Source organism: Eucyclogobius newberryi, unplaced genomic scaffold, assembly GCF_026437365.1.
Source record: "Eucyclogobius newberryi isolate DKJ021-1_F unplaced genomic scaffold, fEucNew1.0.hap1 SCAF_2, whole genome shotgun sequence".
NCBI classification, from domain to species: Eukaryota; Metazoa; Chordata; class Actinopteri; order Gobiiformes; family Gobiidae; genus Eucyclogobius; species Eucyclogobius newberryi.
The window spans coordinates 23,301,055-23,423,256 of record NW_027315834.1 but is presented as its reverse complement, the minus strand read 5'-3'; the positions used below and the strand labels follow the sequence as shown (position 1 = coordinate 23,423,256).

At 39.0% G+C, this 122,202-nt stretch overlaps 12 protein-coding genes and 3 non-coding genes across 21 annotated transcripts; 5 read left to right on the top strand and 10 right to left on the bottom strand.

Annotated features, from left to right (window-relative positions):
• Positions 1 to 18,714: 18,714 nt before the first annotated feature.
• Positions 18,715 to 21,961, bottom strand: dolpp1 (dolichyldiphosphatase 1). Its single transcript, XM_072454592.1, has 8 exons — positions 21,817 to 21,961; positions 21,150 to 21,250; positions 20,970 to 21,054; positions 20,620 to 20,719; positions 20,429 to 20,527; positions 20,144 to 20,272; positions 19,951 to 20,040; positions 18,715 to 19,877 (listed from the first exon to the last, which is right to left on the bottom strand). Exons 1-8 carry the CDS (start codon positions 21,890 to 21,892, stop codon positions 19,841 to 19,843), a joined length of 717 nt encoding a protein of 238 aa, XP_072310693.1. The 5' UTR covers positions 21,893 to 21,961; the 3' UTR covers positions 18,715 to 19,840.
• Positions 21,962 to 22,281: 320 nt separating this feature from the next.
• Positions 22,282 to 28,694, bottom strand: miga2 (mitoguardin 2). The gene is made up of 15 exons (XM_072454591.1): positions 28,472 to 28,694; positions 28,181 to 28,379; positions 27,989 to 28,104; positions 27,791 to 27,905; positions 27,596 to 27,723; positions 27,347 to 27,464; positions 27,043 to 27,149; positions 26,556 to 26,668; positions 25,295 to 25,367; positions 25,116 to 25,202; positions 24,930 to 25,028; positions 24,640 to 24,774; positions 24,501 to 24,554; positions 24,299 to 24,415; positions 22,282 to 24,218 (listed from the first exon to the last, which is right to left on the bottom strand). The coding sequence occupies exons 1-15, from the start codon at positions 28,565 to 28,567 to the stop codon at positions 24,018 to 24,020; spliced, it is 1,758 nt and encodes a 585-aa protein (XP_072310692.1). The 5' UTR covers positions 28,568 to 28,694; the 3' UTR covers positions 22,282 to 24,017.
• Positions 28,695 to 30,540: 1,846 nt separating this feature from the next.
• On the top strand, positions 30,541 to 33,084 carry st6galnac4 (ST6 (alpha-N-acetyl-neuraminyl-2,3-beta-galactosyl-1,3)-N-acetylgalactosaminide alpha-2,6-sialyltransferase 4). Of its 2 annotated transcripts, none has more exons than XM_072454590.1 (5): positions 30,541 to 30,789; positions 30,872 to 31,012; positions 31,866 to 32,275; positions 32,349 to 32,456; positions 32,546 to 33,084. In XM_072454590.1, the coding sequence occupies exons 1-5, from the start codon at positions 30,697 to 30,699 to the stop codon at positions 32,730 to 32,732; spliced, it is 939 nt and encodes a 312-aa protein (XP_072310691.1). In that variant the 5' UTR covers positions 30,541 to 30,696; the 3' UTR covers positions 32,733 to 33,084. The 2 variants fall into 2 exon arrangements, with proteins under 2 accessions (XP_072310691.1, XP_072310690.1); XM_072454589.1 differs by having other exon boundaries at positions 30,872 to 31,027.
• A 514-nt stretch (positions 33,085 to 33,598) lies between these two features.
• st6galnac6 (ST6 (alpha-N-acetyl-neuraminyl-2,3-beta-galactosyl-1,3)-N-acetylgalactosaminide alpha-2,6-sialyltransferase 6) lies at positions 33,599 to 36,161 on the top strand. Its single transcript, XM_072454588.1, has 6 exons — positions 33,599 to 33,767; positions 33,973 to 34,032; positions 34,130 to 34,324; positions 35,238 to 35,650; positions 35,738 to 35,845; positions 35,917 to 36,161. Exons 2-6 carry the CDS (start codon positions 34,015 to 34,017, stop codon positions 36,101 to 36,103), a joined length of 921 nt encoding a protein of 306 aa, XP_072310689.1. The 5' UTR covers positions 33,599 to 33,767; positions 33,973 to 34,014; the 3' UTR covers positions 36,104 to 36,161.
• Positions 36,162 to 37,055: 894 nt separating this feature from the next.
• On the bottom strand, positions 37,056 to 39,289 carry spout1 (SPOUT domain containing methyltransferase 1). Its single transcript, XM_072454585.1, has 12 exons — positions 39,171 to 39,289; positions 39,054 to 39,093; positions 38,777 to 38,887; positions 38,532 to 38,691; positions 38,374 to 38,463; positions 38,243 to 38,292; positions 38,032 to 38,162; positions 37,862 to 37,934; positions 37,670 to 37,768; positions 37,490 to 37,592; positions 37,260 to 37,407; positions 37,056 to 37,170 (listed from the first exon to the last, which is right to left on the bottom strand). Exons 1-12 carry the CDS (start codon positions 39,210 to 39,212, stop codon positions 37,078 to 37,080), a joined length of 1,140 nt encoding a protein of 379 aa, XP_072310686.1. The 5' UTR covers positions 39,213 to 39,289; the 3' UTR covers positions 37,056 to 37,077.
• A 302-nt stretch (positions 39,290 to 39,591) lies between these two features.
• kyat1 (kynurenine aminotransferase 1) lies at positions 39,592 to 42,477 on the bottom strand. The gene is made up of 13 exons (XM_072454584.1): positions 42,379 to 42,477; positions 42,232 to 42,287; positions 41,959 to 42,106; positions 41,744 to 41,893; positions 41,352 to 41,438; positions 41,150 to 41,275; positions 40,945 to 41,065; positions 40,793 to 40,869; positions 40,618 to 40,707; positions 40,110 to 40,296; positions 39,965 to 40,038; positions 39,785 to 39,871; positions 39,592 to 39,710 (listed from the first exon to the last, which is right to left on the bottom strand). Exons 1-13 carry the CDS (start codon positions 42,451 to 42,453, stop codon positions 39,651 to 39,653), a joined length of 1,338 nt encoding a protein of 445 aa, XP_072310685.1. The 5' UTR covers positions 42,454 to 42,477; the 3' UTR covers positions 39,592 to 39,650.
• A 377-nt stretch (positions 42,478 to 42,854) lies between these two features.
• On the bottom strand, positions 42,855 to 44,736 carry surf6 (surfeit 6). Its single transcript, XM_072454586.1, has 4 exons — positions 44,531 to 44,736; positions 44,183 to 44,371; positions 44,030 to 44,109; positions 42,855 to 43,629 (listed from the first exon to the last, which is right to left on the bottom strand). The coding sequence occupies exons 1-4, from the start codon at positions 44,622 to 44,624 to the stop codon at positions 42,943 to 42,945; spliced, it is 1,050 nt and encodes a 349-aa protein (XP_072310687.1). The 5' UTR covers positions 44,625 to 44,736; the 3' UTR covers positions 42,855 to 42,942.
• Positions 44,737 to 44,747: 11 nt separating this feature from the next.
• Positions 44,748 to 47,178, top strand: surf1 (SURF1 cytochrome c oxidase assembly factor). Its single transcript, XM_072454587.1, has 9 exons — positions 44,748 to 44,904; positions 45,002 to 45,068; positions 45,132 to 45,253; positions 45,511 to 45,593; positions 45,965 to 46,156; positions 46,232 to 46,304; positions 46,373 to 46,533; positions 46,901 to 46,984; positions 47,048 to 47,178. Exons 1-9 carry the CDS (start codon positions 44,851 to 44,853, stop codon positions 47,112 to 47,114), a joined length of 903 nt encoding a protein of 300 aa, XP_072310688.1. The 5' UTR covers positions 44,748 to 44,850; the 3' UTR covers positions 47,115 to 47,178.
• A 56-nt stretch (positions 47,179 to 47,234) lies between these two features.
• Positions 47,235 to 50,005, bottom strand: rpl7a (ribosomal protein L7a). The gene is made up of 8 exons (XM_072453498.1): positions 49,949 to 50,005; positions 48,707 to 48,860; positions 48,374 to 48,523; positions 48,162 to 48,302; positions 47,905 to 47,984; positions 47,588 to 47,718; positions 47,436 to 47,505; positions 47,235 to 47,368 (listed from the first exon to the last, which is right to left on the bottom strand). The coding sequence occupies exons 1-8, from the start codon at positions 50,003 to 50,005 to the stop codon at positions 47,264 to 47,266; spliced, it is 888 nt and encodes a 295-aa protein (XP_072309599.1). The 3' UTR covers positions 47,235 to 47,263.
• LOC140368453 (small nucleolar RNA SNORD36) lies at positions 47,803 to 47,875 on the bottom strand. Its single transcript, XR_011928165.1, has one exon. It is a non-coding gene; the product is annotated as a small nucleolar RNA SNORD36 (small nucleolar RNA).
• LOC140368454 (small nucleolar RNA SNORD36) lies at positions 48,052 to 48,120 on the bottom strand. Its single transcript, XR_011928166.1, has one exon. It is a non-coding gene; the product is annotated as a small nucleolar RNA SNORD36 (small nucleolar RNA).
• LOC140368455 (small nucleolar RNA SNORD24) lies at positions 48,597 to 48,670 on the bottom strand. Its single transcript, XR_011928167.1, has one exon. It is a non-coding gene; the product is annotated as a small nucleolar RNA SNORD24 (small nucleolar RNA).
• Positions 49,818 to 58,434, top strand: usp20 (ubiquitin specific peptidase 20). Of its 2 annotated transcripts, none has more exons than XM_072454582.1 (25): positions 49,818 to 49,991; positions 50,246 to 50,356; positions 50,597 to 50,650; positions 50,751 to 50,813; positions 50,933 to 51,067; positions 51,159 to 51,261; positions 51,421 to 51,490; positions 51,578 to 51,691; positions 51,759 to 51,837; positions 51,940 to 52,447; positions 52,523 to 52,666; positions 52,756 to 52,883; positions 53,007 to 53,179; positions 53,489 to 53,583; positions 53,662 to 53,695; positions 53,795 to 53,840; positions 53,921 to 54,101; positions 54,179 to 54,305; positions 54,396 to 54,565; positions 54,900 to 54,981; positions 55,052 to 55,160; positions 56,646 to 56,748; positions 57,295 to 57,363; positions 57,448 to 57,609; positions 57,703 to 58,434. In XM_072454582.1, the coding sequence occupies exons 2-24, from the start codon at positions 50,279 to 50,281 to the stop codon at positions 57,606 to 57,608; spliced, it is 2,826 nt and encodes a 941-aa protein (XP_072310683.1). In that variant the 5' UTR covers positions 49,818 to 49,991; positions 50,246 to 50,278; the 3' UTR covers position 57,609; positions 57,703 to 58,434. The 2 variants fall into 2 exon arrangements, with proteins under 2 accessions (XP_072310683.1, XP_072310684.1); XM_072454583.1 differs by having other exon boundaries at positions 52,756 to 52,868; positions 57,703 to 58,433.
• An 8,948-nt stretch (positions 58,435 to 67,382) lies between these two features.
• Positions 67,383 to 68,844, top strand: ptges (prostaglandin E synthase). Its single transcript, XM_072453584.1, has 3 exons — positions 67,383 to 67,560; positions 67,654 to 67,736; positions 68,104 to 68,844. Exons 1-3 carry the CDS (start codon positions 67,444 to 67,446, stop codon positions 68,351 to 68,353), a joined length of 450 nt encoding a protein of 149 aa, XP_072309685.1. The 5' UTR covers positions 67,383 to 67,443; the 3' UTR covers positions 68,354 to 68,844.
• Positions 68,845 to 70,197: 1,353 nt separating this feature from the next.
• On the bottom strand, positions 70,198 to 120,454 carry garnl3 (GTPase activating Rap/RanGAP domain like 3). 5 transcript variants are annotated; one of them, XM_072454569.1, is made up of 31 exons: positions 120,065 to 120,452; positions 104,340 to 104,409; positions 96,314 to 96,388; positions 96,001 to 96,100; positions 95,224 to 95,342; positions 94,717 to 94,781; positions 94,539 to 94,602; positions 94,378 to 94,404; positions 93,049 to 93,124; positions 92,856 to 92,954; positions 92,679 to 92,782; positions 90,950 to 91,058; positions 90,814 to 90,859; positions 90,622 to 90,728; positions 90,199 to 90,314; positions 89,825 to 89,947; positions 88,506 to 88,580; positions 88,301 to 88,415; positions 88,139 to 88,165; positions 87,965 to 88,069; positions 86,475 to 86,591; positions 85,557 to 85,720; positions 83,712 to 83,870; positions 83,277 to 83,343; positions 82,355 to 82,462; positions 80,207 to 80,325; positions 76,482 to 76,617; positions 74,895 to 74,954; positions 73,323 to 73,541; positions 72,144 to 72,255; positions 70,198 to 72,069 (listed from the first exon to the last, which is right to left on the bottom strand). In XM_072454569.1, the coding sequence occupies exons 1-31, from the start codon at positions 120,160 to 120,162 to the stop codon at positions 71,904 to 71,906; spliced, it is 3,147 nt and encodes a 1,048-aa protein (XP_072310670.1). In that variant the 5' UTR covers positions 120,163 to 120,452; the 3' UTR covers positions 70,198 to 71,903. The 5 variants fall into 5 exon arrangements, with proteins under 5 accessions (XP_072310670.1, XP_072310673.1, XP_072310674.1 ...); XM_072454572.1 differs by having other exon boundaries at positions 89,825 to 89,929; XM_072454573.1 differs by lacking the exon at positions 120,065 to 120,452 and adding an exon at positions 110,442 to 110,679.
• Positions 120,455 to 122,202: the final 1,748 nt, after the last annotated feature.

Genomic DNA, 122,202 nt, shown 5'->3' with positions numbered 1-122,202 from the left:
GTATAGTTGAAAAAATGCTTTTGTTGTTGTTTTCTTTATATTTGCAAACTTTTCACCACAAAATTTGCACCAAAAACAATGTGGCTGGAACTAATTAAAAACTAATATATCATTTTGAATTTAAAACTGCAGAAGTCCAGATGATTATTTGGAGATTTAAATATAGTCATTGAATTGTGATATAGCCCTAAAGCTAGCTTTCATATAAATATGATTGTTTTATTCTTATCGATAGTAAAACTAGAAATAAAACTAGACACTCAATTAAGCAAGAATCATCACAGAAAGAAATCATATATGGGACTAAATTGGACATTCCCTTAATAGTTTCAGAATTGTCTTGATCTATATCAGAACTAGTACAAGACACAGATAAATAAAGATGATTTTGTTTTGAAAATGACATTCTATTGTCTAAAAATACATTTCCGGAATCCAAATTGGTCTAGTATCAAATCGGAATTGTTACCAAATATTTTCCTTAATATCAAAATTTAGTTTGATATTCAAATAGCGACACTAGTATTATATAATACATATAATTACAGTCATGTGACAAAATGCAAATTGTTTCAAAGAGATAATAACATTTAGTATGGGGAATATGATCAAAATAATCTCCTTCTGGCACAATGTGTAAGAGTAAAGAAGATCACACCCTTTAAAAATCATATTAAAGAAGTATAAGTAGGACGTTTTTTAAGAGAATAATGAGGGGAAATTATCTCAAAAGCATTTTAAATAGAAGCAAGGTTTTGGGTTCCCGTGGGCTGTGGTAAGGGCCTTCTCCTGCAAAAGAAGGAGACAAGGAAGTCAGTTTCTTCAGGGCTTCATCGACAGCGGAAATGGAAATGACAGAGTTGCTGAGGCAATGCATCCAAACCGCTGCTCACAACACGATTACCAGGTCTGATCAGTCCAAGGAATATTTCTACTAGCGGCGTCCAGGTGTTCAAGTTAAATGTGACACTTTTGAGTCATTATGGAATATCCAAAGACTGACTTTTTTGGGGGTTAAAAATATGTCTTTAAATGTATTAGTTGAGTTTTAATCATAAGACAAATTTGAAATGTCTGTAAAATGAATCACAGATATTGCACCTTATACCGTTACCTTTATTTGAAGATTTAGAACATAACTTCTTAAATGTTTTATCTTTAATCGTCTTTTTTGCAGCATTTTTACTACAAACGATAGACTTGATATTCGATTCGTGCATAGCTTCAAAACAACATTCATACTACTAGTAACTAAATGTTGACATATTGCCCACCTCTAACTAAGGGAATCATTATTATTTCACACTAGGCTGTTTGGGTTAATATATCTTATTTATATTTAATCATTTATTTCCAACCAAAACAAACAGCGTAGGGCCATCAATTAAAAAACGACATTTAACACTGTGTGCCTCTGACCAATGTAAAAAACTGTGCAAGGCGTAGTTACATTTTCGTTGCATGAAATTTTCCTTCCCTTGTACAGCCCAACTTTCAAGTATAAGGCAGAAGGTTGTTCGGAGCCTCAGCAAAACGTCTACAAAGTTGTAGGCTACCGTCAGTCTCTGTGATGCCCTCCAGACTCGCACAGGGAAGTGTTCTATTGCTGAGTCAGGGCAGGTACACAGTGGATAAAGAGACATGAATGCTGCATTAGAGCGGATATAGTGAACATCAAAGACAAAAGTGAGACTAAACCTGGGAGAAATGACAAGACAAGGATTTCTTCTTGTGAGCTGTGTTAGCTATTCTGTGTGAAGGGCCATTCTCCGCTGAGCCTGGTGTCAGAGAGTCAGACTTGGGAGGGAATAGTTTATGAATGTAGAAGCTCGCAACGGAGATAAAGAAGGTACTGTGCGATTTATGCTGCAGGTAAGTCCTAATAGGGCGTTTTTAATCAAATTCACTACTCACTCCTATGTAAAAAAAATAATAATAATTAATAGAAAAAAAATCAAAATGCAAATTCCTATGGATGGAACTAGTATGAAACAACATAACCATTGGAGAAAAGAAACTGTCTATGTACTGAAAAAAAAAAGTATATTTCTTTGAAAAGTTTCAATATATTTTTATCTGTAGCGCTAATATGAGGACATATGGTGATATTATACACACTATTTTGTGTGGAAAATACAACGGATGGTCCGATATTATGTTTGGCCAATAAATAATATTTGCACATACCAATAATAAGACCACAAACATATATTTTTACTTTTATTTATCTGGGATAAAGAAAAACATTTCTAGCACGATCGTGTAATCAAGCCTAACTGGTCTCCTATTTCTATTTTTACAGTTTAGTCTAGTTTAGTATAAAAGGTGAATCTGATGCTCTGAGGATGAACTGGGGACGACACTTGAGCACTCATAGACTGGGCAGCTGCATCAAAAATATTGGTGCAAATATTGGCTAAACCTTCAATATCTGACCTAGAACAATATCAGGGGAAACCTTCCGATATCAACGATGTCACTGATATCCGATAACTGATAATCATGCCTAAATATGAATGTCCAAAGTCTAAAAAGTGTTATCATTGTGATCAAGCCTTTTCCTTAGTATCATGATTAAGCGTGAAATGTTAGCATTGTAACAACACACATAGTTTAAGGCGTTAAACGTGTGGGCGTTTCCCGGCCTCAACTGTTTGCTGAATGTCTCTACCGCTGTCTTTCCATTTCACGCAACTGTCCTGTCATATAAAGCTTTCAGGTTGGTAAATCTTCTTTCTTTAAAAAAATAATAATCATTTTTTAAAGAAAGAAATTTGCACTGTTTGATAAAACGCGATGAGAAAATATCCCAGTATATGACGGTTTAACACATTAATGCAGGACAAAACAAGCAACCTACAGTTTAGGACTGTAATCAACCAAAGACATTTGGCAAAACCTCTTTTATGGAAGTTTTGAAGTTAGCATAAAGTGAACCACTCTGCTAATCTGAACAATCCATGTCAATCCTAGTACATAGACTTAATCACTGTTATAGGGCTGTATAGGCCTTTAGTCGTGTAGTGGCTTACTCAGCCAATGGTGTCTTTGTAAAAGTCAACTCATTATTTTGAAAAAGATCATAAGGTTTTATGGGACAACTATCTTAAAATTTGGAAGTAAATAATGTGTTTAATTTCGCTTTTTACATTTAAATCCACAATTCCCTATAATAATAGTTGTTTTGCAAGAACTAGTCTTTTGAGTGCCATTAGGGTCAGAAAAATTGTTTGGATTGTGTTAAATGCTTTTTAGATATACTTTTAATAGCTATGCACCAATCTGGATGGACCCGTCTCTAGAAGGAAGTCACTTTAGGTCAAAAAGTATCATGTGTCATTGAATATCCTTGTGCCAGAACAAAAGCATAGCATGGATTCATTAAGTATTTTTGTCAGTCATGTTTTGTGCAGTCTCAGATTTACCCTGAGTCACGTTTATCCTACAGAGAAATATTATATGTATTACCTCCACGACAGAGAAAAACGACATAAATAATCTCATAGATGCATTTTGAATTGTGCAAACTGCATTTCACCATAAACTCCATTTTGAACTAAATAGTGAAGTTCATGTGTTTGTTTCAAGTCTATTCCATCCTCATCAGAGTTCCCTTCTTGCTGCCGATTTAGACACAGAATAATGATGCTCTCCACCTGCTGGATGACTATGATGTTAACAATGTTGGGCGTTAGCACAGTCAGCAAGAACGATACGCACAGCAACAAAAGCTGAATGATTACGCTCGTGGTCAGGTTTATTGTCAATATTGGCAGTGTAACCTCGATCAACCTTAGAACTGGAAACCTTGCTGGAAACTTTGAGTTAATTACAAAAGATTGTTTGCCATGTAAATGCAGTATGCAGGTGCACCTCTGGGAAAGTATTGTCTTTTTGAGCCTAACACCAATAAAACTTGAGACATAATAAAATAGAGAAAACAGTACAGGAACACCGAGTCACACAAAACATAACCACAATAAATGAAAAATACTACATTGCTATTTTAAGACAAACTGCATTCATACCAGAACTATTGTGATTGTACCCGAGCCGGCAGAAATGTTTGTTGGAAAGAGTGTTTTGGAACTTTGAACATCTGTTGAATTTCTATCAGTATAAAAACCATGGCGTTTTGACTCCATGGTTTGAGTCAGACAGACGTGTCCAGTGTCCACACCCGATCAAACTTGACCTCCAAGTTCAGAATAAACCAACCAGTGTGACAGTGAATCAACACACAAACCACACAGGCAGACTTCATGGTGTCCAGTCAGGAACAACCATGGAAAAACACCTCATGTTAAATGAACGCAAACAGTATATATAATATAGATGAATCACATGTATTTATTTTTTTCAAGTAAATTAGTAATAGTAATTGACTGAATGCCATCAGAGTAGCAGAGCATTAGACTGTGATTTCATAAAGCTGCTTCTATGTCTTTTCCGAGCACACGGTTATAAACAGCAAAGGTTTGAGCAAAGCATTGATAAATAGCTAAACTCTCTTTGTCACTGTGTCAACAAATAAACAGAGATGTCACAGTAGCACATTTTATCGTTATGATTATTGTGAGAAGAAGAAACATTATGATTTGATGATGATTTTCAATTTTTGCCAACAGGATCCAACATCAAGAAAATTATTTTTCATTCACCTTATTCTCTATTATGTTAATAGTTTTATGAAATAAAACTTTCTGAATGCTAAAATAACATTCACGTGACATTTAAAAGCACTTTAATTGAATATTTTTGCTTCAAAATACTTTAGTCCTAGTCATTTTGAGACCTGTAAAATCATGATTATCAATCAACCAAAGAATCTTCACTAGCATGGACCACGCCACAACAAGATATGCAAAATATTCTTTATTGAGATAATAAATGGTGAAGAGGATGGGAGAGCGATGAAGCTGGGTGCAGAGACTCAGGATGGGAGCTCCGTCTCAGATGGTCGTCTCAGACGACAATTTTATCCTTTAGAGTTAGACGCCCTTTACAGTAAATTGTGCCTATCCATATACCACTGTCACAAGTGGAGAGACCCTTTAACATGGTATTTCTTTAGTGAAATACCATGAGAAGTGAAGTTCGAAGTTATAAGGTTCTGTGGATGCCATTTGTAGGTCATTTGTTTGTTGAGAGGAAAGTGCTTACAAAAGGCTTTATTTTTGCACTGCTCTTTTGGATTCCATCTCTTCTCTACACTTTTCTTTCACCTCAGTGCACACACCGCAACTATCCCTGATCCCCATTTCAAACAAGCTGACATATGTCTTAGAAAGGGCTGCCACCACGTAGTTTAAAACTCTCAAAATGCATGCACTTTGGGCTAAAAAATTAAACCTTTGTCAATTCATGTCAGCCCTCATGTACCAGTGGGGCTTACATCACAGCTTTAAATAAGAATACTTGAGTTAAGGCAATACTTGAGACCAGGAAGTGTGACCTTGTTGTTCTTCCAATAGGAAAGATGCTCTGTTCCAGTCAAACTAAGTTTAGGAAATCCAAAACAGAACAACGAATAACATAAATCAGAACTTGTCCGTTTATATAAAAGGGAATAATATGCACAACCAATGTTTTTAACCATGTTATAATTCCTATCACCGTTCTCTGACTGCACTTACTTACTTCTATCTCATCCCCCATTTCACACTACATTCCTGTCAATAAAGCCTAAGGGCACAAAATCATAAAAAAAGAAAAAAGAAAAAGGGAGCGAGAAGGGAATCCATACAAAATCCAACCTTTGTGAAAACTCTAGGTTCCTGTCACCCGAACCCTGCAGTGCCGCCGCTCCCATTACACACATAACGTGCAGTGAATCAAGTGCTCCAAAAGGCACCAGCCTGACCAGGCAGTTTGGACTGAATGACAAAATAGGCTGTTTGTGCAGAAGCGCACTGTTCCTTTTGTAATTAAATGGTGATCCTTCAGTAGGCCTACCGGTACTCTGTTTTTTGTTCTTTATCAATTACGGTTCGTAATTTAATTTTAGTTCCACTCTTACTATGGTAAGTGTCTCCTCTGAGATGTGCAGGGGCAGCTACAAGCAACAGTTTAAACAGATGCAGGCAGATCAGGGGCACAGCTGGGAACATTTTATGTTTTCACATACGTATTCTAAGAGCCACAAGGAGCAAAACAGTCATTATCTTTTATTCAATTAGGAACCGTGAAAACGAGAGAATGACGTGCCATGTGTCAAGCTGACACTGCGGCGTGCGCTTCTTACAAATGTCTAATTCATGTTTATGGGACGTCCTTTATTAGAGAGGAAAGGTGCATGTGAAATGGGGGATGAGAGAGATGGGAGGACATACAGTACATTGTCGGAGTCGGGATTCAAACTCACGACACTGCGGCCGCCTGCACTTGACATACGTGTGCTGATGCTTTAACTAGGGTACTCCACCACTGGGCAGCCCCTAAAATCATGTTTTCATAAATGTAAAGGTAAATGCAATATAAGCTTGCAGCCTGTAATGCATTCTAGAGCCTCAATCTTATTTGGATTGAGGATAATGCTGGAGCAGGGGCGGAGCGGGGACATTTGGGGACTGTGGAGGGCCTCATAATAAACTGAGCAATGAGTTGCTAATAATATTAATCAAAAATACACCAGAATACTGAAAATCATATGATTCTTGTTGAAAACCTCTTGGGTTAACACTGGTGGGAGAATTCTTCATCAAGTCTCCAGTCTCTTTTACCGCATTGTAACAGCCTCAGCATGTAAACTTACTTCAAGTATACATTAAACAAAACTGTTGTTTTGACTAGTGAACAACAAGCTCAATTTAATGAAATGAGCCCTTTAATCCTCACAAGTATTTGCCTTTGATGGAGGCTAAGAGGTTCACCAAACCTCAATGCCGTCTTCCCCACTCAGTAATAGGCAGGGTTTTCTAAGATAAACTGTTCCTAGAGATCCGCTAGTCCCCTTGCATACTGTGTGCGTCTTTGTAAGCTCATTCACCTGAAGCCAGAGGGCCCTCACTGACTAAGGCTCCGTCTCACAGTCACACCTCACGCTGTCAACGCTCCAGTCGCCCAAAGGCTTCTGTCAGGAAGCCTGCAAAAAAATTTTTGCAGAAACAAATATTTGGAGGAAATCTACAAATTTCATAATTCAAAGATGGTTCTTTTACTGAGACCTCAGATGTAATTTCATTGTAGGAGAAAGCTATCTATAATACATGTGTGGTTATACTATTTAACCAACATTTGCAAAGGTTCTCAACAGACCAAAACACCTATTTCAATTCAATTCAAGTTATTTTTGTAACGCCCAAAATCACAACAACGGTTGCCTCAGAGGGCGACAGTGAAAAACGGATTAAGCAATGTCTGTTGGGGCGAGGGACGATGTTCCAGAGAAGGGGGATCTGACTCCTACAGACGGACGCGAGAGTGGAGCAATAATGATTTTGTAAAATACATGACGCCCTTTTGTCAAAGTGCAAACAATTTAAGGTAGAAATGGAGCAAATCAAAGGGTTTAACAGGAGCTAGCACATTAATCGCAACTAAGACATAAATATATCCAGTAATCAATATTGGAATGTGACACTTTTTTGTCTAAACTTGACCTAAACTGTCTATTGTCTTGGTCCACAATAATTTGCCCTTGCAGCGATGATGATAGGAAGCTACTTTACGTACTCAGCGATAAAAAGACAAGAACAAGAGGTAAAATACTATAAAAGTCTGTAAGTGTTCTACTACGATCATGTATTTACAGGAGGGAAACTGGACTTGTCAGTGCAGTACAGTGCACCGCTGTGAGGTTCATACATAGTTTCAATATTTTGTGATATGGCAAAGAATATTCAGTTGTTTGACGCTTTGTTGTTTGTTTCAGTGACACTTTAAACTGGCCCTTTTCTGTCTGAGCCTCTGCTGCCTCGTACTCGGCGGAGCACTGTGTCAGCTTCTGTCACTAGATCTACAAGAGAAGCCTGCACTTGTGTATTTACTGTACGCTATGAGGAAAGGAAAATGTGTACTATGGAAAATACAAAAACAATCCAGTATTGTGCAAAAGTCTTGAAAAAGTTGTATTTTTGGTTTAAAGAAAAATAAACTGGAAAGACTCGTGGTACATGATGATGAGGGTGGCTCCATCAGGATTCTCACAGCAATTTAAAAATAAAATCCTGTGCTGCTCCAAGTGCAGCCGTGAGTTCAAATCCCAACTGCATGTCCTCCCTTCTCTTTCATCTCCATTTCACACTGCCCTTTCCTGTCTGATAAAGCCTGATAAAAAAAAAACATCCACTGGAGTTGGTCAATTGTGTATTTCTGTGTCTTCGTTTATTCATACATATGCATCTGATTCAATTCAAACCTTTGTACAGCCCTGTAACGACAAACAGTTTTTCCAATAAAACTCCCAGTTTATCGAGACAATTGCTAAGATACCTTCCACGATAGGTAATTAGTATGTTAGTAATTAGTATTTCAAAAATACTTCAAACTGTGTCTGTTTGAGGGTCTTTCTTTATTGTACTCTTTGACTCACACCCTGTCTGCTGAAGAAGAAGCACATCCTTAAAATTTCTGATTGAACCAGAACTTGAAGATGTTGCTAAAGAGATGCAATGCCTTTGGGAGCCCCACTATAAGCCTCTTTGAGATGCAATGTCTCGCCTTAATGAGATCTGCCAAAAGCACTCTGCCACGAGAAAGAGATAGCGATGGAGTCAATAAGGTCAATTTAGAAGGAGCCTGTTCACAAAGTCCCTGCAGACCCTCACGTCCAAAGTCAGAGTGAACACCAGGACAGCAATTATCACTTCTACCAAAGTTTGCCACACATTTACATGAACTAACCCCTAACCCAAACCATCCTCATTTATGGAAATGCAGACAAAACAGTCAATCCGTCAATCTGGGGGAGGGGGGGAATCTGTAGAAAGTATGTCACAATATCAAATTGTAGACTTAAAATTACTGTTAGGAGAAACATTATCATCACTCTGATCAACAACGGTAAAAATCGTGATTAAATTTCATTGACAGGGTCTAATAGATCAACACTCTTTCATATGATGAAGTTAGATTGATGTGGAAGAAGATTGAATTTTGCTGCTTTTTGCTCTCAATTATCATTTATTTATTCAGGCCCCTCGAGGCAACTGCTGTTGTGATTTTGAGCGTTACAAGAATAAATTGAATTTTCTTCCATTTATTTACATTTTTTCATGATTATCGATTAACCAAATAATCTGGGCATCACTACTAGAAAGACAAAAAAAGCAAAACTGAACAAACTGAAACGCATGTTCCGCATAAACAAACGTTACAATGACGTTTTAAAAGAACCTTGTGATCTCTCCAGATTAGCAGATTGTCAGAGGCACAACCGGAATGTAATATGGTTAATTCTCCCAGGTCAGCATGTTTACAGACCAGGCCAACGGTGTTATTCTTGTGTAACGTGTGTGTCTTGTCAGCAGGCAGCCGAAGTGTACCATCTGTGAGCGGATCTGCAGTGCCTTCACTGGTGCTTCTGTCACTTGCAAAGTGCTCAGAGCCCCCCAATTTACAGACAGACCTCTGATGAGAAAAATATAAAAACTGTAAAGTCCACCCTGCTTGGTGTGGTTGAGGGTTCAAATCCAGATGGAAATAACTCCTCTTGAGCTCATTCATGCTTTCCTCTGATCTCTCCCGTCTGTGCGCAAATAAATGTATCTAAAAAGGGGAAGCATTGTGATTTGAGCATCTCAGAAGTAGAAACATACATATTATCATTCTCCACCAAGGAAAAAGTGTTCATTCTAAAGTGTTTATTTTGGGTTGTTCTTGATGCCACATGTCCCCGGCTTTGGCACAAATTACAATTTGTCTTTTATTGTTTCTATTCAAATATAGCGATTGATAAGTCTACTGGATTGTCACTAGGGCTGTCCACATTATTCTGTCGATATCGATAATTGCAATTCATCATGTCACAATATAATCATAAGAACTAAAAAAACTAAAATTGTGAGAATCGCAAGCAGCAACAGTTTTTTTGTCTAGTCGTTTGTGTGTCAATATCATTACATTTTCATTCAGAAAGTTTGTAATCCCTTAGACTTGACAGAAAGCAAATTATGGATTTCAAAGTTTGTGAATTGTGAATAAGCATAAAAACACTACCCATCCATCTTCTTCCCCTTATCCGGGGCCGGGTCACGGGGGTAACACTCCCCACCCACTTGGACAACCGTGGCCTCGGATTTGGAGGTGCTGATTCTCATCCCAGCTGCTTCACACTCGGCTGCAAACCGTCCCAGTGCATGTTGCAGGTCCGGGTTTGATGGAGCCATCAGGACAACATCGTCTGCAAACAGCAGAGAGGAGATCCTGTGGACCCTGGAATAGACCTTGCTGGGGAGGCTGAGGAGTGTGATCCCTTTGTAGCGGATCCAACCAGGTGGTGATCGGTTGACAGCTCTGCCCCTCTCTTCACCCGAGTGTCCAAGACACGCGGCCGGAGGTCTGATGACACGACAACAAAGTCGATCATTGACCTCCGGCCTAGGGTGTCCTGGTGCCATGTGCACTGATGGACACCCTTGTGCTTGAACATGGTGTTCGTTATGGACAATCCGTGGCTAGCACAGAAGTCCAATAACTGAACACCGCTCGGGTTCAGATCGGGGAAGCCGTTCTTCCCGATCATCCCTCTCCAGGTGTCATTGCCCACGTGGGCGCTGAAGTCCCCCAGTAGAACAATGAACCAGTCGGTGCACTGTCCAGTACCCCTCTCATGAACTCCAAGAACATTCTGTACCCTGCACTGCTGTTCAGCCTGTAAGCCGACACAACAGTGAGAGACCTGTCCCCAACCCGAAGGCGAAGGAACGCGACCTTACTAGGGTGAGCTGAGCTGTGAGGCCAGTTTAAGAAATTATAGGATCACAAATAATCTATCCAGACAATGTGAAAATAGGGCTTCGAACACACGACATCTCATAACAAGGGGCAAGCCCACAGCAGCCTCTCCCCGCGGGCAACACCAGAGAAGTGGAGTGTCCAGCCCCTCTCGAGGAGATGGGTTCCAGAGCCCGAACTCCGTGTCCGTGAGGCCGACTATATCTAGTCGGTGCCGCTCAACCTCCTGCACAAGCTCAGGCGCTTTCCCCTCAGCGAGGTGACGTTCCATGTCCCCAGAGTTACTGTGTCCTGAGATCTGGTCGTCAAGGCCTTTGCCATCGAGTGCCGCCCAGATCTCTCTGTACCAGCCCCTTACGGATCCTCCTGCAGGTGGTGGGTCCACAGGCCCACAACATAGCAGAGTCCCCCAACAACATTGCTCCTGGGATAATTCGGGTGCTCAATCCCTTCCACCACGTTAAGGTGGAGGTTCAACATTGTATATTGTGACATCCTGATATTAGTAATGAAACTAGAATAACCTGTGCAAGTCATTCATCTTGGTGAAAAGGGGAATGCTATGAGCTACTGGGGCTAAAGATTGTCTATTAGTGTAACATGAGTTTTAACAACTTCACTCCATTCTCCCAGACACAGAAATATTGCTCACAGCCCCCATTAGTACTAATGTGCACCAAAGCTTTCAAATATTGAGACCTTGTTGAGTCCTTATGCACTTGAAATGCTGCTACACTGCATATTTCTGAACCCTATGAAGCACCGACAGTATAATCCAAAAACATTGACACATTTTCACTGCTAATTTGTCTTTATCCAAAGGTGAGACTAATGTTTATTAACGACATCTGCATTTAATTTGTCTGTGGCAGGAGCAAGGCTGCACTCAGACGTGTGTCGGCTCGATGACACCTTTTGACACACAGCTCAAATTAGGGCCATTTGTCAAATCTGTTACGCAACATTTATCAATCGCGTCGAGCCCTTTTCAATTTGAACTGTAATTGTAAGTGTATTGAATAAGAACATAAAACAGTCTTGGCTGTCTGAAGAACATAATATTGTAGGCTACTCAAAGACAGAGCCTTGAGTTAGGAAGCAGCCTCCTTGTTTACCACATCGCACAACTTTATGACTGCTCAGTCTGTCTTGTGCATCTGCTGCTTCATGGTATTTTTGTATAAAGACAACATTAAGACAAAACACCCCCTGTCGCCCCATGAGAAAAAAGGCGTTGTACATAAGCACAAATCAAGAGGCGTAACAACGGGAGGTGACAGAGATTCAAGGGCCCATGTAACTGAGCTATGGAGTTTTCCTTGGCTGCTACAGGGGATTTTTTGTGGAGGGACAACAGTCAGTGCCACTCTTCACAAATCTGGACTGAGAGCAGACAGATGGCATATGACAGCAGCCGGGAGTTTTCACGGAAGGATTTGAACACCATAATGCAAAAGGCCAGGAACTGATTAATTGTGTTAAATATTATCCACAATTTAAGACGTAGAATTTCTGTCAAAACAGGCTGTGTTTGCTTCAGACTAATGTGGTAAAATACAAATGGTTGTATTAGGCTTTATTTGTAGATCCCATGACACTTAACATAAGAAACACATTTGTATTCAACTTTTATTTTACTGTTGCTTTTATTATTCCCCCGTTCTAAGGATGACGGTTACAGCTGTCATGGACAAGCTGGACAGGCTAATTCTGGCATATTTACATAAATGTTAATATGCACTGTCCCTGGAACAAACGTGTCTAATGTGCGTTAGTCTGTTTTTGTACGTCACACATTCATAATTATTGAAGAATGAAACCGTTAATAAATTGGCCTGACTGTGTCCTTGAGAGCGCATGTGGCTGTGGGGCGGTTTACTCACCAAAACTCAATGTAGAGTAGACGTTTAGCAAGCTCTTGTTCATCGATAGAAAAGACGACAAAGTGAGATCATATTTCAACTTGTTCACCTTGGACCGGGACAACGTCATAAGCAAAGATTACAATAGTTTAAGGCTCTGCATGAGGACAATGCTATGAGGACAATGCACTGTAAATGAACACAGGGGAGGAGGAGACCTGTCTAATGATGAATATAAAGAGTTTGTCATGCTGTTTATTGGGAAGGCCAACACAGTATAGCCTACACACATTCAAGTGTGCAATGACCTTGGCCTGGCCTATGCAAATGTATCTTACGTTACTGTAGCCCATGTTGAAGAATCTGCACAGGTGATGTTTGAATTTCAGTCCTAGTTTATGAAACACTAACCTTTTTCCATAACATGTTTCACTATTTAAACTGAATTAAAATGACTGAGGACTTGCTGTGGTACGAAATTAATGATTTGACCTATGTATAGTAATACATAGGCCTACAGTTTGTTTTTGTCCTATTTTATTGCAAATCGGACAAATAAGTGTTGCTGATATAAATCTGCCCATTTTGAACACTACAGGCTTACACAAACATTGTATTAAAGATAGTGCAGGCTGCAGAGTAATAATGAAACCCAAAATAAATATGCAGCAATCACCCAAGCTCTTGCAGAAGTCCCGTCTCATTTACAACACTATTTTTCTATTATTTTTCTCTCATTATTCTCACATGTATCTAATTCGAGTAAAACAGCTAAAACAGTTTGTGAGGGATTTTTCCTCCCTTTTTTCTCGATGCAATTATAAATGGAAGCACCAACATTCCTGTTAACACAGCAGTGGTAACAACAGGTGAACAAGAAATTAAATTGGATCACAAATAATCCATTCAGACAATGTGAAAATAGGGCTTCGAACACACGACATCTCATAACAAGGGGCATCTGTGTAAATCAATGGATTTATGTAACAGTTGCAGAGATGTAAAATGTGCGTGTAAGAACAAACAGGATAAACAGCATGTGCTATGTGTGTGCAGCCATCGTTATTCCCTGGAAGCTCCTAAATCTCTATTTATATTTATTAAGGGATTAGGATTCTTTTGCATTGGCAATGTGATAAGACCACTTCGTGATACAACATTTATAGGGACAATCGCAGTTAAAAAAAAAAAAAAAAGGAAAGAAAGAAAAGAAAAAGGTGCGTGACGTTATACAAATGTTAAGCGAAATGAGAAAATACATGCAAAACTGTAAAAAAAAACAGGTACGTTTTGTTGCCAGTTGAGCTTGTGAAATGTTTAGGTTACAGTTACTACAAACTCACTGAGATGGAGATGGAAACTACTATATTCTACCTGTAGTTAAGCTAATGTTGATTGTTTTCCAGTCCAGAATGAGAAAACCAGTTATATTGTATATAGTTGTATTTGTACATGATTTTTAATGCAACGGCAGGCAACTGGAACTGGAAAACAATCAGCATTAGGAAGCCATAGTCAAGGTCAAAGCATCCTTGACTATGGTTTCCTAATGTTGGAGACACAGTACTTTAACATAAATAATAAAATAATTATTGTTTCATACCTGGTTTTTAAATGTGGTCCATCCTGGAGAAGTTAAGTCATTATATGGAACAATGACTCCAGTCCAAAGTCTGCTGATGTCACACAAGCTGCTAGCCAGAAGCAGATGTTAACCACATTTAGTTTTGGGGAACAATATTTGCTATAAATAGAGGCAGAACACAGCTGAGAAACTGTGTCAGTGTTTTATCCTCTGAAATATTCAACTAAGTGCAACTTCCTCTGTGCATAAAAATATCCTACTCACCAGCTGGCCGAGGAGCAGGACCTAACTCTGTGGCGCTGCTGATTTCCTTACTTATATCTTATTGCTAAATTCAGATAAAAGGGGGATGGATGGAGCAGAAAACAAAGACATTCAGATAACATCAAACTGTTTTATACAAAGGCTCTGTGACCAGATTAATTGCCACATCAGTGAAAGTACACATAATCCTTGCCTGGCATTACATATGGGTGAAAAATAATTTAAATGTCAAATATGACAAATATGGACAGAATATATTCAACTGAACGTTTGACAAAACGACAGAAAGTTCTGTGCCCATTCAATTCTACGTTTCCGTTTATTGTCCTCTAAGTGAATGCTTTGTCCTTGAACTGCTCTGCACTGATCCAAGTTTCATCCACTCGCACTACAGTGTGTGCTTCCCTCTGGTGGAGAGTCTGTGGTAATGCACAAAGAATAGTTAAAGGCATACTCATTTTTCTTTTGTGAAATATATTGTTTCTGCAATTGGTGATAGCTATAAACAACACTTTCCTTCTTGATTGATGAAATAATCATTATTTATTTGAATTTACCAACAATTGAAATACATTTTAACAATACAAAGTCACTAAACTGTGTTGCAGCCAAAGCACATTGTGAACACAAGTGAACTCGTGTGGAATAACTTAGCTTCAAATGATTATTACTACAAGTTCAACGTACTTCAACGTGGTCCAAGAGAAATTACTCAAGAGAAAACAAGTACCGGTACTTGGAAACTACTACTCAAGTAAAAGTGACTGGGTGTACTTTTTGTTTAAGGAATGTTTTGCCCTGTAGGCTTTATTAGACAGGACAGCGAAATGGGAATGAGAGAGAAGGGAGGGCATGCAGCAAAGCGTCTGAGTCGGGATTCAAACTCAGGACAGTGCAGCCGGCTGCACATGGCGACCACCTGGCAACACTAGGTGTAAAAATAAGATTTTAAAATTAATTGATTTTAAAAAGTGAATGTATTTGGAAGGACAAAAAAGTAATAAAATCTGGTATTCTCAAAGAATAAACCAGAAACATTAAAATAACTAAATCAGCGGTGCAAGAAACCCAAATGTTCATGACTTCATATTGTCAACAGAAAGCTTTAGTCACTTAGACTTACTCACAGTGGGACTAGGTACAAAACTCTTTCCTCGAGTAAGAGTACTGTTACACTGGTATGCTGTTTGAAAAGTACAAGTTCTCAAGTACAAGTAATTGAGTAAATGTAAAGGAGTACTTCCCACCTCTGCATTTCATCTATTATTTATCAAAAAAGGCAAACAATACATATAAATATATATAAGTATATATTTATTTATATGTATAATTTGTCTTTTTTGATAAATAATTTGGTATTTAGAGTTAATAAGTTAATAATAATAATAATAATAATAATAAAGAAGTTAATAATATGATTGGGAGAGAATTTCAGAAATATTCAATTTGCCCCAAAAATCAAATGGAAAATGTGGTTGAATTTTAAAGGTTAATCATGCGTTAACAAAGAAATCTCTGATTTGTCTCTGAAGTCATTTTAAATTGTAGATGTGTACTGTATTTGCTGCCCTCCCTCAATCTGAAGTCTAACTTGGATGTGTGGCCTATTGTCCATGAGAAACACCCATGACCAGCTGAAGTCCTGAGATATTGGTTCAGAACTGCTACATAAAGATGATTCCATTTAGTTCAGTGTTTCTGTCCCACCTGCAGCAGAATATGTTCTCATGTAATTGATATGGGCGGACACGTGTGGCACCCTGAGGGAACTGGTTGACCTCCACATGAAAGATTAATCCCAGGTTGATTTATTTTATTTAAAAAAAGACTAAAGGGATTTGATTGACAGGCATCAACGTCCACATTTGAGCGTTTAACTCTTTATCAGAACCATAAATCTCCAGCAAAATCCTAAAAAAAAAGAAGTAAGACCTTGGGTAATTCGATACAAAAATTTAATTATTGTTATGTATTTGTGGGGGGGAAAAAGTCTTTCAATTGTATATGTTGGTGTAATCCCTCATTCGTCCAGGTGTGTTCCATAGTAGAAAAAGCTTCAGTTGTAGTCATCTGGACTCAGTTCGAAAAAATAGACGTTTCGATTCTCATCCAAGAGTCATTGTCAATAAAAGAATTTAGATCGAGAACTCCGATATTTATACTGTTCTGTGGTAAGTCCCGCCCATTGGGCGGAGCCTTCCTGAAGTAGAAAGAGTTGTTTGTTTCAACAGAAACTCCCCCCTTGTATCTACCGAGCTAGCCTATTCAGAATTTTAATGGGCTATTAGAATCCTCTTTGTCTTTGTGAGACCCTGGCTCAACCACCCTGAGTACCTGATTAGCATCTAAATGCCCTGGTCCTGGTCCTCTACCTTTCCAGGGGTTCAGTATACCATTATAGATACCAGGAGATTGAATCTTAGCCCTCCATTCCTGTTTAAAGAAGGTCTTTCTTTTTTAACAAAAATAGCTTCCTTGACTCCTCTTTCAAACCATCTTTTCTCCCTGCTTAAAACCTTCACCTCACCGTCTTCAAACGAGTGATTAGAGGCTTCAAGATGGAGATGCACGGCGCTCTGTGGTCCTGAACTAGTATTTCTTCTGTGCTGATAAAGCCTCTTGTGTAGAGGCTGTTTCGTCTCACCTATGTAACGTTCTTTACAACTTTCTTCACTGCATTGGATCGAATAAACTACATTGCTCTGTTTTTGAGTCGGCAACTTGTCCTTTGGGTGAACTAGTTTTTGTCTTAAAGTGTTTCCTGGTTTAAAATAAACAGGGACTTCGTGTTGTCTAAAAATTCTCTGCAGTTTTTCCGAGAGGCCAGACACATAAGGGATAGAAACACCCTTCCTTCTCTGTTCAGTTTCCCTTTTGTCCTGCTTCTTGGTTCTCTTCACTCTGTTGAGGGCCCAAGCGGGGTAACCACAGGCTGAGAGGGCATTTCGGACATGTTTTTCCTCTTTCTTCTTGCCCTCTGAGCTGGTGGGCACACCTTGAGCTCTGTGTTGTAAGGTTCTGATCACCCCCAGCTTGTGCTGTAGTGGGTGGTTGGAACCAAAGAGCAGATACTGGTCCGTGTGTGTAGGTTTCCTATATACTTCTATTTGGAGTTTCCCGTCCTCTCCTCTGATCGTGGAACAATCAAGAAAGGCCAAGCGATTCTCCTTAGCGTCTTCTCTTGTAAACCTGATATGTGGGTCCACAGCATTGATGTGATCAGAGAAGGTTTCCAACTCTTGTTGCTTGATTGTTACAAAAGTATCATCGACATAGTGAAGCCACAGTTTTGGGGCTATGCCTGAGAAAGAGGCCAGTGCCTTCTTCTCAAAGTGCTCCATGTACAGGTTGGCCACTATGGGAGAGACGGGCGAGCCCATGGCACAGCCATGAATCTGTCTGTAAAATTGTCCCCGGAATGGACTAGCTCGGTAGATACAAGGGGGGAGTTTCTGTTGAAACAAACGACTCTTTCTACTTCAGGAAGGCTCCGCCCAATGGGTGGGTCTTACCACAGAACAGTATTAATATCGGAGTTCTCGATCTAAATTCTTTTATTGACAATGACTCTTGGATGAGAGTCGAAACGTCTATTTTTTCTAACCGAGTCCAGATGACTACAACTGAAGCTTTTTCTACTTTCAATTGTATATAACAAAAACTTGCAGTTATTGAAACAAAAACAGAATACACGGATTAATGATCTTTGTTTCTCATTTGTGTTCCAGTTTGGACAAACAGTATTGGCTTGTTTATTCAACTTTAATTTTGTCAAAGGAGTGAACTCTCGCTAGCCTGCATATGATGCAATAATATGTGGGGAAAATGTATCAGACGCATGAAGGTTTGAGGTAGAGGGCGCCATCTAGTGTCAGAGAGGAATTTCAGATTTTTGCTACATTTTTCCCCAGATGAAAAAAATATTTAAACTACTTTACAACTGAAATTTGACCAATTGTAGGCTAAGCGGAATCTAAATGTTACATACAGATTTGCAAAAGAATACAATCAGTTTTGAATAAACACATTTTTGAAGGAAAAATAAACTAGGCCATCAGCTGGAGCTCCAATAAACAAATTATACTTAGACATAAAAAAGAAACATAATTTTTTACATAAACACTCATTTAATTCATCCCAAGATTACACATGGAAAAAGAGAACTTCTTCCCTTTGGATCTAATGATATGACAGTTTAAGATCAGCTTGGGCTCTCACTGGTCAGCATTTCACATCAGCCCATTTGGTCAGTGGGGATTTAAGCTCAACGTGATGCTACAGGTAACCTGAGGATTTATTTTCTTTTTCTTCACAACAATACAAAAAGAAAATATAGTTCCTCTGTGGTCATTGGGTATGAGCCACTAGAAATTATGGAATGTTGAATTGAATGCAAGTAAAAGAAAACATTTATCTGCACCAGCAGAAAACAAGATAAATTGAGACAAGCCTTTCCTCAGAACTGTTCCCAGGCTGCTACTGTACACAAGCAAAAAAAAACATTTCAGTCCAGTGTGTCTGATCACAAAAATAACTGAAACCTACTGCTGCAAAGTCTTAAATTTCTAATAAAAGTAGAAACTGCACCAGCAAAAGCTGTACAATTAAATTGGTTTCAGGTTAGCTTTGAAGTCTCATATTATAGGACTGACAGTCAAAAAGCAACAACTAATGAAAAATACAGGGTCTTAACCTTGACAAAAATGACATTATAATACATAACCAATTATAGAAGTTGTTCTATTGTATATGACATGGTAATATTTCCACAACCCTCATCCAATCAGAGCCCCTGTTCCACACTCCCCACATGTTTCCATCAGCAAACCAATGGAATAATAAAAAAAAAAAATAATCACTAAAAGGCATGCTGCAAATACGCCCAACTTTGCATTTAACAACGCTTTTAGCCTTTTGATTCAGTACACCTTTACAATCAGCGTGCACCTAGTTAAAATATATATATTAATTTATCATTAAATAGGAGACCTCTCATACAGCCTTGCATGCATTAAGAGCATTTGGAGCAAGCTGTACAAGAAAAGAGGTGTGCGGACGGACTTGCTCAGGTCACTGCTAGTGTGAGGCACACATTATCAAACTGTAAACCGTTGTGCCTTAACTTGTCAACCCAAACAATGGTGCTCCAGTGTGAATTTCTTCTTACTTTTAAATCTATGCAACTTGTGTTTCTGTATGATGATGAAACCTGGAGTCAAATGTCTTCCGTAAATCACTGGAGTTTTGTTCCAAGCTTCCGTTGTCTATTCCTAAAACAAAGAGTTGAAAGTTTATTTTTAAAAATACAAATACTAGTTTCACTTGTAGAAATGGACGCATTACCTTGCTTCTGATCGAGTCACTGTGTACTCGAACCACAGGATGTTGGGGATCAGGCTTGTGTCTCGCACCAGCAAGTATTCTGATAGTGGCCTGTTAAAGAAAATGGATTTTTTATTTTTTTAAATGGCAGATTAGATAAAACATCCCTGGTGACAGAAAACGGGAGCAAAGATGAAATGAGGCCACTTCTTACCAGGCTGCTATTTTAGGGAATAATGGTGTCAGCACCTCTTGTGTAAAGAAGAACCAGATTATACCGATTGTACAACCAGTAATTCCACCATAGAAAATCTGGCCCCACGTATGATACAGCAGATAAACCCTAAAAAGATGCAAACAAAATGGTTATTATCAGAGTTCAAGATCTGTAGATTGACAATGACTCTTGGATGCTATAAATACGTCTTGTTTCCAGATGACAACAGAATCTTTTCCTACCGTTAATAACTAGTTTTTCAAAAGAAAGTACATCTCATACCTGCTGTAGGACACTGATAAAGCAATGCCCAACAGTATGATTGACAATATGTGCCTCCATAGCAGATCCACACATCGAGCATTGTTTGTTTGATGCATTCTAAGAAAAAAAAAATATATTAAAAGGGTAACGATTGAGATAGAGAAAAACATGGAGCATGTGTCACGTTAACAAGATTTTAATTAATATACCTCAAATAAAGGAATAGGAAGAAGTAAACAACAAAGAACCAGATAAGTTGAGAATGACTAGAAGGCATTCCATACTCCGAGGGCACATTGGAATGGGAGCCTGTAAAAAAGAAAATCTGATTTAATTAATCACAATCAGATTATTAATGCTTTGTGGGTTAAGTTTGATCATTTAATTTGATAATTTTCCTCTGCATTCACAACCTGGGGTCTTTTGGAGGTATGGCACAACATATTATAAAACAGCACATACTGTATACAAATGTAAATTTCAAGACATGCATACATCACTTATATGGGAAGATTAATTCTGCAGTTTAACAATTCAAACCAACCATTCCTGCACTCACCTGCACAAGGGCGGGGCTCTCTGAATATGTGCTTGAGCAACCAGTTTACCCCTTCATTAAGCAGGATTCCAGTGAAGAATGATATCTGTGAACAAACACAATCCTCAGTTATGTTTTCATGTCACCATCTGGACAAACACCAACACACCTAAATGCACTATTGTTATAAAAAAAACTAACCGTGTGCAGTTCCCGTTTGAACACTATGAGTGTAACAAACCCCACAAGAATGGCAATGGGCAGCAAGCTCATGTAGGCCAGCACTTGTCCAGTCAAGTCACCTGAAGGGAGGAAAACCAGATCAACTTAACACAAACACAACTTGAGTCTGATAGGGCTTGCACATGCCATTTATTGATTACCATTACTGGTATGATTAACGCGCGGCTACACGGATACTTTGAACAGTGAGCAAACCGGGAAAGAGAAATACACAATCAAGACTAGACTTGGTAACGGCGTTAGCTTTAACCAAAAGGTGTCGTAGAATAACAATATAACCCATGAGGTATGTGTGTAGTTATATTTTTGCTGGTCTATTTGTACAATATACATTTAATCGCGTCCAAAAAATGTTCAGAATGAAGATAAATGAAAAAGTAGTAGAAAAAAGCAAGCTAGCTAGCCTTAATTGTGGCCATAAGATGCAGGCTGCGCATGCGTGACCGTCTCACTATTTGGCAGACCGTGTTCACTGCTTGGCCGAGGCAGTGAATGAGAGCGCACTATTTGGCAATAACAACGACGGCGGGGTTCATTCAGCAGCCGCAAAACAGAATCATTCGAAACCCCAAACGCGTAATAGCTAGCTGAGTAATCACTACGTAAAAACATTATGTTTACTTACCATCAGCAAACTCTATATGCGTCAAAGATATAGACCGCCATCGAGGTGGTGCCGAGCACTGTTCTTCCAACGCCATCTTACCCGGACACAACCGGGGCAGTGAGTGCGCCCCGCCCCAGACACATGTGTGACCAATAGAGACGGCCCCCGGCGTTCAAACAGGCCCTGCACCGGGGCAGCTGTCCAATGACAGGCAGCGCTCTCAGATATGCGCTCCACACAGGAGAAATACTGAATGAATAAAACAGGGACTTGGTTCAGTGGCACTGGGACTGCTGCTTGAAACACTTTAACACTTCATTTTATTTAAGAGTAGGAAACTTTTGTAACCAACCTCCCAAAGAGAAGCAAGTAAACATGGGTCAGTCATCCAGGCAAATGCAGAATTGTTATGCCTGATTGTAGAGATTACATATCGTCTTCTATATGTACGAAATTGTCTGACAGAAAGGAAAGTCCTAGATGATTGTTTTAGATTTTATTTTATTAATGTTGATTTGACAATTTCAAAGACAGCACAATAGAAAAAAAAAATATTTTGATAACAAAAAATAGGATTTAAGATGGATAATGTACACACAGACACACAAATACTGGCATATGTAGACAAAATAAATAAAAGGCAAAAGTGGGACTGCTCTTTATATAATAATATTTTTCCAAATATAAATAAAGAAGGCAAGGTCAGAATGGGTTTCCCATTTGTGTCTAAATACAGACTTTACAAATGCAGTAAGATGCAGCGGAGCAAGGCCGGTGAGGAGGATATGACAAAAACAGATTTGTTCTAAACACTTCTATTGTGTTGCAAAAAGAAGAATCAAAATAAACTTGAAACATTTGATATGAGTTATACAAATACTGAAGGCATCCCCATGATGGTATAGTCCAATAAAGTGCAACCATGTTTACAGAGAAAGGCTTTATCGCATATTCTACAAGTTTTAAGGTGAGAAGGAATATGTCTAAATTTTGTAAATAAATAAATTACATAGATTTTAATAACAAAATGGCAAAAAAGGGAAGAAAAACTACCACAATTAATGCCTTCAATCTTGATTAAAATCTGCTTAAGACCATCAACCCTCAAATTACTTCATTAAGCCATTGACATTGCAAATTTAATACCCTTGGTTATATCTGTACTAAATTGTCATTAAAAAAAAAAGAAAATTAGGCCAAAAACTCAGTTTTCAAAAGGTAGCTGTATCACAAAATATACACATACAATATTGTTTCTTGCCATGATTTCAATAAATACATACCAATACAATTCTTGACTGTCTGTATTAATTATTATAGGCCTGTGAGGTTTTCTAGTCCCCGTATCCTCTTTAAAACCCCCACGTCTGTTAACATTTTCATGAAGAACAAGAGACATTTTCTCTGCAAATTATTGCAATTCACCTGGAAAACGGCCAGAAATCTAATCTATATATATATATATTAAAAAAAAAAACATCAGCTTGAGTTTGGGCTAAAGATTGACAGTTTTAATTGTGTCAAAAAGTATATTAAAACTAGGGATGCAACAAGAGTTTTCCCCCTGACTTGATACACATCTTGATGGGTCACAATAGAAAAGCAGTTTCGTTTTAGGCCTCATAGAGGGAAAAAAAAGTATATTTATGCTAAATAGCAATACAAGTTTTCTTCCTGTATATGAAAATTAAAGCATGCTTAACACACTGTAGTGACGTGCATATTGAGTGTGTTATTGTGAGGATCATGAAGGATTCGATATAATAATTAGTATTGTTGCATCCCAAATTAAAACATTGGATACGTTTAGCTTTGCGATATCCATATTATTGCAGATAATCTTTTCTTATACGGTGCAGCCCTACAAGACTGGTCCTTGCCCCCCCATCTAGGTTGTAAGGTGGTCTGATTATACAAACCTGCTGTTTCAGGCATGGGCAGACTCTTATGGACCATGTATGTCCACTTAACCAAACAATAGGGTGAGCTGCCTTTAAAAAATAAATTTTGGATTTGGAATTGGTCAATTACCATACATTTACATACCAGATGCTTGCACGTTCAAAACTATTATGATCAAAGTTTTATATCACATAGCATCGGCTTATATTTGAAAGGTTGTCGAGCTCCTTGCAACACGTCTAAAAATATACCTGGCAGAGACAGATCTACACTTAAAAGCATTTTGTTCATGTGTTCAAGTGTGAAAGGAACCAACATCAGTGAAGGCCAGAAGTTTCCTCCGTTTCTCGGGGCAGGGCACCGTTGAGCTCTAGAAGGCTTTCGATCCCCAGATACCCTAATAAGATTTCACTGCGGCGGTGAGAGAGTTTCAGTAAGTCCTCGGCCAAACAACTGGTAGAGGTGAAGCGGACTTTGTCGTGATCAAACATATCCTTAAGGTACTGAACAATTTGTTGCTGTTAATGAGGAAAAGTGTGTTAGTTTCATTAAGAGCAGCAGATACATGTTGTGATCCTTTGTTTCTGCTGTAACTCACCTTAAAAATTGTGCACACTTCACTTAGATGCTGCCTTGGTCCTAAAAATCCAAATGCTAAAACTGGGCTTACATGTTCCGATATGGCATAGAAATGCGAGATGAACCCGTCAGGAACCTAAAGAGAAACAGATTATAAACAAAATAAAGACAGATTACACATACACACACAAGAATAACAATAAGGATTTGCAGCAACTCACCATTAGAAGACGTCTTTTGGCTTTTAAGACTGACCAACAGGCAGTGGCCAAAGCCTAAGAAACAGCAATTACAGCAACTTGTGATTAATTACAAAGAACGGTGCTCACAGCAGATGCTTTATTGCAGGAATCTCATTACCGTCTCTTTAAAGCTGTCAGACAACCATCGGTTCCTAAGCACAGCCACTACAGACGAAGGAGGACTTTCCAGGTCTTCAAATGCATCCATCAGGATAAAGTCCAACACAATGTCAAAAAAGTTCATGCACACCACCTACAGGTACAGTACATTTGGATACACAAGTCAAAAGAGGAGGAAATAAATAATTAAGTGCGGATTTCTAGATTTGATTGTGTGTGTGACATCAGAAAATAACTTTTATAAAGGGAAAAATAACTGGTTCAGATGTGATCAAAGAAATTACTCACACCGCGACCCTCCAACTCCATCTTAGTAACGGGCCAAGTTTCCTCTCTTTTAGTGTAAAGCAGCATATCTTCATAGCTTTCTAAAAATGCTTTAGGACTCTGAAATGAGGAGAAAAACCAGACGCATTATATTCAATACGTCCAGAGTACAGAGACACAAACTTGTGTAAACAGAGGTACACTCACTTTGTTTGCCTTTACCATTAGACCGGCAATCATTTGTTTCCCAGTCTCCATGAAGAAGGTTCGATGAGTTTCATCCAAAAGAAGCATCTATTTAAAAAAAAAAAAAATCAGCACAAAACTGGTCAAACACTTTACTGTTATAAAGTAACAGATAATAAGTTGTATGAATAAGACCAAACCTGGAATGCTTGTCTCACACAGTGAAGTTTGGCAAGAAAATCTTGATCACTGTAACATTCAAGTAATTCTGTCCTATAAAGCAGCATCAAAAGTAGAATCAGAATAGAAAATATTGTCCCAGAAGGCTAAAGTGCAAGCGGCTGCCAAATACAACACACAGAGGAAGAGAACTGCTGCCAATTCATTTAAAATTGCTACCGACATGTCATTCACCACATACTGTATCATAACATACCAAGTAATCCACAAATATAATTAGATATTTCTGTTCTGACAGTTCTGCCCTGTCTTGGGTTTGTATGTGCAACTTGACAAAGCAATGAAACAGGTGCACCAGAAGATGGCCCTAGTGAGGTGTAGTGGAAGAGAACGTATTGGTTTACGTGGTTGCTCATCCTTCACCAATTTGTCAGTAAAAATGTAAACTTGAAATGGAATACCTAACAACTGCCCTCTGAACTGATTTGGCAAACATTGTGATAATAAGTCCATCAAAAGTTTGTTGCATTATGTTCATGAGTGGTCAAGGTTTTGGTAGAAATCAAATCATGAGCTGATGATCTATTTTGGTGAAATTGTCATATGTGTCTCAGAGCTTCTCAGAGGTTTATGCAGCTCTATCAAACAAATCATCTACTTTTCTCCACTGGTTTTTCCTATTACCGGTAGTGATCCTCCGTCAGGCTCCGAGAGTGTGACAGGTGGAATTAACCACTAAGAAGTATGTATTCTCAGATGCAACAGACGGCTTTAGTATAAAAATACCAACTGCATGAATGGATAACAAAAGCATTTAATTCTGCTCAGGTCATCCTATATTGTAGACATCTGAAAGTAGTTCTGTAGTAAGCAATTCATAAACACACTGCACAATAGTAGATAGAGTACTCAAGGTCTCATTTGTCCAGACTACACCAGTTCCATCTTGTGTGTTGAAATTGAGAAGTTTTGGCTACCATCAGGAAGCCACAGTCAATCTGAAAGTACTTGTCTGAGGAGCTAGAATTGATCCTGGAGGACAGCTAGACTAGTATTGTCCTGAGGGCTGATGTTTACCCTAAAACTTAAGACTACTACATTTTTAACCCACAATGACACAAATGTCACGAAAGAGCATTTCTGATATGTGGGGCACCAGGCAGTGGACAGTTCCCAAGCACATTTAAGAACAGCTAATGGCATCAAGGCATTGAAACCTTATGTATTTAATAAAATAGCTGGAAAGTGTGTTTTGAAGTGAATATTTGAAGATTACATTACCGCAATGATCTGTAGGGTACTTTTCCCTCCCGCGCACAAGAAAGCGCTTCTTCATAAAGTGCAGCAGGCCTCAATGGTTGGTAGACTTGTTCAAGTGATAAAGCATCGAAAATCTGTAAAGAATAATAATTTAAAACATTACATGTAAATCATGTATTTTACAATCACCTTGTAAAAAAATAAGACTATATATTTATATCACACAGGAATTTATGCTTTTGTTGTGTGGTAGCTATAGATCTCCAGCTGGACACCAATTGTTTTTTGCAAGAAAACACAAATGCCACTTGCCGCCACATAGAATCACTAATATAAACGGGTGAAACAAGTGCTAAAATTTCAGAATTTAGCTGTGTTATTGGGATTTCCACAACAACAAATTACATTGTTCAAGACAAAACAAAGATGCCAATCAACTATATAATATGCACATATTATACAGTAACCACACAAGTATAAAGTCTGCTAAATTGAACCAGGTAATTACCTCTGCAGCTGAGAAGAAAGAGTCATCAGAGGCAACAGTAGTAGCATCGTCATCTTGCAGTCTCTGGAAATTTTCCACACAAGGCAAGATGAGAGTGCCTTCACTTTCTGCAAACAGGACCAGCAGAAACAATGTAAGATATTATAAAAAAAATATTATTATATATAATATAATATTATAAAAATAATAATAATAATAATAATAATAGTAATATAAAAAAGATATCTGATGCAGTTGACAAAGCAATCCAAGAATAATGTTCCCAAATAGCTGCACATCCTGTGACAGTATCTAATTTGCTTACCAAAGTCTGCCAATACACTATCTGCTGGGATACTGCTCCCAAAATCCTCTTGTAGATGATACGCCCTGTGTAACAGAGTTTCCAGCTTCTCTGCAAACACTTTATTTCGAGTTTCATTCTGTAAATATAATAACAAAAATAAATTTGCATTATAATAGTTATTATTAATTAATGACAATAATTGTAGATATTGAGAGAAACATAACAGACACATAGCTGTATCCTGCAATGCTTGTGAACTGTATTTACCAGAGCAGGCTGTTCATACGCTGCTCCCGTCAGAGCAAGGCTGTCGTTGCTGGAGGTGGAGTCTCTACCGTGACGTATGTTCAGTGCCTGCTCCCATTTTCGCAGAGCCTCTTCAAACAACTCCATTCCTGCAGCATTTCTTTGTTGTATTAAATAGATACATTAAGAAAAATTAACTCATGAGCATGTGCATACCCATTAAATAAAGATTATCTGCATTTGCGTCTTCTACTATTAATCTTTCTTCTACAACAGTTTCGTCCTCCAGAGTCAGTTTTGCTGACTGATTTGGAGAGCTTGGAACTCGCATCTGAAACCGAAGCGTAGACAAAACCTAGATTAATGAATAAGTTTAAATTAAACATGTAGAGAAAAACTGCATTCAGATCTTACAGATGCCAAGCTATGTGAAGAGCTTGAATGTTTACTGGGTGCAAGAGAAGATATTCCACTCATGGTGTCATTGCTACGAGTGCTGGGACTCATCATTTGCCGTCCTGTGGGTGGACCTGAACATGCAGGGGAAATATTTTCAATCAAATGTACTGAATAATAAGCTTTGCTTTGACAGGCAGTCATACACACCACGCTTTAGTGATGAGGGCCGGCCTGCTTTAATCAGTGCATCTGGAATTCCTACAGTCTTCTGGCCTTCTCTTGCTTTTCTTTTTCTCCCTCGTCGCTTTAGCTGATGAGCAGTGAGAGCCAAGGCCACACTTCCAAGGGCTGTGGCAAACAGCACCTTCTTTAAGCTTGGAGTAAGCTTAAGTTGTGAAAAAACAGACTAGAAAACAGAAGTAGTAGTACATATTTGAGGATTTGACCACTGAAATTGTTACAGTTGATCCAAGTCACTATAAATAAGTTGTGACTGACCTGTCCAAACGTAGAGTACAGGAACACGGGGATCTCTGCTACAGTCATGGCCAAAGCATGGGCAATGGACATCCCATCTGATCGCTGGAGCGACATGACTGCAAAACGTCAATCTCCTTTACATGCACCTGGACACAGACCTCCTTTTTTTCTCAGAAGTCAGCCACACGATTTATTAAGTTCACGTGCGAACTCATACTCCATTTTTAGTCCAGCATTTTTCCTAGGAAAGAAAAATATATATATTTCTCAGGCAACCTTTATGGTTTAAAAGAATAGCAACAATCAACAAAAAAATGTAAGCGATGCAGCAATTGTAAATATGGTAGAAGACATACTACCATATCATAGACATACGGTGAGAAAAGAAAGTGAATGACACATGAATTTTGACGCTGAAGGCTGCCTCAGCGTTTCAGTGTTGCAGCCCCTGGACTCCCAGGGAACTTATGTCAGGATCCTGTTTGTGGTCTTCAGCTCTGCATTTAACACCATCCTTCTGCTCTGCTCCAGGACAAGCTCTCCCAGTTCAACGTGCCTGACTCCACCTGCAAGTGGATCACTGACTTCCTGACGGATCGGAGGCAGTGTCTGCAGCTGGGGAAGAATGTCTCAGACACGCGGACTATCAGCAATCAGCACAGGAGCTCCACAGGGCTGTGTACTTTCTCCTCTGCTCTTCTCCCTGTACACAAACTGCTGCAACTCCAGCCACGACTCAGTAAAACTGATGAAGTTTGCAGACAACACCACCCTCATCGGGCTAATCTCAGACAGGGATGAGTCCGTCTACAAAAGAGAGGTGGACCGGCTGGTGTCCTGGTGCCACGGTAACAACCTAGAGTTCAACGCCTAGAAGACAGTGGAGATGATCGTGGACTTTAGGAAAGTCACAGCCCCCCAGCCCCCCCTCACTATCACAGACTTTCCCATCACCACCGTGGACTCCCTCTGCTTTCTCGGCACCACCATCACCCGGGACCTCAAGTGGGAGCCCACCATCAGCTCCCTCATCAAGAAGGCCCAGCTGAGGATGTACTAAGATAAGATAATCCTTTATTGTCCACACATGGAAAAATTTTGGTGTCCAAAACAAGGTCCTATGTTTGTGAATTATTTTCATTGACCATGGCAATAAACCTTTTCTGATTCTGAACTTATGAGCGTAAAGAACTAGATGTTGACAAGGTTGAAGAAAGCACCATATCATTTTTCTTCCACCAGTCGATATCACAATCTTCTGATCCATAGAGACAATTTAAACACAATGAAATGAAATAAAATGGGTTGACTTTAGCAGTAGCAGTGTTAGCCTAGCTCTGAACAGTCAGCATCACTACATCACTGCTTCTGCTTGGATTTGTAAAACACCGCAGTGAATTCAAACCATGCGCCCAAGTTGATCAAAAACACAGTTGATAGTGTTGTAGTGATAGCTTTGAGTTTACATGAGAACGAGTGACATACCGTGTATTTTCAAGGCGCAGTGCCATCAAATGACATTCAGATTCAGGGGCGCGCGGGAGGGGCGGGGCCCAGAGGCGGAGCCATTCACACGCAAACGGACCACGCTACGTCTTACCCGCTTATTTAAAAAGATAAATTACGTTTAATAGTCAAGATAGCCACTACAAATATTAAGCAAAGAATGATTCTACATATCTACATAATATTCTACATAATCTACAAAATATATGAACATCCAAAAAACAGCTTAGGTGCTCTTCCAACATATGTCCGCGAATTTAAATTTCTTTGGTATAGAAATACTTACTTTACATATTAATTTAAGGACTACATAATTTACTTTACGAGCCACATCATTTATCATACAACTACAGATTTACACCGCTAAATTATTCTTAATATTATGAAAAAGAAGAAGCGGAAGTGGACTTTACCCGCACCAATGAACGCACCACATAATCTTGTACCTGGAAATGTTTCAAGTACTAGGTCCGATTTCTATTTAGCTTTCATAATAAATGCAAGTATGTTTTGTACAAAGAGTGGTCCTTTTATTGTTGGAAATTGCACTATGGTAACAATAGTGTTGACTTGACATCTACCAAGAACGGATTGGACAACAATTTGGGCGTGATAACTCCGTTAGAATCTGGGGAAATGGCTTTTTTAGAGATACCACATGGACGATATTTTGAACCTTGAGAATGACTGCGGATATAACATTTTTAAGAAAATATGTGACCTAAGTAACGGTTACAATGAAATCGCAGCTTTTCCCTGTGTTCTGTATGACATTACTGAAAATGTTTTTTCTGGGCATAGGCACTGTAAAAAGCCTTGTACGATCACAGGTATTCCGGTCACACCAGAATGATCTTCTATGTACATATCTAAGATTGCTTATTGTTTGATTTTGTTTGTCTTCCAATGTAGTGTTTCCGCTGGCTAAGTCTGCTTAGTCTCACTTTGTTGTTTTGGATTGGACATCTGATCAAACGGGACACCTTTCATAATGCTTTGCACATGACAAAACTCAAGGGCTATGCTCGAATCACAGCTGGTAGGATGGACCAGGTAAGAACCAGACATGTAAGTAGGCTAAATCTTATTCCCTTTTCCCTTATGAATAGATCTTGTCTGTTCCCAGACTTTTTGTCTCATTCTCTCAGTACCCCCTAACTCGGGTACAAGGCAAATAAATCTTTGCTATAGTTGTGCATTATGTTAATCATCACTATATTTTCATCACTATTTTAATGATGTCCAAAATCATCCTAAAAATTCTTAAATAGCATGTTCTACATTTCCCCTCCAAACACTATTCAATTTCACAGTTTCACCCAAAATCCGAAACCATTCCTAGTGCCTCCTGGGTCCTTAGTGTTAAGGGGTCCCCGTGACCCTGGGTGGAAAACACGTGACTACCCCCTGCCTCGTGGGTCTGTGTCTTAGGTCTGGTATTTTCAGCTTTTAAATATTGGAAAACTAATCTTGAAATAAAAGCCTACACACCTTGTTTTAATTACCCTTACACATACATAAGGAAATAAGCCACTGCATCAATTTATTTTATTTATCAGTTTACCCCAGCGCAACAGAAGCTTACCACCGTCCAGTATGGAGTGACTAATGGATGAATAATGCACTGTAAAGCACTCTGGGTGACATGAAAGGCGATATCTAAATCCATCTTTATATATTTTTGTATTTTTAGTACTAGGTCTATTACTTCACACTCTAAATATCTTTGTAGTTACATCGTATTAGTCAGAAATGGTCTGTATAGTGAGTAATGACAGAACTAGGTAAAATAATCAAACGTACTTATGAAATATTGAACCTTCTTTCTTTATACAGCCATAGTTCACTTTCAAACATAAAAAAACACCTTAATAAATACACATTTTCTTTCCTGCTCTATCTGCAGTTTCTGGACATGTACTGCAGCCATTGTGCCTTGGTCTCTAGCTCAGGCCAGATGCTCGGAGCCGCCGTTGGAGAGGAAATTGATACTAATGAATGTGTGATTAGAATGAACAACGCACCCACAGTGGGGTATGAGGAGGACGTCGGCAGTCGCACTACAGTCCGAGTTGTGTCTCATACGAGTGTGCCCTTACTGATCAAAAACCAGCACTACTATTTTAGACAATCTGCAAACACTACGTATGTGTTTTGGGGCCCGGATAGGAACATGAGACAGGATGGAAAAGGAAGAGTTTTCAACGCTCTTGTGAAAATAGCAAAGAAATATCCACGAGCCAAAATTTACGCCGTGACAAGAGAGAAGATTCAATATTGTGACAACGTGTTTCAAAATGAGACGGGGAAAAACAGGTAGGCCAGCAGAATTGACCAAAAATTCAAAGTATTCAGACTTGTATGGTAGTAATCTTTTATCTACTTTCAGAATGAAGACGGGGGCTTTTTTGAGCACAGGGTTTTTCACAATGATTCTTGCCTTGGACATGTGTGACAGCATCGATGTGTATGGAATGATTGATAATAATTACTGCAGGTGCACACGTTTTCTTGTTAAGCGCTGCTGTGGTTGTCATTGTCATGTTATTACAACCTTAACCTTTATCTTTCGATGTCTTTTAACAGCCGCGCCAATCACAGTGTCGTCCCGTACCATTACTATGAGGGCAAGCGTGTCAACGAGTGCCGCATGTACAACATTCACGAGAACACCAAACGAGGAGGACACCGCTTCATCACGGAAAAAGCCATCTATGCCAAATGGGCAACGCGTCACAAGATGGAGTTCAAACATCCATCGTGGAGGCTCTAAAGCAGGAGACACATCTGTGAACGTATTTCAGACTCTGTCCTCTACAGTCAAACATGAACCAGTGCTTAATTGCGCTCCAGAGCATGTTTTATAATTCTGCTCACATTTACCTGAACATTCGTTTAACCTTGTCTTCAAAGGCGTGAAAACTATGTGATGCATCTACTGTGTTCTTTCTGCTGCCCCCGACAAGTATTTTTGTATTCATTCTTTTTAGTGTCTGCCTTTGATAACTGTGAAGGCCTACATGACCATTTTTATTTGCACAATCTTGCCTATACAGTATTAGCCTACATCTGGAATGTAAGTTGATCAAATATTGAATGTGTTTAACGTTTTCATTGTATCCAAAGGGCGTAGCCAAAACCTCAGCGTATTTGTATGTTTGCATTCACATGTAAGGTCTGTGTGAGTAAATGCTGTTTCAAATAACCATATGCTTTTTGATGAATGTCCTTCAAGGGCAAATCAAAGGTCATTACTTTTTAAATAAAAAGACGACAGTACAACATAGAAAAGTTACAACAACTAAATCATTCAAGTTATAAAGGTTTATTTATTTATTCATTAAAATGTCTTTGTGAGGCTTTGTTTTATCATTTGTAATCATTATTGCTATTTTCTTGAGAAAAATGAGTCAAACTGTTCTATGTCTAAGATGTTGAGGTTTATGTCTAGTAAATGAATTTGTCCAGATTTCACTGAACAACTGCAGTCAAAAATAGGTGATTTGAAAACGTTTCTTCTTCCATATTCGAGGATGCGCACTTGTGTTAAGTCTTTCTGTTTCTTATAAATAGCATAAACAGGTTTATTCCTAACGGCGCCGCAGCAGAGAAACGTGACGTCATCAGTGGGGCAGTGGCAGAGGAAGACAACAGAAGAGCTCACAGGCCCGTGGATGTGTTTGATTAACACGGGCCCCACAGCGGTAAAGTAGAGATATCAGGCTGGTGGACAATGAGACGCACAATAACACGGAGCCCCGATCACGTCTGGAGGAGATATCGTGTCTTCTGTATCGCCTCCGTAAAGGTAGGACAGGAGGATGCTGAACCCCAAACATCATAATATGGCAATTCATGCGCTAATCTGGAGTTCCCAAATGTGCAGGAGAGGAAAGCCTCGTTTGTGGTTCTCTATCGGGCTCTTTATTGTTCTGGTGGTCATTGTATATCACTGCGCGCATGTTAAGCTCTGACGTTGTCTCGTACTCGCCTATTGCATTTTGTCCTCACAGGTATGATGCCAACCAGGCAGATTCAGAGTCAAATCAAACAGTATGGGGCTCACTAGCAAGGTAAGAACTTAAAATGGGAATGTGTGAAACCCATTGCCCTGTATGAGAACTTAATAAACAGTAATAACATGCCATTGTATTATCCTTGTCACTACAGGGGCAACAGAGCCACAGACTGGTTATCTGTGCGGCTGGCCTTGTCCTGATGACTCTCCTCATCCTTTATGGCTCCAATAATGCCAGTGATGCTGGCTTTTCTCCTTTCCATGTGTCAACACATCAAGCTCTCAAGATCACAGATTTGAAGAAATGGGCTTTGAGAGAGGGCTATGTGCCCATTTATGGAAACAAGGTTGGCCAACATTTTGGATCTATTAATATTCAGATAAACCATGCTCAACCTCTTCTGGTAATAATTCATATTGAGGTGACATCGCAGAGAGGAATTCCTGAAGCTAGACAGTTATTCTAGAAGAGTTGAACAGGGCTGTAGAAGGTCCACTGAACAGCACCACGATCAGTTCCTGTAAGAAACAACGCAGCAGTGTAGCAGCCAGAGCCCTGCAGTGACCTCCAGCTGGCAACTGCTGTGTCTGACCCTACCACCAGAAACAGATTTGGTGAGGGTGGACTTGAGTGGACCTTGTATTCAATGCAGGAACATCAGGAAAATGCAAATAGAGCACTGTGGCGCTCTATTTGCATTTTCCTGTATATAGTAGTATGAGAAGCTAAGATATTCCTTTATTGTCCACACATGGAGAAATTTCGTTGTTACAACGCAGTAGATACAGAGGGAAAGGACAGATAACTTATAGGAAGTTTAAAAAAACACTCTTGATAGAAGAACTCTTATAAATAAAACAAAAACAAAAAGTAGTTGAGCAGGATGAACTCCCCTTGACTGGCCAGCAAAAAGGGGTTTCTCCATCATGAGAAAGTCGGTTTACTGGACCAGGACTCTATCATCTTTTAGTGAAGTACTGTAAAATGGAGCCAACCACTGAAAGCATCACACTCAGTGGGTCTTTATCAGTGTTTTATACACATCCTGTTTGAGCCCTCAAGGCAAAGACATAGAAGATAAAAGCGCAGATACAAGTAGAAACCGCTTCCTCTGGAGGAGTTGTTACTTCCAACAGTGCCACTTTAGAGTGATTAAGGGACCAATATAATGTACTCTATTTCATTTATTTTTTAACCATGTGTTTGTTTCTTCAGTTGGGTATTTATTAATTAATCGAACAAACATGTATATTTTTCAGACCATGAACTTGCGTTGCCATAGCTGTGCCCTGGTGTCCAGCTCAAGTCATGTTTTGGGAACAAAAGCTGGACAAGAGATTGACCAGACTGAATGTGTGATACGCATGAATGATGCTCCCACACTCGGATATGACAATGATGTGGGCAACAGGACCACTCTGAGGGTGGTAGCACATTCCAGTGTCTTCAGGGTGGTCCGCAGGCCTAATGAGTTCTTGCATCGTGCAGACAAACAGCCCATAATCATCTTCTGGGGACCACCAAACAAAATTGGGAAGGATTCTAAAGGAGCATTATATAGACTGATCCAAAGAGTGAGCATGACATACACAAATGTCTCATGCTTTAGTATAACACCAAGTAAGATGCGAAAATATGACAGTCTTTTTTTGCGAGAAACGGGTCGGGATAGGTGAGTATATTTTTTTTAAACAAATACAATAACAAATGCTATTCTTATTACTGCTTTGATACACAATACACTGTCTTTATCCTACAGACAAAGATCTCACTCATGGCTGAGCACAGGCTGGTTTACTATGGTCATAGCTGTTGAAATATGTGATAATATCAAAGTTTATGGAATGGTTTCACCTAATCATTGTGGGTAAGTGCAGAAGGTGAATGCACACAATTTGAATTACCACTAATGTTATAACACAACTGTATTTTCTATAGAAAGAAGCCTGTGTCCAAAAAGATGCCCTATCATTACTACAAACCTCGTGGACCGGACGAATGTGTAACTTATATGCAGAATGAAATTGGCAAAAAAGGAAACCACCATCGTTTTATTACTGAAAAACAGGTATTTGCGCGTTGGGCAAAGCAGTACAACATCAGCTTCATTCATCCCAGCTGGTGACAAGCCAATGAACTTTGAGGGAAAAGAAGTGGAACACTGTTGTTTTGTTGTTGAGTGAAGCCTTGAATTATCCTTATATATATATATATATATATATATATATATATACATACACACTATACATATATATATATATATATATATATACACAGTATATATATGTATATATACAGTAAATATATACATACACAGTATATATAATATATACAGTAAATAAATATTATATATATATGTTTTGTTCCAATCCTCACACTTTGAGGTTTTACTGTAAATAGAACACATTTTAAATGAATTTTTATGAACCATAAATTGTATTTTGCACGTAATTTATGTCCGAAACTTGGAATTTAGTACATCTTAGGATTTGCTACATATATACAAGTGACCAACAAGAAAGATTGTGACATCGTTCAAGCTTTGTGTTTAACATTTCAAGAACTTATTTCAGCTTCAAAGTAAATTTGATTCAGTGCATTAAGAAAATGACCGGTATGTACTTTTACTCCATATGTAAGAAATAAGGAGTCTTCACAGAAAACATGTATACCATTTTAAGCCCAATGCATGCATTCAAAATAACCAGACACTGCATTCAAATTAGACTTAATTACTAAGGCATGATTATTTTAATACAAATGTGTATCAAAACATAGAACTATTTACAATTTACAACAAATACTGGGTACAAAATAGACATTACAAAAAAGATATCACAAGTGAAATGCTTTTAAGTTATGAGGTTTTGGATCCATTATCCAATACAGTAGTTTAGGGTGAAATCAATGGCATGCAAACTAATCTTTAATACATTGCCTTGCTAACCTGGATTTTTTGTATTGATATGTCTGTTTCTGGGTTTCTATTGGTCACTCTCAAATGCTTTAATAAACACATAATGATACAACTATGTATATATTTTGTGGATTGAATGATCGAAAATCATTCAAGTGACGTGTATTCAAATGTGTTTTAATTTAGTCATGTGCCTTTAGTGAATCATTAGAAACATTTGAGAAAGCTGCAATAATCTTCGGTCTCAGACCTGCCATTGAAATCAACATAGCCTCCTGTTGATAACAAAACAATTTAGGTCAGTTTATTCATATACACACACATTTTCGTTTGTAAATGTTATCTTTATATCTGCATCTCTCACCTCTGTCCGTATGGTCCTGCTGCCCTGACTAGGACACGTGTTCAGGTAGAGATCAAATAAAACACTAGGGTCAGTCACATCCAAGTTCTGGTCAGCATCTAAACTTGCTTCTAAGCCTTGAAGGCCACCAAAAACAACTAAGAGATGTCTGGGAAATGTTACAGAAGATTAACAATTACACAATATGAAACCAAATATAACAAACGCTTTAAACTTTACTGTAAACATACTTAAAAGGTGTTAGAGATGTCTGGTCCAAGTTACGGCCCTTCTCAGATGTGCCAATAGTAACATCATATCCATCCTTATATGGACTTTCTGTAAATACGGCGCCTGCACGGACAAAGTGAGTTGGATACGATGGTCTCTTATGCATTTATAGTGCTTTTTAAACTTGAATGTAAATTTACTGAGGCAAGACGCCAGACGAACGGTGTAACCCCAGTAGAGCCCCCCTTCTGTCCTGGGCACACGAGGAGCCACCACAAGACCTTTGTACACTTTGCTTTCTAACAAGGGAGAATAAAAGTATATATTATGCATCATATACAACTAGAGATTATACAGTTATTGAATAAAGGTGTGTTACTAATGACAAATACCTTCACTCTGGGTTTTATTGAGTCGTACTGTGACTCGAAGCCCCGACTGCAATGGTTTGTCAATGCGAACATCCTTAAAAAAATAATAATCATCGTGTTTACATTTTTAAGTAGGAAGATGAATTGATGAAAGCTTAAACTAGATACTTAGATGCCCAAAACGCACATACCCTTCTCATTCCACAGTTAACAAATGAGCCTTTTCCTTGTTTGGTTGGTCGCTCCAGAACTATTCCTTCTCTGTATTCAGATTCTTCGTCTATCCTCATATGGTGAGGACTGTCCAGAGGGTTAAGCAATCCTAGTATTTTGAAGTACAATAATGATGATTTGATCAAATTTGGTCAAAACCTTTCAGCTTGAAAACACACCCATGATTACCTGCATATTGTAAATCCTGGTGTTTAGGAAAGAACCACTTGCGGAGATATCTTGATGGGAAAACATACAGGCAAAGTCAGAAAAATGAACAACCAAATGTACACAAACAACTATATAAACCAGGTTATTACTGAGGGCATTCTAGATATTGAAGTATTCTGGCAAGCTGAATACAGGCATGTCCCTTCTTCCCAATTCCTTTGAATTCACCTTCCACACTTCTGTAAAAGAACATAAAAACATAAGCTTTTTGACCATCTTATTTTTGCTTTTGTTCTGACTAACTTACTTTACATCTTCTCCTTGTTCATCAAATACTATCACTTCATCCACACAAAAGACCACACAGGCCCGAGCGATCTGCCCAGCCAGATATGTACGAAGTTCTGCTGATTGTGCATTGTCCAGAACTGACCCAGGTAAAGCCACGCTCACTGTGTACTGCCGCCCTGTCAAGGACAAAATACTTTTTAATTTGAACCATTCACTGCTCACACAATTAGAAATGCTGCAAATGCTGCAAAACATGAATACCGTTATTGTTTTGGTTCTGTTGAGACATTTCTTTTTGAGCTTCTTTTTGTTTTTCCTTCTCCAACTTTTTGACAATTTTGGCATGTTTCTTTTGTTTGAGAGTTTCCTTAACTTAAACAGAAAATAAATGATATATAAAAACCCACATTATTCAAGAATTCACAGCATTCATTACCCAAACATATTTAGGACAATCTCTCAAATTTAAAGGTTTATGCCTTCAATAGTCCATCAGTATTGGTTTGTATGTGCTAGCTCCACGTTCTTATTTACTCACGTTCTGCTTTCCTTTTCTTCCAGTTAACGTGGCCTTCTCCCTGCACAATGCAGGACAACGTGAGAACATTATTATCTACATTAGTCATATATTTTCACTCACACAACGATGTTATACCTGGCATGGGGACGTTTTCTTCGGGGTATTAGAAGTTGACATTTTCAACCACACAACGTGAGTCTTTCACTTCCGGGTCCCCGGATGTGACGTACGAGACATGTGCAACCCACGGGCGCAACCGTGTGCAACAAGGTTATTATCGTCCATGGTGTGCAACAAAGCAATCTATAAAACATAATAAACTGATACTTTTGTTTTCTGTAATTTTATTGTTTTGATTGTGTGATGATAATCATTTTATAGTTTTCAGAAGTTACATTAAAAAAAAAAGAAAAATAATCTGACAGACTTTTAGCCACAAGACACAAGTTCATCTCTCATTTTAAATTGAATGTCTATTCAAAGCACACTCTTCTGCTATGGCTCAGCTTTCAGCAAGATATTCTAGATTATATATAATAAGCGTCATACAATTTGCTGGTTTTTTTTCCGATTAGATTACTGAAAATAGCAACACAATTACAGACTATACAATATTTACTCTGTAGCACTCCACTTTCTCAATATTTCTTCTGCTGCATCAAGGGTTGAATCCTCCTTTTAAAACAGCAACAATAATACAACATAAACCACATAACTCAATGGACTGGAAAGGCAGTATTTCACTTTACCTTGACAAAACAAAATCGAATATATTTGTTGAAGTCTTTCCGGTGCTCTGGGCTGAAAAAGGCTGACACTGGGATAGTGGCCAAACCCTAAAACAAAAAAACACACCACGTTGATATAATTCAAACCTCAAATGAGTTCAGTATGTATTTTAAATACAATAGAAATATAAGTATTATTACCTTTTCCCGAATTAACCATTTAACAAATTTAAAATCATTTTCATCTTTTGAGTCTTGATCCTTAAGGTCTACACCTAAAAATGAAAGGAGTGGCCCATTATTAACAGATGTGGCATCCACACATCTAATACTAACATTTACTTACCAAGAGTAGAAATGTCAGCTACCATAAAGTAACCTCCCTCTGGCATAATGGGCTTCAAACCCACACTTTCAAGGCACGAGGCTAACTTGTTTCTCTTGTGATGCAGCATTGCAGGCAGCTGCTGAAAGTAGCTCTCTGGAGTCCCAAAGACTTCATATTCTCTGTCAAATCCACAAGCTACAGCCTCCTAAAATAAGAGCAACCAACATGGGCCAATTTACTTCAAAAGCATTTATATATTTTTTTTACATTTGTCCGCAAATTGAGATATCAGTTTTGGTGCAAAACTCTGTTTGGACTGATGATTTTCAGTCAGGAAAATGTCTAATGTTAGGGTTAGGTTTTTCACCTAGGCCAAAAAATTATAATCTATGTACATTTACCACTGCATTTCAGGTCAGGACTACTGTATACATTTTCTATTGTATCATATCGCCTGAGGACCCCCTGAAATCATTTCATGACCCTCAGGTTGAGAACCACTGGTCTAGATAAAGATGTGATTTACCTGGGCAGCAGTTGCACAGTGATAAATTGAGTTCTGATGTACAGTTTTCATGTGTTTGATAATGTGATCTGAACTAATAGCCCATCCAACCTACAAAAGAAAAGAAAATGGTATATTTATACTTTAATCAGGTCAGTGAGTTCTCCAGCTTTATTAAAATTAAGAATCTAAATACCTTCCATCCAGTAGCACTGAATGTCTTCCCCGCGCTGCCAACAGTTATGGTTCTTTCCCACATACCAGGAAGACTAGCTGTCAAAAACCAGAATAGGAATCAGTTAAGTATGACTAAATATGCACTTTAAAAAAAAAAAAAAATTGGTTCACCAATCTTAACGTGCTTAGTGTCATCATATGTCAACCACTCATAGACCTCATCACTGATACACAGAATATCATGTTTGATACACAGGTCTGCAATCTCCTGAAGTTCTTCCCTCTTATATACCTGTGTTTGAAAAGTGTCAACTGTGCATCTCATAACTGTATTTACAGTCATTTTCTTGTACACAACACATAAAGGGCGTCTTACCTTGCCTAAAGGATTATTGGGAGAATTAATAACAATCGCTTTAGTGCGTGGAGTAATTTTACTAGACAGTTCTTCAATTGAAAGAACCCAGTCCGCACTAGACAAAACCATTTTGTCTTCACTTCTCTGTGCAAAGACATTATAATACAAGATTATTTGAAAAAAATGATGATTATTGATGTATAATATGTGAATCACTTACAGGTCGCAGAGGCACATACACAGGTTTTCCACCTGCCATCAGGACCATTGGTTGATAGCAGTCAAAGAAAGGTTCTACAATTATGACCTACAAATATTTTAAAGATTATACAAAGCATATATGCTTTCTGTCTTTCAATGCTTTCTTGCCATAGCACATATATATATAATATAAATTATATAAATATATATTATATAAATTATATAATTATAAATATATAAATTATATATACATGTATGTATGTGCAATGGCAAGAAAGCATTGTGAGTGACTGCCCTTCCCCAGAAAGTTTTCATTGTGCACCTTTAATATTTTCACTCATCTGAAACAATTGATATGTCTTTGAACCTGGACTTGCAACTAATAAGTATGAAATCATGAGCATCTCTTACTTCATCTCCATCATCAACCAGAGCTTGAAATGCACAGAACAGTGCTTGATAAGCTCCAACCGTGACAAGGATGTCTTCTAAAGGATGTATTTCATGGCCAACAATCCTGGTAAAAAACGTGGCCAGACTTTTAACCAGATGTGGATGTCCCTGTGAAGCAGCAGAATGACACATTTAAAACTATAAATGTGTGTCTTCATGATGTCATTACTTACAAAAGCTCGAGTGTATTGGTGCATTTGGGGCCCTCCCATCACAGCTGTACAGAAAGCCTCCTGGACAAACTTAGGGGGGGAGAAGTCTGGAAATCCCTGTCCAAGGTTCACAGCCTTGTAGTCTGCAGCAAGTTGTGTGAATTCAACCCTGTTACATGCAATCCATCAATCACGATCACGTGCAGCAATCACGGGTGATTTTAAGTATCGAGTACGTTTGAGTCCATAAACGAACACTTTGAAGAACATAATTTAAATAAAATTACGACTTACCAAACATTTTTACTCACACCTTCGACTCTGCGCGCATGGATTTGTCGCGACATTATCTAAAAAGAGGACGATATTGCGAAAATTAACTGAGTGGGATAAAATAATCTATTAGGACAAAAAGCATTGAGTCAGACTTGCGTGACAAACCTTGTTAAATGCAGTAATGTTTGGTGATCTCGGCCGAACAACGCGTAAAAGAACAAGGGTCCTAGTAATTCCCATTAATTAACACTCAATATCTACACTTGTCTCATTTTCAGCACAAATACGCCAGCTTACCACACTAAACGCGCACAAACACGTCGACACACAGCATCAGAATTATAAAAGTAGAGTTAAACATTTACACGAGAAAAGAAACAGATTTATATTTTCAAGTCCTTGGATCACATTTCCACTTCCGGTATGGGCGTGGCAAGATTAACTACGTAGTTTGGCCTCGTCTTAAAATAAACTGCAAATATATTGGTTCATTTCTATGTACACGGAATTAAGTTTTTCATGGTATTCAAATTATACACGACAATTTTTTTTTACATTCAAAACATTTATTTATTGACAAACCCCTATTCAAGAGTGGTCCATGGTAGAAAAAGTGTCACAGGTTTTGAATGAAGTTGAACGTCTTGACTTCAAAAACAGTGCCCAGAGTACATTTGAAAGGTTTTCTCCCCGTATTCACACTGTACACACATACATGTATAATTTTCTCTAAATGCCGGCCTTTTTTAAGTCTTCTGGGAGGACTCTGCCTCTTTTGCGTGCCCGGTCTTTCTTCTTTTCCACTTTCACTTTCTTGCGCTTTTGAATGTTCTTTTTTCTCTTGTCTTGTCGATGCTGCATCTTTTCCACCACATTCTCGCTGCGCTGGTTCCACTTATTCTTTCTCTGACTTTTCATTTTTTCTTTTCTTTTTAATGCAACACGCAGCATTTTTTCATCATCTTTAATTTTGATTCCCTCAGCTTTGTATAGTAAGTTTGTCCATTTCATCTTATTCTCCATCTCTTGTGCCTTGTCAACATCCGTCTCTCTCAGCTGCTCGAGTTTAGCTTTACGCGCTTCCACGCGACTGAGCAGTTGCTTGTAGTTCTTCCCAGTTAGTGGCGTTATCTGCCCCTTTAAACTCTTTTTCTTGTTTTTCTTCTTTAGAATTTTATCTTGATATCCCTCTTCTACGGTTTCCACTTTGTTGAATACAATAGCAGTTTCATCCCTCTTACAGACAGGTGCGTTTTCATCCTCCAGTTTAATCTCTGGCTTTGCTTCTAGCTCACTTTTTTCAGACAGTTTCTTCATTTGAATCTCCTTCTTCTTCCTTTTTTTGCGTTCCCGCTCAAGCTTTCGCTTCGCCCTTTTGGCTTGTACCTCTGGTGATGAAGCATCCTTTGGCAGACCCTTGGAGGCACAGTAAATTATGATTAAATATTACATTAAAAAGGTTGGGAGTGCATACGATACTAAGCAAAATATCACGTCATAATTTAAATACATTATGACAATTGTGACAACAATAATATAATTATATAAGCAGTTAATCCAAATAGTTTTCAGAAATGAGGTCAATGGACATTGTGTACATGAAGACCTTAGTAGTCTACTCGTTGGGACATTTAACTGTATTGTACATTATACATAAATCAAGTTGTCCAGAAAGATGGTGAAAGTATTATGTCTGGATTGATCAGAAAATAAAAGTCAGTGGAGGATACATTTACTTTACTCTAATAACATGACTACAGACAGATAAGAAATACTGTATTAATCTTATTTTAATTCAACCTATAAAATGACATACCTGTCCTCTGGAAGCTTCTATCTTTTCATGCAGCCTCTTACGCAGCATATCTACCCCAGAAAAACGAATCTCTCCATTATCTGTGGGAGACAACATTATACAGAGCTTTATGATCAGATTCCCATCTGAAACATATGTTGTTTAATAATGTACCTTTCTTCAGATTTGTAGTTCCATGTATGGCCTTAGATTTGACTACATCTGGGGTCGGTTTATTCCCGACCTTCTGAGTCACAAGACTGGTTGCAGTTTTGTTCTGTTGAAGTTTTAGAGCTGGTTTATTTTTTAACTTTTTCTTCTTCTTAGAGGGGGCATTATCTTTAGCAGTTCCCTTCAAGTGTCCTGCAAAAGCAATATGTTAAACAGTAAGTATTAATGAACTGTTGGCCTGTTTAATTTGGTAACGTTTCATAATAACGCATTTAAACAACTGGGCCTGAATAAGTATAATAAAATAAGATGATAATACGCAACATTGATGAACAGCCAGTAACATTTTACCAAATCGTATTTTCTTCGGCTCCAGCGGTGGTCGCTGGGAAAACACGCGACTCGCAAGTTTCTGAATATATAAATCCTTAGAGACTAGATCCATGTCCGATCCAGGAAAACCGCACGCTACGCATTAGATTAAAGATCACACAGGTAAAACATACAGCACGCACGTGTGGGAGAGAAACAACCGTGCTCCGGAAGTGGTAACACTGAAATCACTCCCCCTCTGCAGTGTTACCGCTGGTTATGTGTCTCAAACTGTGGTCGGATATGTAACTTGTGTTTTTGTTATATTTCTCACATTATTTATTGTGACCAGGATCGTTATGGGGTTATTATTTATCTTCTACAGTAAGACAATTGCGTCGATTAAACAACGCGTGAGTACTGTGTCAGTGATTAAAAAAATAAGACCAGTTGTAATTATTTACTTGAATTATATGAAATATTAATGATTTGATTAATTGCAATTTACAGGTTTTTTCTGTCTACATCAGAAAATCCCATGCACTGTCCAGACTTCAGTTCGCTCAGCCTGCAGCAGGTATCAATACTTGTAAGTATGTGTGATTGTCCTCGTTTTAACTATTTAAAGCTGTGTTTATAGGTAAGATCGTAAGCCCAGGTCGACAGTGCAGTACTGCAGCGGCTGGAGCAGAGAAAGACGCCTTTTTTAAATGGTTTCTGCTGCTTATTCCTGCCACCACCTTCGGTTTAGGGACATGGCAGGTAGGAGACAAGCTTCATACCCATGGATCTTAATACTTTCATGTTCCTATCATAAAAACTCTGTACAGTATTAAAGTATAACAGGTTTTTATGATTTTCTATCTTTATATGATGGGACAACACCTGTTGTCAATATAAATAGAGTTAGAGAAGACACTGAGAAATATGTTGAAATAGGCAGCAGAGTTTGAAAACAAATTGATGGCATAACTCAGATATACACCCAGCACTTTAATGTCTTTCTTTTGTTTATGAAGGTTAAGCGACGCCAGTGGAAATTGCAGCTCATTGATGACTTGATCAGGCTCACTACCGCTGAGCCGATTCCTTTGCCTTCAGAGTGAGTTCAAATCATTACATTATTACACATTTTGTCATGTAACTTTTCTGGTCGGGTTCCACCTGCAGATGTGGATGTGCATTTCCACATTAAACATATATTTTTATATGTTTTCATTGGTTAAAAATGAATTACTATAAGTGGGGTCACCTCTCCATAGAGCTGATATGTAAAACGCATGGCCTTGTGGTAGCACCTCCTTGTGTCTCCTTGGTGACATGCTCAGTGCCATTTTGTGTCGCATTCCAATCAAAGCTATAGCATCTCCATGGAGACGAGCAGGTGGTGGTCCTTCTCCTGAAATGTTAAATAGTTCACCTTACCTGTAAGACACACCTCTTATAAATTAAGTTTGTTTGTTTTTTCTGTAGCCCTCATGAGCTGAACAGCTTGGAGTACAGAAGGGTGAAAGTACGTGGAAGATTTGACCACTCTCAAGAATTGTATATCTTGCCCCGGTCACCTGTTGATCCTGAGAGGGAAGCCCGAGAGGCAGGCAGGCTCACCTCCAGTGGAGAGACTGGTGCAAATGTAATCACACCCTTCCAGTGCACTGACCTTGGGTAAGAACAATTGACAATGTTGTTAGTATTGTAATGTATGCCAGATGAAGTTTACCGTGATACATATTCTTTCAGCATCACAATTCTTGTCAATCGTGGATACGTCCCAAGGCAGAAGATAAAGCCAGAGACAAGAATGAAGGGACAGGTAGAACACTATACTCCAATCAAAGACCTGAGGCCTTAGTGTTCATATTGTGTAACTTGTGCGCGCAGGTGGAAGGGGATGTAGAGGTGGTTGGAATAGTCAGACTGACTGAGGAGCGCAAACCTTTTATCCCAAATAACGACGTGCAGAGGAACCGGTGGCATTTCCGTGACCTGGAGGCTATGGCTCAGCTCACTGGTGCTGAGCCCATCTTCATTGATGCAGACTTCTGTAAGTCCTTTATTGTATTGCATATGTTAAAGTTACAAATTTGATTTGTATGGCCTTTATTATGAGGTCAGCAAGTTGCTCATGGGAATTTTGCCTGACCCAGGAGCAGTGCAGAGCTGGGACCTAATGGAACATTAAAAGCTTAACCTGAATTCAGAGTAATCAAGCTTGTTTGTTGCGACATTGCATTGTTGATGCAGTGTTCTCCACCTGGAAGTTATTTAAAAGGGGTTCCCAAATGTACACTGGAACCCTTTATCCAGGCCCTAAAATATAAATGGCTATTTCACTTTACGGGTGCCCGTTTAAGTTGCTAAGAAAAATGGTTATAGGATTTGCCATTTGATGAGCACATTTTGTCTTACAGCCAGTACAATCCCCGGAGGACCAATTGGTGGGCAGACAAGAGTGACTCTTCGAAATGAGCATATGCAATACATCATTACATGGTAAAACACACGGGTATGGTTTTAAACTGCCAATTCCTAAACTTTTTCCTCTTTCCAATTCAGGTATGGCCTTTGTGCTGCTACATCCTATATGTGGTATGGCAAGTTTGTGAAGAAGATTAAAATATAGCTAATTTACAGGACAGTGTATTTGCCATTCATTAAATTGTATCCTTTAAACAAATGAGTATTAACTTCTGTACACAAGTTGAACTATAAAATATTAACATTTAATTTCACACAAGCAGAATTTGGGTAGACTTTTTATTGAGTATCAGTTCAACCAAGCTTAGTCGCAAGCTCTTTAGCCTTTGCCTTCTCCAGCTTAGCAATACGAGCTGTAGATTTGGGTCCCATAATTCCACCTCCCCAGTGACGACGGATCTGACGAGACAAACAATTAGCACCATATTTTCTTGGACAAAATTGGCATTTATGGGCAGAAACTCACCTCCTCGTATCTGTCATTGTAGTTTGTCTTGATTGCTTCCACAAGCTTGGCAAGTGCACCCTTGTCTTCACTTTGGGAAATAAGGGAAAGTCAAGAGATTAGAATTAAAAGTTAACCCATTATGAAATTCAGTATAATACAAATTTACTTACGGGTTAATCTGTGTGAAGGCAACTGAAGTGCAAGTCTTTCTGTGCACCAGTCTACCCAGTCTAGCCTTGCCCTTGACGATGCAGTAAGGAACTCCCATTTTGCGGCACAAAGCAGGCAGAAAGACGACCAACTAGAAAGAACCAAACGTACATTAGAACTGTAGATCTGGTCTTTGTACAGCAAATGCAGTAGTAAAGTACAGTATGGTATAGTCTTTGCTCAGAATTAAAAAGCTCGGTTTGAATCAGCATTTCTTTTCAGGTGAAGAAATTCAGTCATCATTGCAAAAGACCAATTTGTACCAAAGTAGCCATACCTCAATTGGGTCCACATCATGGGCAATCACAACAAGCTGGGCCTTCTTGCTCTCAACCAGAGACGTGACCGTGTTCACACCTGTCAAGAATCAGATGAGTCAGCAAGTACAGATGTAGGTGCAAAATACATACAAATGTTAGGGCCTTTTGCTCAGGGTTAAAAAGCTTAAAGCATCATAGTATATCAGGTGAAGAAATTCATGACATCACTGCACAAGGCTGTACAATATAAATTCTCACTAAATACTCCTCTTACCAGCACGGAGTACAGGAGGCCTTTTGGTGGGAGTATCTCCCTTTCCAGCTGCCTTCTGCTCAGCACGGGCCAGCAGCCTCTGCTTCTTCTCCTGCTTTGTTTCCGGTCTGTACTTGTGAGCCAGTTTAAACAACTGCGTGGCTATTGGAGACAAATAAAGTTACACATGGCACTGACAAGAACAAGGTCACATTTACTCAATGCAAACGTACCAGTTTGGCGGTCAAGAGCCTGGGTGAACTGGTTGATTGCAGGAGGGACCTTCAGACGCTTGTAAAGAATTGAACGTTGCCTCTGTAGACGAATGTATCGAGGCCATTTCACGAAACGTGTCAAATCACGCTTGGGCTGAATGTCCTGCCCTGTGGAACAAAAAATAAACTGTAGTCAATGGCCAACTATAGAAAATGAAGTTTGTTTGAAGATATTAAAACGTGCATCAGAGATCTTGGTGGGAAAAATGTCAACATGGTGCTTTAGATAGCAAATATTCCGTTACATCATCTGCACAACCTTATGAATCATTGGAGCTATAGTTTACTTACCAATGCTGTAGTTCTTGGGCCTCTTCTCAAACAGGGGGTTTACAACCTTCTTGGCCTCATGTTTTTTGGCCACAGAAGGGGCAGGTGCCACCTTCTTCCCCTTAGCCTTCTTTCCCTTAGGCTGCAACAGAAAAACAGTGAAATTAATGAAACACTTTTATAAGTGTAGTGGAAGAGATCGATAATGCGCCATGTGGTCCGTTCAGGCTCCAAAAACGCATCAACTTAGCTTAGCGTCAACTCGGTTTACAGTTCAGCTACACTCTTAAGCCACACATCATTTATCCAGACAAAACATTGATACAGTGCCTCTTGTTATAACAAGGTAAAACAAAACACACAATCGCAATAGAAGGGGAAAAGTAGAAGCGTAATGGCCAAATTTAGCTTTAGCTTCGATTCACTCACGGTGGCTGCCTTTGCCGGCTACACGTAGCTCACTCTAAAGTTAACATTTCCACAGCAACTAATATACAGAAAACAAAAATACCACCACTGCCAAATAGTATATACTTCACATTATCAACTGTAGTGTTTTCTACATTTATAGAAAGCACACAGGTCGAGATGAAGTCAGATTAGAGTCCTCTATAAGAAATGTCTATGCACCCACCATGTCGTATCAGGCAGAAAGGAGGAATAGGGCATTCTGGGAGCGCTAAATACCGCGAGACTTGGAGCCCGATTCACACTCGCTTTTCCCTGAACTGAACCGAGATCAGTTGCGGCCGCGCTCACCCCCTACCGTCCTACTCTGGACTTAACGAGCACAGCTGACACGGGGTCGGATTGCGCTAAATAAATACAACTCATAAATTTATTAATCCATTAATTATTGTTGTTAAGTCCTCAAAATGTTTCCAATAACAGGAAGCTGAATAGTACAAGTCTGTGTGTCATTCTATTTCATTTTTATTTGTTCATATATTGCGTTCAGCAGTTCTGTTAACGCTTTTATTTTCATTTATTTAACTCTATATACTGTTTTCCCTATACTGTTTTCCCGACAAGTAGTTTCCCTCTACTATTGGATATAAAACAAAATAAATGTTTGCTGTATGCTTTTAGTTTTCCTTCACGTTCTGTACGTAACTGTGCGCGTGTGTTGTTGGTGGATAGCGGTGTGTTTGGGAGGGGGAGTTGTTTGGGAAGACACGGACAGGGGTAAAATCTTATGTCTCAAAATATCTGGTTTATCGTTATAAGGCTCATTCTTCTCCCAACATGCGACATTTACAGCACCAATGGGGAGTCTTCATCATCACAGCGACCTAGCGGTTTACTGGTAAACAAAGTCATTCATTTTTATCTCATGCCGTGTAGCTATCTGGTGGTCTATGAGAACATTTCTGAGGTCTCTGACGTATTTAATATGGCCTGCATTGTGATAGTGTTTGGTTTATTTTCAATTTTCCCTTATTGGTAAACGTTGTCAAATTATAAGAGCCTGTCTGCACTAAAAGACCCTCTGTGCTAACGTTAGCCGCGTTAGCTTGTGTTGTTATGGTCATTACAGCAGTGTTATTGGCTTGTTCACAGAGTAACTCATCCATTTGAATAAAACGCGTGGAAATGGCGGACCAGGATGTTTGCCCTCACCTGGACTGTATTGGAGAAGTGACCAAGGATGACCTTCTTCAAAAGTCTAAGGTTGTTGCACACATTTTGATGTTGAAAAGATCTGCACAAAAGATAAATCTGATCATCACAAACATCTGGTGACGTGTCTGTTAATTTGTTTGTGGATTTATTGAGTAACTGTTGTATTTAGAAGCCAATGACAAACTACTAATATACTGACTATAACTTTTTTTTTTATCTGCAAACTGTATTTGCCCTAGCATGGACTCATAATGGTTTTATCTTTTAATTGTTCTAATTGAATTTCAGGAAACTTGCCAGTCATGTGGAGCAGGAGGCCCAAACCTGTGGGCCTGTCTACAGGTATGGCCAATTTCTTAATTATTATATTTTGTCTTGGATCGCTTAATTATCTCAAATATTAAGTAACATGTCATAATTTTTTCACTTATTTAATCTGTAGAATGACTGCTCCTATGTAGGATGTGGTGAATCATTTTCTGACCACAGCACTCTTCACGCTCAGGTAAAAACATACCATTTTATCTTGTTCATTTAATAATGTAGAAATTACTTTGGAACACTTGCATCACTTTGACAAAGATTCTACGAAAGTATGTCTCATCTGGATTAATATGACTCTAGGCAAAGAAGCACAACCTCACGGTGAATCTGACAACATTCAGAATTTGGTGTTATGTGTGTGAACGAGAGGTGTTTCTGGAGCAGAGACCGGCCTTGGTGCCAGTGGCCCCTCATCGCTGTAAAACCTCAGAACAGGTAGAGAAACTGCTTATATCACGCAGGTGTTACATTTGTTATGATAATAACAAGTTTCCTGTAAAGAATTATCTATTTATGTGTATTCTAGGATTCAGCAGCTCAGCCATCGGGACATCCACTGAAAACTGTGCCAATTGCTGTGGCAGAAGAAGAAAATTCAGAATCAGAGGAGGATGAGCTTAAACCCAGAGGTAACTTGTGTTTATGGCTCATTGCTTCTCAAGTGTTGAGTGTGTCTGTCAGAGGGGCTTTTTCACTGTATCAAAGAAGAAGACTGAGAAAGACTAGCTTCTAATACACCTTCATGTAAAACACAATAAATTATTCTTACAAGCTGGTTCTGTTTACAGGTCTTACAGGAATGAAAAACATCGGAAACACTTGCTATATGAATGCAGCCCTCCAAGCTCTGTCAAATTGGTAATCTTTTATTCTAGTACATCATCATTTTAATTTGGGTTAATGATTGAAAGCTTGTTTGTTTCTAAACTGTTTTTTGTCATTTAGTCCACCTCTCACACAGTTTTTCTTGGACTGCAGTGGTTTAGTGCGCACTGACAAGAAGCCTGCTCTGTGCAGGAGCTACCAAAAATTAATCTCAGACCTTTGGCATAAAAAACGGTAAGAAATAGTTAAAACAATAGTTAGATGCTACAATGAAATAGCATATAAATATATATTTTTCCAGGCCCAGTTATGTTATCCCTACAAGTCTCTCTCATGGAATCAAATTAGTAAACCCCATGTTTCGCGGCTATGCTCAGCAGGTATGTCCCAGTGCATTATTAGGTAGGCTTCTACATCACTGGTCTTCATGGGTCCTAAAGTGTCTTCATTCATACGCAACTTGACACATTAACATTCTCTAGGATACCCAGGAGTTTTTGCGCTGTCTCATGGACCAGCTGCATGAGGAGCTGAAGGAGCCACTAACAGAGTGCACTTTGAGCGATGGCTTTGATATCGATGAGAGAGGAGATGAAGACCGCTCTCCATCTGAGGATGAGTTTCTGTCGTGTGACTCTTGCTCAAGCAGTGACCGGGGTGAGGCTGGAGGCACTGGTGATGGAGAACTGATCTTACAGGACGAGTGCGATAGTGTGAGATCACCTACAAGGCCAATTGAATCTGTTAGTCCGACTGGTGTCATCTCTGAGAAGGAGAAGTTAAAAGAGAGAAGAGTGTCGGGCTCACCTCTTCGTGGAGGCTCCCAAGAAATGGATGAAGATGCAGATGTTGATACAGCTGAAGATGACGCTTCTGAAAGATTGGAGACTGAAGTGGTGCCCACAACCACAATCACAGAGGCCCAAACTCTAGAAAACAACCAAATATCCAATACTGCACAAGTGCAGAGCCAGTGCTGCAACACCTCTGGTATTTAATGTTGTTGTAGTTTAATTGTATCTAAAATATCCCTTTACATATTATGCATCATGCATTGTATCCTAGAGCCAGACAATGAAGCCAGAATGCCACAGTCCATCCCCTGCACCCCTGTGCGCACCATTCAGGAGCTGCACCCTAAACTGTCCTGTAGCCCCCCTCGATCCAGCCCCCTTCGCTCTGCTGGACCTGTCTATTCATTTAAAAAAGGTACTAAAACTATGTCTTTGATTCTGACTTCGATTCCTTGCTGTCACTAACTGCAACTAACGTTCTATAACATCACATGTGTTTTTCAGCCCAACTGCTGATTAGTGCCAGGAAAAAGAAACAGTCCAACTACCGTAGTGTGATCTCTGACATTTTTGATGGCTCCATCCTAAGTCTTGTCCAGTGTCTAACCTGCGACAGGGTAGGTTCCTGTAAGGTAAACATTGGATCTTGTCATATTACTGCATAATTTTTTATCGTACTGTGACACAAATGATGACAGAGATAAATTAGATTTCCAATTTGTCTACTATATCTTTTCTCCTATTTGTTTTATCAGCTCTCTTCGACAGTGGAAACCTTCCAGGACCTTTCGCTGCCTATTCCTGGCAAAGAGGACTTAGCCAAGCTCCACTCTTCCATTCATCAGAATCTGCCAGTAAAGACTGGTGTGTGTCCTGAAACATACGGGTCACAGGGCTGGATAACCTATATAATGGACTCCATACGCAGGTCAGTGATTGTGTGAAGCTGTAGTATGTGCAGTCTTTTGTGCACTCATAAGATCTTAGTAACTACCCTTTATGTATTTATTTATTTGTCTATGGGAGTTTTTGTTTATAGGAGATCTTCTACTGAAAGTGTTTCTCAGACTTCCTATAAGTGATCTGTTCTTTTCTTCTGTATCTGCCTCTGTATCTTCCTGCGTTGCACCAATGAAATTTCCCCATGTGGGACAATAAAGGATTATCTTATCTTATCTTATCTTATGCAGTTTTTGAAAAATGTGGTAACAGTTTGTGTACCCTTTTCCATAAATAGATTTGTAGTGTCATGCATTCCTAATTGGTTTTGGGGGCCTATGGTAACTCTTGAGGACTGCCTCGCTGCCTTTTTTGCTGCAGATGAGCTAAAAGGTAAACACATTTTCATGAAATATTAAATAACTCAAGTTGCTTGCACATATTAACATGTCAAATGTGTGGTTTCTCCAGGAGACAACATGTACAGCTGTGAAAGATGTAAAAAGTAGGAATTGACTAAAACCAATGACCTAACATGCATAATACAATATTATATTGTATATATTTATTATATAGTTAAATTTCTATTTTTATTTGTCTCCAGGTTGCGAAATGGTGTCAAGTATTGCAAAGTACTCAAGCTTCCAGAGGTAAATATTCTTCATTATTTTTTAAATGCATTCATTTGTAATCAAAAATTGCAAGTTTTTCTTTTACTTCCTTCTGATAGATTTTATGCATTCATCTCAAACGCTTTCGGCATGAAGTCATGTATTCATTTAAGATCGGCAATCATGTATCATTCCCACTGGAAGGGCTGGACATGCGTCCTTTTTTAGCCAAAGACAGTCCGTCCCAAGTCAGCACTTATGATCTGCTGTCAGTTATCTGTCACCATGGCACTGCCGGAAGTATGAAGTGACTTATTTCCTTTAAATACATGATAGTAGAACATAAAGGCTCAGCCTATTGTATTTGGTTGTTGCAGGTGGACATTACATCGCCTACTGTCAGAATGTGATCAATGGACAGTGGTATGAGTTTGATGATCAATATGTGACTGAGGTCCATGAGACTGTGGTGCAAAACGCAGAGGCCTATGTGTTGTTTTACAGGTAAACACTAACAAAGCCAATCATATTCTGCATCTTGTTTTTACAAGAAAAATAAAAACATTTCTCTTTTATACGACTTTTGCCTTGCAGGAAAAGTAGTGAGGAGTCGATCAGAGAACGTCAGAAGGTGGTGGCTCTGGCCAGTATGAAAGAGCCAAGTCTGCTGCAGTTCCACATCTCCAGAGAGTGGCTTAACAAGTTCAACACTTTTGCTGAACCTGGTCCAATCAGCAACCACACATTCCTTTGCCACCATGGAGGTACACTGCTTTTGACACTTTTATTGACTGCACTTGTAAAAGCCTTTATAAAACATGAACACACATTAATAATGAAGAAATGTGTTATTATTTAAGGCTTAGTAACTACTTAATGAATATGACTACTATTTCTTACCTCTTAATTAAGTTGTTACTTAGTTTGAATTATTCTTAATAATTTAAACATAAAACAATTATCAATAATCAAAAGCTATTAATCATTTAGATGTTGAGTTTAGAGGCATGTTTCAACTCAAAGATCCCACAGAAAAAAGTCGATCTGACTGTGTCATTATATTGGACTTAACTAAACAACACATTTTCATCATTACAGGAATTCCTCCCCATAAATACAACTATATTGATGACCTGGTGGTTATAGTCCCTCAAAATGTTTGGGAATATCTCTTCAACAGGTAATTATCCATACACAAATAGTTACACATCAAAAAATATTTAGTTTCTTTGTCACATTTGTTTTTGTAGTTTTGGTGGAGGCCCTGCTGTGAATCACTTGTACATGTGTGCCATTTGCCAAGTCGAGCTAGAAGCTCTGGCTAAACGCAGGAAAACAGAAATAGACACTTTCATCAAGGTAAACAAATTTATTGTTATAGAAAATAGTGTTTTGCATTTTGTCTTTGGATATATTGTCCCCTGTGAGGCTCCAACTCAAAATAAAAAATATAGAACAGTTCTTCTAATGTATAAAGTTGGTGTATATCAATGGACTGGTCACATTATATCTAAATGTGAAAAATAGTAGCTGAAATAATAGAAAAAGGAGATTGAAGTTACTCTTCCAAGTTGCTTCTTAAGTTCTGATGCAGTTCTTAATTAATAGTTGGCTTAAATATTCAATTACATTTATTTTTACAACAGTGAAAACCAGATTAAACAATGTTCATAGGGACTTGGCAATGTCCCAGAATCCCGTGTCCTCTTAGAGAAATGTCCCAAGCTCCCCTGTCCTTAGATCTTCCTTCTCGGCCAGGAAAAACTACCAAAGGAAGAAGGAGAAAAAGATGTGAGCTGCCATACTTCCCCCAGCATAGTTGCTCCTAGGGCAGCGTAGATAGGAAACTGTAGGTTTTTATTTCTGTTTTTAACTGGCCTGACCATAAATGATTTAAAAAAGGAATGTTTTAAGATAAGATAAGATATTCCTTTATTGTCCCACATGGGGAAATTTCATTGGTGCAACACAGGTAGATACAGAGGTAGACACAGAAGAAAATAACAGACCATCGTCTTAAATGAAGAGACCGTGTCGGCCTCTTGAACATGGACAGGAGCTGATTCCATAACACAGGAGCTTGGTAGCTAAACGCTCTGCCTCCTACTGTGCTTTTAGAGACTCTCGAGTCCAATTAGGTTGTTCTGCGTCAATAGGGGTTTCTGCATTGTAGGAACCTTTTTCAGTTTCTGGTACATTTTTTAGTTCCAGTCCCCATTTGATGCACATTCACACAGAGTAGTAGAAACTAGAGACCGGAGCCACACATTTTAAGCTCCTGCTCAGAGGCGGGTACATTCCAACAACTGCACAAACCTTTTTGAAACTGGAGAAATTACTTGGATGCAGTAGAGCCGCAAAGGAGTAGGGTGAAGGGGAACAAAATGCTTAAATTGTTGGTTTCCTAACCCCACTCAATTAAAAAAAACACTTTCAGCAACTGTCGCTGTGAGCACACGGGCAGGGAGGACTGGGTGGTTTCTCTGACTAAACTGGGACTGGGGGATTATTTGGATTTAGTTCTTGGTACTGTTATGTGCGAAAAGGCCTTTTTTGTAGTCCCAGACCAGAATGTCAGACCTGAAAAAGCGGAGTGGAAGAACGTATTCACTCTAAAAACGTTTGGCCTGGACGACTCAGGGATTAAACATCCAGAAATATCACACATCAAAAAATAACTGCATCCAGTCTAAGCCTGTTTGAGTCATGCCTAAACTCACTTTCACTATTGTCCAGTGCACAAAGAGGAGCACTGGAGCCTGCCATGCTTTTAGTGTGCAGAACGTTGTGAGTACACGGACTAGCTCTGCTCTGGGCCTGACTAAGCATTTTTCTTGTTTGCAGCTGAACAAAGAGTTTCAAGCTGAGGAGGCTCCGACTGTGATCTTGTGCATCAGTATGCAGTGGTTCAGAGAGTGGGAGAGTTTTGTCAAAGGCAAAGATAATGGTATGCCGTACACCACTGCACAGTTTACTCAAACGTGTAGATGAGCATTTACATCACTAAGTATTACGAGGGCCTGCGTATTTCAATACAGTTTATTTTTGTAATTCCCAAAATCACAACAGCAGTGTCCTCGAGGGGCGATAGCACCAATCGTCCCAATCCTCACCTCTCTCTCTGCTCCTTTCTCTCTACAAAAACACAACAGCACAGCCTCACCTGCTCTGATTGGCTAGAGCACAGAGAATATGTGGATTGTGGTTTAAAACAACTAATTCAGCTTCATACTGTTTGGTTAAGCCTGATTTGTATAAAAGAGTTAAAATGCTTACAAATGTAACTAGTATATTGAGTAGTATTTTTCATGCATACTTTATACTTTTACTAAGTTCAAATTTGGCAGCAGTTCTTCTTACACTTGTATTGGAGCCATGTGTCTGTACTTACTTACTAAATAACAAAGATGTTTTTTTATACACTGATCTTTCTGCATTTCTAAACAGCACTGTTCTAAATGTGTCTTTAACTAAATAAATGTTGTTTGCTTAGAGCCTCCAGGTCCCATTGACAACAGTAAAATTGGCATCATGAAAGGAGGACACATACAACTAAAGCAAGGTATAAACCGAAGTTTGGATGGTTTGAATAAAGAAAAAACCCTCAAAAACAGATGCTCACCATTCATTCATTATCTTCTCTCAGGAGCAGATTATGGTCAGATATCTGAGGAGACATGGCAGTACTTGTTGGGCATTTATGGAGGAGGTCCTGAGATTGCAGTCAGACAGACAGTGGCCCCGACCTCTGACGTGGAGAGCCTTCACGGAGAGAGAAAAATAGAGGCAGAGACGAGAGCGCTCTGAGGTAAATGGGGGGTTGCATTTTCCAAGTCGTAGATATATAGAATGATCTCAGCTGTCAAAATGATGTCGTAAATGATTTATTCACTGATCTTAGGCTACCTGGCATGCTCTCCTCCCCTGTCCTGACAAGAAGCCGAGGAATTTGCACCTTCCAGAAGAGTCTGCCTTGTGAGCACTTTGTAAATGTAGCACTGCATTGTAGAAAAATTATGTATTCGACAGCACAGATCCGCACAGTTGTCACACAATAAAGTTGCTGTTTAGGCTTGCAGTTACGCAACGCTGCAGAATACAAAGGGGGAGGAAAACTATTTTGCAACGCTAGATTTGCCTTTGCATTTATAAGATATGATGACGTGAACTTGGGAGTCAAATTGAATTCACAGTTGTGCACCTCAGAACCTTAAAGCGTTACCAAATCCTCAGGAATGAAAGGCAGTAGTTTTAGTCAGTCAGGATTAGATTAAGAAATGGTTATGAAAATGCGTATTTTTATTTCAAACTAGGTAAAACATGCACACTGTTCCCTTGCTGAGAAAACAATCCATATAGTCCGGTGCTGTTTGTCCAAATTCTTGCACTTTTGGTGCATAAACCGAGTCCAAGTCAAGTTAATTCTTGAGACATTTATGTATTGTATTTATACTGTATGTTTACACACCCATCTTTGGGGAAAGTAAGGCATATGTATCTGGTGCTACATTGGTTTATTGCGAGTGATAGAAAGAACATTTCACATTATGAGTCTACTATTCAAAATATTTGGGCTACTCATTATTTACATGTTAGTGAAAGAATTACATTTAATACTTTTTGGACTTCTTTCATTGTCGATATATCATTTTTCCTCATAATTGAAAAAGTAATACAATATTTAATATTTATTTATTTGAAGGATTTGTCCAATACTGAAGACAAAACATTTTGTTTTATGGATTACTTTCAATCCAGTTTTGCTTTTCTGATGAATATATGGCTTCAAATCCATCCAACCAATACAGCATGTTTTAGAATGAGGAAATAAATTCAAATGAAGGGCAGGGGCCTATTCAGCTCTAAGGGAGATCTACTGTTTCTAAAATAAATGACCAAACTGAAAATGCACAAATGTTGAAACATGTATTTGTAAGATATTTGAGCAACAAACTTGGCATATATATATATATATATATATATATATATATATATATATATATATATATATATATATATATACTCAAAGTCCTTTCAATTAACAAGAATCACGTGTTTGTGTTTGCATCATACTTTGAACTGCTTGCTCAGCTTTGTACCAGTTCTTGTTTCATGGGCCAATTCAAGACATATTCACTTTAAACACCTGCATTTTGACATTCTGGCCGATCTGGTTTGACCCTTAAACTTTGGTCACTTGGCAGTTTATGTTGTGATGTCATGTAAACATAACTTATTCTCTGAAATGCACTCTTTGTAAATATGCTACATCTGAGATTTGTGAAGCATTTTAAAGCTTATCTGGGCACGCGAGTGAAAACATTAACCGTGCCTTTTAATTTATCGCTTCTTCAAAAGCCTGAAATGCTTCTTCATGTCTTAACTGTTAACGAAACTTTAAGTTTGTCGTCTAAATTGTCTTCAGATGTATTTATTTTATGTAGTGTAATAGTTTTGTTGTAATTTAAACTTCAATTGCTTTCGAAGCACCATACAGTATTTTGTAAATTAGTGAAAACAACATTGTATCTGCAGATGAATCTTCATCATTGCCTCTTATTGTAGTTTTGTCACTGCTGCTCAATATGAGAATTAGAACATTTCCCAAATGCTTCAAAAAGTACCCCAGAACAACTGTCATTGTTTTACCACTATTCATAATGATGAATTGAATTACTCTTCTGAGATATGTGAATATACACAATACTCATACAATGCTGGTTGTTTTAACTTGCATCTGTGGGATTAAGTGTGCAATAAAAGAGTAGAACATGTCTCTTCTTTTATGTGACGACAATGTGAAATGCAGCAGTGTTAAGACTATAGTGGTAATGTTGCAGCACGTTCAGCTACACTCAGATGGCTGTTGTTGCAGTTCAGGCTTTCTTTTTAGATTTGGGGTTCTCATTCTACATGTGCAATTCAGGGTCTTGTAAAATAATAGATGTTGGGATTACGCAGGATTTAAACAGGTTTAAATCTTAAGTCTATATAACTGTAAATAGTCATGACACATTGATGAATAAAATTGCCTTGTATGAACTCACTTGTTTGTTGATTTTTTTTTTATTTAAAAAAATGTTTATGGACTTTATAAATATCCTTGCCACGGTTACGCCAATAATAGCCCCACACATTCTTTGTATAGACAGAAACACTAACCCCTCTGCCGTAGTGTTTTCATCTAGAGAGTTACACATATTTATTGTGACTTAAGGTTTCTCTTTTATCAGGAGCGATCTATGTCTGAATCTGTCTTAATAACATGGTACTTGAGACTGCAAATGATGTTGGCTGTGCAGTTGTGATGTCATCTGAAGCCCCACGTGTGTGCTGAGCTGAAGGCAGACTGAAGAGGACGCTACACCCCTCCACAGCAGAGGAACAGAGACACTGCATCAATATCTTTGCAGGTAAGAGAGCTCGGTACATTTTACTGCAGCAGCCGTTTGAAAGCAGTCTGTAGTTCAGCAGGCGAGTATGACATACAAAAAGCACAGCCTAAAACTCACGGTCAGCCTCACTCCAAATCTTCAGACCCACGCAGAGACACAACTCAAAGGTATATGCATGTTGTGTTTGACATTTAGGATATGTTGATTTGATGCATCATCTTTTGCTTCAGTGTACAGGCAAGTTAGGACCACTGTGTCCTTGAGATGGGCGTGGCTTCAAACTGTGTTCAGATCATTCTGGTAAATTATATGACATTTGTCCCTTATCTTATCATAGCACCACAGAGACTGGATAGTTGCTCAGCCTTAGTTACTTAAAATGAACAGTGACAGCCCTCATAATCACTTACCTATATTTTTTGATGTTCAGTTAATACTTTCTCCTTTTCTTTTCATAGGTCTTCAAAGCTTATGACTGGAGTGTGTTGAGTCCAGCGCTAAATCTGCTCCCATGCATTTGGAAAACCATGGTACTGAGTAGGCTAAATATTTACAAGTGGTGTCTGGCAGCAGCAGCAGCTGAGAGACATCTCCAGGCCGTGACCTTAACTGTTGTTAACCTTTTATGTAGGTTTATTCAGACAGCTAGATCGATCTCTTTTTTACACTAAATAGTCACAAAGTAATAGGGAAGAGTTTATTTTCTGCTAAACAATTAACCAACCTTAAGTACTTTGGATTTTTAAATTAATTTGATTATTCTGAGTATGTAAAAGTATACCTTCATTACACTCGCATTAAATATTACATTTCATATAGACTGCTTAAATTTTAAATGTTATAAATACAAAATTAAGCATTTTGTTTGTTTCAAAGCCGATTATGAACATGGTGATGTTTAAATATGTTCTAGTACTTAGTTCAATGATAATGACTTACCTACATTGCTATATGTTTATTGTATGTTTGCATTTTAACTTGCAGTCATTGAATGCTAGAATAATGGCTTGCCCCATACCATAAATCTATCTGACCTCTAACTTTCGTTGCCGGGAGAGTGATGGGTTGTGCCATGTGCAGTCAGCTGGTGGACATGTGGACATTTAGACGTTCCAGAACAGGAAGCAGAGACCTGGAGTTGGATGCGTACCCTCAGGAAGTGCACGGAGGTTACTACAGAGTGACTGGTCTGCACTACACCTCCTCTTTCTCTGACGCTGAGGACTGTTGTAAAGACTCCAGCTCAGGCGACTCTCTGCACTGACATGGAGCAGATGACTGCAATGTGGGCTTGACAAGATGTCTCAACAAACATATGTTCGATTTCCTGTTGTATCAATATGATTCATATTACCGGTATATTACTAATCTTGAATCAAAGGTACCGGATAATTTTGCAATCCATGACATGTTGAGCAGTGTCTTCATTCAAAAAGATTCCTTGTTTTGAAACCCATATTATTGTAACAGGATTCAAGCGTTGTAAATTATACCCTAAATCAAGCTCTAGAGGAATTATGTATTATGTATCAGGCCTACTTTAATTTTTTTGGCTACATTTAAAAAAAATAAACTGGTACTATTAAGTTAGTAAGATTTACATATCTACACTATCAATACTGTGTTTGATCTCTAAACCTTGACCTTATTCAAATTGGAGCATGTTTTGTGTTTTTACTTTATTCAACATAGACTAAACATGTGGCAACTTAACCTGCATGTGCCGGCAGCAGAGCGGAGTCACAGCTGAGAGCGAAGGCAAAAATGTTACTCAAGTAAGCGTAGCGTCACATGATAAACATATGAGTAATTATCTGACGTAACATCAAATTTATAATTTTTAGTCAATGTAATTGAAATTACAAAAAAGTACCTAATGGACAAAATCTGGAATTTTCAAATAATAGAACCATACTAGAACTGAAGGAGCAAGAAACGTAAAAGTACGCAGTCAGAAAACTACTCCAAGAAGTACAATTTCTTCAAAGAGCGACCCAAGTAAATATAACTGAGTAAACTCAACCTGGACTTTCACTGCTACGCTGACGACACCCAGATATACCTCACCACCAAATCCACCCAAAACCCTCCCCTCAGCCACATTGAAACCTGCATCTCTACAATAAAATCATGGCTCACTCTCAACTTCCTCAAACTGAACAGTGACAAAACAGAGCTCCTCCTCATTGGCACCAAATCCACTCTCAATAAAACTGGTCCCTTTTCACTCAGCATCGACACCTCGACCATCACCCCCTCTACCCTGGTACGCAATCTCGGTGTCATCATGGACCCCACCCTCTCCTTCACTCCCCATGTCAGCCACATTGTCAAGACCTCATACTTCCACCTCCGCCGCATCGCCAAAATCCGACACTGCCTCACCCTCCCCGCTGCTGAATCCCTCATCCATGCCTTCATCTCCTCCCGCCTCGACTACTGCAACTCCCTCCTCACTGGCATCTCCTCCCATTCCCTCCATAGACTCCAAATGGTCCAAAACTCCGCTGCCCGCCTCCTCACCCACACCCGGTCCCGTGATCACATCACTCCCGTTCTCCGCTCTCTCCACTGGCTCCCCATCAAGCAGCGCATAAACTTTAAAATACTCCTCCTCACCTTCAAAGCTCTTCACCACCTAGCCCCCCCCTACCTGTCTGACCTCCTCATCCCCCACCGCCCCTCCCGAGCTCTCCGATCCTCCTCCTCTCTCACCCTGACTGCACCAACATCCCGACTCAAAAGTTTTGGCGACAGAGGATTCTCCCGAACAGCACCCCGACTCTGGAACTCCCTCCCCCAACCTGTCCGCCACTCTCCCTCACTCACAACATTCAAATCCCGCCTAAAAACATACCTCTTCACCCAAGCCTATGACCTCCCCTACCCCTAGCCTCCTCTACCCCATTGCCTACTCTTCTACCCCCTGTTACATCCCCATCTTTTTCTCTCTACTTCTTCTGTCTTGTTCATTTTATCTGTATATTAATGTGTATTGTACGTGTTGTCCCCCCTGTCTGTAAATACCCCCCCTTTTTTATATATGTTCAGCGTCTTTGGGTCACTGAAAAGCGCTATATAAATAAAAGTTATTATTATTATTAAATATAACTGAGTCAATGTAACTGAGCAAATGTAACTGAGTCAATGTAACTGAGCAAATGTAACTGAGTCAATGTAACTGAGCAAATGTAACTGAGCAAATGTAACTGAGTCAATGTAACTGAGTCAATGTAACTGAGTCAATGTAACTGAGTCAATGTAACTGAGTCAATGTAACTGAGCCAATGTAACTGAGTCAATGTAACTGAGTCAATGTAACTGAGCAAATGTAACTGAGTAAATGTAACTGAGCAAATATAACTGAGCAAATGTAACTGAGCAAATGTAACTGAGCAAATATAACTGTAAATGTAACTGAGTCAATGTAACTGAGTCAATGTAACTGAGTAAATGTAACTGAGTAAATGTAACTGAGCAAATGTAACTGAGCCAATGTAACTGAGTCAATGTAACTGAGTCAATGTAACTGAGCAAATGTAACTGAGTAAATGTAACTGAGCAAATATAACTGAGCAAATATAACTGAGCAAATATAACTGAGTCAATGTAACTGAGCAAATGTAACTGAGCAAATGTAACTGAGTAAATGTAACTGAGCAAATATAACTGAGCAAATGTAACTGAGCAAATATAACTGAGTCAATGTAACTGAGTCAATGTAACTGAGCAAATGTAACTGAGTAAATGTAACTGAGCAAATATAACTGAGCAAATATAACTGAGCAAATATAACTGAGTCAATGTAACTGAGCAAATGTAACTGAGTAAATGTAACTGAGCAAATATAACTGAGCAAATGTAACTGAGCAAATGTAACTGAGTAAATGTAACTGAGCAAATATAACTGAGCAAATATAACTGAGCAAATGTAACTGAGCAAATATAACTGAGCAAATGTAACTGAGTAAATGTAACTGAGTCAATGTAACTGAGCAAATGTAACTGAGTAAATATAACTGAGCAAATGTAACTGAACAAATGTAACTGTAAATGTAACTGTAAATGTAACTGAGCAAATGTAACTGAACAAATATAACTGTAAATGTAACTGAGTCAATGTAACTGAGTCAATGTAACTGAGTAAATGTAACTGAGTAAATGTAACTGAGCAAATGTAACTGAACAAATGTAACTGAGTAAATGTAACTGAGTCAATGTAACTGAGTAAATGTAACTGAGTAAATGAAACTGAGCAAATGTAACTGAGCAAATGTAACTGAGTAAATGTAACTGAGTAACTGAATAGAATTCTCATTCACAATTCTATGGCGACCCATGTTAAATACGCTGACACAGTCTCTTCATTTAAGTCCAGGCTTAAAACGTTCCTCTTCGAAATCGCTTATGGTCAGACTAGTTAGGAACAGAAACATAAACCCACAGCTTTAGCTACGCTGCCCTAGGAGTAACTATGCTGGGGGAAGTATGGCAGCTTGAGCACTATCCTCTTCTTCTTCTGACTACTTATAATATCAAACAATATTTATTTTTTAATTCCACTTGCAAACTGTTCACCGCCTTCTTTTCTTTCTCTCACTCCTGTGGACCCAGATGCCCCTCCCCTGGTGAAGTGGTCCCTGCCCTGTGTGGACGGTCCCTCATCTGCCTGAGGAGTGGGTCCAGCTCGCCCCCGACGGTCCCTCATCTGCCTGAAGAGTGGGTCCAGCTCGCCTCCGACGGTCCCTCATCTGCCTGAAGAGTGGGTCCAGCTCGACTCAGACGGTCCCTCATCTGCCTGAAGAGTGGGTCCAGCTCGCCTCAGACGGTCCCTCTTCTGCCTGAAGAGTGGGTCCAGCTCGCCTCCGACGGTCCCTCATCTGCCTGAAGAGTGGGTCCAGCTCGCCTCAGACGGTCCCTCTTCTGCCTGAAGAGTGGGTCCAGCTCGCCTCCGACGGTCCCTCATCTGCCTGAAGAGTGGGTCCAGTTCGCCTCAGTCGGTCCCTCATCTGAAGAGTGGGTCCAGCTCGCCTCAGACGGTCCCTCTTCTGCCTAAAGAGTGGGTCCAGCTCGCCTCAGACGGTCCCTCTTCTGCCTGAAGAGTGGGTCCAGCTCGCCTCCGACGGTCCCTCATCTGCCTGAAGAGTGGGTCCAGTTCGCCTCAGTCGGTCCCTCATCTGAAGAGTGGGTCCAGCTCGCCTCAGACGGTCCCTCTTCTGCCTAAAGAGTGGGTCCAGCTCGCCTCAGACGGTCCCTCTTCTGCCTGAAGAGTGGGTCCAGCTCGCCTCCGACGGTCCCTCATCTGCCTGAAGAGTGGGTCCAGTTCGCCTCAGTCGGTCCCTCATCTGAAGAGTGGGTCCAGCTCGCCTCAGACGGTCCCTCTTCTGCCTAAAGAGTGGGTCCAGCTCGCCTCAGACGGTCCCTCTTCTGCCTGAAGAGTGGGTCCAGCTCGCCTCCGACGGTCCCTCATCTGCCTGAAGAGTGGGTCCAGTTCGCCTCAGTCGGTCCCTCATCTGAAGAGTGGGTCCAGCTCGCCTCAGACGGTCCCTCTTCTGCCTAAAGAGTGGGTCCAGTTCGCCTCAGATGGTCCCTCATCTGCCTGAAGAGTGGGTCCAGCTCCAGTCTCCTCGTGTCCGTCTGTCCGTCTGTGAGAGTCGGATCTCTCCTTCACTGGAACTCCTCCAGGTTTCTAAGCTTTTTTCCCAAAGAGGGTTTTTTTGTAGTTTTTCCTGGCCGAGAAGGAGAGTCTAAGGACAGAGGACCCTGGGACATCGTCCCTCGCCACCACAGACATTGTCTGACTCCATCGCCACCACAGACATTGTTGATTCATTTCTCCCTGTGGCCCTCAGAGGCAACTGTTGTTGTGATTTTGGGCCTTACAAAAATAAATTGATTTGATTTGATATGGAAAAGTTACAGATTTCAGGAAGATAAATCCAACCTTTATGCATTTGCTTCAAAGTTGGCACAGTTTATGTTGATACACTAAATATCATCGAGTGAAGTTTGCATCTTGTATCTTTGTGGGGGTTTAACATGAGGATGGTGTCAAAATCACATCTAAAGTTCCTTTAGCCACACATTTTTGACTGTTTGTGGCATCAAATTATATTTAATTTCCACCTTTTAAACTTTTTTATGCAATGTCAAGTATTTTTAAGACAACGTGACTTAAATTTGTGAGATAGTGTGACATGAATTTATGCAACATCCCTGTAATCGTGAGATTAGGTAGTCTGATTCAGGTGTAACACTGTATGAAGTACAGTAGGGAATAATAATGTACAATTCTTCATGGCATACAGACTGTGATGTATAATGGGTCAGATTAGAGACTGCACCCACATACTTTGTGACAGCATTATAAAAACTTCTGACATAATGGGGACAGTAAATAAACATCATTCTTGAGTGTAATGTTTTTATTTTTATGAATAGATATAATCATAATTATATTTATAAATATATATGAAAGTCATATCAGAATCAGAATAGGGTTTATTGCCATTTGTCATGAACAAAATTCACAGACATAGGAACTTGTCCTGGTGATTTGACGCAGCACAAACAACAAATTTGTTTTTTGTATATAATAATAATTGTATATATATATATATATATATATATATATATATATATATATATATATATATATATATATATATATATTGTATATAATAATAATTGTATAAAGTACAGTACAGTGATGATTGGAAAATATAATATCACTTACAATATTATAAAGAAAATTACAAGTTGGTTGAACGACAAAAGAAACTCAAAGTAACATGACTGTAACACATTACATTTTTGAGACAGCTTTATCATATTACAAATAGATTAAGTTTTTAGCACTGTAACTGGTAATATATGAAGTATTACAACCTGCCCAACAATGCTGACAACAACCAGCCAAAGTCAACCAGTGGCACTGTGGGCAAGTTGATTGTTTGTAACCAAAATATGGTCTGCATTGACACAACAAAGTTATATAGCATTAACCAAAAGAGATGTTTTTAATTCTATATAAAAATATCTTGCACATAGGGGAGAGTCCGTCATATTACAACACTATTTCCCAATTGTAGACAGATTGTAAAGTTGGAAAACACTCAGTATAAGTGAAGTGGGCGGAGCCTTGAGTACAAAAGTCTTCTCCTCGGGCGCACGAGCCGCAGCGACACGCGCGCGTCACTCCTGAAGCATCTTTGTTCCATACGCACGGACCTGGGCTTTGAGTCAGAATGGAGACGCTGTTAAACAACCAAGTTTTCTCCTGTTTTGTTTTTTATGCGGTGCTACTCTTACTAAAAATGTACAGTATTGCGATTATAGTGGGACAACTTAGGCTGCGCAAAAAGGTGAGCATATCCTGTTATGAAACTCTCCAAATGTCTCCTAAAAATGCATCATTGTGTGAATACGTGAGCGCCTAAACTTGGATTCTCCTACAGTCTTTTGCTAACCCTGAGGACGCACTCAGACATGGAGGTCTACAGTTTTTCAGGCAGGACTCAGACGTGGAGAGGGCTCGGAGGTGAATTATATGCTCTTATATGTATCATAAAATACATTGTAATGCACTTTGATCTAAATAATTGTTCATTTGAAAGCATTGAACGGTTGGTTTTACTTGGCTTATATTGTTACTTTAGTTGTCATACTCTCATACTTTGACATTGGTGTGTCAGAACTTGCTAAGTAGCCCACAGGCTTGTCATTTCTCAACCAGAGAAAGTGGAGCATTTTGAATCTCTGACTTGCACTCATTTACGGAACTAGGGCCAATTTTATTTCTAGACACCATATTATATTGTAAGTATCGTAGGTTTTTGTTTCCTATACCCAATTTATTGATTAAGCATTGTAGTTTTATATTTACCTGATCTTTTATTCTTTCACAGGGCCCATTTGAATGACTTGGAGACCATACTTCCCTTCCTGTTCATTGGGGCTGTGTATTCTCTAACTGGACCCTCATTGTTTGTGGCCCGTCTCCACTTCTTGGTCTTCTTCTTGGCCCGTTTGCTCCACAGCCTAGCCTACCTGTTTGCTCTGAAGGCCCCGACCCGCTCTGTGGCCTACAGTGTTGGACTGCTCTCTTGTGTCATAATGGCCGTACAGGTCCTGATGGCAGTGGCCTCTTACGCTTGAGTCAGACTGGACTGCTGCGTTTCCCTTTGAGCAGAGCCTACATATGAGCTGAGGCCAAGAGAGAAAACTGCAAAACTGGTTGTAAGTGCAATATAAAGGTGAATAACACTGCAGCATGTCTAGTATTCTAAACGTGAATGTAGTCATACTTCAGGTCTGATCAAACACATTTGAAGTCACGCATGAAATGTACATAACAATGTATGTGCTAATATTCTGTGCACTTTCTGCCATGGTTCGGGACAAAGTTAAAATTGTTCAATTGTTATTTATCACTGCACTATGAAGGCTTTTTATACACATTTTGTTTTGTTGTCATAACACTTCTCAGCATTGACCTGTGTTAACTGCTAACAAACCACCATTCTCGACACACGTAAAGGTTCAATTCGAAATGGACGCATGATGAAGCTGTTTGTCCTTAATCGCTACCGTGTGAAAAACTTTGCTTTTGTTGTGGCAATTTTTTAGTCCAAGCACAAAGTGTGCACTTGTAAAAAAGGTTTTTGTATGATGAAATATTAATTTATTACAAATAAAGTATTGCTTTTCCAAAAAGTATACTATAGGTTCTTTTGTGTGGACAGTTTGTACATCTGTTACAGTTTGTTGCATGCTCCAGAAGGCCAGGGCTCAGCTCCAGCATTCCTCCACATATTATGTAACACTGCAGGAGTTTTGTTCACAGTTATATTCTGAGAGGCCCAGCACTGGGAAACCATAGGAAAACCAAAGAACAGTGTGTGTGTCCTGAACCTGTTCTGTGGGAGTTTGTCATGCAACAAATGGGTGTTCATACAACCTAAACTGTTTCCAATGCCTCTACAAATACTTTCCAAAGGTGGGGAGCTGTTGTTACTATGCCTTCTTTTTATTTAGGAAAATTAGTGGGAGTATCTGAAAAGACTACACCTAAGCTCTGAATGGACGAGCATACCTAGTAAACACGATATGGATGAACCCTAAAGCTAATGACATACCTGGGACAATGGTGCATATTTTGAGTGTGAGTCAGCTGTATAGTTTTAACGTGTCTACACCTCCAGGCCACAGGGAACGGTCTAGCGCCTACTCATATCACTCTCCTCATCTGGACAGTCACTCTCTGCTCCTTAAATGATGCCATAAACCTATTGGCAGCTGATGTCTAAGACTATATTAGGACAGCAGCAAAGATGAGTAATGACCATCTCAGTAGTCCCCAGACTTGGACTCACTTATCATGTTATACTTATACAACATTGTGGATTGCTTATTCTTTTCTAGAACAGATTGTATTTTTTTTCTCCTTTAAAAAATATTCTTTTCACTTTTCACTTGTTTTATCCCCATACTTTTTATCTTTCTTGAAAAAATAATGAAAATTAACCAATTGAGGAATATACATTTTCCACACATGCTTTAGGCTGTGTTAATCTTCAACGGAAATTACTTTAACTGCCAACACACTCTTTTCACTTTTCTTTCTCAAGATGACCTCATTTTCAACTGTGTGAAGAGATGATTAAATCACTGTTGGTGGCATAATTGTAAGCTTGAATGTTGAAATTTAAGTTTGAAAGGAAACCCCCAGTTGACGTGACATGATTCTCCACGTGTCAGGACAAGTGATGACAGAGTCAGACAGGAAGCACTCATTCTCTGGATCATCAATACAAAGCTTTAATTAAATGTAATTCTTATTCCAGTCTGTAGGTGCGAACAATGAGGGCAAAATCCATTCATCGGATGGATAGTTCTTTGTTGTATGATATGTGTCTGTACACTATGTATGATTAGTTAAGAAACCCAATCTTTGTATATCTGTGTTAGACTAATACGTATAATAAAACAATCACGCTCTGTTCAAATTCCATAAATATTTATTACATATCAATAAACAGAACTGACTATTTCACAGCAGTGGTCTACAGCACTTTTAAAGTAATTGCTTAAATCATAATTATCATAATACTATAGATTCAGTTTAATTTGAGGCCACATTTGATACATAAACATTTACAAGTTGAACTTGGCATTAAAAACGATGGCAATACAATATTTTAAGACACTTGGTGTTTTTTTGTCATTTTCTTTGTTTTTAATATCACAGAGGGATCAGCAACAATCAAAACAGTAAATATGGACCAGAATACTAAATAAAATAAAAAAGACAAAGATAATTAGTAGAAAGGGGAGGTAGAAATAAGGAGCATTTTTACAAAAATACATAATAAACCGCATTACATACGAGTGAGAAGAAAGAGTGGTAGAGAAACTTAGGGCGACCCCATAAAGACTGTCGAGACAGAACACACCACACGGGGGTGCTCTAAGGCCAATCCTTCAGCATTTAGGCCTTCCATTAGAAATGACCATTTTTGCATGATTCACTGTTTGTATAATTGTAACTCATGAAAAGTATGTGTCTGATGCCTCCACTCACTGTTAAACTGTTATTAACCTTATTTATTCACACTAAACCTGTTTCTACATCATCAAACCAACTGAGCTGATGATGATCCTGATTTATGTGAGTGCATCCTACAAAACCAGACATGGTTGTATTTGTGGTTTAATGATGGGTGGACTATTATTGCACTTTAAATGTTAAAGATTCAGGGATTTCTTTACAATATTATATCTGATGTTGGTTCTGTTCTCTGATCTTTTACATACAAACTGCCTTAAAGGTTGTGAAGACACATTGACTTTTTTCTCTCTCACACACACAGGTTCATGCCTGTCACGTCACATCATGGATATTGTGTTATCCTCATTTTTCAATGTAGTTCATTCATTTCCCTTTGCAGCGAAGCACTGTTTGTCACTGGTGAAGATCCTGTTCTTGGTAAACTTGTCAATTTTGTAGAAACCTCTTAAACTCATTGTTACCGGCCAATTTATTGCACTTGGTTGGTTAAAAGTGAAGGTGTTGAGTTTGCATATAATTGTTTAATCTGTGGGCCTCTCAACTAATGTTCTCCACAGTCGCGGCTGCTACTGGCAGACAGCAGGACGGGAAAGACTCCACCTTTGTCTGCATGTACACTCTGATACAAGAAAATAAAGACTTCACTGTGAAGAACAACCAATGTGTGAACCATTTTCATATAATAAAATGTAATATTATCTATACATATGCATTACATACCCATCTTTGTGTTTGTACAAATAGTTGTACACAAACATATTCATATACTTTCCAAATTATGATCACAAAATACAAGCTGTTTGGGCTCTACTGTGACATTGTCAATGTGTTGTGTGACAAAGTATCTGGTTTGGGTATATAACTTTTTAACAAGGCAGTTGAAGAGATCTAATTAAACCATATAATTTAGTTTTTTTGGAAAGAAAGCAACATAAGATACCCAACAACACACCTGAGGGTCGACTAACACACAACTACTTGCATTCATTTGGTCAGACATGAAATGCGTCAAATACCACAACACAAATAAAAGACAAAAAAAATAACAAATTATAGCACAAATAAAAGTAAGCGACAAATAAACAATAGTGACAGTATTAGGGCAGGTGGACAAAGAAGAGCACACTGGAATTGTCTTCACTTTAGGTCCAGGACGTCCTCCTCAAAAGGCGCGGTGAGGCCAAATGCGCTGGCCAAGGAGGGGCTGTCCTCCGGCAGCACTGCCTTCTCTCCTTCTGCCTCTGAGCTGGAGGATAACTGCCTCTGTAAGTCCACTTCAAGTTCACCGGACTCTGAAGGAGTCCTGTACATATGGACCAAGATTAAACCTGGAACTAATACAGAGTCAATTATTTTGTATTGAGTGAAACGATTTACCTGTCACTGTTTGTTGATGTCAGGGCTCTTGCTTTGGGATCTTCCTCTGTGTTTTTTTTGCTCATTTTCCTCTGTTTGCTATCAGATTTTCCACTTGGGTCTTCTGTTAAACCTTATTAGAAATAGAGTAAAGATGTGGGAAATGCATTGGAAATGAATAATACAGCAATTTTCCACAAATGTCCCTATGCAGACAATAAATAAAGTCCATATAACAGGCTTACATGTTTTTCCACTTTGTAAATAGAAAAAAACATTGGACATGATGGCAGTGTTTTTTATGTTTTCATTTGCTGTTTTGGCGCTCAAGGCGATTATCCAATCAGAAAGCTGTTGTTGTTGTTGTTGTTGTTGTTGTTTTATGGCGGTTGGCATCCAAGTGTTGCATTACCGCCAGACTTTATTCCTCAGACTTTGTCGTAGTCCTCAGACTCTGTCGTAGTCCGTAAAAGTACTCCTTCCATTGCTTTGGTGTTACAAAGCCCATGAGGTCATGATATGTCTTTGTGACTAGAATAGTTGTTGTTGTTTCAGAGACCGACCGGCTTTATTCCAGGGAGACTCTTCTTCACCTTCCTCTCCTTCTTTGACGTTCGGTGCTTCCACCATACAGCTTTATTCTTCAGGCTTCATTCTATAGGCTTTAATATATCCACTGATGTCGCTGCTTGGTAGCCGTGCGTCTACGAGACTGGACGAGGACAGGAGACCACCCCCACCCCCATCTCGTCACTCTGATCACTCTGACTCCCCAAAAGCAGACCCCCATCACTCCGACTCCCATTTAGCGCCTTTAGCCTGTTTTCTATATCTGCCCAATCAAGCTCCTTTGTTCCAAGGAATCTCCCTGCAGCTTTAGCAATGATCCTGATCCTTTCAGTTCTGCTTTGAGTCTGAGCAGCACAGTTTACAACATCCATGAGCCTCACAAGTCTTTCATTTGGGTTGCCAGATCCTCCGACAAAAAACAATTGGAAATAAACCTAAAATGACTCTCCCTGGACTTAATTCTCACTACCAAAAACCCAGCACCAGCAATTCTGGAGGTTCTGAGCCTTCACATGAGGCACGGTCTGTCCATATACTGAGAAGGAGAAAACATGTATTTGTCCTCTAAATTCAGGTTGAGGCACTGGGCAACTGGGCTACATCACCTTCCTCTTTAGTCTGTACACTTACCTAGCAGCTCTTTCCGTGTGCGACTGGCTATCTCCTTAATCTCCATTCGGGACATGGACAGAGAATGTGTGGCTGAGATGTGAGGGGTCGAGCTGACCATAGAAGGGGCTGGTGCTGTCAGGACTTTGTTAACCAGAGGAGACTTAAGTGGTCTTTCAATGCTACGACCCACAAGGTTGGACAGAGGGATCTTAAAGATGTGTTTGCACGTGGATTCACCTTAGAAACACAAACATTTACATGTAAAGAAACACAAGAGAAATAAAGAGGGAGATTGGCTATGCAAATGAGCAAGGTAGATATGGAAGTATGGTAAGTATTAGTACAAAAACACTATTGACTGATGGTGACATTGAATTTGTCACATCACATTGAATTGATTTAAAACATTGCATAGCTTTTTGGTTACATACTTTAAAAAATAAAAATGTATTTCTAAAAGCATTTGTTTCTAATGCAAATGCCAACAAATAAAACATGCAGCCAAGTCTCAAAACACATTTATGAATGGTTTGAAATGTGTTGTTTACAAAAACCTGCAGTATCACAATGAAACAACAGGGTGCAGTCTTTCATTACATTGAGGTGAAAGAGAGTGAAGTGAGTGCAGTGGTACACAAAGAGTCTTATGTGAAATGTCAGCAGGTGAGAGGTGAGTTAAAAGCCATGAGAATAAGAGGGTCAGTGCTGATGTTTGGAGCTAAAATCCCTTCTCTGGCAGCTATGCACTCACAGGCTGTGACAAAAGCACAGAAGCATGCAGTTATTTGGAATATACTAAAGCCACACAGATCAATATATTTCACATGTGTCTCTGAACGAGGGGAAGTGTCCCACTGAATGACAGCAGCAAGGCCAAATTGATCAGACCAGAACAATGTAGCTGGCAGGTGTTTTGGCACGCCACATGTCTAAACCAGTGTGGCGTCTAGAGCCGCATCAGTGAGAGCATCTTGTCCACATTAGTGATTTGATTAGATCAGCTGAACCCTCCCCACACACAGATACAGCAGGTGCACAGGCAGTAAACAATGAGATTTTTGTCAGCGCTCACTCCCATACTTCACCCTGTGCCCTGTATATATGTATACAGCTCCCTTCTCCAGACTAGTGCACCAGTGTTTGGACTACCACTTTGGACTGAAGAGAGGGCTGACAAAAGTCTCCATGGCGACAGTGCAATCTGTAAATCATGCGGCGGCAGACATGTCTTCTTCCCTCTTTACCTCCTCGTCTCCCTTGTACCCAACCCTTGTTCCTCTGTCTAACAATCAAGCATACCTTGTCTTCAACCACGCCTCTTCTGTCATTTTGAACTCCTTCCATGCAAATCCACATCATTCTCCCTACCTTTTCCTACTGATTCTGCATTAATTAGATATGAAAAAAGGGCAGGAAGAGGGGGTTGGTGAAGACATAATGTTCACTTAACATTCAACCAACGTTCAAGTCAACATGCCGCCTCGCCGCTAATAGGGGCAATACACTGTGGGTGCACGTGCATGTTAGAGGGCCGAATTTGTGGACAAATTCATGGCCTGAGCAATATTTACAGGAAAAATCCTGCAGTACCTTCAGGGTCCTTAGACATGTACAGGGATAGCTTGGTACCATAAGGAATCCGTATAGAATCTGAACCAGGAATGAAAGAGAGGGTTACACAAAACTTGAGCAAAACATGTACAAAACACAAAAAGTAGGTAGTCGGGGTAGGATCAAACTGATGAAGCAAAGAAAATGAGGCCTTTTGAGGAAAATAATGAGCAGACACTGCGTCATTCTTGGCTAATTGCTACAGTGACAACCAAAACCTTTCACTGTATTAGCCTTAATGGGACCTGTAAATATCCACTCTCCTGGAAAACAGGAAATGGATTGCTTTGATGGTGCAGTAAAAGCCAAGCAGAGATTTTGATTAAAAAAGCCCATGTTTGTACTTAAGTCAAGCCTTTAAAACACATCTCATGACTATTTGCATGTTGAATTATGATAAACATATTGACCACCATTGATCAGTCTGGACGGTCACACCAAATGACAAAGGTGTACGTTGTTAAAACGAGGAGGTCAACAACACTGGGGGAAGGGCAGTTAAATCAGACTAATATACAATGAAAGACACAGAGGAGAAGAGGACTGGGGGGTTGAGGAGAAGGGACATATTGATCCTTAATCATCCTTTAAAGCTTCCTCAAAGGGCACGTCTTGTTCGTCTTGAATTGGACTAAGGCAGGAAGCATGCAGTGATTGGTCTGTGCCACCTGTGTTTCCTTTCTAAGCCCGCTCAATTTGCCACCTTTGATAATTAAGCAAAAAGTGCACGATTCAAATGGTTGTTTAGCTTTTGGAACACATGGATGAATGAATATGACATTTTGTGGCTCATTTAATCTTTTAATATATATTTTTCAGATGGATGTAGTTTACCGATGTCCCCGTGACCCAGACTAATTACGTAGATGGGAAGGCACAGCTGGGGAATGTGGGATATTTTAGATTTTAGAGGACACAAACTATTAAGATCAGGTTGTTCAGCTGGATCTTTTGAGGTCAAAGTTGTACTGTTTATTATGTATTTCTGCCGTTTTACCTACCACTATGCGCACATTGCCACGTTACTGTTGGCTATAGTGACATGGTAGTGGTCATAACGGGTAGGAAAAATAACAATAATATAGTTTATTGTGAAACAAAGGGAAGACAGTAATCATGTGTGCTACATTTTGTATATTTGTGATGATCACCAAGAAAGATAATCGCCATTTTATCACCAGATTGTGTAGAAAAAGTTACTTGTTGTCCATGTTGTTGTTGATAGTTGTGTAAGAAAACTATAAAAGTAATTTAAACCAGGAACATATCAATCATGAAAGAAAGTATTAATGTCTTTATAAGTCACACTTTTAAACAGTCAGCAATTTGAATAATTATTGTGATATTATCGTCATTCGCAGTTGCTTTGGCCATGATAATCGTGACACAATATTTCCATATCGCCCCATGCCTAGTCACCACGTCGGTAAATATAGCCACTGCTTCAGCTCAACACTGCAAATTAGTTTGAAATAAAAGGGGTCATCTTGTTATTATGTCATTGTAGTTATTTTGCCAGGAAAATTCAGAAAAAAGCTACAAAATATAAGAAATGTGTGTCCTTACCATCTCCGAGCGGTGAAGGGAACGCCGGCATCTCATAGCCAGTGGGAGTCTGAGGGGAACTTTGGGAACTGGTGTCTTTTGAACTGCTGTTAGATGTGGAGCTCACCGGAGCAGACGAGACGAAATAGATGTCAGACTGAGGGTGGAAAAATACACATCGATATAGAGAGCTGGTAAAAGTGCAAACACAAACACAAATGCCAGAATGTTAAAATACACACGGTGGTCTGAAAAAGGGAAACTATCAAGCTGCTAGGCATGTTAAACATAAATACACAGCTGTAACTCTTATTTTCAATCGAATTAACCATTCTGGGATGAATCAGGGTTAGTTTGTGTTCTGGAAACAACAAATATAAAATAATATTCTATGGATTTTACCTTTTACCTTTAAAAAAAAACAACAACTTTATTACAAGTCCCTAAATCTAATTTTAGTGAACTTAGCCCCAGCTTTAAAGAGGAATTTAGTAGTGTAAGTAGTGTCAGTCAGGCCATTCTTCCAGACACCAGTTTACTTCTCTAAATCTAGGTGAGTTTTAAACCAGATTTTCCTCAGTGCAGAGATTCCACTTAAAATTAAGAGTAAATCAGACAAAGAGGCCAAAACAACAGCTTCACAAAGAGTCAGGACATTTGTTTGTACTGAATTTGGGGTTCATTTTAGTCTATCTTAAGGGGTTGCGTAAAACTGTATCAGTACTTTCTACTTCACTATGGTTTGAGGGGTTATTTTTCAGCACGTTCATGGTCGCATTTGACTAAAAGTTTTGAGTTCAATCACTAGCTTTGAGCAAAGAAGAATATACACATAAAATCCTCCAGCTTTGTTGACAAAAGATCGGCACAGTTCTCAAAATCTATGTGAAATAGGCTACTTTAACTTACTTCGTGGTACTTCAAAACTTTTACCTAAGTAGATATTTAGCTCTTGTATCTGTACTTTTACCTTGATAATAAAGATAAAAATTAAAACAGAGTACTTGGGATGCACAATATACCACAAGCAAATCTAAATCTGAATTTGAAAGAGCATAAATCGCAAAGACAAAAGTAATCGAATGTACAATACAATACAATAATATCCTGTCCTATTAAGTATAAAACCTCTACACGTCTCTTCTGAAACGCATGTTATTCTTTAATTGGATGTGTTTAAACCAATTAAACCGTGAGAGGAATTCCTGTTTGAAAACGTTACATCTAAAAAAAATCAAATCATAATTGCCAGACTGGTCAGAAAAAACACTATTTTCCACAATTGTGCTGCCCAAGTTATATTAACAAAACAACCAGGTGCAGAGAGGTCCCTCCAAAAGACTTCCAAACACATCCATGAAATACAAGTGAATAACAACAGAATTCATCACTGGGGCTGCACAGACAGATTGATCGGAAGGAGAACCGAGTAAGCAATTTCTAAAGCACACAATGGTCCTCGTTTATCAACATTGCGTAAAGAAGGATGTATGTTTGAGTTTACATTTCGCCATGCACCAGCGGCGTGTGGTATTCATGAACCTGTGCGTACAGAAGGGCTGCTCCATTATGGCAAAAATCACAATTATTGCAACTTTTATCGACCTACTGTCATAAGAGCGTATCGGCCTGATATATTTTATTAGTCGTTTTGTGACACTTTTGTTTGAGTGGCTTAGTTCCAGAGGCACAAATAGAGTAGGCTGCATTTCATTCTGCAACTGAATGTCTTTTTGATTAAACAGTTTTGCGATTGAATAGAGTAATAATTTAAATCATGAATACAGCCCCATTGTGTGGTCCAGTGCCTCTGAAAAGGACATTTAAAAACTGCAATTAAGGCCAAACAAGGCACACTATACAAGTATTCAAGACTCAGAATAACTCAGTAAAGGAGGTGGAGTAGCAATTTTTATAAAATCTCTAAATACCAAAGTCTCCAAGTCAAAGAGTTTTGAATACATAGCCCTTGAGATGGGTTTGGCTAAAAATAATACTTGGAAAATGACATTTTAATCATCAGAGAACTTCTTTACCTTCCTTTCCATTTTTGAAAATTAGTTATTTGTTTTAGGCGACATGAACATCGATTGGTAGTCCAAAACATCTGAAAGTCCAAAAAACTAACACAAACACAACGTATTACTGCTCCCACCCAACCTGACCCTAAAGATCCACTTAAAGCAACATTACTGGACATTATCTTAAGCAACAAGCCTCAGCCATTGTAGTGGTGTCTTTCCTCTTGACTACGCCAATACTTTCACTGAATCACAAGGCAATTCTGCAAAGTTTTGGCAAATGGTTAAATCCTCATTGCAAAATTCAAATCTACTCTAAATTAAATGTTTAAAGATTCAATCAGCTTGACGAAAAAAAAGTGTATTTGTGATGTGTTTAATCAGCACTTTGCTGACGCTGGAAATATCTTTGATGCTGTTGCTCCATCTGTTGTTATTTCCCAAATACATGAGAATAGACCTGATGATCAAGTATTTTCCCTTAAGCCCTTTACACAGTTTGAAGTATTAAATATGGACCTAGGTTACTTAGGTGTTGATTTAAAAATTATTCGAATAAAAACTAAATGTATGCTGTTCTCCGTAAGACACTAGTGACCCAAAAAAGGTATCTATTCTCACGCTTGATGGTAATATTGAACACGTACCCCATTACAAATACTTGGGCATCTGGATCAATGATAAACTCTCCTTCAACAAACCCAAAAAATCTTAAAGTCAGATGCGAAGTAAAGTGACAGAATCCAGGAAGAAAAGCCGAGGCAATGGCTGAGGATCCAAATAAACAAATAAACAAGCTCCTATACAGATTTACGCAGGAGCAGCTGGTGATGCCCCAAAATAAGTTTTAAGTGGCTTCACACACAATTATTTTAGGTCCTAAAAAACTTTTATGATAATTGATTCAATAAAAAAAAAAATAGCTATGTGAAAAGTGTAAGGACTGTACGGGCTAAAGTTGGACTAGATCCGAACCCAGAGGCCAGAACCAGTGGAGAGTAATGCTGGTTCAGGCTGGGCTCAGATGAGGAGCAGAACACTAAGCATTGGACTCACTCCCTCTGCCCAGAACCAGCTTGCGGTGGATGTTGCTGCAGGACCAAGAGGACCCTAAAGTCAGGACCGTCCAGAGTCCACTTCGACCGTCTCTTTACCGCTGTTGGCTTCTGCTGCTTAGACTCTTGAGCCTCTGTTCAGTAGATGTATGTTGTAGTTTGTAGCTATAGCTAAGTAATAAACTCATGGGGATAACTTGGGAAGAGTTTAAAAGGCACAGCATTAACAATTCAAATTAAACAATAAAGGAAGCTTCTACAGCCCTTGTGATTCTTAAACTGAAATAAATAAGCTGCCTTTTATTGTTCAATTGACCGTAATAACATGGATTAAGGGGAAATATATTTTAGGCGGTTAAAAGTAGTTTTCACACAGTTTGTCGATTACGTGTATGGTATTCACAGCGTCCTGACTGGCTGTACGTTTTATAACATACATAACGTAATATATAACGTAACATGCACTCACTTTGATATTGATGAATCACATCAAATAAAGGCATTGTTTTTGCCATGCAAAGTTTGATAAATGGGGCTAACGGGGAAATAGAAAAGAACTACTGCAGTTTGAACTGGACAAACTGCTAAAATAATACCGTTAAACAACAACAAAATTAGAAACAACTCCCTTTACAAACATTGTGTGTAAATAAAATATGATTGTACTGACCCTTGACGCTGCCAGCTCGAGATCAGGCACCACTGCTGTGTACACCAGGTTTCCATTGACCACCAGCCGAATCTCAATGGAGTCTGTCGTAAAGGCCAAGATGTACGGGAACGCACACACTGCCAGAAAGAAAAAACAAAATTATGTTAGTATGTTTTCAGTAGAAATATAACAAGATTTATTTAAAAGTAGCCTAAGTTTGGACTCTAGAGTTGTTTAATCAACACGGCTAAACCCAAAGAACACACACACACAAAAAATCTATGGTGTTACAGAATAAATTCACTAAAGATCATCAAAAGGGATGTCATTACTATTTGGTTATTTGACCATTGTGATTATTCAGGTCATAATATAATCATCTGAACGATCTGAACCCGAGCGGTGTTCAGTTATTGGACTTCTGTGCTAGCCACGGATTGTCCATAATGAACATCATGTTCAAGCACAAGGGTGTCCATCAGTGCACGTGGCACCAGGACACCCTAGGCCGGAGATCAATGATCGGCTTTGTTGTCATGTCATCTGAGGGTGAAGAGGGGGGCAGAGCTGTCAACCGATCACCACCAGGTGGATCCGCTGGCGGAGGAAGAAGCCGGACAGACTTGGCAGACCCAAGCGCATTATGAGGGTTTGTTGGGAACGTCTTGCGGAGCCCTCTGTCAGTAGGGTCTTCAACTCACACCTCCGGGAGAGCTTCTCCCAGATCCTTTTTTTAACATGAAATAGAGGTTGGGGACATTGAGTCCGAGTGGACCATGTTCTAGACCTCCATTGTCAATGCGGTTGCCCGGTGCTGTGGTCGCAACGTCTCAGGTGCCTGTCGCAGCAGCAACCCTCGAACCCGGTTGTAGACAGCGGAAGTAAGGGATGTTGTCAGGCTCAAGAAGGAGGCCTGTCAGGGGCAGTTGACAAGTATCGGCAGGCGAGCAGCTTTTGCTGTCACAGAGGCAAAAACCCGGGGCTGGGAGGAGTTCGGGGAGGCCATGGAGAACTATCGGTCGGCCTCAAAGAAATTCTGGCAAACCGTCCGGCGCCTCAGGAGGGGGAAGCAGTAATTCCCCAATGGTGTGGGTGGAGACCTGCTGATCTCGACTGGAGATGTCGGGCGGTGAAAGGGATACTTTGAGGACCTCAAGTCAAGTCAAGTCTTCCAAAGAGGAAGCAGAGACTGAGGACTCGGAGGCTCACCCAAGCTGAAGTCACTGAGATTGTCAAACTCCTCAGTGGCAGCGCTCCGGGGGTGGATGACACGTCTCTGCAACATCGCGTTGTAGTTTGGGACAGTGCCACTGGTAGACTTGGGTGGTGGTCCCTCTGTTCGAGAAGGGGGACCGGAGGGTGTGTTCCAACTACAGAGGGCTCACACTCCTCAGCCTCCCCAATAAGGCCTATTCCAGGGTACTGGAGAGGAGAATCTGACCGATAGTTGAGCCAACTGAGGCATCTGCTCCCTGGGGAGGTGTTTCGGGCATGTTCCACCGGGAAGAGGCCCCGGGGAGGACACAGGACACGCTGGAGGGACTATGTCTCTGGCCTGGGAATGCCTCGGGATCCCCGGAGGAGTTGGAGGAAATGTCTGGGGTGACTGCTGGCCCGGGGACCCAGCCCCGGATAAGCGGAAGAAGATGAATGGATCATTATTTTAAGAACTAAAATCATAATAATCATGGCCATTTTAGAAGCAAAATTAAGTATTTTCAATTCAATCTATTGTCCAATAAATTCATATAAATGCAAAGTACCTTTTTATTTGGCCGTTTTTGTGCCATTCACTTGATTTTTATAATTCAGAAAGTTTGATTTCATAAAGCTGGTCACAAATCTGAATAATTGTTTAAACATGGTGTTTTTTTCTCTCACAATAATCATCAAATATACGTCACATGATTATTTATTCTCTTGACTGGTGGTTTGATTTGTCTCTACAGTTGCCGTGTGTGAAACTGCCTTAAAGGCCTCGAGTGACTCTCTGGGTTTGGGACCAATTGAGTTTTCTTTCTTTTCATCACCGTCACAAATGTAAACACACACACGCACAAACACAGACACACACACAAACAACCCGCTTGGATGCTTGCAGCTACACACAGTGTTGCCATAGAGATGACTGCAGGGTGCGGTCCCATTGTTTCCATGGCTACATACCAATTGCATTTGGCATCTGGTTCCAACTGAAGTGGAAGTCAGAGGTGTTGGAGTGGATCATCGGCGTGGAGCCATTGAAAGGACACACTTTCTTGTAGTAACAAATATCTGAGAAAACAAATAACTTACTTAATAACTCCAAATAACTCAATAGTTGTCAAGGAATTGTTAGTTGCCAATTGTTTTAATACTTTAAAACAGGGCTATTCAACATAAAGCCCGGGGCCAAATCAGGCCCTCCAAGCAATTTAATCCAGCCCATGACCCATTGTCCAGGTATTTAAAACAAATAAAATAAAATAAATACTTGTTTATTATTTAATTCTGGGTTAGCACAAGTTTAGACCTGGTTTGGTATTGGTTTTAGTCTTGTTTCTCTGTTTTGATTCTGGGTTAGTCCTGGCTCAGACCAGTACTAGTCCTGGTTCAGTATTGGATGGGCAATTTTGCAAAGCTATGTTGGTAAAGCATTTAGTATGTTATTTCTCCCACATATCTAATCTAATCCGTTATTGATACAGTGTTGGGGACATTGTGTGTCACCGCACCCAAAATGGGGTGTTGTGCACCTTCAGCCCAGAGACCTTAGCCATCTGAAAAATCTGGCCCTCTGGAACATTAAGTTGAATAGCCCTGCTTTAAAAACGATATAATTGCACTGTAATATTGATTACCGATATAAGCAGGACATTATACTAATATACATAAGCAATTATATATGACCTTTAGCTTTTTGAATAAAATAATGTACAATTGTTAAAAGGGAATGGCCTTTTCTAACACAGTTGTCTTCAGATATACTGTTTTTTTTTTCAGCAAAGCCCCTCACAGACAGGGAACACATTAAGTCTAAGCTGCCACTCTAGAGACAGAAGCATGAATCAATTAACACCAGAAGGGAGTCGGGTTAAAAGGGACTCACAGTTGTAACACAAAAGCAGACCTGCTTCTCCATCTTCGTACACATCAATCGCTGCTACAAAATTTACCTGTAGACAGAGGCAGAACCGTTGAACAGCTAAAAGGGAAAGATTTACAGCTTTAATGAGAATCACAGTGATGTCAAAGACCCTCGACATGACAAGAATAAAGCCATTTAATTTCTCTGTAGCTTGAATGTGAGCCGTGATAATGAAAGCAGACTGAGATGTCATTGACGCAGCTGCTCAGTCTGAAGTCTGCTCATTCACATTCCTGTCTCTCCTGCAGCTGTAAATGACAAGCCAGGAAACCATCTAATCACTTGGTAAACACAGCGGCCACTATAGAAAGCTCTGGACGTCACATGAAAGCAAACAGAAGAAGGTTTGTGTGTGAATGTGTGTGTGTGTGTGTGTGTGTGTCAGCGCACGCTCACCCTGTTGGCATCTACGTGATGGAGGCGGTAGGCATCGCCCGTGCTCTCATTGATCAGGTCAAATTGATGTTTGTAGGCCACACAGATCATATTGTCGTTCTCCCCCGTCGGCCCGTCCACCAGAGCCATCACCACGGGCGGGTCGCACAGACAGATTTCCTGACAGGGCCAAATGAGGGTAAATTAGATGGCAAAGAGCAACATGTGTGCTACATAGAGGAGAAAAAAGAGGGCATGCTGCGATAACAACATCATGTGAAAAGAGGTTATGCAGCCACATTCTTTTATTTGAAACATTCCAAACAGCACAACTCATAAAATGTGTTTCTCTTCTTTTTCAGGCCTAATTTTTGCCTGTGGAGATTTTGTTTAGCTCAAATTAAGTTTATATGGCAAACTGGAAGCTGAAGAAGTAGTTACTCTGTTGTTTCTCTGACTGTGTAGAGCTGCGTTTCATTACAAAGTATGTGCTGCCCGATGGTCGATTGGTTAAGGTGGCAGCACATATGCCAGGTTCCACATGCAGCCGGCTGCAGTGTCATGAGTTCGAATCTCGGTTCTGAAGGTTTTACTCTCTCTCATTCCCAATTCATCCCAGCTGTCCTGTTTAATAAAGCGTACGGGCCAAAAAATCCTTTAAAAAAGTCTGCATCAATCATAAATGTGAGCTGTTGTTTATCTGGTTTTCTACAACTGTTTTATGGTTTTCTTCTTTAAGGTTTCAGGTACAAACTCAAAATTTAGCAGAGTTGTAGACTTTTGTTTTAATTTTCAAATTGTAGCAGCACATGTTACTTAAGTTTTGAGCTCTTGTGGTTTTTGACACTCACTGATAAAACCCATAAATATTCTGATGCCACCAGCATAACCCCTATAAAGCAGATTAACGCTCAAATGGAATACAAGTATCAGTATAAGGAATTTAGAGAAATTTGATTATTGAGCACCATGTATATCTTTATAGTAAAAAATGCAACAAAAAAAGCTGAATAAGTAGTAAACTTTCAAATAAAGGTATAGAGTGATATGTCTACACTTTGGTGATACATTTTACAGACATTTCACATTTGTCTGATATTAAACTTCAACTAGTACTTTTAAAGACACGTTTAAACACATTTCTGTTGGATTGACATATTATCTTTTAAATATTTAGATACTCCAAATAAATATCCATGTTAATTTTTGTCAATATCGCCCAGCCCTGTATAGTACATCGTCTATGTGAAAAGCAGCATTACTCAAACTTCCCCAAATCTATTAATAATTAGCCCCCTATAACAATATAAAATGACACAAATAAATATAAACAATTGTAATAATAATGTTGTAAATTCCAAGCTGTACAAATTATTTAGATAAACCGATTTTATTTGCACTTAAATCATATCCTTATGATGAAAAGTACTTTTATTTTACAGGTTTATGACTAATTAGAAATTAGAAAATGTATTTAATGTTCATAAAATGGCTGTGTAATGCAATTTTAGACCCTCATTTATCAAATTATTAAGAGAGTAGGGCTGCTTTGATGATTACTTGACTATCAAAACTAATCATGGTCATATTTTGATAATCCTCATGTTTCTCTGGATTATACAGACTCTAAAACGCACATGAAAAGACTGTTTTACACTAAAGACAGTGGCATCATCAAATCAGTGTCAAAAAATACAACTTCAATACTACATTTTATTCTTAGATATTCTCTAGCTACAATCGTTCAGTCTCTATATTTCCACCTTTATTTGGCTAATGATGTTTTTTAAAAGTCTCAAATAGAAATGATAATTGACTAGTTGATTACAGTTCCAGCCCTGTTAAAGAGGCGTCTTGCAGACGTACCCTTATGTACTGAAACTCCTCCACGGGCGTGTCCACTCCAGGTGCCCCGGCGAGGCCCTCGAATCGCGGCTGTTTGCGTGTAATGAGCAGCAGTTTATTTCTGATGGCTGCGACTATCCTCAGCTCAGAGCCGTGGTGGGTGTTGATCGAGTACAGATGACAGCCTGGGACAAAAAGGGCACCGAGTCACAGTCAGAGACGAAACATAAAGGCATATGGGCTGCACTCTGGCATCTCTCCACTGTGATCCACGCTTCAACTAAAGGTCACTTCACCAGTAGATGCTAAAGGGTTTTAAACCTTAAACTTTAAACATCTTAAATTGAAAGTTACATACTACAGTCACAAGACTTTTAAAAAAAATGTTTATGTACATTTTTAAAGGGAACATTCAACAATCAACTTTATTGAGCTTTTAACAGTGTTACCTCATCATTAGTTTGCCCGACGTTGTATTTTGAGTAATATATTGTCCTGTATCCGAAGCCCATGTGCTCAGAGTTATCATAGTTGTAACTGTTTCAAAAATGAAGACATGAGCGATACACCTCGGGTTCTAAAACGTCACGTGGCCACTTTTCAAAAATGTTAAAATGTTAAAAATGTAAATTACAATATTCCCCTTGTTTTGGTGAAACGTCACAATGAAGAGAAGGTAGTGAACTCTTATCAAGCCATTTTAGATCAACATTGCAGTTAATAATTAACAAAATGTAAAATAATGATCTACGAATGGTGAAGAAAAGCATAAAATGGCTCCTTTAAGAGAAAAACAAAAACCTGATGGCTTGGTAAATGAAATAACGTCATAAATAACTTCTCATTTCAATATCCCGTTTTCTATCGAGTTTGATATTTGCCTGTAAGTGTCAAGTGCGTGTATATGTGTGTGTTGGATGTCTGTGCTTGTTGTTATACCTTTGGTTTTCTCCAGCTTGTTTTCTCGGCTGTCACACTTGCTCCTAATGAGCTGCTTCTCCTCGAGGCCTTTCTTTAACGCACTCAGTCTGAAAACATAGAGCCGCGCGTCTTTCCCTTGAAGAAAAAGCACAGAGGAGTCGTGTTTGGATGAGGTAGTCTTTATTGGGCTTCTCCTCTGGTTCTTTTATGTTCCTATTTCTTCCTCCCACCAATAAACGATAGAATGACAATAACAGGAGGACTTCTTAAGGCGTGTGTTCTCTGAATACGCACACAGAGTCGTGACAAACGGCCACCATCAAAGTCAAGTCAATTTTAGCTCATTATCTGAAGGCTAATTAATGACTTTAATGCTTAGGGGGAAATGAGAGAGCCTGCAGCTGCTCAGACAGTTGACGTTTATTCTTAGGATGAAGTATATTGTGCAGTTTTGACACCCTCGGCTAATATTGTATGTAGGTTTTGTGAAACACCCTATCTAAACAAAGAGTCATTTGAAGCGAGTGCAGTTAATAACAGATTCATCTCAAATAGGGATGGAAAATTTGATCAAGTCATGTCTAATTGTCAATGATAAGATTGGATGATATTAGGTGAGCGATTCAGTAAAAAGATGTGGTTTTCAGACTTTGGATCAAGAGATGTGTGCTGTGTTTGCTTAAAGACAATGATTGCCTGTTCATAAAATCAATAATGAAAGTCGATTTGATTTTGATTTTGAGAAGAAACGGTAAAATTTAATCCAGCCCTAATCTAATTTTTTTTTTTTTTTAATATTGAGTCAAATTAAAAGTGTAAGGGAAATCAAATACCAAAAAGTGTTCATTTATAAGCTATATTTTCAAAATGTATTAATTAACCCTCCAATTACTAACTATATTTCAGAACTAAATCATTGCATACATTTTAAATTAATGTCAATCATTTTCTTTTTGCATATGTTGAGTGACGTTATGTTAAAGCGCTACAACCCACCAAGATCCCTGTGTGCATCGAACATGGGTCTTTTAAAAATCCGGAATAAAAGAGAAGAAAGAAAATTGGAGATGCTGCTTTTATGTTTCTTTGCTCCAGCGCTGTGGAGAACACTGCCTCAAAACATCAGAGAAGCCCACGTGTTACTACTCTTAAATCCAAACTTGAACTACATTTTTATAACCTAGCTTTTAATTAGTTTTGATAAGATAAGAGAACCGTTATTTGACCCAGTGAATTTCCAGATCTTAAATGCACAGTTCAAAAACAGCAAGAGAATAGAGACATGAAATAGAAAATAAAGATAAATAACTATCAAAAATAGACTTAAATCTAACAGACTCTTTTGTTTGTTTTTGTACTTCCTACTTTCATAGATTATTGTTATGAGCTTGATCATGGAAAGCCCTTTGAACTGCTTGTTTAACATGTATGAAAGGTGCTATATAAATGTATTATCATATTGTTCTAATAATTATTATTATATCGATGACTTGTTACTTGTTCGTTACCTTTGTCTGCCCTCATGATGAGCAGGTCCTGAGGCTCGAGAACGTGCATCTGCTTCACCACCATTGTTTTGTCGAACAGCTGAACAGATGGCACGGCCGTGGTTTCTATAGAGAAAAGACCAAAATGCTACTCAACTTTTCAAAAGTATTTGGTGTTCACTGAGTACCACTCACCAGCACTGGGCAGCGTTGGATCAGTGCCTGTAACAGACACAACATCGTGAGCATCATCGTGTTAGCCGCTGACCTTGGCATTTTGATGAGGCCGTATTGAGTGGATGGTTAAAAACGGGTGGGGGTTATTGAATGGGGACATATAGATTAGCTTGACCTCACCGTCCAATAGCATGACACCCGCTGTGTCTGTGGCAGCGAGCAGAGACTGGCCCCAGGAATCAGCACAAACGATCTCATTTGGAAACGTGCTGCAGAATGGCTGAGATTCCCACGGCTAAATACCAAAAGAGACAACATTATACATCCATTAAAAATTCCGTTTTAACACATTAAACATTTTGCTACTACAAAAATTGCCCTTTACCTCCTTCCTGCAGATGCCTGTAGTTACAAGACTTGTGGGAGCGTCTCCTCTTACAATGGTCTTGAGTTTCAAAGCCTAAATAGCAAATGTTAGAATCAACCCTTTTAGAAAGCACCAAAAGTCCATCTTTTCTTTTCTCATCTCTTTCTGACATCACATCACATTGCAAAAAATTCTCACAGGAATTTTAGTTCAAAAACGTCAAACGACCAAAAAATGGTCAAAAGGCTTACAAAACTGGAGATGTATTTTTTTTTGTCGCCCCTTTTACAGAACCATTTCTTTCTTATTTGAACAATTGTGGTTTTAGGGGAAATAATGTGAGGTGTTTAATTATTAATGAATTGCTTGATAAACAAAAGCACACAGTCTTTTATCTGCAGTAAACAATGTCCTTGTCTATAAAAAAACACAAACAAAAGCTGAACACATGAGCCTCTCTTTGTTACGGCCCGTTTTGTTGTTTGAGAAATAAAGAGCAACAGGAACAAGGGCTACAGACAAAAAAGAGTGTGCATAAGATAGGAAAATCAATGAGGGATTACACCGACATCAAATGTATGTAAACATAAAATACAAAATGATATATATAGTTTTAATCCTTATCTCAGCAACTGTAATTGTAGTGTATATTATTGCAAGTAACTTAGTGAGAAATTAAAAAAAAAGAAGAAGAAGAAGACATATTAAAAGAAATGTTGCCTGCGCTCTTGTTTTGAAAAAACTACAATCACAACTGAACCTGGGTTGCCAGTGCTTTAACCTGCAGACTGAGGACACATACAGGTTTTTCTCATTCTCAGAACATGAACAGGCCATGATTCATATTTGGCTCTGACTCATGACTGGTTCAGATGCTGGGTTTTCAGATCAGAGAGAGGACACAGAGGTTTAAACACACTGGATTTAGATGCAAGAACTGGCAACACTAGATAGAGACTCAAGTGAGGCTCGTTCTGCTTTCTGATTTTGAACCAAGACACTAAATTATAACAAACAAGTTGACCGCCATGTCCAATTATTTTTGCAATTACGAAAAAATCAACATTGCAATTGTTAGCAGTAAAAGCAATTAGATTTGACCTATTTTACCTATGTATCTGGGGAGTAGATAGATATAACAGTTTAAACACAGTCTATATTTTCTCGCTTTTTTTAAATCAAGAAATATTTCAAGAAAGTCGTTTCTACAAAGCTGCATAGCGGTGAGTTACTTTTTATTTATTGATGCAACTTGCATCTGTCTTTTTATAGACGTTGTGCAGTGAACACTTCGTCCCGTGTCCATTAGCCTCATGTTGTATTCATGGTGCCGTTACCTGGCCTATTCTGACAAACTCGGCTTGCCGGGCTTCTTCCTTCTTGCGCGCGGACTTCGGAGACTCTGGGAGGACGTCACTGAAGGACCGTCGGTTAAGCATGTTCTGGGGAGAGAAGGGAACCTGTACAGCACACGCCAACACATACGAGCCACAACAGACACGCAGGAGGAAAGTGCAAGAAGCCAGTGTTAGAAGGAAAGGAGCAGAGGAAACGGTTATTCAAGCTCTAAAACAGGGAGCCTCAAGTCAACATTACAGCAGCATTTCACCAGAGTGGTGCAGATGAAAAAAGTGAAATGCAGCAAAATACACACACACAGGCACACAAAAAAGGAAAATTTAACAGGAAGTGGTATTAACGGTGGACATACTTTGTGCAAGTCAGGCGTGAGGTCTTGATAAAGCGAGCGGATCAACATGTCAAGAGTCCGCTGGCGCTTTTGGGCAAACGTTGGCGTCTCCAATGTGGCTTTCTCTCCATTGATTACTGCAAGAAAGCAAACACATACATACATTATAGTCCAAATATACTGTGTATATTATAAGGAAAAATATTGCTTTTTTTTGGTGAAGGCAAACGTATATCTGAATGTTTTATCTTTTTTGGGATGTTTTAATTGACACATTTCAGGATTAGCATGTAAATCTAAATGAAATTAGAAATGCCATAAGAAAGTAATGAAACTATTTGGTGTATCACTTTATATTGAAGTCAGTTTTTTATGTTGACAAATACAAGCCCCCTAAAAATCATTTCTCTCATAATTATTGCATTTGCTTGTTATAGATCTTACATTTGACTAGTAAAAAGTCCCTGAATTCATGGTGATCAGTAAAAACAGGTGGAGGCGGGAGAGGAGGTCCAAACAACGGGACGCTCTCTTCTGAGAATATCTTCAACCTGTCGCAAGAAGCAAAGACACATAATGAAACTCGACACTCATTAAGACACGACAAAAAGGTAATGTCATTCACAGTGAACTCACCTGTAACTGTCATTCTGGCTATTGTACCTGACTAATGCAAAAATGTCTGGAAGGGCAGTTCAGGAAGCACAGGCGCATTTACGTTGTATGTACCTAGTGTTTTTTTTGATAAACACACGAACACGGTGTAGGATACGAGTAAAGTGTGACCGGATCATCGAAGGCTTGAAGGACGACGACGCCTCATCCCCTTCTTGGAACACTATGGTAACAATGTCATTTCCGATGTGTCTCTTCCTCTCCACCTGCACGACAAGACAGACGAGCGGAGATGAAGACAATGCGATGCTCTGCTCCTCAGTACCCTAAGCTTTTAACCTCAATTGAATCAGATGTTGTAATGCTATTTAGATTTAAGACGTGAACGTCCTGGTTCTAGTCCTGCTCAAGACGTTGTTTGTGCCTAATGTGACCCACTACATGTTTAGTCTTGGTACAGGTCTAGGTCTAGTTCTAGATCTGCTGAAATGATCTGCTTTGGTTCAAGTCTGGTGACTGAGTCTGATTGACGCTGGGTTGGTCTTAGTCCGGCTTTTATGTGACTACAGAGCAACATTGTTTTATTTTTTATTTACTTCAGTGAAAAAATGTATTTCTGTTGAATACACAGCGAGTCGTTTCTGGCAATTGGATGTGAATAATACAATTGTGGTCCAGTTTTGAAGTCCGGCCCCCAGACAACAGCCCTTATATATCTGGACCAATGGAAGATAAAATAAAATAGCCCTGACCTAAATGAAAAAGAGGGTACATTCTAAAATGTTTTGTTGATGTATCCAACCATGTGCTGTACATTTTTTTTATTACCTCATTAGTCTTCAGCAAATTAGTATATCCTTTCTTTTATTCTAGGACAGATGCATTCTCTGCTGTGTCTGCAGTCTTTGTCTGGGTGACACACAGCAGGCCACCAGCCTCTTTCAAAGCACACAGTGGTCCTTATTATAGGGCCCATTTTATCCCAAGACAAAATCCAATTATGTGTCACACGTGCAAAGTATGAGTCCAGTACAACTCTTATTACAAAGAAGACCAGCTCAAGTTGGAGTATGGTGGCTGGAGATTGCCACTGACTAATCCGCAATTATGTTATAACAGAGAAAGACAAGACAAGATCCAATTTGAGAAAAACCAAAAAAGGTTAGTATAAATTAGAAAACATAGCCTTGTGTCCAGGTTATTCAAGATCACTGACAAAACAAAAGTGAAGTCCTTAATTTTCTTTGATTCTATTTACAATACTGTAGTATGTGACCGGCTTTCTAACATCAAACATCCTGAAGAAAAAAAAAAGCTCTATACATTTAGGTGTACTTTGTGGACAGATTCAACAGATTGAATTTAAATTACTTTCTAAATAGTAACAATTATTCATTTTTATCGATTAACCAAATCTTGACTCTCTACTCACAAGATAATTGAAGAGATCTTTTTCTCAAATTATCTGTATGGATTAGCTCAGATGCTAGTTTTACACGCTAATTATCATCTAAAATAAAACACCAAAAGATTTTCATAATCAAAGACTTTTACAGAGGCTTTGGCATCTCATAAATGTAGTAGATGGGTTGGTACCAGCTGACACCATTTGGATTATTCATAATTTGCGTATTTTGCGGGCTATTAAAATGCTAACGGTTATAGGAAAAAACAAAAGCGACCGCTCCTAGTCCTTCACATCCGAGTTGCTAGGTGCATGATAGCATGACGTCCACTTATTTATATGTCAATGGGCTATATGGTCAGATAATCATAGACATTATGGATATTTTGAGAGCCAGGAGTGCCTTAGTCGACCGATACTTCGACTACAGCCCTACCTATGTCTTTGCCGTTCACTTTTAGGTTCAAAAACACACACGCACCTGCTGTTTGTTCTCTTTGGAGTAGGGCAACATGGTGGACACGTGGAACATGAGCTCGTGGCCCTGATAGACCGTGTAGATGGACTTAATCCCCGTAGTGTCATCTGCATAAAACACAAAGCTGTATTAGGTTACTTCGACTATGAGACTGCTGTGGACGTTGCATGCGTAACTTACTCTTTGTGTCGAGCCCCCCGCGGTAACCTGCCCACCCCTGCAGCGTGATGGTGTCCCCGAGAAGGTTAAGGAACTTGTCAAAACCCTCGCTCCCTTTTTCTACAAAATAAATAAATAAAATGAGACAATGCATATTTAAAAATAGTCCACGTGTAGGATTAAAAACAGAGCCTGTCAACACACAGTGACTCACCATTACTAAACATCTCATCGTCAGTGAGCTGTCCATCTTTGGCAAACAGGACACCAAATTTAAAGTTGACAGAGCCCTGAAAAGTACAAAACTAATGGTGCAATATTAAATACGACTCATGAGACATTAAACCAGATGTTTATTATTATAGGAATATTTTTTGTTTTGCGTCAGATATTTCAACTACTAGAGGTGAGTTTGAATCCCGACTTTACTGCATGTCCTCCCTTCTTTCTCATCCCTCATTTAACACCGTTCTTTCCTGTCTAATAAAGCCCTTGGGCCCAAACAATATTTTAAAAGAAAAGAAAAAAGAAATTGACAATATCACAATTGCTGTTTCGGGGGTTTGTATCTACAATAAAAGTGTAGTAGAAAGAGCTGAGGGAAAACTAAAAGAACAGAAACGTTCAATGTCATCTTGGAAACAAGGGTGCTGCCCAGTGTCCTCCCTTCTCTCTCATCCCCATTTCATGCTGAGCTGTCCTGTCTAATGAAGCCAACAGGCTGAAAAAATCCTTTAAAAAAAGAAAGAAAAAGGAAAGGAAACAAGGGTATGCAAAGTTATAGATTTACTTTTGTTGTTAATGTTATGGCCTATTTATGTTTTTTGTGCAACTTGATCCTCAACCAAGACATTTACAGGCATGTTTGAGCACATCGCTGATAGATAGCCATAATATTGCCTGAATATTGGCAGGATAATATAATATTGTCCCCCTCTAACTATTACCACTAAAACCCCAAATCTTGGAAACACCACGACCTCAAGGATTCTGTGATCTATGGCAGTTTTAAGTTATTGTATTTAACAATGACGATGAAGTACAAAAGTAACTTTTTAGGTTTCTGTACCAAGTCATTTTTACAGTGAATACTTTTTACTTTCACTTCACTACATTTCAGAGCAGATACCTGTATTTTCTACTTCGATACATTTTTTAACTGAACTGAAGAGTAGAAAGTACTTTTCTAATGGTTTGAGTGGTTATTTTTAGCACGTTCCTGGCCTAAAGGTTTGGAGTTCAAGTACATTTTTAAACAGGTACTTACTTTTTAATTGAGTAAACGTATTGTTATTCTTATCCCATAGTAGATTTAAATTGTTCCTCTTTTGACTTATTCATTGTTCATTGTTTTATGTTGCACCGAATCACCAAGACAAGATCCTATGTTTGTTAATTTTGTTCATTGACAATGGCAATAAATCCTTTCTGATTCTGATCTGATTTGTATGTGATACTTTTTCTTGAGTCCTTCTGCTCCTGTATCTGTACTTTTACTTAAATAACACAACGGAGCATTTCCTCCGCCAGTTCAGTGTCTTACCTCCTGTTCCTCCAACACCAGCAGGTCCTGTGGGGAAGAACACACAGCAGTTATCGTTCCCACGGAGGAAGCCTTTCAGCTGGAGGCTAAACTCAGTACAGTGGCTGGAGCAAAAAAGGTTGGTGCCATGTTTCATTACTGGAAGAGGCTGCTGCTCTCACCTTCTGAATATCAGGGTTAAGAATCTCCCGGGGGCCTCGCTCAAACCTATCCATGTTCATTGCACTGAAAAAGACAACAGACAAACAACAGTTCATAGTCTGCATACAGTCAAAACCAACCACCCTGTTTACCCTTAATACAGTATATCTAGAAAATACAAGACGTTACATCACTTACCTAAGGATAGACTTGACTGAGAGAGTTTTTGTGGGGCTGTAGGGGAGGCTGATCTTCAACGTGCCCTAAAAGAGGCAGTGACACAGATAAAAGCATAGTGGTTGTTAGAACAAAGTGCATCAATTGTCCTTTAATCTGGCAGAAACAGTAAATAGTCGTAATAAAAAATGTCTATACCGACAAGTGTGTGCAAACAAAAACACTACTGCAAATATGTCTATTCCTTCTCATAGTATGCATTCTCCTCGGAGGGACTATCATTTGGAACTTTTTAATTTGCCTGAAGAAACTTTATTCAAAAGAAACTTGATAAATCATTGTGATCTGCAGCAGGAAAGGACCACAATAGTTAGGTTCCTTTTTTAGCCTGGGACCGATATTATATCTTGCCATGTCAGTGTGACGCTGAGTCACCACAAGGTATATTTTCACACGCTTAACAGTAATAGCACCATCGGGTTTGTGACATAGTAGTACGGATCACACATAGCAGCAGATGGAACTCACCGTTTTCCTCCAGAGGATGGCTCTGTACTGAGGAACACGCTGGTTGTTTTGGTCTGAGAGGACCACGGACAAGAAGAAGGGATTCTTCTCTGCATCTGTCCCCACGTAGTTTTGGTGAACTAAAGCACAAAAAAGCTTGACACATGCAAACACTGCAAAGTCACACATTCATATCCCTACCTTTGGGATGGACACAGTTAAAGACTAAAATAGACGCTACAATTGCTTTTGTTTCTGTCCTCTTTTTATGTGCTGACCATCTTTTAATGCCCATGTTTCATAATACAGACCTGTTTTTCTTTTCTCGCATTCACTATGCATGTTCATGTTTAATAAAATGTCCTTATGGTTACAAAGGCTTTGTCACCTGCTGTTCAGACAGGATGAGGTCATGTTAGAGTATTTTCCTGAGCTCTGTATTGTGTCCAATAATACAGTGCGTCTGCCCAGGCTGTGAGACAAAGATGGTTTGCTGCAGTCTGAAGGAGCCAAGTTTCAGAGACACTGCCCATTTTCAACTGCCCTTAATAAACAATTATTGAACTAAAGTAACAAAAATATATGACTATATATATTTTACAATAACATTTAAAGTTTCTTCTTTAAGCATACAATCTTTTTTTTTTAACTTGAATTTCCACAAGTTAATGACTATTAACACATAATGACATAACAGTTTAAAAAGGTAAGTAGAGAAAGACAAGAAGACTGCAGCACGAGAGCTAGTAAGTTGAAGGATGTGAGTGGTTAACGCATAAACATTAGCCTGGTACTAACCTTTACCCAGGAAATATTTAAAGAACCATCTGGTGTGGTACTCTGGATTCTCCAGATGGACATCCGTCCGCCTCCAGGTTCCTGGAGTGTGGTCCAAACTCTGCCATACACACCAGAAAATATACAATTTAGGCACTGTGGTAGTTTGTTTCAAATCTGTTTACAGTAAATATACCAATATACATTTTCTGTGTAGTAGAAAAGGCTGATTCATTTTTGCAGTTCAATTCAAAAAGAGAATGAACTAAATAGTACATACTCAACTAAATATTATTAGGTAACTATTTTCTGCATTTAACTATTGTTTCTGTACCTCATCTGACGAGCCATTCTCTACCCTGAAGCGCCCAGCTCGCTGTATGGCCCCATCTGCATCGCTGGAAATCAGCTGTGAGAGACACAAAGAGTGAGATGGTTAAAATTAGTCTCTGTCTGGACATGACACTAATAGGAACACATCACAAATATGTTTGATATCATGGGGGACAAATGGGACCAGTGGTTGGGACTCTGTCCTCTCACACATGTTTCAGCACTTTCTTAATCAGTAATAATCCCTCATAATGCTAACATTATTCTCCAAGCTGTCCTTTCTGCATAAAAAGGTATTTTTCTTGTTCTCGACTGTCACCCTGTACTTATCAGGCCTATTATGTGGCTCTTGCTGACTCATCACTCTTAGTAGTACAGCTCTGGTAAGAAGACATTACAGGGGAACAGCAACTGAATAGAGTACAGAATGTATAATTTGCTCAAACTTTTCATTAAAAGCTCAAGACAGACGTGTATAATTTGTTACATATATGTTCTGATTTGTTATGACTGTGCTTTTTTGTTTGTAGATCAAAATCTGGAAGGATTTCTAACACCAACACATTTGATTTTCTTTATGCTTTGGAGCAATGTTGTTCCCAACTGATGACGTAACTGGTCCATTGTTTAAAATATATCAAACATAAACAAACCAAGGCACATGCTTACGTATTTTTCAGTTTAATCATACTAAAAAAAAATAAGATTTTATGTATGTGAAAGAATTATAAATATTGCTCACACATAACATAATATACAAAGGCATTATGGCAAATGTGGATTTTTTGATAAGCTTTTTATATGTAGTAAATTTATTCACTCTTTCCACTTTCTAAACTATAAAAACTGTACAGTCCCCTTTAATCTATTCCTGGTCCCACACCCACCCAAACACTGCACTGCGTTGCCAGGCGACGGCGCTCCCATCCTCTTCCTCATCTGCTCCTCTTCTCCTGCCTTCTGTCTTTGGCAAAGCTCTTTGACCCCAGAGTGACATATAGGGCCTCCACACTAACACATGTATCATACGCATTCTCTCTATACATGTATATATGTGCGTATGTATATACGTACGTGCGTGCGTGTGTGCTTGTATATATATACATATATATATATATTGGTGTTGGTTTTTATGTCTGTCTGTATGTATGTATACAAAATACTAATTTGGGTTTCATACAGTTGTTCACAGACTAAAGGAACTGTCACAGAGTGAAAGAATGACAATAATCGTACATAATCCATGATTCCATCCATGGATTTCTTTCGTATTTCTGTAACAAATCCATATTTTGGTCATGCTATAATTTATGTTCCAGTGTGCAAGATAATAAAAACTGAGAGGCTTATTAGAAAGGCACTATATTTATCTGTTGTTTATCTTGGAAAGACATATGGAGGCTGTAGCTGCATGTGTGGGGCATACTCAAAATAAACTTAATGCTTTTATTATAAGGAAGAAACAATATGCAGAGTGACTCACTATAGGGATGGAAAAAATAACGTATGTATGATTTACATGTTTTTGTATCTTTTAGGTCTTTTTGTCTTGCTGTTGTAGTATAATCCCAAATCTTAAGTATCTAATTTTAAAATCATGCCGCAAATAAGAATGACAAGATGTTCTGTGTTCTGAGTGGAGCACGGAGGAAGAGGAGGCAAAGGAGGGTATTGGGATCCATCTTAGTTTCTTTAAAAACAAGTCATAAAACACCTCAGTTACTCAAGGGAGATGAGGGAGGAGACTAAGATGTCACACTTTTATAGAGAAGCGGCCACTTGGAAAAAGAATAAGAAAAAAAACAACAAAATAACTAAGGGTATCAACTATTCATAGATATGGGCCAACCCTTTATCAACATAGTTATATAAAAATGGTTAGTGATTCAATCCCAATTTTGACCAGTGCAACTGTTGAGTAGCTTTGACTGTGTGATGGGGATTGGTAGTCAGAGCAGGTGTAAGCACAAATCTAACGGCCATGATTTGTTGATGAGTTTATTCCAAGTCATTAAGTAGGGTCTGAGGAGTAAATATCAAATGTAATACCTGGGATTTTTCAAAACACTGCCGATATTATATTATTATTTATCTTTATTTACATAGACCTCAAGCTGCAAATCAATAAAAACATTCAAGGTAATTAATGGTAATTATCAGATTTTACACTGCAATGGCTGTTATGTTTGTGTTTCCAACCAATGGACCTTTTTCTTTATTGACTTTCTGGCTTCTCTAAAGCGGTGTGCATGCTTATACTTAATCAATATTGTGTGACTGCTGATGATTGATATGATTATCTGGTAGGAACATGCATCCTCAATGCCCACATTGTATGCACGGACACTAAAGAGAAAATACTTACATATTGAGTTGGATGATAAAACATTGGCAATATGTTGGAGAAAGTAGCCTTTTGTGTTGCAAATCAATGCATAAGAGCTAATTAAAAAGATCTTTTGTGTAATGTTGTGATGTATTGTGCCCATGTGTGATGCAGTACACTGTGTACATTTGTCTAACACAACGCAGGTTCACAGGACAACAGAGAATAGTATTCGTCTAATTCCTGAAACCCGCTCCAGACCTCTGCGGTGTCCAGAAACCCCCCGCGTCCACAGTTCTCCAAGGTCAATGTAACACACACATTGATATAGTCTCGCGAATTTGAGCAAGTCCCGAACCATTAGGTATAAACCCAGCGCTAAGTGTGTATTGGTCAGACAGTTGGGATTGATTGTTCTGACTGGATGTAATTAAACGAAAGCTATTTGGCTATAATCTTATGTAGAACACCGCTGTTTTTACAAGCTTAATGTCTCTGTGCATTGTGTTTGGAGCCTAAACGTCTAAGCAGGTCACAATAGATTGACACTACAGTTGGACTCAAACAATCAGCCGTCTGTCAGATTAAAACTCAGTCCATGCTATTGCAACTCGTGTGTGTGTGTACAATAACAATAACAACCTGCTGCACAGCGAGAGCAAGACAAGCCGCGGAGTTATAAATCAAAGACAAACGACGTCTCCAAGGGCTGGTCGGCTACACGGCACCTGATTAGCTTTGGGGCGGTCTGTTGCAAGGCTAAATGCAGCGACACATCAATATGCGCCTGCCTTATAAAGACAACGTTGCTGCTGCCGATGACTAATCTAATGACAGCCCCATGGACACCCACCCAGGCAACCGTAAGTCATAAGGAAAACAAGCAAAGATGAAAATTAAAAGACACTTCATTTTATTTTTATTCATACATGGAATCTGATATTTTGCAGTAGTTATTTTACTGCTATAGGGGCTTTTATGGCAGATTATTATTGAACTACATAAATCTGTGCAAATGTATGGAAAACTCCAAATTACACAACAATTTATATAAAATTATAACTTGCACAAGAAAAAAGTAAGGTATGTTATAAAAAGTAAAAATAAATGAAAATAAAATAGAAAGCAAAGATGTATTAATATATATTCTATTGGCAAAATATTTTATTATGACACAAAACATACAGTGGATTTTATAAAAGCTAACAAGTGCTTGAAATATATATTTTGGTTATCTTAAAATAACATTATCAAGACAACAAGCATAACATATCTTGTTTTACTGAAAATAGGAAAAAGACAAGCATTTTCTTACTCCAGATGTTATTTTAAGAAAGTAAAAATACTCAAATCAAGTTATTTCATATTAATTGATTCATATCATATTTTAGATTGAGAGTTTATGACAAGAGCTACAGCAGATATAACAGAAAAGACCAATTAATTAAATCAATACCACAAATTCCAGGTCTAGATGCTACCTGCTATGTTTTTGGGAGGATTACCTCCCAATAACAGTTCTAAATGTTGATGAAACATAAATAAATAATAATTTAGTGATTTATTTATTTTACATAAATAAATCACAAAATCAAACACTTTGCTTCCATTGAGTCATAAGTTATTTATTCAACAGTTTACAGCTCAAATCTAATCATAGTAGAGAAAAAGCACAAGAAGTCTCCCACTATTACAAAGAAAGAGTACCCACAGTAAATACTAACCCCAGAAATGATCATTCTAGCTATCATTTATTGAAGTCCATCCATCGATAAAGTAATTATTGTGACTTGGCCTACAATCACATATATATTGTATGCCATAAAAAACTCACTTTGGCCTCATTTGATGTGTCATCGTCCTGGTAGTGAGTGAACAGTGCTGGGGACAGTGCACAGTGGTGTCGTGAGATGTGCACATGCTGAGTGTGAGAATAAATGCAACGTGACAGTCAGTGAAAAGCCTCCAGGGCCGTGACAGTAACACTGGTGGGCAGGTGCGAGTGAAGCCGTCTACTGCACCACCACCGTGTGAGACTGACAACCAGATTCATGCCACTTTCTGTATTGTAAGTATTTTGTGTCATATAATGTCATATAAACAGCACAAACTTGTACTAAATGCTAAATTTTGCCTGGTGAAAGGCTCAATACTCAGTACTGATTTAAATCATAAAAACCTAATATTTCAAAATGCATTACAATAACGGTATTTCAATTGATATAAAAGTTCTGAAATAAACCAAGACGATGTTAAATTTTTTAAAAAGTAGATTTTTTTTCTTCCTATTTATGTATTTTCTTTGTTTTGTTTTTTATCAATACATGTTCAATGTAGCATTTCAATACTAGTTTTACAATCAATTAGTATCTGGGTTTTGACAAACAGAAAGTTGTCAATCTATTTGCACTGAAAATTGGGTTTAATTCAACAAACTGAGCATAACAACAAGTGATGGTTTTGAAGGACAGACATTAAGTTGCTGAGTAAAAATAAACATTTATAAATACAGCGAGAAAAGCTTTTACCCTTCATATCACAGAATGCTATACAAATTGAATCTGGCTGGCAAGTTCAAACTTCCCAGACTGACTTGAAAAATAGTCTGCAGTGTCAGCAGAAGTATATGGATGCTAAATTAAACATTATATTTTGTTTTTTCGCTCTTGCTGTGACTATGGGCCTGGTTTAACCTCCTCGGTAGAACGGTCAGATCCACTGGCTCAATGGTTGGTGGTTCGATCGCAGCTGCCTCAGGTGTATACTGCAGTTGTGTCCTTTGAACAGACACTTAACCCACATGCGAATAACCCTGCGTGTCGATGTGGGTGTGAGTGTGTGTGTGTGTGTGTGTGAAAGGATGAGTGCTTCCTTGATGTAAAGTGCTTTGAGCGCCTTGATGGTAGAAAAGCGCTGTATAAATGTGACCATTTACCATTTACCAGGTTTTAGTGTGCACCTACAACAAACACTGATTTAATTGAGCATGTTCGAGTAATAAAAACCCTATTACAAACTGTGTGCTATGTTCATTGATTGTTTTTTTCCAATCTTCAAACCTCTCAATTTGTTCCAAAATAATGGCATCAATTAAAACAAAATGCAACTAATCAACGCAAACTGACTGAAGTGCTGGAAAAATGCTTCGAAGCTACGAATGATTGTCACAGTCCTCTTTTGACCAGCGCTTTTATTTTCTCTGTCATAATACTGCAAGAAGATGTACAAAGGTTACAAACTGGTATCCGCAGACCTTCCTCACATTATAAATCACTCATTTATCTGTAAAGAGCAACTCTTAGATACATTTTTAGACATGCATTTTTATATTTCTTTCCATGTTTGAAGAAAGAATGAAATAGTTTTCTTCAAATGCAAGAAATATATTCCAAATGAGTCTTAAAGCTTTGCCCAATCCAATGAATATTCGGGTGCGTTTAACATTTAACATCCAACATTATTGTGTCTGCTCAAACCGATAGACAACATGTGGTTTCCTCTGCCGGGCTAATCAGACACACACCTGTCCTATAGCACTCATAATCTGGTCTTCAACGCGTGTCTGGTAGGAAGTCAATTGGCAGGGAGAGAGACAGAGCGGCCTAGGACTTCCTGTTTCTGTGAGCTATCGAGATGTGCGGACTAACACACACTCCCTTCCCCAAAGCAACATGACTCAACAGCTTAGTAATCGCCCACAAAGACACACAAGCAGCAGCAGCAGCAGTGGCAGAAGCAGCACGAGGAGAGCAAGCGGCGGGCAGGGGACCTTCACAGCCACGCCCAGTCTTTTGTGAGTCACAAGCTCCTCTGCGCTCCTCCTGCGACGTCAACAAGGCCGAGAGGGCCATCATGGAGATAAAGTTGGGTTTGTCATTAAAGGTGACAGGTTCTCACTTTTTTCTATTTACCACTTTGGTGTGATGTTTAGTCTCTGTGGTACATTTTTATCATAGTTTTACTCCAAGTTGCATTTTGTAAACATTTTTTAAATTACATTTGGAAATGACAGGAAGTAGAGCTACTGAATCACTCTGTCTATGTCATCAAAAAGCGTCATTTCATCACAAATTCAGGGACAATTTACAGGCAACTGGCACAATTTTCAGACACAATCATGTGTAATCATCTTGTTTATGGTTGCTAGGTAACAGTGGTTTCACCTCTTTAAATATAAGAATGTTTACTATGTTTTAGTGAACTGTATAGTTGTCTAACCCGTCATATTATGCACTTTAAATACAGATCACATGCCAATATACTGCGGGCATGGTGCCAAAGTGGCTCGCCACAAGGCCGCGGGTTCAACTCTGTGCCTTTCTGTGTGGCGTTTGCATGTTTCTCCCCGTGACTGAGATAGTTTCCTCCGGGTGCTCTGGTTTCCCCCTTCAACCCAAAACAACATGTACTAGGCTAAGGTAGTCCTAACCAAACCTAGCACAAAAAACAGGAGATGGTCCCCGGGAGCTGCACTGATGCACTGCTCCTGAGGAGATGCCCTGACAGCATTGAAGGATGGGTCAAAGGCAGAGGTCAAATTTCCCTAACCTTATCAACCATCTTCCTTTGGTTGAATTATGAATACATTTATTTATTTATATGGACAATATAGAGTAGAGAAAACAAATGTACAAAACAACAATGACAGCAAAGCAAACATTTCTGTCATCAAGTCACATCTCACGCATTTCAAGTGCATGTGGTCTGACCTTTTAACTGAATATCACGTGCGTTGATGACAGAAATTGATGTTTAGTCTAATGTTTTCTTTTTTGTCATTGTTGTTTTGTGTTCTTTCCTACAAATAGTATATTGCATATCATATATTGTGTGCATGATAGGTTTTTATGATTTTCTATTTTGACTTTATTTGGTGTATTTATACTATAAATTATAGCTTTACACAATCAAGAAGCTGTTTGTTGAGAAAGGTTGAAAAATATTCAGATGCAGGTGTCATAACAACATGGACACTCATTTCATCAAAAGTTTAGGCATATTTTTTGTTGTTGTTCCCCGTAGGGTTTATTAGACAGGAGAGTGTGAAAAGGGGGGATGAGAGAGGGGAGGACATGCAGTAAACTGCCGGAGTCAGGATTCAAACTCACAAAGCCCTGTGGTTGCTATTAGAGGTGGGACATACATATCAACAATTAGAATATTTTGAATGTTCTTTTGAAGGTGTGCAAAATGTTAATATCAATTCTATCTTTTATAGACAAAAAAGCTACAAAAAAATAAAATGAAAAGGGTATTGGTTGGTATTTTTGCATTTCTGTGATTGATTTCACAGACATTTCACATTTGTCTGAAAAATAAACCTCCGCTAATACATTTAAAGACATGTTTTAACACATTTTTGTTGGCTTGGATATTAATGCTCAGCTCTGACTGTGATTATTATTATGGATATGCTGGAGCAGTTTAAGAGCAGAACTTTAACTGTGTTTTTTTTCTCTCTAATTTTTAAAAGGACAACAAGCACCGGTGATTGTTGCAAACACAGACACACTGTAGCCAGGATAAATGCCAGTCATGGCAAATGGAATACGGCTTCTCCAACATTGACAAATCCCATTGATACAAGACACAACAGCGTAAGAGAGCATGATTCAACTCATGATACTGGTTTTTAGATAAGCTGCTTCTGCCTCCATGTTACACAAAAGGAAAGAAAAGTTACTTCATAGATAGTACTCACCAGCTCCACAGAACCATAGTGTTTCCTGCTGAAGTCTCCACGCCTGCAGCCCAAGTCCTCAGACGCAGAACTGCAAAAGAAATGCATAGTGACACACATGACCACAACAACGTCACGCACAGGCTCAACTTGTGTGACAGCTATGTACACGAGCCACCTATTATGATTGTGTTTATCATTTTCCACATTTATTCCTTTTGCCTGTTATTCTGCAGAGTTTGGCAGGGCGAGTGGGACGCAGCAGTGACCAAGCCCAGCTCTGATCGGGAGGCTTGCCCTGATTGGATTAAGTCGCAGTGATAGATGAAACTTGGCTCAGAGAGCTGACTGCTGGACGAGTCTGACACTCTGGGAATCAATCACATCTCCTAATATTGCAACACGACTTTCAATATCTTCAGCTGAACTCCTACATTCAACAGTAAGCTTTCCACATCCAAGAAACCATTAGATGTATGAATAAGCCAGGCCTAAAGATTTAATGTTACTTTTTCATCACCAAAGATACTGACATCAGACTCAAATTTGCTAAATTGCTGTTTTCTTTAGCTTTTTTTTAACCAAAAGCATTCAGTCATTATTTGTGATATTATGATTTGCATGATGCTGTTGTTGTTTGACATCACTATTTGAGTGTGACAAACATATCAATTACAGTTGTACGGCCTATATTACATGTTTTACCAGGGGTGACTCCTAATTTATTTCTGGTTAATTTTCTTTAATATATATCTGGCAACACAATTAGTCTACCACAAGAAAGACGACTAATGACTTGAACCAATTAAATACAAAACAACATTCGAGACATTTCAAGAATGGCTTTGTGTCAGAGCAATTTAGATCTCCTGTTCAGGACAACCTTTTACAGAATAATTACATGAAATCTGTCGTTACCTATAGCCAGGAGAATATATTGCATGTATAAAAAAACATAATTTTATTTGATTGGGGTGATTTATTTCAGTCAGTTTTGTTAGGCCAAAAAAAAAAAAGTGTTTCCGGTAATCCCACCGACCTGAATTTAAACATTTTATCGCATATTAACGGGTTGAAAAGAATCATCTGTGGGGATCGTAAGATATGGAAATCGCTGCACTTTTGGTAGGTTCAGTTTTACCTAAAGCGGCTGGGTCGGCAATAGATCATACACTCCTAATTCACGGAAGTCAGAATCAGTTAGGAGTGTATGATCTAGTGCCTGTGCAGTGGCGGCAGGCACGCCTGGGGCAGCAGCGGTGAAGATATTTTGCGTGACGATCGAAAAGTGCTCACATCATGTAGTGACAATAAGAAAAATTGTGCAACGCAGACACTGCAAAGCCTGTCACGGGTTCGTTTGCCACTACAACTACAGCTGGAAATGTCTATTAGCAAGTGATCCATTTGGTCAACGAGACTCCAAAGTGCGGCTGGGCAATTACAAGCAATGGTGCGTTGGAAAACTTTTTGGGACGAGTAGCTCATTGAATATGCGCGCAGGGCAACAGCGGGTCCACACTGTGGTCCGCGTCGCGCAGACAACAACAGAGCTAATGGCTCTTTTCCTGTGGTTGGACTAGTATAGATGTAGAGAATTATTTTATTCAATATAACAATAAGGCCACTTCAATGCGAAGCGCTCACTTCTGAGAAAAGAAAACTGCTGCAAAACCTTAGGATTTAAAAATAAATAAAATCCGACCAACCTACCTGCAAACACACAATTATTATTTTTTGCCCTTATAGTTGCATTAATTTATAAAATTACATTAGGTTCAAATTCTGCTTTCTTGCAACCAAACAGGGAATCAACATGTTATCTAAATGTGCCAAATGTATCTTTATGGTGGAGGGTCCGCCATATGCATGTCTCCATTGTTATTACATGGAATGTGCCACAGTATGCCATTTAATTAATCTATCTCCATGGAGACAAGCAGATGATGTAGCACACACAGTAACTATTTTTGGCACAGTAAAAAACTGATAGATTTAATTAAGATCAAACGTTCGAGACAAAACAATAATATCTCCAAGGGGATAAGCAGGTGCTGAGCCTCCAGCAGAAAAGTTTCGCACTGCACCTTTAAGTGTCTTATGGTCTCTTGAAACAGCAAAGGCTAAAGCACATATACATTTTATATTTCTACTACAAAAGATTAAACCTTAAGTGTTGGCTGTTTATGTCACAGGAAGAATACTTTTTCCATTAAGTTGTTTAATTAATGCCAAACTAATTGTAGAGTCTAGTTTGATATGTATATCAAAACAGCCACTTCTGGTTGAAGGTGCAGAGAAGTCTTTAAGCACGAGTTTCTTCCAAAGCATCAAAAAAACAGTCCAGTGAAATAGTTAAAATGAATTTATTTGGCTCACCTTTACCACAGTAACACATAGAACTACAATAGACACTAGTTAGACACATTACATTAGACAATAGTCATAAATCATAGGCACCAGGGGTTGGAAGGTGCAGAGGCATATTTCCTGCCCTCTTTACACCTGGAGTTTCCACACCCAACAGCGCCCCATAGGGGCTGGAGGTGCACATGAAGGGCAGTCCAAATGGCTCCTACACTAATGTTTTCACAAGGAGAAAATAAAAGCTAATTGCACAGTATATGTGGCTCAAAAGCATTTCCCCTTAGACTTAACATGTTTGAACTTCTCTTCTTTACCATGATTGGAATAGTTTGACAGTAGTTTGTATTTTGGTACTTGTCAGTGGTGGAAAGTAATGAACATAAAAGTAAAAGTATTGTACTTAAGTAAAATGTTGAGGTATCTGTTTTTTTACTTCAGGGCATTTTGCAGCAGTAGATACATTTTACTTTTACCTCACAACATTTCAGAGCTGGTATCTGTACTTTCTACTCTACTACATTTCAATTGGACTGAAAAAGTATATATATATATATATATATATATATATATATATATATATATATATATATATATATATATATTTCTTAAGGTATATGAACACATCTTGCCTGCATTTTTTAAGTTCCCAACAAAAACTCACCACCAGTATATAGAGAAAATAACCTGGAAAGTTGCCTATAATGATCAAAAATCAACATATTTGTTTTATCAAAATAACAATTTGATGCTTCAATAGTTCTCATAATTTAAAAAAAATAAACTTTGACTAAAATAGATTGTATAATGTGGCACTTTTACTTTTACTTGAGTATTTTTTTTGCTCCTGCATCTGCAGTTTTACTCAAGTAACAAAAAGAAAAAGAGTACTTCCTCCACCACTGGTAACTGTGTACATTTATAGCGCTGTACGTGATGACTTATTTTAGGTCTTGCTGCTATTACACTTGGGCTTTACAGGAAAACATTTGTTTTACAACTGATTTTCCAAGTACATTAAAACTGCTACAAGAAGAATAAAAGAGGAAGCTGTAACAATAACCAAAATAACATGGTATTGTATCGTCAAAACTCTGTCTCAGGATCATTAATAGACAACACAGCAAAGAATTTACATTGTGAGTTGATAATAGTTTTTAATAATGTATATTTTCTATTTGTGTGTGTGTGTGTGTGTGTGTTTGTGTGTCTCTGTGTGTGTGTGTGTGTGTGTGTGTGTGTCTGTGCGTGCGTGTTAGCGATGTCATGATATAAAATGTTTGTGTTACTATTATTGTGAGAAAAAAACGTCTCAATTTAACGTATATTCATGATTACTGAGACTGTCACTAAACAACAGGGATTTTCTTTCATTCCCATGTTACTATTTATCAAGTTTGTGACCGGCATTACCAAATTTAACTTTCTGAAAGACAAAATAAAGTTATGTGACAAAAACAGCTAATAATAAACAATAATAAACAAGTTTTTTTTTACTTTTAGGTCGATTTTTGGGCTATATGTTTTACTGAAAATACATAATTTTGCTTCTAAAATTGTCCCAATTATTGTTTTTTTGGTTCTTGCCATTATATTGTGACCTGAATATTCATGATTATTGATTCACTGAATAATCTTGACATCCCTACTGTGTGTGTGTGTGTGTGTGTGTGTGACATAGACTGTACCGGGGAGCAAATGGCCGCACAGTTAATGCATAATACAGTATACTCAACCATAGTGGGCCTTTTAAATGGAAGTGCTACAGGAAGCATCCATCAGTGCTTCTTCACTCTCCTCATACTCTTAACTGCATATGACACAACATGGGTATTTCACCTTTGGGTTTCTCCGTTTCTCATTCTGCCTCGGTCTGAAACTTACACCTCAGAGCACAGCCGCTTACACGCTGGAAGCATACGATCAGGTGACATCATTCCACCCACCTCAGGTTAGGATTGTAATGAAAGCATCTAGAGAATATATAGGAATAATATATATCCATATATAAGTCCATTTACAAAAACACAGGCCACTGGACACTTCATGATTCATCCAAACTTAAGGCATCTGTCTCCAATGCAGTTTATCCACTAGAAATCTTTTGAAATATGGAAGTGACTGCCCATACGTCAAAGAGTTTATATTTTCTTGGAGCCAGATCACGATTTGGGTTTTTACCTACTCAAGTCATCTGCTTCTTCTGAACGTTCACACTTCATTGCAGTTGGTTACATCCACCTGTCATTCACTCAGGGCACTTCTGAGGAGGAGTCAGCAGGGAAAAGTGTCTTTGTTTTACCACAGAACTGCAAAATCTTCAAAACAAAACTAGTAGCTCATGATGTGGTGATTTGACCAAAAAGCAGATTTTCACAGAAATTATATCAAGATTCGATTTATCACCATGTTGTCCAATGTATACATATTTGGGCTGTCAAAAGTATTGATACCCAGATACTAATTGATACTAAGACTAGTCAAATAGTCTATTTGACTAGTCTATCAAAACCAGATACTCATTTGAACACACAACTCAATTTGAATACTGATACTGCAAAACATCATTCGCAAGGCAAAATAAGAACCAAGATCTGATGGTAATAAACTATTATTTTGTGTTAAAAATTACATTATTTTGTCTTATTATTATTCTTTTTCATTATCATGTTGGTAATGAAATTCATATAGAGTGATGTGCAGTTTCCTTAGTATCAACATCAAGTTTGAAATGTTAGTATTGTGAAGACAATAATATATATAAAATCAGACATTTCAGATTTGTGTACATCTGAAAAGTATACAAACATCAGAGTTATTAAAAACTGAGAATTTTAACAGACCTTTAAATTGAATGTTATTAAATAAAAATGTATTTACTTGCGGGAAAGCAAAATATGTGATATTTGACAGAGCTTAAACAATCAAGCTCCACTGCCCACAGCAGTTGACTAATTCAATTAGCTCTGCTCACCGATTAAATATTAGTTTGTGAGTTTAAAGCAAATACACTTCAGGCCAGAGGTTTGTTAAGATGAATAGGTAAATGAAGGTGCTGAATAACTTTTATTAGGTTTCTCAGTCAAATATCTGTTACCTGAGGCCACTTTAATGGGTGTACAAGTGAGCTGACACCTCAGATACATGTGCAGCAGAGTGGAACTTATGCCCTGGTCCTTTTACTTCACGTCACTTTTCCATCTTCCATCATATTTGGGGGTCAACACATGCAAAAGTGAGCAGAGGTATTAGTGACATTGACATTACTCCTATGTGTCCCTGCCTCTAATCAACTGCCATGGAGTGGCTAACCTTTCCAAGTATACTGCTGCAGCCTGATTATTCCACACATACAGGCCACTTTATCAGAGCACTGTTCAGCTGAAGCTACATTAATTATGCAGCTTTGTCCATGATCAATGTCCCTTGAGAAGAGAAAAAAAAAACATCTTTATTACAAATCCCACAGAGAAAATAAACTTGTGAATATATATCTAATGAATCTAGGCTGATGGTTGAAGTGCGGGACTTGGCCATGGACTTGCAGATGACACACAACGACAATGCAGCATTGTTAAGTGCAGCATCAAACTAAAGGAATACGTAAATACCTGCAATAGCGCTTGAGGCTCGCTTTAGGGCAGGTGAGCTAATATTTGTTGCGCAAAAAGCTGCAAGGCAGTGGTGGCGCGCTCAACATGCAACAGATGAGAAAACAGAGCCGAAGCAGCTGTAATTGAGGAGAAAACACGTAATTACCGCTGGTTGAAACTCAACAGTTTGTTGGACGCTGGATCCACACTGGTCATGTCCCCATGCGACACCGAGCGACCACTGCAAACAACAAGCCGGTGTCTGATCCCACTCTCCGCTCCTGGATGTCCGCTCACTTCTTGCTATGAGCTCCGAGACATCACTGCAGCGAAAAGTCTCGACAACCGCCGCTGATCAGATCCATTCCGCTCTCTCTCTCTCTTCTACTGTTTGTCTTGCGCGCGGCTCTGTGCCATTGAGGACTTGTGTCGGTCTGTGCTCCCACTGCGTGTGTGTGCGCGCGCACCCACGACCCCGTGTCAATACTGCATTTCAATACAGCACAATTAGACGGAACAGCCTCCAGTCTAACGGGCACTTTCCCGCGCAGGTTATTCTTCTCTTTAGAGGGACGTGAAAAGCACAGCTGTTACATCATCCCGCAGAGGAACTGTAGCTTCCAGCGACACTGATGTCAGGACCAGGTCTCTGCTGGGGGGAGTACATCACAAGACGTTATTCTTTGTGGATTCTGTGACTCTTTTGCCCTGGCAATTACAATAAGAGGAATGAATATTTAAATGGTATTTGATTAATCTCTTAATGCCAATCAGACTTCGTTTCAGCAGGTTTCTATAAGAAACACATCAGTGTATTAGTCTGCTAATCAATCACACTTGTGTTCTCTCTGGGGCCCAACAATCCCATCTTTGCGGCAGCTTTATGTCCGGATGAGGTCATTCCTTTTCGCTGTGCCTTTCCCCATTGTCTGCTCTTTACTGCTTCTCTGTCCCCTTTTTGCATTTGGTATTTTCCACTATCCTCAAAGGTCTTAAAAGTCGATCTTTTCTGTCAAGGGGACCAAGATGGTGATGTCATCGTAATAATATCTCAAATCCAGCTCTATTTCTGTACTCAGGGAAACGCGTCTAGCTTACTTTCTTCAAGCCTGGTCTTATCCTGACATAGATCAAGACTAAAGACCAAAACGATGCAGAAAATGTACATTTTTGTCCCACCGATGTGATTCCTGTTTCATTATCCACACTTGTTTGAATGAATATCCAGTTTCAAATGATCGATTACTATCAGGGTTTTTTGCTATTTTTTTGACAACCCCAGTAACAAGTGTGTAATAAAGATGTGTAAGCAAACACGGCAGACTGAGCGTGAGAATTGTTTTTCCAGAGACGTCAAGATCATTTTAAGGCCCTCCATAGGAACTCGAGACCGGCAGATGAAACATGAGCTCAGGTAAATCTGATACCCTGACAATAGCCTGCACACACACACACACACACACACACACACACACACACACACACACACACACACACACACAACACACACACACACACAGCATGAAAGAGTGCAGGAATGCCAGGCTTAAGCTCCACAGCACTCAACCGCTCATCAATTTTTAATCAGCAGCTTCCCCCCACACCGGCCTGTCACACCACCACACTGTACTACCACACTATAAACGCAATATGTTTGTTATTTATAGCAAAAAACACACTCGAAAGTACAGCTGGAGCAGAAAAAATGACATAAACACTATGTCATGGGCAAAAAGTGACACCTTATTTGTGTAACAATAGAATTCAATTGCAAAAAAATATATAATAAATACAAAACAAAATGCATCTGCGCGGATTCGTCTAGCTCAAATATTTGCCAAAAGATAATGTCAATTTATTCATAATATGTTGTCCTTTTTTGGGTTTGACCTTGTTTAGAACTAGTAAAGCAATTGTTTAGTTCTATTTTTAACCTGTTTTTTGTCATAGTTTTGACCTAGAATAGAGTCGGTGTAATCCCTCATTCGTCCAGGTGTGTTCCATAGTAGAAAAAGCTTCAGTTGTAGTCATCTGGACTCAGTTTGAAAAAATAGACGTTTCGACTCTCATCCAAGAGTCATTGTCAATAAAAGAATTTAGATCGAGAACTCCGATATTTATACTGTTCTGTGGTAAGTCCCGCCCATTGGGCGGAGCCTTCCTGAAGTAGAAAGAGTTGTTTGTTTCAACAGAAACTCCCCCCTTGTATCTACCGAGCTCAAAAGGGAAACTGAACAGAGAAGGAAGGGTGTTTCTATCCCTTATGTGTATGGCCTGTCTACTGGTTCACCCTAAGGACAAGTTGCCGACTCAAAAACAGAGCAATGTAGTTTATTCGATCCAATGCAGTGAAGAAAGCTGTAAAGAACGTTACATAGGTGAGACTAAACAGCCTCTACACAAGAGGCTCTATCAGCACAGAAGAAATACAAGTTCAGGACCACAGAGCGCCGTGCATCTCCATCTTGAAGCCTCTAATCACTCGTTTGAAGACGGTGAGGTGAAGGTTTTAAGCAGGGAGAAAAGATGGTTTGAAAGAGGAGTTAAGGAAGCTATTTTTGTTAAAAAAGAAAGACACCCTAACCCTTTAAACAGGAATGGAGGGCTAAGATTCAATCTACCTGGTATCTATAATGGTATACTGAACCCCTGGAAAGGTAGAGGACCAGGACCAGGGCATTTAGATGCTAATCAGGTACTCAGGGTGGTTGAGCCAGGGTCTCACAAAGACAAAGAGGATTCTAATAGCCCATTAAGATTCTGAATAGGCTAGCTCGGTAGATACAAGGGGGGAGTTTCTGTTGAAACAAACAACTCTTTCTACTTCAGGAAGGCTCCTCCCAATGGGCGGGTCTTACCACAGAACAGTATAAATATCGGAGTTCTCGATCTAAATTCTTTTATTGACAATGACTCTTGGATGTCGAAACGTCTATTTTTTCTAACTGAGTCCAGATGACTACAACTGAAGCTTTTTCTACGACCTAGAATAGACACTATATTAAGGACAAAACGTGATACCTTCTTTCTGTAACATTAGCGTTCAAATCCAAAAACAAGGAAACGATACAGGAGAACCTGACTCACTGCTTTGCACCCCAGGCTAGTAGTATGAGCCCAGTTACTATTTGACCACCACACCCAACCTCCCTTTACATGACGCCCTTTGTAACAGGAAGTCCAATGGGGAAGGCCTCTTGTTCGCCAAATTTGTGATGATGCCCATTATAGTCAATGAGAGGTGTGAGAAAAGGAGTGAATGCGCTTTAAATATCTTTTGAAACAGCAGCAGACAAAAAAATATTGAGGGAGAATTTCAATGAATGAAATTAATACTAATTTCTACTCAAGTAAAAGTACAGTTACATAATCATAACAATGTACTCAATTATAAGTACAATTAATGCTGCCAAAATAAAACACTACTAGGACTTGTTACTTTTAAATGCAATTTTGGACCATTATTCTGCACTAATTCAATTATTTAAAGTAAATTAAATTCACTTTTTGTTTTGTTTTGTTTTGTTGTCAAATCAGAGCAGGTGATGTTATTTTGAGAGTTTGTAGGTGAAAAGAAGCAAATGCACCACTTCTTTATAGGGACTTCAGATTTGTTGCTTGCAAATTTTGACAGTTGTCAGTTTATTTATTTCTTTTGGCTTGCTACCGACCTGCACTTTTACACCATAAGAGAGTTTCAGCCTTTTTCAGGTCTGTTTCATGATAAAAGACTCAGTAATGGCCGAATTCCAGGATTTTAACAGATGTTAACAAAGCCGTTATAATTAAAAATATGCTGTTGAAAATATGCACATCTCATTAGTACTTGTTTAGCTGCGACCCACAACGTTTAACTAATTGCTTATTTATTTATGGGGGACTGAGTTTGCTCGTTTTCCAAGGCTTGGTCGCTTGTTGCTCTCTGAAAAAAGACTCGAGCTGTAGTCAGCACTCACATGGTTTTTAAATGAAACTGATTACAATTACATGCTACAATTTTACTCAATTACAAGTACATGTTTAAATATCTACTGAAACAAGTACTCATTTACAGTAACACAAGTAATTGTAATTAGTTACTTAAACTTTCCACCTCTGTTTTAACATCTATGCAAAAATAATGGTGAGTTTGTGAGAGTCTCCGTCAGAAGTGGATCCCATGGAGCCTCAGAACCTTTAAAGACCCGGGTATTAACTTGTGTAGGCGTGAGCTTTAGTGTTTGTGGGTTTACAGGTGTGTGCAGAAGACCACTTGAGCTTCAGCACCTTGAGAATTTGCACATCGATTAGATCAACAGTGAGTTAATCCCTTTGAGCTACGGTTCCATATCTGCGGATAGCTGCCATCATCACTGAAGCAGGTCTGACCACCAGCCTTTGTGGTCAGATGGCCAAATGTACAGTTTAATTTAAAAATGCAATCACTTATCAACACCAGAAAAAGATCGTAACACTTTCTAATATCCTGAACTACACTGGAGCACTCAAACCAACAATCCAGTTTGTTTAACTAATATAAACATTTGAGTGTGCTGGATCACTGACTCTGATGTTTCTTAAACATTAGAAACATCAGAGTGAGGTACATAAGGCTACTGTTTGATCGCTATTGACGTTGTAAAACAAATTGCATAAAATGTCCATATTCTCTCAATTATTTTTGGTTTAAATTCTTCTTTTTCCATAACTGTATAGGTAATTAACACTCAATTTTGATACAAAGGAAAACGTTTGATACAGATAATGATACCACAATGATAAATCAAAATAAAAGTACTTTCTTTATGTTGTCTTTAACTAGTTTTGACAAAGCTCAAGAGTATTCTAAAACTGTTAGGGAGGGTCCAATTGTGTCCTGTTTATGCAATTATTACTCTTTTTTTTCAATACTTGCTCAAATGAGTATCTAGTTTCGATACTGGTTTCAGTCTCGATTTGACAAACTAAACTGGATTATTCTTAATAAGAAAGGAAGAATCCAGGGCAACAAAATGCAGGTAAAATGATTCAAAACAAGAACTTTCAATTGTTTTTGTATCCAGCTTTTGTTGTCCCTGTCCCTGCGAGGATAACAGTATGGGCTAATGAAATTTGCAAACCATTTTATCATGTTTATTAGCTTTATTCATACAATGAAAATGCAGCCTTTTGTAGTGTCCATACATCATCACGCTGCAGCAATAGATGGTGGCACTCTCATTAAATGTGATCACGTTAATTAACCTTTTGTCTGCGGGGATCAGGCTGGAGATGGACCATTGTGAGGAGATTTTACAGTCCTTGTCTGTCCATGTGGTGCTTCTCTCTTCTTTATATCACACATATCACTATTTAGATCTATTCAAAAGGAGAAACTGACAATCCTGTTTATTTTGCTCAAGCGCACAGGCAAATATAAGAATTAACGTTATTTCTAGAGTATTTTTTTGTTAATTTATTTATTTACCTATATTCAACCAAGTGAGAACCATTGAGATCGAGACCTATTTGTGAAACACTGAAAAACAATATGACAGAACACAAATCATAAAACAAATAAAACCAGAGTTTACATTTAAAAGCACAGTGTTATAACATTCAAAGCTTAGTGTCTCTCCACTTGTGAGTGAATATGTTTATGTGTGCACAAATACTAAAGCCAGATTAAAATCATTTGAAAACAATGACATAAAATAGGAGGCAGCTATTGGCCAACAGTCAAAACGTCCCTTATTGTCACTCAGGTGGTTTTTATACAGGAAAGGTGTGCCCTCTTGTGGTAAGAACTTGAATTGCAATGTCACCACAGAAACAATAGTTTATAAAATAATCTTGTGGTAAATTGGTTGAATTACTTTTATCATGTTTGCTGTATATGTTCTTATCAAATAAACACTAGATCAATCACAGGTGAAACATTATTATTTACCATCTCTCTATCTCCATTTCAGTCTCTCAATTCCTTCTGAGATCATTTTGAATTACATAAATATTTCCATACCTCAGCTCTGTCTCGTGGGCCAGTCCACTGTAGTAAAACTCTGCTGAACTGCACACATGTACATTGCAATTTTAATTTGCATAATCGTTTCTGGAACATATCAGTTGCTATAGTCATCCACAAAGGAAGAGAGCTCGGATCTTAGAGCACTTGAGTTAAAGTCTGAAGGCTATATAAGGTTTAGCTTGGTCTTTTTCTGGGCCATGTCCATCCAACTATAATGGAAAATGTTTTTACAGCCTCTGAACTTCCTGGAGTGTGCACAGTGCATTTAATGTGTGTGTGTTAAAGCCCTAAATGGAAGCAGATGTCCAAGAGTAAAAGTTTACATAGGTCTGTAATCAACTGAAGGATTTTTTTTTGCACTTTCTTCTTGTAATTTGAGTCCATTTTCCTGTTTAAATGAGCCTGGTCCATTGCATTGTGCACACGGACAAACTCTATTTGTACTGAGCTATGCAGCCACATATGGGAGTTATTATAGTCCAATGTTTATCAGTTCATAGAGGACTGTCTGGCGCTATGACAGCAGACCTGAGCAGTTTTATGCAGTTACATGTGGGTAACCAAAAAGATTGTCTTACATCAATGCAATAAAAATAATCATTATTATTGAACTGTTGCTCATCTGCAAACAAAGCTATGAAGAGTGAATGTTTCCTACGTCAGCAGATTCATCAGTTCATTCCCACAGGGGTTTTATGACCGACACAGGGAAACGAAACAATTGGTCTGACGGCACTGAATTTATTATGAAATACACTAGACTTTTACTTGAACTGAAATACAGACATTCTGAAAAAACATGTTGCCATAAGCACCATATGCTTTTGATTTAAATCCTACTTTGAATCCTACAGTGAAAACCTCACAAGGAAACCACCAAACCCAAAACCATAAATATGTATGTTTTGTTCTGATTTGTCTTTTGGACACTTCACATGTCTTACTTTCTGACCAGACATTATAAAAGCACAATTCAAACACAATTATTTCTAGAGGCAGATGTGTGCCAATCTGACAAGGAGCAAGCTGCAACACAACCCCTGGCAATTGTAGTCACTAAACATTGTGGGGAGTTAATGAAGACATTGATAGCATTTCAAAGTGCGTGCACTGTAATGACCTTTTCAAGGCAGAAACTGTGGGAAAAAGAATGAAAGACCAAAATATTCAAATAAACTATAGTGGAGGGGGGCCCAATGCCACTTTTCGCTGTTATATCCTATAAAAGTTCAATCTTATTTAGCAGTATTTGTGTGTGCTGACCATGATACCAGCAGCCCAAATGAGTCTCTTTACCTACCAGTATTAAAAGTCAGTATAAAATAAGCAAAAACACTTAAAAGCTAAACGGTTCAGCTCTATCCAGTTGGGCTGTGGAGTTAATTGGACTTGAATCAAAATGTCCTCAAATCCTTTTACAGATTACAATGACCATCTTAGACCGTTTGAATATATATCTCCAACTATATTAAAGAGACACTTCGGTTTCTTTGATAACATTTTATCAGAAAACTTCAAACTGTCTTTGACCAGCTAACATTTTCCAAGCACATCATGTATCCCCCTTGGCACAGTTTTAGGTCTTCTCGATCTGTAATGCTGTACAGCTCGTTATTGGTCACAGATAACAGAAGGATTTCCATTCCCTCCTGAGTATGAAAACTATTTTAGCTCTGCACAATTAGTTAGGCTTGATCCCTAAAAAGACATCCAGGGCTCTCAAAAGGCTCAGCTGCTCGTGTAAATAATGAAGAGGGACAAGAATGGGTCGCCATTCATTGTGGCTAATTGTGAGTGTCCATTTGATTTATTTCCTGACAGAAATAACAGACGTGTGCTTTGTAACGCTTTGTCATTCCTGGGCATATGGGCTCTGCGTCATAAATGTACACACCTACGGTACTTGGCAGTGTGATCAATTGCAGAGGTGAAACAACGCTTACATGTACAAAACACTGCTATTACAGTAATGCTACAGCTACTACTTGTCACCGATACTTATTCTTCCACCAAAGCAATTGTTATTCATTGTCATAAAAATAATATTATAATCACAACTTCTTTTCCACTATCATCTATTATTAGAACACTTGTTAATACCACTTTTGCTACTCTTATTGTGTTATTATTTTATTATTACAGCTATTGACTAATGCTGCAAATACTCTTGGAAATACAGTTTTCTGGCCAATTGCACAAAAGTACCTGCAGCCCCGCAACCACCGAATGGAAACTGCCCAATAATGACTTCCAGCTGTCTATTTGACTTTAGCTTTCACCTGCCACTCACACACTGTCGCTACCTGCTGTCGGATTAGACAACTGGAAATCCACTTCTAGATAAGCATTAGTGTCAGAAAAAACAAACTCCTAACAGATTAGCGGTACGAAAAGGCACGTCACATACTGTAGGTTGTATGCTGTTCGCTTCTAATAATTAAAGCAATCATGGAGCACTCGGATTAAACTTGCAGATAGGGCTTTGTGTTGACCCAATCTGCACTGGCCAGAAGACTGAGTATCGCAGACAAAAACAGCAGATATTTCCAAAGAGGACACATGGAAAAAGTGTTAACTCAGAACTTGTAACACTTTCATCCATTACAAGAACTGCCCACCCATGACACCCATTTCATTACACAGTGGCACTCCAGGTTGTGCACTGATTGATTGCCCCTGAAACTGCCACTGTCTAGTGCCAAGCTGCCCACAATGAGAAGTCTGCCACTCTGCCGCCGCCACAAAGGGAACATAGTCCACTCAGTGCTCCAATCATGCTAATTATGAGAGACGCTTCATTAGACAGTGATTGTTGATGCGCACAGGGGCAAATGTCACCTCAGGTTTCACTGCACACCTTAAACAATACTCGCAGGTAAACAATGTATTTATCAGACACAAAGAGGCGTATTATGAGTATGTTTGCACTGGAATAAATCTCAAGACCTGTCTCCAATTATGATTCAGCTGAAGGTGGGAGTGAGGAGATAATGCAAAGAGAGCCTCGTAAAACAATACAATAATCACACAAAAATGACTTCTAATTACTGAGTACAGTAAGTCTACTTTCTGAGACACAATAAGTCCTCAGCCGCTCATATACAGTGATACAGTCTTCTGTGACTTCTTCTTAAGTCACATGAGTCTGATGCCCTAGACTGAAGTCTCTAATTTGATGGCCATTAATGGAGAGTTTATTTATAAAGGAATGGTCAGTTTTGTTTCTTTCGTGTGCCCTACTCTGTGTTTTACCTTTCCTTGCAAAGTCAGGTTCATTCAGTTGAAGTGGTTGATGCAAATGGATCTATATAAGTGGACATAAGCGGTTTTATATCATAGGCCTGTAGGAACTGCTCATATCTTCCAAAGACTAACACAAAGAGGCTACACACTTCAGTCAGATGTCAGCACAGATCTGCAACCTTTAGTCTCTAAAAACATTCAAATAAAAACATTATACTAAAATAAAATCATTAAACATCATTAAGAAACACTAAATATATGTCTGAATAAAAGTAGGCATTGTGATTTAGTGTGAAAGGCCAAAATGACTTTGTCTAATTATGCAGAGCTCCAAAACGAAGTGAACCTCTGCAGCAGTGACTAGAATAGTGTCCTACGTGTTCAGGGCATCCCTGTTCCACACGGGATGAGCCACAGACTGGAGACTTTGCCCTCTTCACCCAGAGCTCATTTATCGGGCTAAACTGGGCATGAGGGTGCAGGGTGAACGGGATGGCCATTGTGACCCACTCGCCTCTGTCCCGGTCTAAACCGGCTTCCCTTGTGGTCAGAGCATTTACCTGGTAATCTCGAAGCTGCAGCCTTTCCGAAGGAGCAGGGCTCTCTTCCGCATGATGCCTTTGTCTCTGCCGATGTACGCATTTTTATCTGAATTCATGGGTGCAACAGCAAGCAAGTAAATCCTCTAGGGAACGGTATTTTCCAGAGAGAAAAATCCCCTTTAGGAAAGTCTAGCGGATAAAAAGACGGAGCAAAACGGGGAAGAAAAATCCTTTAACGCTCAGCCGAGCATAGAAAGTTAACTTGATCTTGCCCTACAAAGCAAAGGCGCGGTGTTGATATTTAAAAGTGCATGTTGCCAGGTTTACATAGGTCTCCATGAGCGGGATGTTGCTGCTGCAGTTGACAACCTGATCGGACTGTGGAGGAGGAGGCTCCTGTCCGGCACGGAGCACACGCTGCTCCTTCTGCCTCACCGACGACACGCTGCTACTTCATGGAGCCAATGGGAGAGAAGGATGGAGCAAGACACGGAAAACAGGTTCAAGTCAACACTGACTGTGGCTTTATACTGTAAATGACCATCAGCACCGTATTTACCCCGCTCCCATCGTCTGCTGCAGCCTCACTGCGCACCGCTAGGTGGAGTTGTGAGTCACCAGACGGTCACGTGTGTCGAGCCGGGTATGTTCAGAATGTCACTTTGTCCCGGTGGCAGGGCCGGCTCAAGCCTTCAGGGGGCCCTAAGCGAAAACATATTTGGGGGCCCCTCACCACGTCATCAGAATCAGTTTTATTGCCATTGTCAGTGAACAATTCACATATGGGAACTTTCTTCAACGCAAACAAAGCGCACCAAAACTCCAGGGCATCCGTTTGCCAGTTAGTTTATTCTCAACACCTCACAAGCTCAAATATTGATAACTTAAATCCCACAATGCAACTTGGTATTCCGCTGACATCATCTCTACTCCCTGTACAAATAACACACGTCCCAGATATGTTTTTGGGCGTATTTGTGGGCGTTAAGGGTCTACAGCCACATTAGCAGTTTAAATTAATGAACAGGGGGGTCTGGGGGCTCTCCCCCAGAGATTTTCAGACCTTTTTTGGGTCTTCTGCTGCACTTTAATGTGGTCCAGCCGCTAAAGTAAGAGTAAAATGTTGAGGTTGTAATGCTATAAAATGATGATGTGATGAAACTGTGCCAGGAGAAAATGATTAAAGCCAGTTATTAATACATTAGTGTACTTAATTACTCAATACAATATTGGCTATGAAAATAATTATGGTCAAATTGATTCATTTTAACTGAAAATGTAAAAGTAATAGTTATCCTTACTAATTTATCTTTTACAGCTCCCAACTGTTCCTTCTTGCCAAAGTGACAAAACAAGTTATATTAAATTAAACAAATGGCATAAAACTACACAGTGCAAACATGTTATTCCCAGAGAATGAACAGAACTAGAAGTGAAGGTCCAAACCTAGCTATAGTGAAGCGACTGCATTTCTGCAACTTTGCCACTTTTATATAAAAATATATAGTATTATTCTAAAACAGATGTAATTTTAATATGTCTGGTTATTTTTCACTAACAATTTATTATAATTTATAACAAATAGTCTAATGATGCTTTTTAAATACATTTAAATGTTTTATTGCTCTATTAAAAGTGAATTACAATATAAATGTTTGTTCTGATCAGAACACCACACACTGGACTCCTGCATGAAACAATGCTGCGATGTGATTGGCTGATGGACCTGACGTGCATAAACCTTTACGTTCCTCTTATTCCACTTTAAGAAGTCAAAGTAAAACAGACATCACGAGTCACGACTGATCTCACACATGGTGATGTGAGAGAGAGGGACGCAAACTCAAACCCGCTCATCTCTAACTGAGGCTGCACAGGGGCCCGGGACAGGGGCCCGGGACAGGGGCCGCACACTGTTCACTCCAAAGTCTCACGTCCGAGGTTCTGGACGAGACGGCGCTCGTCCGGACCGGATCTCCGCCTCTTAGTGACCCGGGGCACAGACGCCCCTCACCGGCCTCACCTGCAGCTAACACTACCGGGCTGGTGTAAATGTTAAGCTTATTATCTTTCATTCAGACATATTATTATGCGCGGAGCAGAGCTCTCGTCGCCTCCAGCCTGAGCGAACTAACGTGACAGAATCGTGTTGTTTC

Excerpts from the sequence above, each read along its gene's own strand:
- dolpp1 (XM_072454592.1), bottom strand. The coding sequence starts at position 21,892 with ATGGCGTTGGAAGAACAGTGCTCGGCACCACCTCGATGGCGGTCTATA. Across the intron at positions 21,055-21,149 it reads TCAAACGGGAACTGCACACG|ATATCATTCTTCACTGGAAT; the intron begins GTTAGTTTTTTT and ends GTTTGTTCACAG. Across the intron at positions 20,720-20,969 it reads AGAGCCCCGCCCTTGTGCAG|GCTCCCATTCCAATGTGCCC; the intron begins GTGAGTGCAGGA and ends TCTTTTTTACAG.
- miga2 (XM_072454591.1), bottom strand. The coding sequence starts at position 28,567 with ATGTCGCTCCAGCGATCAGATGGGATGTCCATTGCCCATGCTTTGGCC. Across the intron at positions 27,724-27,790 it reads AGATAATCTTTATTTAATGG|GAATGGAGTTGTTTGAAGAG; the intron begins GTATGCACATGC and ends GAAATGCTGCAG. Across the intron at positions 27,150-27,346 it reads TAGTGTATTGGCAGACTTTG|AAAGTGAAGGCACTCTCATC; the intron begins GTAAGCAAATTA and ends TCCTGTTTGCAG.
- st6galnac4 (XM_072454589.1), top strand. The coding sequence starts at position 30,697 with ATGAAATCGCAGCTTTTCCCTGTGTTCTGTATGACATTACTGAAAATG. Across the intron at positions 30,790-30,871 it reads AAAGCCTTGTACGATCACAG|TGTTTCCGCTGGCTAAGTCT; the intron begins GTATTCCGGTCA and ends CTTCCAATGTAG. Across the intron at positions 31,028-31,865 it reads ACCAGGTAAGAACCAGACAT|TTTCTGGACATGTACTGCAG; the intron begins GTAAGTAGGCTA and ends CTCTATCTGCAG.
- st6galnac6 (XM_072454588.1), top strand. Across the intron at positions 35,651-35,737 it reads CGAGAAACGGGTCGGGATAG|ACAAAGATCTCACTCATGGC; the intron begins GTGAGTATATTT and ends TTTATCCTACAG. Across the intron at positions 35,846-35,916 it reads GTTTCACCTAATCATTGTGG|AAAGAAGCCTGTGTCCAAAA; the intron begins GTAAGTGCAGAA and ends TATTTTCTATAG.
- spout1 (XM_072454585.1), bottom strand. The coding sequence starts at position 39,212 with ATGTCAACTTCTAATACCCCGAAGAAAACGTCCCCATGCCAG. Across the intron at positions 37,769-37,861 it reads CAATAAAACCCAGAGTGAAG|AAAGCAAAGTGTACAAAGGT; the intron begins GTATTTGTCATT and ends CTCCCTTGTTAG. Across the intron at positions 37,171-37,259 it reads GCAGGACCATACGGACAGAG|GAGGCTATGTTGATTTCAAT; the intron begins GTGAGAGATGCA and ends TGTTATCAACAG.
- kyat1 (XM_072454584.1), bottom strand. The coding sequence starts at position 42,453 with ATGGGAATTACTAGGACCCTTGTTCTTTTACGCGTTGTTCGGCCGAGA. Across the intron at positions 41,894-41,958 it reads ACCAATACACTCGAGCTTTT|GGACATCCACATCTGGTTAA; the intron begins GTAAGTAATGAC and ends GCTGCTTCACAG. Across the intron at positions 41,439-41,743 it reads TGGTTGATGATGGAGATGAA|GTCATAATTGTAGAACCTTT; the intron begins GTAAGAGATGCT and ends AAATATTTGTAG.
- surf6 (XM_072454586.1), bottom strand. The coding sequence starts at position 44,624 with ATGGATCTAGTCTCTAAGGATTTATATATTCAGAAACTTGCGAGTCGC. Across the intron at positions 44,110-44,182 it reads AACTACAAATCTGAAGAAAG|ATAATGGAGAGATTCGTTTT; the intron begins GTACATTATTAA and ends TGTCTCCCACAG. Across the intron at positions 43,630-44,029 it reads TAGAAGCTTCCAGAGGACAG|GGTCTGCCAAAGGATGCTTC; the intron begins GTATGTCATTTT and ends TGTGCCTCCAAG.
- surf1 (XM_072454587.1), top strand. The coding sequence starts at position 44,851 with ATGGGGTTATTATTTATCTTCTACAGTAAGACAATTGCGTCGATTAAA. Across the intron at positions 46,157-46,231 it reads TTCCAGTGCACTGACCTTGG|CATCACAATTCTTGTCAATC; the intron begins GTAAGAACAATT and ends ATATTCTTTCAG. Across the intron at positions 46,985-47,047 it reads ATGCAATACATCATTACATG|GTATGGCCTTTGTGCTGCTA; the intron begins GTAAAACACACG and ends TTTCCAATTCAG.
- rpl7a (XM_072453498.1), bottom strand. The coding sequence starts at position 50,005 with ATGACTTTGTTTACCAGTAAACCGCTAGGTCGCTGTGATGATGAAGAC. Across the intron at positions 48,524-48,706 it reads GCCCAAGAACTACAGCATTG|GGCAGGACATTCAGCCCAAG; the intron begins GTAAGTAAACTA and ends TTTGTTCCACAG. Across the intron at positions 47,369-47,435 it reads ACAATGACAGATACGAGGAG|ATCCGTCGTCACTGGGGAGG; the intron begins GTGAGTTTCTGC and ends TTGTCTCGTCAG.
- usp20 (XM_072454582.1), top strand. The coding sequence starts at position 50,279 with ATGGCGGACCAGGATGTTTGCCCTCACCTGGACTGTATTGGAGAAGTG. Across the intron at positions 51,838-51,939 it reads TTCGCGGCTATGCTCAGCAG|GATACCCAGGAGTTTTTGCG; the intron begins GTATGTCCCAGT and ends AACATTCTCTAG. Across the intron at positions 54,982-55,051 it reads TGGGAATATCTCTTCAACAG|TTTTGGTGGAGGCCCTGCTG; the intron begins GTAATTATCCAT and ends TTGTTTTTGTAG.
- ptges (XM_072453584.1), top strand. The coding sequence starts at position 67,444 with ATGGAGACGCTGTTAAACAACCAAGTTTTCTCCTGTTTTGTTTTTTAT. Across the intron at positions 67,561-67,653 it reads AACTTAGGCTGCGCAAAAAG|TCTTTTGCTAACCCTGAGGA; the intron begins GTGAGCATATCC and ends ATTCTCCTACAG. Across the intron at positions 67,737-68,103 it reads GACGTGGAGAGGGCTCGGAG|GGCCCATTTGAATGACTTGG; the intron begins GTGAATTATATG and ends ATTCTTTCACAG.
- garnl3 (XM_072454569.1), bottom strand. The coding sequence starts at position 120,162 with ATGAATTCAGATAAAAATGCGTACATCGGCAGAGACAAAGGCATCATG. Across the intron at positions 90,860-90,949 it reads GATCCGGTCACACTTTACTC|ACATTTTTGCATTAGTCAGG; the intron begins GTATCCTACACC and ends CTGCCCTTCCAG. Across the intron at positions 73,542-74,894 it reads CATGTCTAAGGACCCTGAAG|GTGAATCCACGTGCAAACAC; the intron begins GTACTGCAGGAT and ends TGTGTTTCTAAG.